General features: G+C 41.2%; 1 protein-coding gene across 1 annotated transcript; it reads right to left on the bottom strand.

Moving 5' to 3' along the window:
* Nucleotides 1-33,309: 33,309 nt before the first annotated feature.
* CEP192 (centrosomal protein 192) lies at nt 33,310-124,153 on the bottom strand. Its single transcript, XM_072154750.1, has 55 exons — nt 123,872-124,153; nt 123,080-123,130; nt 122,746-122,892; nt 122,187-122,398; nt 120,633-120,731; nt 119,566-119,706; nt 116,679-116,836; nt 116,409-116,556; nt 110,646-110,833; nt 96,531-96,711; nt 92,652-92,777; nt 91,340-91,449; nt 91,130-91,252; nt 89,853-89,983; nt 88,490-88,552; nt 88,241-88,402; nt 86,599-86,758; nt 83,540-83,619; nt 83,358-83,435; nt 81,614-81,935; nt 79,269-79,418; nt 79,047-79,111; nt 75,546-75,755; nt 75,173-75,302; nt 74,439-74,557; nt 72,289-73,192; nt 68,970-69,078; nt 65,153-65,318; nt 63,489-64,266; nt 63,253-63,401; nt 61,799-62,029; nt 60,988-61,113; nt 59,100-59,237; nt 58,263-58,323; nt 56,515-56,657; nt 55,565-55,657; nt 55,259-55,374; nt 54,991-55,173; nt 52,956-53,046; nt 50,556-50,735; nt 50,218-50,478; nt 49,912-50,030; nt 43,930-44,039; nt 43,387-43,516; nt 42,039-42,208; nt 41,647-41,770; nt 41,463-41,568; nt 41,090-41,288; nt 40,811-40,890; nt 40,340-40,435; nt 40,134-40,253; nt 39,058-39,170; nt 37,668-37,791; nt 35,357-35,415; nt 33,310-33,872 (listed from the first exon to the last, which is right to left on the bottom strand). Exons 1-55 carry the CDS (start codon nt 123,980-123,982, stop codon nt 33,740-33,742), a joined length of 8,877 nt encoding a protein of 2,958 aa, XP_072010851.1. The 5' UTR covers nt 123,983-124,153; the 3' UTR covers nt 33,310-33,739.
* Between the last annotated feature and the right edge of the window lie 20,026 nt (nt 124,154-144,179).

The raw sequence follows: 144,179 nt of genomic DNA, 5'->3' as shown, positions 1-144,179 counted from the left end.
AACCTGCGTCCTTAAGGGGTTAATGCCTTGGTATATAGAGAGGGATCTTCTCAGAGATTATTGTAATTATTGCGACTATTATTATTATTATGGAGATTATTATTATTATTGAGATGAGTATTATTATTTTTTCTATTATTAATATTCGTCTCCATAATAATAAAAATAATAAAATTTATAATAATAATAATAATAATAGTCTCAATAATTACAATAATCATCTCTGAGAAGATCCCTCTCTATATATTAGTGCAGTAAGTCTGTGTCACAGTGTGACACTGGTAGATAACATGTCTTAGTTACCAGAAATCCTCAGCTCTATATCACTGGGCTTATAGCTCAGTTAGTTAAGCTCCTGTCTGCAGTGCAGAGGGTCCCAGGTTCGCAATATAGGCAGAAAAATTACAGCTTTCATAACATGACATTTTCCTTTGAGGAGAACTTGTACTTAAAGGGTTTGTCCAGGAGTACAATTTTTTTTTTTAAGTAATTGCTTTATTGGCACATGAATAAAACAGAACAGCATCACAAATCAAGGAGCATTAGTTGAGGTACATCAGAGATAACAACTTACATCATTATGCAATCATTCACCATAGGAGTTCTAATTTTTTAAATATACGGCTAAACACCCCCATTAAATCTGAATGACCTCTGCAAAAGTACTTGTAGCTTGTGACTTAAGTAAAACAACTGAACAGAAAAGACTTTGACCACATATGTTATTTTAACTCATCAAATATTTATTGAAAACACAATAGTCAGGATTATAGTATCCAAATTTCTTTCATCAGTAATAGTGACTTTTGAACGGAGACACAGGGAGGCACACTAAAAATTGCACACATTTTTTTTTTACTTGTTGTTTTAATCTCATTTTGATAATTTTTTGGTGCATTCCCACATTTGTAAATATGATGTTGCTATTAACCCCTTAAGGACGCAGGGTTTTTCGGCTCATTTCTCGCTCTCCAACTTCAAAAATCCATAACTTTTTAATTTTTACGTGTACAGACCTGTGTGAGGGCTTATTTTGTGCGTAACAAATTTAACTTTCCCGTAATGTTTATTTTAACATGCCGTGTACTGCGAAGCTGAAAAAAAATTCCAAATGTGGAAAAATTGAAAAAAAAAACGTCACGTTCTTGTGGGCTCAGTTTTTACGACTTTCACTCTTCGCTCCAAATAACACGCCTACTTTATTCTTTGGTTCGGTGCGATCGCGGGGATACCAAATTTATATAGGTTTTATTGTGTTTTAATACATTTTCAAAAATTAAACGAATGTGTACAAAAAAGAAAAAAAAATTTTTGCCATCTTCAGACGCTAATAACTTTTTCATACTTTGGCGCACGGAGATGTGTGAGGGGTCATTTTTTGCGAAATGAGGCGACGTTTTCATTGCTACCATTTTGAGGTCTGTGCGACATTTTGATCATTTTTTATTTCATTTTTTATGTTATGTAAAAAGGTGTAAAAGTCGCATTTCGGACATTTGGGCACCATTTCCCGCCTCGGAGGTCACCGCCGCCCGTAACCGTTTTTATATTTTGATAGATCGGGCATTTTGGGACGCGGCGATACCTAATATGTTAGTGATTTTTACTGTTTATTATGTTTTATATCCGTTCTAGGAAAAGGGGGGTGATTTGAACTTTTAATATTTTTTTAATTTTTTAAACTTTTTTTTTCACTATCTTTTAGACCATCTAGGGTACATTAACCCTAGATGGTCAGATCGCTCCTACCATATACTGCAATACTACAGTATTGCAATATATGGCATTTTTGCAGGTCATACATTACAATGAGCCACTGGCTCATTGTAACGAACCTGCATAAGCCATGTAGCCTCGTGTCAAAAGAAGACCCGAGGCTACCATGGTAACCGATCGCCGCCCCCTAATGACGTTCGGGGGCGTGGCGATCGTAGAAAAGATGGTTAATAGCTGCGATCGGTGCAAGCACCGACCGCGGTTATTAGCGGTGGGGGTTTTCTGCAAAATGCAAAAACCCCCACCTTAGCGTTAAGGGGTTAAACTAAATAAAGTTTATTTTTTTTTTTTTTTTCTAAGACATTAAACTTAAAAGTTCACTATAGTCACATTTTCTGTCAGGAATTCCTGAATTTTCTGTGCAACTTTTTTAAAAGATGCACAAAACACTAGTGCTTAGTGAGGGTCACTGTCAAGTAGCAGACAGAGTGCCCATGCTTACCCCTGACAGGTGTCTATAATGGCATGTGAGCATTGGGCCATAGAATAGTGGTGGGAGGAACTACCACCATACCCACTTTATGGAAGTTGAGAAACAAGCTGTTTGGAGACCTCCAGGAAAAAGTGGAACTGAAAACGAACAAAGAATAAACCAAAAAACAAGAATAATGGGCCACATTTATCACTTTTGTGCGCCTAAGTGTAGTAGTTGCGCCTAAATCACTTTACTTTAAAACAGTTTAGGCGCAATTTTGGCGCAGTTTAGGCGCAATGTTAGATTCAGGCACTTACATGTGATCCTGCTACAAGCACCTCTCTGCTTCTCCCACAGCCCAGAATGAAGATAACACTCACAGCAGCACCCAGGTGTGTGACACCCTGCGCCCAGTGACCTCCTCAGCAGGGGCTTCTCCTGGAGGGGATCCCCCAGTGCTGGTCTCCTGCTGAACCCCTGTAATTCTGCACAGTATCCCCCTCAGAAACACTGGTGTCTAGGGGGATTCTGTGCAGAATTACATGGGGGACACTTGTATGTTGTATCTGCAACATTCTGCAACATTCTGCAAACTTCTGCAAACATTCTGCAACGTTCTCAGCTCTCTTGCTGTGAGCTCAGGAGTTTGCAGAATGTTTTGTAAATAGAAGGTGATGAACTGTAAATAGAGTCTGCAGCTCCTGTCTGCAGAGTATCTCATGTCTGTAATATATGTTCCACTGTCTGCAGTGTCTGTCTGAGCTTTCCTGCTAGAAATGAGCTGTTCTGCAAAGGGGCTCAGTGCTTTCTTCTCAGATAACGCCACCTTCGGGCTGGAGTGTTTTTGCGCCCGTTTTTGCGCCTAAATGAAAATGTTGCAAGTGATGAATATCATTAGGCGCAGCAAAAAATCTGGATTGGTAAGATAGATGAGGGAAAGCTAATTATTTTTGCTGCGCGGCTAGTTTGCCGTTTAATCGCAAAAATGGCGCAAAAACGGTGCGCCTGAATGAAAAGGCGCAAAAACAACAGAAAAAACAAGTGATACATGTGGCCCAATGTTTTTATTAAACAAATTATTGTTCAGCAAAACAGCAGTAGAATATAAGCCGGACTGCAGAATAAAGCAATGGTGTAAAGTTTGTCCTCTTTGTCCAAGTTTCTACATGGACATCTCCCTGGGACACCAGAATTTTCAGTAAAGTACCGATTTTTTACATATTTAAATTTTATTAGGATTTTTATAACAGTAAAAGAACCAGGGGGGAGGGAATGAAAGGGAGAACACAATGTTAAAGGACGCATGGATATCAAGTTGTACCCAATATGGGGGTTACCTATAAAAGTTACAGCGTGTTCCAATTTGGAAAGAAGGAACAAACAATAGAAATACAATAAACCGTCATTCAGTATTACTAAAGTTATCCAGAATATCCTTATCTGCCTAGCATACTTAATCAGTTACCTAGAATAGTAAAGTACCAATTTAAACTCAAAATATAGACATAAATGTCTACGGTAATGAGAAGTTCCCGTGGGTTTGGGACATGCAGCCCTGAACAGAATATCATACCTCCCAACCGTCCCGTTTTGGGCGGGACAGTCCCGTTTTTTAACCCTTGTCCCGCCTGCACGAATCGTTAAGTGAAAGTCCCGTTTTTTTTGCGTTTTCACGGATTTTTCCGTCTTGTCCCGCCCCCGAGTCCCGCCCCCCGAGTCCCGCCCCCGTCCTGCTCAGGATACAGAGAAGCCAGGGGGCGGGGTGCAGCGTCCTCCTCCTCTCCAGCTCCCGGCTGTCTGCTGCAGAGCCGGCACCTCCCCCCATCCCCTCCCCTGGGAGGCAGAGCCCTCCCTGTCCTCAAGCTGCCACTTGCAGGCACATGGATGGATGGATGGATGGAGCAGTGCAGAGTGTCCTATTCTCTGCACTGCCCCTGCACAGCAGCCCCAGGGGATCAGCCTCCGTGCAGGCAGGAACTCTCCAGCTCTGCTACATCAATAGCTCCCTGCCCCCACCTCCTCCTGCTCTTCACTGAAGTTCGTCTGATGAAGCAGTGCCGAGTGTGTGCAGCTGCTGCAGTGTGATAACAGGTACTCTACAGGGACTGCAGGCAGCAGCTAAAGGGTTAAACACTTAACTTTCCTCCATAGACCCCCTGCCCCCATCCCTAATCTCCCCAGTGCCCTTCTATTCTGCTTTTATTGTACCATATACTTAATCCCTTAACCCCTTAAGGACGCAGGGTTTTTCCTCTCATTTCTCGCTCTCCAACTTCAAAAATTCATAACTTTTTCATGTTTCCGTGTACAGACCTGTGTGAGGGCTTATTTTGTGCGTAACAAATTTTACTTTCCCGTAATGTTATTTATTTTAACATGCCGTGTACTGCGAAGCTGCAAAAAATTCCAAATGTGGAAATTTTTTTTTAAAAAAACGCACGTGTCACGTTCTTGTGGGCTCAGTTTTTTCGACTTTGACTGTGCACTCAAAATAACACCTCAGCTTTATTCTTTGGTTCGGTGCGATCGTGGTGATACCGGATTTATAGGTTTTATTGTGTTTTAATACATTTTCAAAAATTAAACGAATGTGTGCAAAAAAAAATTTTGCCATCTTCTGACGCTAATAACTTTTTCATACTTTGGCGCATGGAGATGTGTGAGGTGTCATTGTTGGCGAAATGAGCCGATGTTTTCATTGCTACCATTTTGAGGTCTGTGCGACATTTTGATCATTTTTAATTTCATTTTTTATGTGATGTAAAAAGGTGTAAAAGTCGCATTTCGGACATTTGGGCGCCATTTCCCGCCTCGGAGGTCACCGCCGCCCGTAACCGTTTTTATATTTTGATAGATCGGGCATTTTGGGACGCGGCGATACCTAATATGTTTGTGATTTTTACTGTTTATTATGTTTTATATCAGTTCTAGGGAAAGGGGGGGTGATTAGAATTTTTAATATTTTATAAATTTTTTTTATTTTTAAAACTTTTTTTTTCTTTTTTATTTCCACTATTTCTTAGACCCTCTAGGGTACATTAAGGCCCCTTCCACACTAGCGAGTGTGATGCGATGAACTCGCATCACACTCGCAACGCAAGCTGCCGCGAACGCACGGCCCGAACGCTGCACCGCGGGAGTGAACTGACATGCTGAGTTCACTCCCGCGGTGCAGCGTTCGGGCCGTGCGTTCCCGGCAGCTTGCGTTGCGAGTGTGATGCGAGTTCATCGCATCACACTCGCTAGTGTGGAAGGGGCCTCACCCTAGATGGTCAGATCGCTCCTACCATATACAGCAATACTTCTGGCTCATTGTAACGAATCTGCAGAAGCCATGTAGCCTCATGTCAAAAGAAGACCCGAGGCTACCACGGCAAACGATCGCCGCCCCCCGATGACGTTCGGGGGCACAGCGATTCTAAAAAAGACTTTGCCGGCGACAATGACCGACCGCGGTTATTAGCGGTGGGGGTTTTCTGCAACATGCAAAACCCCCCACCTTGTATGAAGAGGACTCAGCCCGTGAGCCCTCTTCATACACTCCTTATACTCTCTGCGCCGTAGAGCTACAGCGCAGAGCGTTAAGGGGTTAAAGGGGTTTTCCCACAAATACAAGTTAGGCCCTATCCATAGGACAGGGCTTAACCTGCTGATGTGTGGGGGTTTCAGTGATGTGACCCCCATAGATCATGAAAACGAGGGGTCTGTTGGGGTCCACATAAGGTCATCGCTCTGTGACAGTAATGGAGCAGAATGGTCATACACGGCCGTCTGCTCCATTACTCTGACGGAACGATTTTTGCGTTTCCATATTTCAGTCCCCACTTTCAAAAATCAATAACTTTTTTATTTTTCCATGTACAGAGCTGTGTGCGGCCTGTTTCTGCGTAACAAATTATACTTCCTAGTGACAGTATTAAATATTCCAGGCCCTGTACTGGGAAGCGGGAAGGAAAATATCAAATGTGGTTTTTATGGCTTTCACTGCGCACTCCATAGGACCCCTCCCCTTTACTGCGCTCCATAGGACCCCTCCCCTTTACTGCGCTCCATAGGACCCCTCCCCTTTACTGCGCTCCATAGGACCCCTCCCCTTTACTGCGACAACGAGCATGTCTCCCCCCCCCCCTAGACAACAAGCATGTCCCCCCCCCCTAGACAACAAGCATTTCCCCCCCTAGACAACGAGCATTTCTCCCCCCCTGGACAACGAGCATGTGCCCCCCCCCTAGACAACGAGCATGCCCCCCCCCAGACAACGAGCATTTCCCCCCCCCCTAGACAACGAGCATGTCTCCCCCCGACTCCTAGACAACGAGCATGTCCCCCCCCCTAGACAACGAGCATTCCCCCCCCCCCCCAAGACAACGAGCATGTCTACCCCTGACCCCTAGACAACGAGCATGTCCTCCCCTGTGGCTGCGTGCCCTTTTTTGTGTGTTTGTGTTATTTTTGTCTTCCAGGACCGTGCCTGCTGTGGACTGCTTCGGATTCGAAGGATTACGTCGATGACCGACATTTCTAACAAATAAAATGGTCAACGAGGGTGTGTCTGCGTTTTTTGTTCAATAAAATTTTCTGAAAACGGTGTGATTATTTATTTTTTTGCGACACTCTTCATAGTTTGCCGTAGTAGTGGTGCCGGCTAGGTGACGGTGCTCATTACTAAGGGCAGGCCTTAGTGTTTGCCTTAATTTTTTTGGCAAATTCACACTAACGCCCATACCATTACCCCGGTGCCCACCGCCACCAGGGGTGCCGGGAAGAGCCAGGTACAAACCAGTACCTGACCGTCTATAGATGGTCAGGTGTTGGGGCGGCTGCAGGCTGTTATTGTTGCGCTGGGATAGCCCCCTAACAGTGGCCTATCCCAGCGCAGTAATGGCAGGCTGCTGCTGCTTTTTTGTATCAGGCTGATTTGAACAATAGGGGGCACCCCATGCCGTTTTTCACCCCATTTGTTTGTAAAAATGGGGGAAACAGCCTGGGAGCCCCCTTTAAAGGGGGAACCCCACGCATATTTTTGTCAAAAATTTGAAGAAAAAACGGCATGGGGTGCCCCTATTTTTCAAATCAGCCAGATACAAAAAAGCAGCAGCAGCCTGCCATTACTGCGCTGGGATAGGCCACTGTTAGGGGGCTATTCCAGCGCAACAATAACAGCCTGCAGCCGCCCCACTACCTGACCATCTATAGACGGTCAGGTACTGGTTTGTACCCGGCTCTTCCCGGCACCCTTGGTGGCGGTGGGTACCGGGGTAATGGTATGGGCGTTAGTGTGAATTTGCCAAAAAAATTAAGGCAAACACTAAGGCCAGCCCTTAGTAATGAGCACCGTCACCTTGCCGGCACCACTACTACGGCAAACTATGAAGAGTGTCGCAAAAAAATAAATAATCACACCGTTTTCAGAAAATTTTATTTGACAAAAAACGCAGACACACCCTCGTTGACCATTTTATTTGTTAGAAATGTCGGTCATCGACGTAATCCTTTGAATCCGAAGCAGTCCGCAGCAGGCACGGTCCTGGAAGACACAAATAACACAAACACACAAAAAGGGCACGCAGCCACAGGGGAGGACATGCTCGTTGTCTAGGGGGGGGACATGCTCGTTGTCTAGGGGGGACATGCTCGTTGTCTAGGGGGGCATGCTCGTTGTCTAGGGGGGGCATGCTCGTTGTCTGGGGGGGACATGCTCGTTGTCTAGGGGGGGCATGCTCGTTGTCTGGGGGCGGACATGCCCGTTGTCTGGGGGGGACATGCTCGTTGTCTAGGGGGGGACATGCTCGTTGTCTGGGGGGGGGGCATGCTCGTTGTCTAGGGGAGGACATGCTCGTTGTCTAGGGGAGGACATGCTCGTTGTCTGGGGGGGGCATGCTCGTTGTCTAGGGGAGGACATGCTCGTTGTCTAGGAGGGCATGCTCGTTGTCTGGGGGGGGCATGTTCGTTGTCTAGGGGAGGACATGCTCGTTGTCTAGGAGGGCATGTTCGTTGTCTAGGGGAGGACATGCTCATTGTCTAGGAGGGCATGCTCGTTGTCTGGGGGGGGGACATGCTCGTTGTCTAGGGGGAGTGGAATATGCCCCCCAATTATATACATAAATATACATTGGTGCCAGTGGATGCGTTGAAGGTATGAGCAGTGACGTGGCCAGGGGGTGTGGTTAGGGGCGTGGCTAGGGTGTGGCTTCTGTGGGTAAAAAAATTCGTCGTGGCGCGCTTCGCGCGCCGCCATTTTGTCCCTCTTTCTCCTCCACAAAAGTTGGGAGGTATGGAATATTTCTCAGGATGTGCCCTTTCAACAAACAGGTTGCAAAATCTGAGATCCAACAGCGACCTGAAGCCACATGATAATACGGGGCCTGTAAATGCTGTTGAGAATGTCTCTTGTTCTTATTCTAGTGTTTTCCTTTTCATTATTGTTGATGTCTGAACTTTTGAATCTCATTTATCAAGACTCCTCTTTTGAGAAGGTCTTTAGCTTCCAGAATGTGCTTGTCCTCATTTTACAGAATCCTTTTAATAGTCTGGATGCTAAAGTAAGATTCTGTTTAATATGACTAATGTCCATACAGACAGATGCTTTTTCCTCTCCTTTGACTAACACATTTTCAGTTAGTTTCCACATTTAATTAACATGCAATGAAGTAATGCAAAAGATTATCTAGTAATTTTTTTTTTGTTATATTTTATTGAACTTTTCACATTATGACAGATATGAAATCGTACAAGCATTTGGCCCAATGGACCACATTAATTCTCACAACAAATGAACAATGCTATAATTATAGCTATGATACAGTACACATTTTCCTTGTTTGATTCTATCAAACATTTGTTTCAGTCTTGCCCTTTACCCTGTTAGGTCCTCATGACAAAGACCAGGGGGAGCTAGAACGGTTGTAACGTTGCTTGTTCATGATAACTGTCAGTTCTTTGATATTTTACATCTGTAACATTTAACAGTAATATTTAAAGGGGTATTCCGGGAATATGAACTTCTGACACAAAAACCCATAATGCTATAAATAAATGAGTACCACAATACTCAATGTCATTAGTCACAAAACGGAGCTTAAATAGTTTGATTTTATGATTTACAAAATGTATGGCCTCTCTAAAGAAGGTGGAGTTATCATTAAGATGGCCGCCACTGGAAACTACAAGTTCCATGATCCTTTAGTTCTCAGTAACTCCTCCTCCCTCTTATGATCTGCTCCCAGTGATGATATAACAGACTTTCTTGCTCTGTTACCATAGTAATGATGTGTAACTGCCATCACCACAACACTGGCCATACTGGATGCACTGCAACTAACCGACTACAGCCAAACATAGTGCTGATCACATGACCTGCCCAGGCAGGTGCAGGACATGTGATGTGGACATGTGACCAGCAGCCATCTTCTGTCCTGTGTATGCTCTGCGACGGACCGCGCGGTGGAAATTAACGGACTGATTAAAGGGCCGGTAGCATTTTAATTCTTCATTACAGTCTATGTCACCAGCATTTTCTGCTAAGGGGAGCAAAATTTTAAATAACAACTAATTACACTTATATCGTACTGACTCATTTGTATACAAATTATGCTTATTCCTGGAATACCCCTTTAACACAAACATTAAGTCAAGCCTAGAGTCTTATTGTAGTGTCTGTCACTCTTTGTAATAGGGGCTCTGTATTCATGAATCCCATTGGGTTTGAAATAATTTCAGCTTATTTGTCTGAATAGCTTTGGCCTTTTCAAATCCACAGGTCGTGTTGACCTGTATTAGGGCTTTTCCTATTCCGGGGGGCCCTATTTCTTTCCAATGTCGCGTAAGGGTCATTTTGGTAGAGAGTAAGATGTGAGCAGTGATGGTTCTATTCCTCGGAGGTAAGGTGTGCAGGTGTATAAGTAGCAGGGCTGTGGCTGGGGAGTATGGTATATTATTTATTCCGAGGTTTGCCAAGACTATGTATGTTTGATGCCATAAGCCTTGGATTTTGGGACAGGACCATAGGGTATGTAGTAAGGTTCCTTTTTGTCCGCAACCTCTCCAGCATCCTAGGGGGTTGATGGAAAAATTTTGCTTAGTCTGGCTGGGGTGAAATACCATCTCATATGCGTTTTAACAATGGCTTCCAAATGAGATATACTTCGAAATGTGTTATGTGCCAGTTTTTGAGATTGTTGCCATTGGAAGGGTGTGTACGATGAATTTAAATCTTTTTCCCAAGCCACCATATATGGTAGTTTCCCTGTTTCCATTTTCTTGCCTATAGAGTTATAAAAGAAAGATATCCCTTTTTTCCAAGGGGATTTATTTTTCATCCATGTGATTATTTGGTCACTAAGCAAAGGCAGATGTTTTAGTTTGTTAGTTAAACAATTGCAAATTTTAAGATAGTTATATATTTCTCCTTGTTCGAGGGGGAATTTTGAAGCTTAATTGCTAAATGGTCTATCTATCTAGTAAAATGATTATGTAACAGCAGAACAGCATTGTTTTGGAAATACATTGATTCTTGGAAATAAATTTACCTGCTTTGTCAATATGCTCACAACTATTATTCCATCAACAGTGACAACAGTATATACAAACATACATGGTCACATGACCTACAAAGATCCGCCCATCATATTTACATATTTGTGTTACAATATATAAAAAATACATGTATATAAATACAGTGTTTACATAACCATCAGTGACAATGTTTATACAATATTCCTACATTTAATTTAATTTGCTGTGCTAGCGTGTCCATTGTGAACTGACCTTATCGTTATAAAGTGCTGTCTGATTCCCCACGTTCACAGTGATCCTAAATCCTCCCAAAAATGTGCACAGTATTCAGAAAATAGTGGAATTTCGTCGGAACGCACATATGGAACGCACGCTGAGTTTACCTCAGCGCACATGCGCAGAAATCACCAGTTTGTATACTGGACACCATAGCAACCTGATGAGATCATGGATTGTTCGAAACAAAGAGAATCACCAAAGAAGTGTCGTAGCAGTATATGTAGAGACTATACAGAGACCCGTTTTAATTAAGATAATTGGTCAAACCTGTCAAAAACGCATGTTTTTTTGACGGACTGCTTAAACACCATGTGTGACATCACTCTAAGGAGTCACTCATAACAGGGGGAAGTCTGCAGAATACAAGAGGAAGGAGCAAGATTCGGATAACGAATCCAATTGCAAAAGGGCTTAAAATTACCTGCCCTACAACATATCAAAAGCTTTTTTTAAATGACCGCTACTCTTTAATCCTGGGCACAAGCCAACGGAGTATGGCGATCCTCCATGTGAATAGATACAAAGCATTTAGCAGCATTTCTCATGTAGTGAATGAAAAAACAAGTGGATTAATTCCAAACACATTACAATGTTTCAGCTTCTACATGAAGCCTTTGTTAACTATATATATATATACACATATATATATACACACACATATATATATATATATATGTAGCAGCAAACAAGATAAGAGCAAAAGGTGCAATGCAGCTTGCCCTCATCATATTCAGCAGATTTTCACAAATGGGTAACAACAATCAGCAAAGGTATTCCCAACCCAACCTTGTAGAGTGCTGCTTTGCGTGGCCTTTTAGGACTGCAGGTTAGAATCTCAATCAATATATTGAGAAAGTGCAGATACAGGCAGATAAAAGGGTTAATGCAGACATGTAGTCTGCAGTAGTAGTCTGTTTGGTCTACTGTTGGCCTAGCTGGCATAGACACCTTTGTAATGTGTGTACTGGGCCTGCTTATTATGGAGTAGGGGTAGGCTGGTAGTGGGACTCCTACTCCTACATCCGGGCTTTGGCCTGGGTTTCTGTATAGCCCACAGGTGCGGGTCACAGACCTCGTTACAGCCTGATTTAGACTGCAGACCAGAAGCAGTAGGTGAGGCACTACCTGGAGAGCTGAAGGCTGGACCCTGTTCACACAGCAAAGGTAACCGAGTGCCTCCTGATATACTGCGGGCCAAGAGTGTGTGCCTGGCAGCCGGGTACATGTATAGTCAGGTGCTGTTATTGTATCAGGCAGTGCCCAGACGGGCAGGGTTTATTTTGAAAATGATGGTACCCCTGAAAAAAATTTGAGCAAAGGTATGTTGAATGAAGGTGTGTCCACTAACTAGCATTACAGGTGTCTGCAATGTTGTAGCCAGTCAGTGGCCTGTATATGGGGCTACAGCTACTCAATGTGCTGTTTGGTGATTGAGCATGTTAAAGATTATAAAACCAACTCCAAGCAGCTTGATGTTCCTGTGACTACAGTTGCACATATTATTCAGAAAGTGAAGATCTATGGGACTGTAGCCAACCTCCCTGGAAGTGGCTGCAGGAAGAAAAATGAAGAAAAATCAAAGAGAGAAGAGCCCAGAAATTTCTAAAGAGATTAAAGACGAGCTTCAACATCAGGGAACATTAGTGTCAGATCGCACCATCCATCGATGATAGAAGCCAAAGTGGACTTAATGGGAGATGACCAAGGAGGACACCATTGCTGAAAACAAATCATAAAAAGGCAAGACTGGAATTTGCATGTTGACAAGCCACAAAGCTTCTGGGAGAATATCCTACGAACAAATGAGACTAAAATTTTACTTTTTGCCAAGACACATCAGCTGTATGTTCACAGAAGGAAAACTTAAGGATATCTTGAAAAGAACACTGTCTCTATTGAGACACATGGAGGAGGCTCTGGTACCTTCTAGTGCTTCTTTGCTGCACCTGGTACAGTCTTGAATCTGTGCAGGGTATAATAAAATCTGAAGACTATCAAGGGATTCTAGAGAGAAATGTGCTGCCCAATGCCCTTTGTCTCAGTCGCAAGTCATGGGTCCTGCAACATGATAATGACCCAAAACACACAGTTAACTCCTTAATGACGCAGCCTGTTTTTAAGTTAATGCTCAGACCTTTTTCTTAAAATTTGACCAGTTTCTCTTCCTGTGGTAATAACTTTTCAACACTTTAAGATATCCTGATGATTTTGAGATTGTTTTCTCGCGAGATATTGTAGTTTATGTTATTATTATCATTTTGGTGATCAGCTTCTTTTTTGGGGGGTAAAAATTCTATAATTTAGGAAAAATTTGAAAAAAAAAGACAATTTTCAAATTTCAAATGTTATAACTTTTTAGACAAAAAGTCATACCACAATTTTTTTTTGTAGAAACTTTTTGCCATTGGTCTTATTTTTATTTCCATAATTTGTTTTACATTTCCATCTTTTTTACGGATCTAAGAAGGTTTCAAGCTTTAGTAGCAACTTCTCAGATTTTCAAGAGATTTGAAAAATGCTAAATTTTTAGTGACCAATTCAGTTTGGAAGTGCCCTACAAAGGCTTATGTACTATATACCCCCACAAGTAACACCATTTTATGAACCTAACATCTCAAACTATTCAAATCAGCATTTGAGAAGTCTGTTAACCCTTTAAATCTTTCTCTGGAAGCAAACAAAAATGGATTGCAAATTTTTAAATTTCAATTTTTGAATAAGATTATTTTCATTTAGCCCTAAAATGGACACATTCAGAAGGAATTTGAGGTAAATATACATCCCAAAATTATTGCCCTGCTTCTTTCGAGTACGGTAATACCAGACATGTGGATGTCAACAGCTCTTTAGTTGTACAACGATGTCCAGAACAGAGTTTGTACCATTGGGTTTTTGGAAGGCCAATTTGACTGCAAATGTTTTGTGGTGCCACAGTGTACTTGAAGAGCCCCTGAAGTAACAGTATAATAGAAAACTCCCAAAGATGTCACCATTTAGGAAACTAGACCCCTCAATGAATTTGTCTGGGGTTGGGGGGGGGGTGAGCATTTTAACCTCTAACATGCTGGCCAAAATCTAATGCAAAGTAAATGGTGCAGAGTAAAAGATTCATTTTTATCTCAAAAACTTCATTTTAGTGCCTAATATATTGTGCCCAACCCATGCCACTTTAGACAAACACCCCAAAAATCATTCTGCAGATTGTCCCGAGTACGGCAATACCACATATGTGCCAATATTTGACAGGCTGGGCACACAGCAGGGCTGAGAAGGGAAGGAGCGAAATTTTGCTTTTGCAGCTCCGTTTTTACATGTTTGGATTTGGAGTGCCATGTCATGTTCGCAGGGCCCGTGAGGTACCAGTGCAATAGAACCCCCTGAGAAATTATACCATTTTGGAACCTACACCCCTTAAAGACTTATCTGGGGTTAGAGTTGAGCATTTTAAGCGCCAACATACTGGCCAAAAAATAATGCAAAGTAAATGGTGCAGAGTAAAAAATGCATTTTTATCTCAAAAATTTAATTTTACTGCCTAATATATTGTATCCCACCCATGCCACTTTAGACAAACACCCCAAAAATCATTCTTTGGGTTGTCCCGAGTACGGCAATACCACACATGTGCCAAAAAATTGACAGGCTGGGCACACAGCAGGGCTGAGAAAGAAAGGAGCGAAATTTTGCTTTTGCAGCTCCGCTTTCACACGTTTGGATTTAGAGGGTCATGTCATGTTCGCAGGGCCCGTGAGGTACCAGTGCAATAGAAACACCCAAGAAATTATACCATTTTAGAAACTAAACCCCTCAAAGAATTTATCTTGGGGTGTGGTGAGCGTTTTAACCCCCAATATGATGGTCAAAATTTAATGCAAATTAAATGGTGAATATTAAAAATTGCGTTTTTATCTCAAAAATGTCATTTTAGCACCTAATTTACTGTGTCCAACTCATGTCACTTCAGACAAACACCACAAAAATAATTCTTTGGGTTGTTCCGAGTAAGGCAATACCACACATGTGCCAAAAATTGACAGGCTGGGCACACGGTAGGGTTGAGAAGGGAAGGAGCGAAATTTTGCTCTTGGAGCACCCTTGTCACTAGACTGGTGTTGGGGTGTGCTAGTACAATGGAAACCCCCAAGTAGTGACCCCATTTTAGGAAAGGGCACCCTTCAAAGAATTTATCTAGGGTTGTATAAACATTTCAACTCCTGAGATGTTGGGTCAAATGTTATACAAAATGATGGGGGCAGTGTAAAAATTGCATTGTTTTCTCAAATGTGCCAAAGTAGGAAGAAATGTATTCAGCCCAACTCATCCCACTGTGGATAAACACCCCAAAAATCATTCAGTGGGTTACTTCGGGTATGGCAATGCCCCATGTTTAGCAATAGTCTACAGGCTGGGGACACAACAGGCCGGAGAAGGGACAAGCAAAATCTAGCTTTTGAAGCACCCGTTTCACTAGACTGGTGTTGGGTGCCCCTGAGGTACCAGTACAATTGAAACCCCCGTGTAGTGACCCCATTTTAGGAAAGATCAACCCTCAAAGAATTTATTTAGGGTTGTATGAGCATTTTAACCCATAAGATCCTGCCTCAAATGTAACACAAATTGAATGGTGTCGAATAAAATTTGCTTTGCAATTTCTCTAAATTTGTAATTGTAGTGTCAAAAGTATTTTACCCAATTCATGCAACTGGAGGCAAACACCCCAAAAATCATCATGCAGGTTCTCCCGGGGACATGCCAATAATCTACAAGATGGAGACACGGCAGGGTTCGGAAGATAATGGCATTTGGAGCACCGACATTTGCATTTTTTTTGGTACCATAAAACATTTGTAGATGCCCTTGGGGATCAGTACAGTAGGAACCCCTGAGAACTGACCCTATTTGAAAACTACATCCCTCCATGAATTAATCCAGGGGTGTAGTGAGCATTTTAACCCCACAGGTGGACCCCAAGGATGATGCATAATGGATGGTGCATAGTACAAAATATCTATGTCATCTTGTACCCAGCTCCTGCCACGGGAGACAAACTCCCCAAGAATCATGATGCAACCTCTCTCTTGTCCTTGTACCTATGCACTTCAGCACTACTACGAAAGTGCCTTATCGAGGGTTCCTCAGAGTCACTTTATGAGTAAGAGGTGCACAAACAAAATGTCCCCACTAGCAGACTTCATATTGGAGGCCATATAATTATATACCTCCAAATCAGTGTATGACTTCTGGGACATGGTGGGGGTAGTACACAACCTACGCAGAACAACGCCTGCCCCTCCACACAACGCCTGCCCCTCCACAGAACGCCTGCTCCACCACAGAACGCCTACTCCTCCACAGAACGCCTACTCCTCCACAGAACGCCTACTCCTCCACAGAACGCCTACTCCTCCACAGAACGCCAACTCCTCCACAGAACGCCAACTCCTCCACAGAACGCCTGCTCCACCACAGAACGCCTGCTCCACCACAGAACGCCTGCTCCACCACAGAACGCCTGCTCCACCACAGAACGGCTGCTCCACCACAGAACGCTTGCTCCACCACAGAACGCCTGCTCCACCACAGAACGGCTGCTCCACCACAGAACGCCTGCTCCTCCACGCTACGCCTGCTCCACCACAGAATGCCTGCTCCACCACAGAACGCCTACTCCCTCACGCTATTACTACTCCCCCATGCTACGCCTACTCCCCCATGCTACGCCTACTCCTCCACAGAACGCTTATTCCTCCACGCTACGCCTACTCCTCCACAGAACGCCTACTCCCTCACGCTATTACTACTCCTCCACAGAACACCTACTCCCCCATAGAACGCCTACTCCTACACAGAACACCTACTCCTCCACAGAGCGCCTACTCCCTCACGATATTACTACTCCTCCACAGAACGCCTGCTCCTCCACGCTACGCCTACTGCCCCACGCTACGCCTACTGCCCCACAGAACGCCTACTCCCCCACAGATCGCCTGCTCCTCCACAGAACAGCTACTCCCCCACGCTACGCGTACTCCCCCACAGAACGCCTACTCCCCCACAGAACGCCTACTCCCCCACAGAACGCCTCCTCCTCCACAGAACGCCTGCTCCTCCACAGAACGCCTATTCCCCCACGCTACGCCTACTCCTCCACAGAACGCCTGCTCTCCCACAGAACCCTACTCCTCCACGCTACGCCTACTCCTCCACAGAACCCTACTCCTCCACGCTACGCCTACTCCTCCACAGAACGCCTGCTCTCCCACAGAACCCTACTCCTCCACGCTACGCCTGCTCCTCCACGCCACGCCTGCTCCTCCACGCTACGCCTGCTGCCATACAAGTAGCGCTGGCATCCGATATATCGAACGCTGAGCGTTATGTCACTGCGCTCAGCGTCCGATATATCGGATGCAGAGCGTGAATAGGTTAATTTGTTTTGTGTGTGAGTGTTTTCACTTTATGTCCCCCATGAGGTCATAAAAGACCCCTGGGGGACATTTTCACTTTTTTTTTTCTATTACAAGTTTTCCCCTGTAACTGAGGCATCTATAAAAGCCTCAGTTACAGGGGAAACGATCACCTGTCACTAGGGACAGGTGATCAGAGCTGGACTGGGACTAATTAGACCCAGCAGCTCTGATTAACCCCTGTAGACCCATAGAGTCTATGGAGCTGGTGGCAGCACCGCTCGGCTCCTCTATGCATCGCGCTTATTCAGCGCGATGCAGGGAGGATCGGAGAAGGGAGAAGCGGTAACAAACCGCATCTCCCTTCTCCCTAGGGTCTCCGGGTGCCTCTGACACCGGAGACCGGGTCCTGCTCCCGCGATTAGCGCAGGAGCAGCAGAAACTGCAGCGACGCCTAAAGACGCCTCTGCAGACTCCGGACCTGCACCCGCTGACGTCTAAAGTCAGTTAAACCACCTGAGAATGGCTAAGAGGAAAACATCAGACTATTCTGAAGTGGCCTTCTAGGAGCTGAAACATGCCGTTTGGATAAGGCCCATTCACACCCCAGACAACTGGAGCAGTTTGTCCATGAGGAGTGGGCCAAAATACCTGTTGAGAGGTGCAGAAGTCTCATTGACAGTTAAGGAAATTGTTAAATGTAGTGATTGGCTCAAAAACCACAATATATCAAGTTAAGGGTACCATAATTTCTGCCCAGGCCTGTTTTATGTGTTTCATGAGTTTTATGTTATTATTTTTTTTTTTTTATTCTGTTGCAGCATAGTTGAAAAGCAATGTCTACCTTTGATTTGTTCATTATCATAGAAATGTAATATATTTTTACCTTTGTCAGATTCAAGCTATTTCTGTGACCATTGCTTTTCTTTCATTTGTCCACATGGGTACAGGGGCTGACTGGCCATAAGACCCACTGGGAGAAATCCCGGTGAGTTGATTCATTTGGGCCTGCTGGGGCCAGTGAAAAAAAATACCAAACATGAAACTCACTTTTCCGACGCCCCCTTGCTACTCCGCTTCATGATCTTGTCCGGCCGTGGTGACAGCTCCGTACGCACCGGTGTCGCACTGACTATGAAGCCGGCAAGTGGCTGGGTGTGACTGGAGTATCACAGATGATATAACCACAGAAATTGAGAATATATTATATCATGGTTCCTCATATTACCTCGTATCACCTCAATCAGATTAATACTCGATTCACAACCAGAGCTACAGTCATCTGAGATGATATAAGGGTAGATAGACGATTGCAGTTCTGGATGTGATTGGAGTATCACATATGATGTAAGCAGCGCAATTGAAAACATAATACCTCACAAATAAGATGCCTTATACAAAGAATGATAAAGGCAGATTGATACTCCAGTCATAGCCAGAGTTGTAGCTATCTGAGATCATCTGATGGTAAATAGATGATTGCAGCTCTGGATGTGACTGGAGTATAAGCTTCGTAATTAAAAACATATGACCGTAGGATTTTTTGCGGCCACTAAGGGTGCTTCTTCTGACACGCCACCTTTCTCCGTTGCAGAGTCAGAAGAAGATTGCGGGTCATCCGGTCCTGCTGGTGCCGGTATCCAGCTGTGACATCACAACCCAAACCCGCACTAACACCCGAGATGGGAAAAACCTCAGATTCCAGGAATGTAACCCCTTACACGCTGCAGTCAAGCATGACCCCGGCATGTAAGTGTGTCCACCGAAGATTGGATCCCTCCGGTGAGTTTAACGGGGGATCCGATCCTTCCTGCTGCAGCCCAGAGGTCCGGCGAGTACCCCTAGGCTGCTTCTCTTCATGACAGGTTCCGCCTCCGAGACCCAGCTGTAACTAAATGACAGCTCTGAAGTGGGCGCACATGATGATGTCATCACATGCTGGCACATTCAGTGGGCGCATACCGAAGAAAGAAAGCAGCTGCAGGTGCTGCTTCAGGGGAACGAGGAGAGGTGAGTTTTTTTCTTGCCCAATGTGGGAGGGGCTACAAAGGGAGGGGTCAGTGTGCCTTATGGGTGGGGGGAGCAGTGTGGCTAGGGTGGAGGGGCTGTGTAGGCGGAGGCAGTATGACTACCTAGGGGGGGGCAGTGTGGCTAGTTGGGGGGTACAGTGTAGCTTATGGAATGTGGCTTATGGGGGGACAGTGAGGCAACGTGGGGGGGAGCAGTGTGGATTATGGGTGGTCGGACAGTGTGAATATGAAGGGGGGGCAGTGTGGCTTATGGGGCGGACAGTGTGGCTATGTAGGGGGGACAGTGCTTTCATTTTGTTTTAACCCATGTGAAACACTTTAAGGGTTAATAGAAGTAATAGAAATTGTTTTACATACTTTGAGGGGTGAAGTTTCTATAGTGGGGTAATTTATGGGGTTTTACTATTATTTAGGCCTTTCAAAGTCACTTGAAAGCGGAGTTCTCCCTCAATATGTGAGGTTTTTCATGAAAATGAGAAAAACCGCACCTAAAGTGCTAAGCCTCATAACATCCTAGAAAAATGCAAGGAGGCATAAAATATCATTCCGACATAAAGCTGACATCCCAGAAACCTTAGTTATCAAGCTTTTTGGGCAGTTTAACTTTCTGCCTGGAATAATTATATTATTTTTATATTATTTCTTTATTGAAACTTAACAATAAAAAAAATGGGACATCCTATGTGTGGTCTACTATTTGGTATGATATTTTAGAGTTCTTCCATGTTTTGTCTTTACAAGATGTAATTTTATTCTCTTGGCCATAGCACTTTTTTCTAGCCTCTCTTCATATTGTAGTGACTATCCCCCACTATGTATATGATTGTATAACCAACCCTTAGGCTTATGCTAGCTGTTAATTTTGACACCCATAATTTTAATTCATTGTCGTTCATGTGTATTTTTATTTGTAATTGTTAGGTTTCAATAACGAAATACTTGTATATAACTTTGGATTGATGCAGTCTTTTTCTGTGCTGTTCAAATTTTTACCATTGTTTGAATATACTGATGGTGTTTTCTTTTGCCCACATTAAGCGTTTTTTTAACTTATGTGTATCTGCCTGGAAAGCAGAACATTTCAAACTTTGAAAATGAAGAATTTTTTTCTGAACGAAACACAAAACTTATCACTTAAATTTTACAACTAACATAAAGAACAATGGGGTTTATTTACTAAGGGTCCCGCGGTCGCATTTACATTGGGTTTTCCAAATTTTTGGGGAATGCGCCACCGGGACAGGGATTTAGAAGGGATTGTGTTGCACGCAATCAGATTTTGGCGCCGGCTTTCATGCGACACAAATCGGGGAGGGGGGGGGGGGCGGGCCATTGGACGATCCGATGGATTCGGACCAACCACGGGCTTTAACTTCAAAATTGGGTCCCAAGCCAAGCACTTACATGCACTGGGAAGAAGATGGTAAACTCCGGTGGAGTGCCCCAATGTATCTCGAGAAAACAATCTCTAAATCACCTGGATATGTTTAAGCGTTCAGAAGTTATAACCAATTAGCGTGACACATGTCAGATTCTAAAAATGGAGTCTGGTCACTAAGCTGAAAACAAGCGTCGGTGATAAGGGGTAAGAACATTTATTTGCAAATTATAATGGAAAATAAGTATTTGGTCAAAAACAGAGTTCATCTCAATACTTTGTTATATTTCCTTTGTTGACAATGACAGAGGTCAAATGTTTTCTGTAAGTCTTTACAAGGTTGACACACACTGTTGCTGGTATGTTGGCCACTGAAAGACCCAGCCACGTTTCATCTTCAATGCCCATGCTGATGGAATTAAGTTTGCACTCAAAATCTCACGATACATGGCCCCATACTTTCATGTACACGGATCCTCGTCATGATGTTGCCACCCCCATGCTTCAGACTATGTATGGTGGTCTTTGGATGCAACTCAGCATTTACTCTCCTCCAAACATGACAAGTTGTGCTACTACCAAACAGTTCTTCTTTGGTTTTATCGGACCATGACCTGATTCAGGGGCACTTCGGATTTTCTTCCTAGCCACCTCCGTTCCTGAGATATGAGCATCTCAGGAATCTGACTATTCACTGTGCTGTATCGTCAGAGAGGAGGAGCTGCAGCACAGGTGGGGGTGTGTGATTATGTTAATATCCTCTGACACCACCTATTGGCGTCAGAAGGTGTCAGAGAACAGATGCTTAAAGGACACCTGACCTTTAAGTCCTGTCACCGTCACCTGTTGGAGCAGCTCGCAAAGATCCCATCCCAGCCTTTATCCAGTCATTTCATACATTAATCGTTATAAAATCATCTTTTTATGTAAATGATGCTGGCACATGGAGAGAGATAGTGATCTCACCCCTGTTAGACCCTCCCCCCCCCCCCACTCATGTCTGTGTGGTTGTGTGATTTATAGTAAAGCATTTCTAGTGTCTGTGCTTTATCTGCTGACATGCTGCATCCGCCTAATACACATGTGTGAGACACAGACATCAGCTACACAAGTAGCTGCCTGTTCTCTCCTCCTATACACATGTGTGAGACACAGACATCAGCTGCATAAGTGCCTGACATGTTCTGCTATACACATGTGAGAGAGACAAACATCAGCTACACAAGTACCTGACATGTTCTGCTATACACATGTGAGACAAACATCAGCTACACAAGTACCTGACATGTTCTGCTACACACATGTGAGATTCACAGACATAAGCTACACAAGTACCTGACATGCTCTGCTATATACATGTGTGAGACACAGACATCAGCTACACAGGTACCTGACATGTTCTGCTATACACTTGTGAGACACAGACATCAGCTACACAAGTACCTGACATGTTCTGCTATACAGATGTTAGAGACACAGACATCAGCTACACAAGTACCTGACATGATCTGCTATACACATGTGAGGGACACAGACTTCAGCTACAAAAGTACCTGACATAAATAAGATGGACAGCTTGAATATGATAATGACTCATTGGAACTCTCTCAGGTCATTTGCATACAACTTTAGTACCTGATTGTTTATGATTACAGGCATGTTGAGGGACAATGTAGGGATAGAGGCAATACTTTCTAATGGCAATTTATGAAAATATATTTAGTTTTGGGGGTTAATTTGCCTGACTGTTTCTCTTTAACCCCTTAACGCTCTACGGCGCAAAGGTACAGGGAATGTATTAAGAGGACTCACGGGCTGAGTCCTCTTCATACAAGGGTGGGGGTTGTTGCATATTGCAGCAAACCCCCACCACTAATAATCGCGGTCGTTGCTTGCACCGATTGCGGCTATTAACCCTTTCATTGCCGCTGGCAAAGTCGCCTGCGGCATTTATAAGACGGCAGCGCGATCAGTTGCCATGGTAGCCTCGGGTCTTCATTTGACCCGAGGCTACCTGGCTTCTGCAGATTCGTTACAATGAGCCAGTGGCTCATTGTAATGAATGAGCTGCAAAAATGCCATATATTGCAATACAGTAGTATTGCAGTAAATGGTAGGAGCAATCTGACCATCTAGGGTTAATGTACCCTACATGGTCTAAGAAATAGTGAAAAAAAAAAAAAAAAGTTTAAAAAATAAAAAATTTTTATAAAATATTAAAAATTCACATCACCCCCCTTTCCCTAGAACTGATATAAAACATAATAAACAGTAAAAATCACAGACACCTTAGGTATCGCCGTGTCCCAAAATGCCCGATCTATCAAAAAATAAAAACGGTTACGGCCGGCGATGACCTCCGAGACAGGAAATGGCGCCCAAATGTTCAAAATGCGACTTTTACAGCTTTATACATCACATAAAAAATGATCAAAATGTCGCAGAGACCTCAAAATGGTAGCAATGAAAACGACGGCTCATTTCGCAAAAAATGACACCTCCCCCAGCTCCGCACCCCAAAGTATGAAAAAGTTATTAGTGTCAGAAGATGGCAAATGTTTTTTTTTCCTTTTTTGTACACATTCGTTTAATTTTTGAAAATGTATTAAAACACAATAAAACCTGTATAAATTTGGTATCACCGTGATCGCACCGAACCAAATAATAAAGCTGACGTGTTATTTGGAGAGCAGAGTGAAAGTCGTAAAAACTGAGCCCACAAGAACGGCCGTATAAACGTCCCCCTTGCGGTAGTGTGAATGCAGCCTCAGGTTGTAAAAACTCCAGGATGTCATAAAAAGCTCCCTAGACACTTCAGAAGATGCCAATTGTCACATAGTTCAACGATTCTACAGACTGAATATACATTGTCCATGACAATATATGACTGGAGTAAACAGATGTAGAAGAAAAAAGTCATGTATGGCTATTAAGGTGATGACCATAGGAATTATAAACCAAATTGTTTTGGAGATGCAGGGCCATGGATTGTTTTTCAGTAATTCATATCATTTAGCTAATGTTGTAGTCCTGCTAATCAGTTTAATCCATAGCAACAAAATCCTCACCTTCATTGGCAGGTTTAATGGCTGGGTCGTCATAGGAGGAGGGAGGGTGAGATTTTCTGCTCATCGTAACAGCTTGTGAATCGGCAGTGCTAAGTAATGTCCCCAGATCCATCAGGCTCATTTGCATGCTTTTAAACCTTGATTTTAGAAGGAAGGCTGGCCATTGATAACAAATATAAGTATACTACAGTACTACAGTAATGCCTGGATCTATGAGTAAATGACTCATTTATCAGGCTTGATTTTGATACTTTCTATAACTTCTCCCTATATGATAAGAGAGATTCAACCACCTAAATAGCCCCACCCGCCCAAACCGCACCATCTTATCCCCTTCATTGCAACTTCCATGTTTGTTTTTATAACATTGCTGGTCTCAAAGCATAAAAATTTTATTCAAAAGTTCAAGTTCTTAATAGGGGTTGTCAAAAGTTTTTAGGTCATCTCTTACCCACAGGGAATAGAAAGTGGGTCCCATTCTAGTTTCTGAAAGGAATTAGTCAAGCATGCACACAGCTACTACATTCATAACCTATGAAATTGCAAACGATGGCTAAAAAAGGGAATTAAGTGAGCATTTCTGTAGACAGTGGATGGGCGAAAGGGTAAAGCTTAGATGGCCACTCCAGACAGGTGATTTGGATACGCAATCTTAGGACTGGTGGGTGTTCCAAAAAACTTGGGACCTACCCCTTTTTAAAAAAAAAAGGTAATGAGGAACACAAACATTTTATTTACACGTACAGAGCTGTGCGACGACTTGTTTTCTGCTTAACAAATTTCACTTCATAGTGATGGTAAAAAAATCCAAATGCAGTCAAAATGGAGAAAGGGGTGATTTGAATTTTTAGTTTTTTTTTTATACTAGGGTACTTTAACCATCAAGGGCTATTAAGAAGATGCAAATTGAACAAAGGGGAGTCGCAAAAGTCGGCGGTCTAGATGAATAAATGGCATGGCATAGGTGTCGCTGCTGGTATAATATGAGCCGCCCAAGCACATACAAGTGTACAACACAATAGAAGACAAAATAACAATATACCTGCGCTGACTGTGACTACTGATGCAAACAATGATATATGAAGTGAAGAGATGTATTGGCTGGATGGGTAACTGACCTGATTAAAAACAGTCTTCAATTGAGGAGGTGGTGATGATCAGGAAGTTTCTCCGCAGTGTGAATAGTCTCACAAGGATAGTAGGTATCCAATGTAGTAGATGGCTTTTTCTGTGAGCCAGATAAAACACAGATAAAAAACAAAGAAACCAACAGAATTGGAAGTTAAAAAGGGAGGAATCACAGTACCTATAATCACACAATACTCTAATAATCACCAGATGTTTAAAAGAATTGTTTCTAAACATTGGAACATCTTATTACAGGATAAAACTGTAGGTCCTCTTTTACCATCAAAACCCAAGTTCGTGTTCCGTAAGGCAAAAAATTTGGGTAATTTAATAGCCCCCACTGTCCAAAACAAAACCCCAAAAAAAGAGCCAGAACACCAACTTTATGAGAACACCGGGTTTCTACCCTTGCAAATATGTGCAGATGTACCGCAACACGTACACCAACACACAATATAAAAAAGGTTGGAAGCTCCGATATTAAAATAAAAGATTACATCGATTGTAATACCAAAGGTGTAATCTATTGCATACAATGTCCATGCGAAAAGTTATATGTCAGACGAACAAAAAGGAAATTAATTACAAGAATCAAGGAACATCTGACAAATATAGGAAGGAAGCACGATGGACACCCATTATCAAAACATTACAAACTAATGCATAACGGAGAAATAAAAGGAACAAAGGTTTTTGGGATAGAGAGAGTGAAACAAAACTGGAGGGGGGGAGATTTTATTAAACAAATATCCAGAGCGGAGAGCCGCTGGATATTTGATCTGGACACATTGGCCCCAAGGGGGTTAAACAATGAGATTGAGATTTTTGGGTTTTAATGGAGAAAGAAAATGATCATCGACTGATTGGTCTCTTATTAATTCATTTCTTATAGACATGCACATTGATCTTTTAAGTTTAATAAACAATGACATAAACAAAAATAGTGATTTTTAACAAATTCAAGTGCAGTTTTTTAACCCCTTAAGGACACAGCCATTTTGTAGCTTAAGGCTCAGCCCGATTTTTTGGATTCTGACCTGCGTCTCTTTATATGGTTATAACTTTTGAACACGGTTACTTATCAAAGCGATTCCGAGATTGTTTTTTCCCCACATGTTGTACTTCATTTTAGTGGTAAATTTTGGCTGATAAGTTTTGCGTTTATTTACAAAAAAAAAGAAAATATGATAAATTTTTTGAAAAATTTGCCATTTTCGAAATTCTAAGTCATTGCGTTTTCAGGCAGATAGATTTACCACCTAAATAAGTTGCTGAATAACATTTCCCATTTGTCTACTTTACATTTTCATAATTTCTGAAATGTTTGGATAATTTATTTTGATGTCACGCGGCTTGCAAATAGAATATCGCTTTTCCGGATTTTCAGAATTGACTATTTTGGGGATAAATACAGTTTTGAATGAAATTTTACATATTTAGCATCAAAACCCCCTATATAATCTACCCATTTTCAAATCTGCACCCCTCAAACTATCAGAAACAGCTTTTACGAAGATTGTTAACCCCTTGAGATCTTCATAGTAATTGAATCAAAATGGAGGTGAAATTTAGAATGGTCATATTGTTCCCTTATACGTTCATTTAGCACTAAAATTTACACATTTCCAAAATATAAAAAGAGAAAACCCACCATACAATTTGTTCTGCAATTTCTCCTGAGTACAAAGACCCCCCACATGTGGCTGTGACTTGTGTTATGGGGGCACAGCGAGGTGCAGAAGGGAAGGAGGGCGCTGCAGCTGCCAGGATTTTAGTTTCCTCATTGGCCCCTTTTGAAGGCTATAAAATTTTCGCTTTTTCGTTATTGGGGCCATGTGACGGCATTTTTTTTGCGGGACGAGATGCTTTTTCCATTGTTACCATTTTGGGGTTGGTATCACCTATTGTTGAAAATTTAGGAACTTTTTTTGAGGGCAGGAGTAGAAAAGCATCAATTCTGTACTGGATTTTTTACTTTTTTTTTTTTTGGTGTTCACCGTATAGACTAATAATCCTGTTACCTTTATTCTATGGGTCGATACGATTACGGGGATACCAGACATGAATATATTTTCTTTCGTTTTACTAAATTTGTCAAACAAAACCCTAATGTGGGGAAAAATCTATCATTTATGTATTGCCGTCTTCCAAGTGGCATAACATTGTTACATTGTTACATTTTTGGCTACGGAGCTGGTTGATGGCTTGTTTTTTGCGGGACATGTTGTACTTTGCACCAGTATCATGTCTGAGTACATATGGTTTTTTGATCGCATTTTATAGCATTTTTTGTGGGATTGAAAAGGTAAAAATCATAATTTTTGGAAGGTTTATAGCAGTTTTTTTTTACGGCGTTTATCGTGGGGGTTCAATAATGATTTACTTTTATTCTACGGGTTGTTACGGACGCGGTGATACTATATATGTGGGGTTTGTGTTATGATTTAGACTTTTTTTTTTGAGTTATATGTCTCTTTATATGTTTTGGGAGTTTGGGGCATTTTTAGTGATTTATGACTTTATTTTTTTATTGAATAACTTTTTTTTTTTTTTTTTTTTTTTAACTTTTTCACTTTTATACCATGGGACATGAAGAAGCAATCATCTGATTGCTTCTTCATGATAATATTCTGCAATACTCATGTATTGCAGGATATTAGCAGTGTCAGCCTATACACTTGCATAGGCTGGCACTGTGCCAGTAAGATGACGTCACAGACGCCATCTTACTGGCAGTTCTTGCAGGTAACTCTGGGGTCCAGATCGGACCCCAGAGTTACTATAGCAACGATCGGCGCCCCCCGAAAACGGTTCGGGGGGGGGGGGCGATCGTGGGGGAAAGATCCCCCAGATGCATGTTAGATGCCGCGGTCGCGCTGACCGCGGCATTTAACGGGTTAAGCACCCGCGATCGGAGACAACTCCGATCGCGGGTGTTACACTGGGGTGCCGGCTATTAGTTACAGCCGGCACCCCGTGTCTCCCGATGCCGGTTCGGCTCTGATCCAGAGCCGAGCCGGCATAAGCGCCGTGGCGGATATATCCGCCACTGAGCGCTAAGTCACTGCGCTCCGTGGCGGATATATCCGCCACGGAGCGTGAAGGGGTTAACCGCATGATTATTTTATACTTTTTTTTTTTCTTGGGGGAAATGCATAAATTTAATAAAGATTACTATATCCGCATCAAGAATGATTGTAGAAATATTAGGCATATATGAGGTCTTGCCACTTAAAATAAAAAATGTTTTTACTGAAATGTTAACAGTATGTTTACACCCACTATTTAATCACAATCTATGTAAACATCTACATTTCTGACACAAACAGAAGTATAACTTATAGAAATATTAAGACATATATGAGGTCTTGACCCTTCTTATTAACATAATTTTACTGCAATGTTAACAGTATGTTTACACCCATTATTTAATCACAATCTATGTAAACATCTATATTTTTGACACAAACAGAAGTATAGCTTATAGATTTCTTGAATAGATTCTGCAAAGATATTTGAAAATAAATATCAACCAACATCCAGATGAATGTTTCACTGACCGCACTTAGAAGATTGAAGGCAGAACAAGCGGGCGGAGCTCTATTGGAAGTTGATAAATCATGGCAGTGGCAGAGAAGGTTGAACTCTACCCTGAGGAAGAGAGCCGTAGCTCTTGAAAACGCATTCGGTGCGTGTTCACCTATGTCCCACTGCTCCATCCGTAACTTAGAGTGACGTCACTATTCACTTCCGACTCATCGTGTGGTCGAGCCACCGGCCTGGGCTCCCACAGTGAATCGCTCTGCTCTTGGACTAACTTCAAACTTGGCTCACAGAAAAAGCCATCTACTACATTGGATACCTACTATCCTTGTGGGACTATTCACACTGCGGAGAAACATCCTGATCATCATCACCTCCTCAACTGAAGACTGTTTTTAATCAGGTCAGTTACCCATCCAGCCAATACATCTCTTCACTTCATATATCACTGTTTGCATTAGTAGTCACAGTCAGCGCAGGTATATTGTTATTTTGTAGTTTAACCCTCGGTTGTCTGATCAATCGTATCATATACTGCCATTCTACAGTATGGAAGTAGATGGGGATTTTCCTCCTCATTCATTACAATGTGCTGATAGCACATTGTATTGATCGGGTTAACACGAAAGACCTGAGGCTGTCATGGCGACAGATTGCCGCTCCCCGATGATGTCACAGAGAGCGACGACCCTCGGCAAGATGGCGGCGCCCATGCACAGCTGGGATCAGCAGGAAAACACCCGCAATATGCAGCAAAGACTTACCAGTTATGGAGAGGGCTCAGCCCGTGAGCGCTCTCCATGAACCGGGACCTGTACTATTACGGGGTTTAACCCCTTACCGACATGTGACGTAATAGTACGTCACATGTCGGGTCCCGGTACATGGAGAGGGCTCACGGGCTGAGCCCTCTCCATAGCTGGTAAGTCTATGCTGCATATTGCGGCGTTTTCCTGCTGATCCCAGCTGTGCATGGGTGCCGCCATCTTGCCGAGGGTCGTTTGTTTATGTCTTGCCGGGTGTTTTTACCAGGGGATCTTACCGCTGATCGCCGCCGGCAAAGCTGCCGACGGCTTCAAAAAGACGGCGCCGCGCGGGCACCGCCATCTTTCCGTGGATCGTCGCTCCCCGTGACGTCATTGGGGAGCGGCGATCCGTCGCCATGGTAGCTTCGGGTCTTACGAAGACCCGAAGCTACTTCGGGTTAACCCATTCATTACAATGTGCTGTCAGCACATTGTAATGTATGAGTAGTAAAATCCCCATATACTGCCATACTGTAGTATGGCAGTATATGATAGGATCGTACAGACACCCTAGGGTTAAAGTACCCTAGGGAGTCTGAAAAATTGTAAAAAAAAAAAAAAAAAAAAGTTAAAATAAAAAAATTATTAAAAAACCCTAAAAATTCAAATCACCCCCCTTTCCCTAGAATTGAATATAAATAAACAGTAAAAATTATAAACACATTAGGTATTGCCGCATCCAAAAATGCCCGATCAAAATATGATAACGGTTTTTCACTGCGTTTAACCCCTTAACGGAAAATCGTGCCCAAAGTCGAAAATGGAACTTTTTTGCCATTTAAAATAAAAATTCTATAAAAAGTGATCAAAAGGTCGTAGAGTCCTAAAAATGATAACATTGTAAACGTCATCAAAATCCGCAAAAAACGACACCACCCACAGCTCCATACACCAAAGTATGAAAAAGTTATTAGCGGCAGAAGATGGCAAAATCCCCCCCAAAAAATTTTGTACAGGAGGTTTTAATTTTTTTTATATGTATGAAAACATTATAAAACCTATATAATTTTGGTATCCCTGTAATCGCACCGACCCAAAGAATAAAGTAGACATGTCATTTGGGGTGCACAGTGAAATCCGTAAAATCCAAGCCCACAAGAATACGGCACAAATGCGGTTTTTACCAATTTCACTGCATTTAGAATTTTTTTCCCGGTACACGGCATTGAATATTAAAATACCACCATTTTGAAGTGTAATTTGTTACGCAGAAAATAAGCCATCACACAGCTCTGTACATGGAAAAATAAAAAAGTTAGATTTTTCAATGTGGGGAGTGAAAAATTAAAACGCAAAATCGAAAAAGGGCCAGGGCGGGAAGGGGTTAATGGTGCAAATAGGGGGTAGTTTTTGTGTGGCAAAACCATTTGATTTTTGGAAAGGTGTTTTTATAATTTGCTGTTAATTTTTTTAATATCTACAAGACTGTACAAGTTGTACATAAAAAAGACCAGCTAAACTACCGTAAATACTAGAGAATAAGGAGACCCCTAATTTTAACACAAAAAAACCTGGAAACACCTATTGACTCGAGTATAAGCCGAGGGTGGGAAATGCATTGGTCACAGCCACCCCAGTGCACAGCCTGCCAGCCCCCTGTAGTATATTTTTTTCTTGACTTGAGAATAAGCCGCGGTGAGGTTTTTCAGCACATTTTTTTTTTAGCTGAAACACTTGGCTTATACTCAAGAAAATAACCAGTGTTTTTAAAGCTTTGTGCAGAGGAAGAAAATAAATTCCATGAAAATATTGAAAAGAAAAATATAAGAGGAATGACCAGCCTCAAATCACTTTCAATCAAGATGCCCTTGTGTGGTCTTAAGAGCTATCGTACATTAAGTGTGTAATTTGTCCATTATTACAAAACACCTACAAAATGATAGAGTAGCTCACCAACCTTTCATTTAGAATAAACTCTTTAAATGCTTAGCAACTCTAAGCATGTATCAGCTTTGTTGTGAGGGGGAAAAAAATGAAATCTGTCTATTGAAGTTTTTTTTTGTCCCTTTAAAATAACCTTGTATTTGGCAGACATGGCATAAATTAGGCCCTCGTTAAGAAAAAACACACAAAGATCTCTTTTTCACAATAACAACGTTCCAACATTAAAATATTGTCCGCCTCTTATTTAATAGACATGGATAAAAAAGAAAGTTTCGTTAACATGGATTGTCCTGTCGGCATTTGTGAGGCACATTCACAGCCCTTTATATTCACGTAATCTCTAGGATTGTGTTGTTGACACCTCAACAATGTCACTAGACTGACGTACCTGACAGCTCCCACTAGTGACACGGCTCTCACAATAAGGAACAAGCTTTTGTAGGATGAGTATTACCTACCACCAGGCTTAAAAATATACCCGAGCTGCTAGAAAGATAACAAGGAGCATGGCATATTCTTTTCATCAACCACCAAGGCCCCTGCTGTTTTCTGTTGTATTACAATGTCTGAGTAGGATAAGTATGGCTGAGTGTACAAAGCTAACTAATTAACTCATTCTTTACAAGATACAAAGAATTTCACATTTTAATTAACGCAAGATTTATTTAAAAATAAAAAATAGTATTATAACGTTGCATCTTTGGGACAGATGTTGCAGCAAAACTATTGTATGCTTTATGAAACACTACAGAAATGTAGTCTATTAATGTTACTTTCCCAAACTTCTAAGTCTATATATATGATTACATAGTATATTTGCATTTTAGGACAATGATGGTTAGAACATCATCTCCTACTAAACTGGACAAGATAATGCAGGAGACATACAGGCATCTCCTCAGGCCAAGTTCATATGCAACAAAAAAGGTACACATTTAAAGTACTGCAAAAGAAAAAACAAAAAAAAACTGTATACCATTCTTTTTCCTGTAAAAGTGCACCTCGCCTTCCAATAACACTTGGAGGAAACTGTAGTCTTAGTGAATGTATAAAGGGTGTTACATAGTACATGCTCCGGTGCTTCTATCTGTAATTTGCAATTGTGACCTCTTCTCACCCCCAACCCTGCACAGAGCTGCTATGTAATATGACATCTTGATGGCGATTCTGTCCATCTTGCAAGCAAGATAGAATGTGGCAAAGGATTCAAACTGAAAATCAGATGAGAAAAGAATGATAAGAGCCAAGGAAAGTTGAGCAGGAAACACTTTGCTTTGATGAGTTATATTAGTTTATAAAATTCCCAGTGATTGTTTACATGGGTCTTTAATATTAGTGTCCTGTTAGTACCCTCTCTAATCCCTCGCAAGTGGCATTCGGCATCGCCACCCTCTTTTTCAGAATGGGCCCAGGAGATGTTACACATCTACCGAATGGAGGTGGTCATGGCATACATCACAAGCACTTCTGAAAGATTTATTAAGTTGTGGCAACCTTTGGTGACATTTTGGGAGTCCCAGAGATATCCTCGGAACAAACAAGTCAAGCCCCTGGACACCAGCGAGAAGCTGATATGGCCCACTGGCCCTGTCAAACAGTAATGGTCACTTTATTTCCCCCCTCCTCCTTGTCCTCCGTCTACCGCCCCCTAACCCCCACACTTTCCACCTTGTGTTGAGTATCTTGTCGGATAAAAGTCCTGTGTGAATGGTAACCCCCAGAGTGACAGACTCAGATGTCATATTTCTTTGGCCCTCAAGAGGAATGTGACCTACATACAAAAGTGATCTTCTAGGACGCCCCTATGTACCAAATCAGTCCTGTTCAGGGATACTGGCAATGACCTGTGAACTTTGGATACGTTCTCTCTCTCATAGTCTGTATGAGAAATTGTATGCATCGCAGAATAATCTTAATGCTGAAGGGGTTGCTATGGTCCATAATGTTTAAGATAATATTTACTGATATATTTGTATTGATTGAAGTATTGATTGAAGTTAAAATGATTGAAGTACAAAAGTACCATCTCTAGATTTTACATATGTTCATGAAGTAGAGAGAACAGACAGAACGAGACCGTGTAATGACACAAAATCTGTTTATTTCATGAAAATAAATAAATACAAAAATACAACTACTGCAAACAAAAAAAACAAATTTCATTTTTTCTTTACAAGCAATAAAAAATAGAGGATGTACAGTCCTTAAAATGGTAATTCCATCTCTCCCCCAATGAATGGAAAAACAGTTAAAGACATATTGAATTCCATTTTTGAGGTAAAATGGTTCAGAGAGATATTAGATGCAGGCAAAAAACAAAATGAGATTGATAATTCTCCCCCTCTCAAATTGCATATTCATAGAAGTTAAGGTGCAAATGTAGTCTGGGCATTGAACAACTTTAGTAAAGAGCTTGAACAGGAATTGTGCTGTAAGTATATAGCACTTCGACTTTACAAATACTATATAGCAGCATATTAAGCTTTACACAATGTTGACCTGCAACCACTTTTACTTAGCCAGTGCTTCACCAACAAGTTGAATACAGATATCTCCGGCGTCTGTCTGAACAACAAGGTGGCCTTCGAATTTGCCAGCGGCCCTGGGCTTGAATTTCACTGGCAGGTTGATGTAATGGTGGGCTCTGTAAAAACAAATACATCAGTGGCATGCAAAAAACTTCGGTGGAATGAAGTGGTTATACAAAACAATTTAATGTCTACTTTAATATAGTTTTCTATTATTTTCTAGCACAAGTTGAAGCTGTAACAGTCTTTTACACAAGATAATATACATGAAAGATCCAAGTGGTACTTGCCTTATTTTGTAAAACAAGAGTATGTGCTACAACATAGTCACTATATAAAAGCCTTTGCAAAAGAATTTATTTTCGCAAACGCTTTTATAATATATAAAATTCAGTAGCTAATTATAATTGGGGACACCCACAGCCATAGACAAAGATAAAATTTGATATTTGATAGTAGAAATCGTTCAAATATATTTTCTTTTCTTAAAAATAATTAATCCAGGCTTTGAACCTTAAAAATTGCACCAAAAAGATTCCTCCCCCAAAAAAGGAACAGATTGAGACGCCAGCCTAGAGAATAAAATTAAAATCTGCAAAACTGCATAGCACACTCAGGTGATAAATCAGTATGTAATGGAAGCACAAGCAACAGTACATCACAAAGGTTATAGGTGAAAACAATGGGGAGATGTTTATCCCATGCGCAATGTTTCGGTGTACAGGCGGTCCCCTACTTAAGGACACCTGACTTACAGACAACCCATAGTTACAGACAGACCCCTCTGATTTCTGGTGAAGCTCTCTGGATGTTACTATAGTCCCAGATTGCAATAATCAGCTGTAAAGTGTCTGTAATGAAGCTTTATGGATAATCCTTGGTCCCATTACAGCAAAAAAAATGTTTAAACTCCAATTGTCAATAGGGCCAAAAATCTTTTTGTCTGGATCTAAAATTATAAAATATACAGTTTCGACTTACATACAAATTCAACTTAAGAACAAACCTCCAGACCCTATCTTGTACGTAACCCGGGGACTGTCTGTACTATCTTTTGACATATGTATGTCGCTACTGCACGGCTTCCGTGGAGAGGTGAGGGGCAAACCACCCCAGCCCAATGTATACTACGTGTGTGTGTGAAAGGGGCATAAGAGTGTGGGAATAGCATTCTATTATTACCAGTTATACAATTAATATAACAGAAGTTAGAAATAACAAACAATGACACCTAAACAACTAAAAAAATAAAAGGTAAACTTGTTATTTTGATGGGGAGAAGAAAAAAAACAATCACTCTACATCATCAACAAGAGGATCAGGTAAACTGGAAAAGCATATGAAAAATTAAACATTCACATCGGCAGTTTCTCACTGAGCTTATGTAAAATCACAGGCAGTAAAGCCAATTTCTGTACATTAAATAAATTAGAAGTTGGTTTATGTGCACACTGCACTTGCATAAGCTCACATGACTGGTCTCTACCATCACTAGAATCAGAAACTTCTCAGTAACAGCAGAGAACCCCATCACATCTGATACAATTTTCACAATGCCATTTGTTAGTGTCACACTTGTAGAAAAAGCAAACTCACTTACCTAAGGGAATACTTTGAATGCTTCATGTGAAATGGTTCTTTTGGACTTACAAATCTCAGCTGAAAGTTAATATAAGAGGTTTTTCTTTAAAAACCATGCCCATGCAGATTATTTTTTCTTAGTAAAACACTTCATGCAGATTTCATGCAGTATAAAACATCATTTTCAATATTAAGACAAAGTAAAAAAAAAATGAACTATACTTCTGAGTTCTGGAATAGTTTCTCTTGGAAGTTAGGCTTGCATCCGTGAAATAGCAAAATAATACATACTCGGTACAGGACATTTTTGTCATTTTATTCAAATAATTTAAAAGTGTCTACACACAGGCGTTGTTAAGTAGCAGCGTGTGACAAAAGGAACTAAGGAGAAGGTGTCTAGATTGGCATCCAAGGGGTTTTTTTTAAACTTATATTTAAGTCCACACTTCTGGTTTTATTAATCTAGTGATGACATGATCAGTGGTGGATAGCATCATTACAATACAGGCAGTCCCCGGGTTACGTACAAGATAGGGTCCGAAGGTTTGTTCTTAAGTTGAATTTATAGGCAAGTCGAAACTGTATATTTTATAATTGTAGATCCAGATGAAAATTTTTTTTGCCCCAGTGACAATTGGAGTTTAAACATTTTTTGCTGTAATGGGACCAAGGATTATCAATAAAGCTTCATAACAGACACCTTACAGCTGATTATTGCAATCTGGGACTATAGTAAAGCATTAAGAAAGCTTCACCAGAGGTCAGAGGGGTCTGTCTGTAACTATGGGTTGTCTGTAAATCTGGTGTCTTTAAGTAGGGGACTGCCTGTATTAATAATAGAAACAAAGAAACAAACAAAAACCCTTAGGTGCCATTCTACTTGTCTAATTCCATGGAACAATATGCAAATCTGGGTCTGATCAATGCAACACAGAGTCCAGCTTGTTCATGAGCCAGCTGTCCGGACACCCCCCTTTGCTACTCCCAAGAGCCGCCCCTTGAGTTCTCATCAACCTAAAGCCCTGCGTTTGCACAGTTCAGTACACTTAGACCAGCACAGGAAAAGAGCTTCCCTTCTGTTGCGCCCTAAATGGGCGCATCATGAATAATCTGGACTACTTTTCTCTGTGTTGCATGTAGTGGACCTCAAATTGCATATTGCTCACAGAAAAAAAAAATGCCATTTTTACAATGTATGCAGTTTTGCTTAGTCATAACATCTGTGGACAGCTTGCCTTTCAGGAAGTTAAATCGAGGTACAAATAACCTTGGATAAACTACAGGCGGTCCTCTACTTAAGGACACCCAATTTACAAACGACCCCAAGTTACAAAATGACCTCTTGATGTTGGTAATTTACTGTACTTTAGCTGTAGACTACAATAAACAGTCATAACTTCTCAAAGGTGTCTGCAATTAAGCCTTATTGTTAATCTTGTTTATGACAACCCAACATTTGTAAAATCCAATTACAACAGAACAAAATAAATTTTGACTGGGGTTACAATTATGAAGTATACAGTTCTGACTTACATACAAATTCAAGTACAAACCTAAAGAACCTATCTTGTATGTAACCCGGGGACTGCCTGTACATGATTTAGATTTCCGTGCCATAATATCTTTAACGTCATGGATAATATAAAAAAAAAAAAAAAAACAGAAAAAATACAAGACTTCTGTAGTGATGTCCTTTAGACAAATAAGGCTAAAAAGGAGATGTATGGCCATAATGCATAGCACCACATTTGATAAACAGAAAAGCACAGAGAATTAAGGAGGAGGAGTGATGTTCTGGGCTTGTTTTGCAGCCACAGATTCTGAGCACCATGGACTCACTGACGCAACTATGAAATCCTATGTAAACCAAGGTTTTACCTAGTGTCAAATGGGAGGATAACAGATAAATCTTGGTCAAAACAAGAGACTTGTACCTAAATGAATGCCCACAATCATCTGAAGGAATATTATAAAGAATAGAGGGTCAAAGTTCCTCCAAAACAATGTGAGACTGAAATTCAAGTTATTCTAGATAAAAATGGTTTTCATAGATGGATTGTCCATTTTAGTTAAAAAAGATAACAAGATGAAATCTGTAGTGGGTGTTTCACCATAAGTATCACTTATTAAAAAATTTTATTTAACAATGACCCGATATGTGAAATCATAACAAGGTGTACAGACTTTCTATGACTACAAGCAGAACAGTACAAAGGTATACATACTGGATATTTTTGATCAACAGATGAAGGATAAAAATGGTTACCAAATAAGATATATATTATGAACCTGAAAATGCCAAAACAATATTTATGGTCAACAATACTTACCAAATATGTTGTGAATGAGTTGTTTCTTAAGTTTACTTTCAGTGTACTGGATTCACCAACAAGTGTTGATGGAAAGCTATACAACTCTTCTGAGGCAAAAACACCCCGAATCGCTTCATCTTGCCTATTACATGTAAAAAAAAGAAAAAAAAATATTTTGAATATTGAGTGAATGCCCCTTTACATAAGATGAATTATTAGGAATGTTGATTTCCAGTAACAGATCCATGCAATAGAGTGGAGACCAGCTGAAAAACTAGCAAAACGAAATACTAAATACATAAGAAAGCAACTGAAAACAGCAAGTACAGTGTAATAAGCATTAGTAGTGGTAGTAGTCCAGATGGTGGTCTTAACATAGGTAATAAGCATTTATGTAAAATAAGAGTATCAGTTCATAGCCTTTTAAGGAGGGGACACAGTACCTTTATTAGTTTATCATAAGTAGCATAATCTACTCATTTTTAATGTCATTATGGCTTTTCTAGCCATGATTTCCGATTCTGGTTATAAATAAAGGGCTGTGAAGTTGGTAAGCCAAATCTCCAACTACTCAATTACTCCCCACCCCCCCCAACCAATTCTCACTACTCAATTCTCCGATTTCCGCCCAACTCAGACTCCTCAACATAAGCCTGTCAGTGTACTTTTTCTATTGTGTGTTTATGTATTTTGGAATTGGAGATATTAGAAAACAGTTTTCCTCTCTTATTCGATATACCGTGTATAGAATCCATCAGAGCACCTAACTTGTACAAACATGAGGAAAAGCAAACAAACAGAAAGCAGTATACAGATAGGTTGAACAGACACTGGACAATCGTTAGGGCAAAATCAGACAACCATAGGGGGAACTTATGTACAGTCGCAAGCTTATATTTTTGTAGTCTGACTGGGTCCATTTTATTCCGACTGCACCAAAATAATCTCCAACTCCACAGCTCTGCTATACATCACATAGGGGATGTGCAAGTTGTAATAATAATAATCATCCCCATCATGACTGCTACTTATAAGCAGTCTGAAATTGTGTGATTTTGTTTAGGTGTAGACATCTAAAAGCATCTCCAGAATACACAGGGGTTGATTTCTCAGGCTGCCTAGAAAAGAAATGAATTCTAATTTAGAACCATGAAACAGATTATGTCGTCTAGGGATTTGGCCTATTGAACATTTGATAAATATGCCCAATAGAATACAGACAATTATTAACCAAAACACTTGTTGAAATACAAATTGAATATTGGAAATGACTACTGCCACTATGAATGCATTACAGCGCTAGCTAGGTTAATGGCAGAAAAAGCATAATTTCGAGACCGTATCATTTAGACCAAATTATGAGAAAACTGTACTAAAAGTATGCACTTGTCCATACGCAGTTACATACACAGGCTTTAGAGCAGATGCCTCGGAGCCAGATCTTTTCCGTGGTTTCAACTGAATTTCTGTCTTTAGCAAAGAGTCGGCTGAACTGGTCAGATCGCTCGCATTTATGATGCCCTTGTAAAGGAGAAAAATTTGGATTATTCAAAAGTTTTGTATGCCATACAAAAGCAAGTTCAAGACACAGAGTATATAACATCAACATTAGCTTAATAGCAAACACATTTCTGTTACATTTTGATGGCTAGGTATAGGTTAAAAACTAATTTCTGACAGGGCTTTGGGATTTTATTTTAGCAAATACTTTCCAGTTTTCCAGGCTAAAAACATTGAAATGGTTACTCAGATTAGTTTGGGTTCAGCAGCAGGCACATCTCTGGTGTCTGTATTGTGATCAGTTGAGGTTACTACAAATCCCCCAACTCAGTCACAAAGAAGAGATCAGTACGCTTCCCGTTTAATACACTTTGTTTTGAGTTATTGGTAATCCCAAGACAAATGTGAATATCACTATAGATAGGATTTGGCTTCCAAAATAGCCTAGACCACACTGTCACCAAGCCAAATGTCTTCCTCAGCCATCCTTCTATCTTTCAAGTGCCAAGGGTTTCAGTGTCAGGAGGCCAACATCATAAGTACTGGAGAATGGATTGACATTTCAACCTGGTGTTCAGTATGGCTAGAAAGGCAAATTCACAAAGGGGAATTTTCTCCTTAGGAGCCCTCAGAGAAGATATGTAAGAAATAGGAAACTTCTGTGGCCATGCTCCTCTTACATGACAATGGGACGGGATTAAGGAGATCTTCAAAATCCTGCACCCACCTGCAAGACTAGTTCTTGTCGCTGGTGAACGCTTATGGTAGTGATGGCAAACCTTTTAGACACAGAGTGCCCAAACTACAACCGAAACCCACATATTTTTCGTAAAGTGCCGATGCGACAGTATAAGCAGTAACTTATTACCTCCCTGCTCTTTCACAGGTTTAAATTGTATAGGCACTTGAGGACACCAATACACCGTGCCATAGGTTCGCCACCACTGGCTTATGGTAAAGCCAGGAAACCATTAATCTACTTACTTCTCCACAGAGCTGAAACCTCACTTTATGCTTCAAATGTGGCTCAGAAATTGCATGACACTCAAGGTCCCAAGACTGAGTATAATCTCCCTTGTCTCTAGGGAAAAAGGTAACCGGTACCTAAAATTTAAAAGAAAACAGTTTCACTTTTGGAGCAAATTAAATAATTTTATTTTTAATATACTTAATAAGATAAGTAAAAATACTTTTAGTTTCTCATGAGCAGCAAGAATTCCAGATACTCGAGAACATCTAAAAGCTGCATAAGTTGCACGGTATACATCACCACTTTGGTCAATAGCCTAATGGAAAAATAAAATGGAACGGAGTTAGATTGAGTCCATGAAAGACTTGGTTCATACATTGCAGTTTTGTGGTGCATACAAAGTAGTCAATGTAAAGACAAAAACAAAATTCAATACAGAGGCAAGACTTTCCTCCAAAAGATTATACATTAACCCGTCTATCTTTATTCCAGGATCAACCAAAACTGCCTACTACTAGTGGTATTTGTGATTCACACGGTCGTTGTAGGTCATTGAACCACAGACCCCCATGGACCTCAATGGCAGTGAGAAACTGGCCTAACTCAAAACAATCGAGGATGCCTGGCTTTAACAAAAAAAAAAAAAGATTTAATATACTTTAAAGTAATAAACAAAAACGGAAAACATTACCTTTACATAAGGAGGTGCAAAAGATGACAGCAGCCATTTAACATCTTCATCACTTGAGTTTTCAATGTCCAAAAAACTCTCTAAAAGCAAAATATATATATTTTTTTCAAATTACTGTTCATAGAATGAAAAGCATAGGTAAGAAGTAACCTCAATTTTAATATGCACCGATATTTCAATGGAAGTATATCCTACAATGGTTATTCTGATGTGACTCTATAAAACAGACTGGATCAAGGAAGCTGTTCCCCCAAACTTATTTTATAAATCAAATGTCACCTGAACTTCCACCGGCAATAGTTCTAGGAAACACTACAGTCCGATTCTTCATTTCAATTTTTGATGTGGGAGATTTACAGAGTGGATTCGCTACATGAATTGGTGCTTCAAGACGAGTGGAGAAAGCGGATGGCGACTTTGGCACTCCATTTGTGGACACAATCGGAAGGCCCTCACTAGTTATCTGGACTTTAACAATCTGTTGCAATACAAAAAAAAAAAAAAAACATTGCAAAAGGGTATTTAAGAATAATGAAAAAACAAATACATACTAAATCTCAAACCATCCATTAACACTTCCTATATTGTAAGAAAGCGAGGCTGTGTTCAAATTAAATAAGTAAATGTCACCATAGTCCAACAAACACAGTACCTTTTGCCCAATGTCACAATGGACGTATATCTGGCCGTTCCATGGAAGCACTGTTTGCTTTGTGGACATCAAAGGATTTGGACTTACTAAAATTACTGTATGGCCCCTGAAAGAAAAGGAAGCATGAGTAAATTTTCCTTGTAAAGTCAAAGAGCGAGCTCTACGTGTAAAAAGAGTGACCTACATAGGCTCCACATTTCCATGCTGTGGTGTGATAGTAAGGTAATGAGCAGGCCATGATAGGTCGAACTGTATCAATTTTGAAGATCTGTTCTCAATTTGGATATGACCAGTTATTGCCAAACCACCTGAAAATAAATCAAATTTAAAAAAAACCTTAAAGAAATATATATGCATCATTGTTTTACTGCATATTTCGTAGTCTATCAACCCAATTAAAGACCAGATTAAATTCACATAACATTATGGGCCAGCTACAGAAAAGCACAAATTTAAAAACCCCACAAGAACCACAAAAGCAACCTAAAGAAAATATTCATACAAAATTGTACAAGTTATTACACAGAAGTGCGTACTATAGGAATGTAAGGTGCGCTATGCAGAAATACAACATACCAACAGTAGGGGCTCTCAGCATCAGGATCTCCGGGCGGACAGTCCATTGATGTTGCTCAGGAATGTTACATTGTGAAGAGACCTTTGATATAAGGGGTCCCTGTGGGCCTTTGACAGGTAACACATCAAGTGAGGTATTGCTAAGGCTTCTCTCTGGATTTCCTAAGGCACTAAATTAATGAAAAGAGGTAAAAGGAAAAAGATATTGATAGAAACTTATTCTGTGGTAATTTTTTACTGTCTGCACACCCTCTCCCACATCAGTGAATGGATAAGTGTATAGAATTCCTTAAAGAGAAGCCACACAAAATAAAGATTTAATTACCTAGGTTTAAAAAGCATTACCCTTATCCCTAAATGGTTCCTTTGCATGGCTGCAATGTTACAAAAATCAGTAAACCTACAAGCATCTCACCTGATGTGAGTCCTCGCACTAATGGAGTCCTACATAGGAAATTTACTTGCATTGCCCTGCCTCCTTGTTCCTGATTGCCAGGTCTAAGTGGCATGATATTCTGCTGTATGGAATATTAAGAGAGCTCTGGTAAATCATTGGGTGACCTCATATAAAGTTCTATTACATCTGCAACATCTATCTTATGTATGTATTTGATCACATGAAATCACAGCTTGCCTCCAAGGAGGATAGGGAGGAGTAGAAGTCCATGGAGGCATGCTGATTTCATGTGATCAGATGCATGCATGGTGTACAGTTTGCAGATGTTAGCAGGCTACAGGACCAGTGATGAGGTCACCCTGGTCACATGACATGCTGAGAAGAGGCATAGGACATAGGGAAAAATAGATGGAAGGGGCTGGTCGAGCAGAATAATATAAGATTAAGTTAAATGATGCGGATGTTAGGGAAACAATTTTTAGTTATAAAAAAAGGGGTGCCAGTTAATAGGGCTCTATAGGAACCGGTCACTAGCAGCATTTGTGAAAATGTATTTATACGGATAAAATGACATATGTGCACATACGGATGAAAAACGTCACATATGTACGGATTCATATGTTACAGAAATACACAACTGGAGAAATCATACATTCGTGTGAAAGGGGCCTAAAAAAAAAAAAAAAAAAAAATCGGCAGAAGTGTAATTCACTTGTGAAGGATAACGTTTATGATATAAAGCCGGAACGGGAGGAAAGAAAATGCAGATCTAAAGCTGAAAAAATACAAAATGAATTTCTGCCTCAATAATAGCCTATTATAAAATATAGCTTGCAGTGTGTATTGTCAAACTTTACTTTTATAGGGAAATGGAGAACTAAGCCCTGGTCAAACTGTGAATCCCGATATAAGCAGTGTTAGGTAGGGTTTACAAAGGGTAGTATGTTTTACCTGGATAATCGGGACTGGAAAGAGGAACTGTTATTCACTTCCGAAGTACTTCCGAAAACCGAAAGCGTAACCTTGTGCATATTGCCATAAAAAAGCTGAACATCATTTGGTCTCTGTGGCAAATCATAAACTAAATATCAAAAAGAAAAAAAAACTGTAACATCCTGGGAATAATGACTGGAAATGGTAGGTTTCCTTTAACCGTTTCAGTTAGTGTCAGATAAATATTCAGTTTTTATTCGTTTATTTAGGTTTTTAGAAAAAAAAAAAAGGAATGCTTCTTTTATACACAAACTTTAATACAAAGAAATTGTATCTTCAGTTATTTTACAAATGACTCTCTGCTGGCTAAAATTAGAATAAACTCATTACTCTAACTGCCAGCAATACTTTTCTTCAAAACAGAATACTAAGATAGCAAAGTAAGCCAAAATTATAATAACCAAACACTTTGATAGCAAGAGTTATAGTCAGATTTTTTAGCTAGCAATTAGCATTTTATGGAATGTTCTCAAATAGCCAAAGTCTTCTAAAAACACTTGCCTTCAGTCACAAGATCCTCACTTCGAAACTCTTCATCAAATCTTATATTTTTTAATTTTGAATTTTCAGCAATGTATTTTTGTGCAACTTCTGGTTTGCATTCCAGCGATCTAAAATGCACATAAAATATTATTAAAGAAAAAAGGGGGGGGGGGGGGGTGTATCATTAACAATAGTTCAGCACTATACTGTCATTATTAATGAGTATCAGGTAGAAAACAGTAGTTACTTACCGGTAATGATGTTTCCTCGAACCACGACGGCACCAACCAGAGAGAGGGATCCGCCCCCAGGGACAGGAAACCTGAGCATAAAAACATGCTCCTCCTATTCTGCCTCAGTGTTTACAGAGACTTGGAAGAGCCATATCATTAGTACATCAGAAACATATAATCTATATATCGTTTTCCATGTATGCGTAATTTATATATATATATATATATATAATATATATATGTGTTTTTTTTTTTTTTGTATGCAACACCCGTGAATTATCCTATAGAAACATAGATTTTAGGAAAGAACACCCTGGGTGGGAATATACCAGGTGCCGTTGTGGTTCGAGGAAACATCATTACCGGTAAGTAACTACTGTTTTCCCCTTCACCACGACGGCACCAACCAGAGAGATTTTCAGAGAAAAAGTATTAGGGAGGGATAACAGAGGAGAGAACCTTCCTCCCAAAAGAAAGTTCAGATGACCCCGCCACATTCACCCGATAATGTTTGAAGAAGGTGTGGGGGGTAGTCCAACATGCAGCCTGACAAATTTGGTCCAAGGAGGCATGTCTGAATTCTGCCCAAGAGGTGGCTAGTGCCCGTACAGAATGGGCGTGAATATTCTCTGGGGCAGATTTCTCAGCCAGTTCGTAAGCCAATTGTATAGTGACTCTAATCCATCTGGCGATGGTTGCAGATGAAGCCTTGGAGCCTTTGTTTCTTCCTGAAAAGAGAACAAATAAACTATCTGATTTTCTCCAGGATTTTGAAACCTCTAAGTATTGGAGAATACTGCGTCTAACATCAAGGTTATGAAAAGATTTTTCACCTTCTGACCTAGGATTTGTGCAAAATGATGGAAGTATTACCTCTTGGGACCTATGAAAATTAGAGACCACTTTTGGAAGAAACTCAGGGTCGGGTCTTAGAAAAATCCTATCATGTAGGACAGAAAAGTAGGGGGGTCTACATGACAATGCTGCTACTTCACCTACCCTCTTTGCCGAGGTGATGGCTGTTAAAAATACTGATTTTAATGTAAGAAGCTTAATTGGGATACTTTCTAAAGGCTCAAATGGGGGACCAGATAATGATTTCAGGACCAAAGACAGGTCCCAAGGGGGGAGTCTAGATCTAATAGAAGGACGAAGTTTCACTGAGGCCTTAATAAATCTAGATATCCAGGGATGACTAGCTATATCCTGGTCATAAAGAGCTGCTAGGGCTGACACCTGAACCTTCAAAGTTGCTGGTTTTAACCCTTTTTCAAGCCCCAACTGTAAGAAGCCTAGAATAAGCTTAAAGTCTGGGTGATCTATGTGTATGTCATGATTTCCTACAAATGAGAAGAAAGCCTTCCATGTTCTAAAATAAATTTTGTAGGTGATAGGCTTCCTGCTATTCTGCAGAGTGGATATTACCCGAGAAGAAAGTCCCCTCTTTTGTAAGATTAACCTTTCAAGAGCCATGCCGTTAAATGAAGCCCTTTCACTTGAGGATGACAGATAGGACCCTGGAATAACAAGTCTTTCCTGTCGGGCAGTATCCACGGGTCTGCGATTGACATATCCCTGAGACTTGAAAACCAAGCACGGCGTGGCCAAAACGGGGCAATGAGAATCACTCTTGCTTTGTCCCGTTTTATCTTCCCCACCGTTCTTGGTATTAACACCATGGGAGGGAAGGCATAGAGTAGATGGTAGTGTCCCCAATTTTGGGAGAATGCATCTATGGCCAGGGGATGGTCTCTGCGATTCAGGGAAAAGAATTTTTTTACTTTTCGATTCCCTTTGTTGGCGAAGAGGTCTACTTCTGGATACCCCCACAATTTTGTTATCATGTGGAAAATTTTTTCGTTCAGAGCCCAATCTCCCTGGGAGATGAAATTTCGGCTCAGAAAGTCTGCCTGGACATTTTCTGTACCCCTTATATGTACTGCACTTAGGGATTTGAAGTGAACTTCTGCCAACTGAAAGATCTGGGAAGTAATTTGCATTAGGTGTAACCCTCTTGTGCCTCCCTGTTTGTTTATGTAGGCCACAGTAGTGGTGTTGTCTGACCTTACTAACACCCTCTGTTCCCGTAAGAGTGGAAGTGCTGCTTTTAGCCCTTTTAGTACTGCCAATAACTCTTTTGCATTGGAAGATAGGCCGTCTTCTTGTGGTTCCCAGTTGCCTTGAAAAGACTGATCTACTACTTGAGCCCCCCATTCCCAGGGGCTGGCATCTGTAGTAATTATTCCTTCCCAGTCTAACACCCATGGGAGACCTTGTGTTAAGTTTTGGGGAACTAACCACCAGTCTAGAGATTTTAGTACTATGTCGGGAATTCTTATTTTCTTGTCTAGGGATGTTGGACGCTTGTCCCATGTGATGAGGAGAAAATTTTGGAGTTCCCTTGTATGATACTGAGCCCAGGGGACCGCCTGAATGCTTGCCACTAAACAACCCAGAAGAGACATGGCCCCTCTGATGGAGATTTCGGGAGTGGAGATTAGGTCGGTTACTCCTTTTGTAATTTTCTCTTGCTTTTCTAGAGGAAGGAAAGTTTTTTTGACACTGGGAATCCAGCAGCACCCCCAGGAAACTTTTTTGTGTTGACGGGGTTGTACAAGACTTTTCTAGGTTTCTGACCCAACCCAAGAAATCTAGGATTTTGCATACCCTGTCTACCTGGTTCCTTACTGCATGTTCTGAGGCACCAACTAGTAGGAAATCGTCTAAGTACGGGATGAACAGACCTGGCTCTTTTCTTATAAAGGTTGCCATTTCTGAAATAACCTTTGTAAAAACCCTTGGTGCGATGGCTATGCCAAAGGGAAGTGCTCTGAATTGGAAATGCAAGATCCTTTGACCTACTTGAACCGCAAGTCTTAGGTACTTCTGGTATTCCGGATGAATTGGAATATGGTAATAAGCGTCTGCCAGGTCTATTGACGCCCTGAAACATCCTGGGAATAGCAGATTTACCGCAGACTTTAAAGTTTCCATTTTGAAACTTGGGATCTGAAGATGTGAATTTAAACCTTTTAAGTTTATTATAGCTCTTAACACCTGACCTTACCTGACACAGTACCTTTTTGGAAAGAAGAGTAGCAATTTCTGATATCATTGCTAGTCCACCTTTTCCGGACGGGACTTTTGTAATTCTGAATCTCTGAGGAGGGAGCGTTGTAAAGTCCCAGGTTATGCCTTGTGAGATGGTACTTAGGATCCAGTTGCTGTCTGATATTGTTTTCCAGGCCGGGAGGAAAAAGGAAAGTCTTCCTCCTACCTGGGGCCTTATGTCATTGTGGATGGGAACGGGCCGGTTTGGACTGATTCCTAGACTGGTTAAATAAGAACCCTCTATTCCTCTGTGGTCTGGAGGAATTTGGTCTGGAGTCTTTCTCTCTCCTTTCAAACCTTGCCCTACGAAAGGACCGAAAGGATCTTGATTTATAAGGAACATAAGGGGAAGGGAATCCTTTCCTCTTATCCCCCGCTTTTTCTAGCAAATCATCCAGGACGGGACCGAATAAAAAATCTCCATTACAGGGTATATTACACAGTCTGCTCCTAGAGGCCAAATCACCCGACCAGTCTTTTAGCCAGAGGGCTCTTCTTGCAGAGTTTGATAGTGCCGCAGATCTTGCTGATAGTCTCAGACTATCAATCGAGGCGTCTGCTAAAAGAGCCGCTCCTTTCTGTATATTTGCAATAGAGGACTGCAGACTTTCTCTAGGGACTTTATTTTGTATATCATTCCCCAATTGGCCTAACCACATCAATACTGCTCGGGCCGTGCAAGCGGCTGCCACAGCTGGTTTGAACGCATTTGTCGAAGATTCCCAAGTTTTTTTAAGGTATCCATCCGCTTTCCTATCTAAAGGATCCTTTAGGGAACTAATATCTTCAAAGGGTAGGAAAGCCCCACGGCCCATTTTTATGATCGAAGCATCCACTTTAGGTGGAGGGCCCCAGGATGAAGTATTATCCAAATCAAAGGGGTATTTCCTTTTAATTGCTCTGGAAATAAAGGATTTCTTGTCAGGGTTTTCCCACTCCTTTGAAATTAATGTGGAAATAGTGTTATGAATGGGAAAAGTGCGTTTTTTCTTTTCCGCTAAACTTTCAAACATAATGTCCTGGACTGACTTTGGCTCTCTCTTTTCCTCAATGTCCATAGTGGCTCTAATCATTTTTAACAATTGATCAGTGTCCTCCGTTAGGAATAAAGGACGCCCCGTCAATTCCTCCTCAGAGAGCGAAGAGGTTGTTTCATCCTGAATAATACCCTCTTCTTCAGAGTTTGAAGGGTCTTCCGGGGCTGTTACAGTGGAAGGACCCGGAAGATTTTTATCCGGTAATATAGGTGCCGGATTAATCGTTTCTTTTACTGTCAATTGGACCTCTTCTCTAATTACCGAACGAAGGGTCTCCAGCCATGAGGAGGATTCCTCTGAGATAATCTTTCCAATACAGGAAGCACACGTATTTTTTTTCATAACCAGACGGCAACTTCCTACCGCACATCCTACATTCCCTGTGGTGTGTTTTCCTAGTGGCTTTCTTGGGAGTTTCTTCTCCCTAAAACCATTAAGAATCAGAACATTAGTGTGTGTAAGTAAAAATGCCCCATCGGGTAACTCACCACACCTTCATTACCGGAGTTGGGTTCTTCAGGGGTTCAGGGAGCTCACGCTTATCCGCCATTCTCCTGGCCTGAGCTGCAAAGCACCAAATGCTTACTCCTGCATGGCGCTTAAATGTGAAGAAAATCCAGCCAGGCCACGCCCCCTTCCGGTTCCAGCTTTGCCGGCTCGTTCTTCTATTGCATATACACATATGCACAGAACGAGCCCAGCCAGCTCCACAAATACCCCGGTGGATATCTCACCGGTGTTTTTTTTTTTTTTTTTTTTTCTTTTCTTTTCCTCCTGTCTTCATGCTGCCCACTCCATTCCAGGCAGCGCCGATGCGACCCGGAAGTGAAGAGCAAGCGCTTCCGGTCGCGCGCATCAGACACCACAGCGAGGCGCAACACAGGAGGAGAAGGACCACGTGGAGCCAGCCTTCTCCAGAGAGACGCGACGCGCCCCCCGGTAAGTCAGAACTGCGGGCACCCGACGGAACCAACCAGAGGTTCCCTCAGCCCACGCTCAGGTCCCTTCCAGGGACAGGAAACCACTGAGGCAGAATAGGAGGAGCATGTTTTTATGCTCAGGTTTCCTGTCCCTGGGGGCGGATCCCTCTCTCTGGTTGGTGCCGTCGTGGTGAAGGGGAAAATGTATTTGAGAGAAGTTGGTAAATTAAAAGGATGTTAAGATAAACATAATATGCAAGAAGAGTATGAGCTTTGCTCTTTACACAACTGCTTTAATAACGTTTTTTTCAGTGTATTTTTATTTTAAAGGACCTAGCACCAGGATGAAGGATTGTAAACCAAACACACTGACATACTGGTGTGTGTGCCCCCTATTGCATGATCCACTCTTCATTAAGCGGTTTTCAAGAAAAAGGGCTTTAAAAATGATGCTAATGAATCCGTGGGGTTTCAGGCTCCATTAACATATATGGAGCTGCTCATTTATATAATTTTAAAAAACTTTTTTTGTAAAACCCAGGGCATAAGAATTGAAAAGAAGAGCAGATCCTGCCAGAGGACACATACACAACAGTATGTCAATGTGCTTGGTTTACAATCTTTCATCCTAGTGGTAGATGTCCTTTAAATCAGGGGCTAAGGGGTTCACTGTATATAGCTACACAGAGCAAACCTTACCTGCGAAACTGCTGTCTGGAAACTTCATCTCCACAGAAAAAACACACTGTAAATAAGAGAGATTTGGTAGATTGGAGACATTCTTCTAGTTCTGTTCCATTGTAGGATATAGTAACCATCTATGGTAAGAAATGAACAAAATACACAGATGAAAATGTTCACATGCAACACACACAAAAAATACATGTAGCTTTAAATGCATATACGTATGGGTAAAACTGAAGGCAAAAATATCACTTTTTTCTTCAGCTTCACACAATTCAAATAAAATGTCACCAATAACCAACACACACACCAACCACCTACCTCTTGGGTGCCTTCTTTCAGAACAAACTTCTCAGGAGTGACTGAACAACAGCTGGAATCCATTAGGAGACCTTTCTGTACATTTGCAAAACATACTGCTTTGACATATGCAGCTCTAGAACCAGTGTTCCTGATTGAGACATTACCCTGGCTCAGACGATCAGGCATCACTCCACTGAGTGTTGTCATGTAACTTTCCGATAGCTTTTTAACACCTTCAAGTATTACGTTACTTGTACCACCGTAACCAGACAGGGGTATCTAAGAGTAGCAACACAGAATTACACAACCAAAATACTGAAATATTGTTCAAAATAATAAATAATAATAACACTTACAGTAAACTTAATTCCTGGCTGTGAAGGTTTGAGACCAGACTGCTTTATTTCAAGTTTAGCCAGCATACAACCTACACGTGTAGGGGAAAACATCAACAGTACACAAGAATCTTCTTTTGGGCGAATTGTAAGTTCACGGTTGTTAGTTAAACGCTCTTCCGGTCCAAATGTGCTTTGCAACTGTTGAACACAATAAGCTTATTAACACTCATTCACCTACACAGCGGGTCTGACCGTAAACAAAACATAGCATAATTGGGGTCAGGCATCTCAGAATTTCCATTAGTTTTTTGCATCCGATATTATAAGCCAAGACTAGTTGTTGTTAAAAAAAACAGGCAAAATGTCCCCTTTATATTAAGGGTCACCATCCCATTCCTAAACCAGGCTCATAACATATACACTGCTTGCAGCTAGGAGTAAATTAATGTTGATAAAGGGGTGGACTGTGAGACAAGTGTACTGAGAAAGCTAAAGCTTAGGTATGCCCCTGGAGGCCCATGTAGAGGTGTCTATTATGTGGACTACCAGTTATGGTTGCCTACTCAGGGCACAACTGGAAGCCATAAACTCCCAGTTAGATATTGGTCTACGCTTTGCCATAGTTACCGTATATACTCGAGTATAAGTCAACTCAAGTTTAAGCCGAGACCCCTAATCTCACCACCAAAAACTCGGAAAACCTATTGACTCGAGTATAAGCCGGGGGTGGGAAATGCAATGGTCAGTATCCCAGTAGTATACAGCCAGCAAGACAGCCCCAAGTAATATACAGCCAGCCCCCAATAGTAGAGTGATGGTCACAAGTTTTGAGAATTATATAAATGTTAATTTTTACAAAGTCTACTGCATCAGGTTTTATAATGGCAATTTGCATATACTCCACAATGTTATAGAATGATCAGCTTAACAGCAATTAATTGCAAAGTCAATATTTGCATAGAAAATTACCTTTTTCCCCCAAAACACATTTCAACTTCATTGCAGGCCAGCCTTAAAAGGAGCAGCTAACATTGTTTCAGTGATTGCTCCATTAACACAAGAGTGGGAGTTGATGAGGACAGGGTTGGAGAAGTAAGAATCACACCACTGGACACTTTAAAAGGAGTCTGGTGCTTGGCATCATTGTTTCTCTCCTGTTAACCATGGATATCTTTAAAGAAACATGTGCAGTGCATGTCGCTCCCGTCTGCACCGCAGGAGGAACATCTCCCCTCCCTCCCCTTGGTATGTACTCCCTTGATGCCTAATAAAGACACACTTTTGCTACATGGTCTAAGGATCCTCAGGTGAACCTTGGCGAGTGCCATCCTACTTCTTCCATTTTACATTCACCTCTGCATCTAGAAAGATTGCACCTCAGTCAACAATCTATCGCATCATCAAGGAATTCAAGGAGAGAGGTTCCATTGTTGCCAAAAAAGGCTCCAGGGCGCCCAAGAAGGGGCCCAGCAAGCGCCAGAACCATCTCTTAATAGTGTTTCAGCTTTGGGATCGGACTACCAGCAGTGCAGAGCTTGCTCAGGAATGGCAGCAGGCAGGTGTGAGTGCATCTGCACGAACTGTGAGGCGGAGACTCTTGGAGCAAAGCCTGGTGTCAAGGGGGGCAGCAAAGAAGCCACTTCTCTCCACAAAAAAAAAAACAATCAGGGACAGACTGATATTCTGCAAAAGGCACAGGGAGTGGACTGCTGAGGACTGCGGTAAAGTCATTTTCTATGATGAATCCCCTTTCCGATTGTTTGGAACATCTGGAAAACAGCTTGTTCTGAGAAGACTCTCTCACAGTGTTGCCTAAAAACACATCCATGAATAAAGAATGGTACCAAAATGTCCTCTAAGAGCAACTTCTCCCAACCGTCCGAGAGCAGTTTGGTGATCAACAATGCCTTTTCCAGCATGATGGAGCACCTTGCCATAAAGCAAAGGTGATAACTCAGGGAATTAAACAGAGATTTTGGGTCCATGGCCTGGAAACTCCCCAGATCTTAATCCCACTGAGAACTAGTGGTCAATCATCAAGAGACAGGTAGACAAACAAAAACCAACACATTGTGACAAAATGCAATGTTTGATTGTGCTAGAATGGACTGCTATCAGTCAAGATTTGGTCCAGAAGTTGATTGAGAGCTGCCAGGGAGAATTGGAGAGGTCCTGAAGAAGAAGGGTCAACACTGCAAATATTGACTTGCTGCATTAACTCATTCTGTCAATAAAAGCTTTTGTTACTCATAATATGATTGCACTTGTATTTCTGTAGGTGATAAAATCATCTGACAAACACACATAAAAACAAGAGGGCAACAGATCATGTGAAAATATAATATTTGTGTCATTCTCCAAACTTTGGCCATCACTGTATAGGTAAAGTGGTGGGGAAATTATTGCAACTTAAAATACCTGAAAGCAGTCCTGATCTTGACCTCTTATTAAGAGCCGCAGATGCTGGCTTGACATTGTCGATGTGTTTCTTAGTGTTAACTTCTGCTGCCTTAAAGACAATAAATGAGAAAAAAAATTACATTTTAAGCATTTTAAATTAAATGGTAAACACCCACAGTGGGAAAGCCAAATTTATAGCAACCATCACTATTCATCTTTATTAGCAATTAATGCAAAAGGGTAGCTCCCAGAAGCGTGAATACAGGCATAGGTGTATTGGGAGCTTTGCTAAGCTAATTTCATCATGAGATAAAATTTTATTTTTATGTAACTGAAGCACACTCACTTCCCACTGCTGCAGCAGCGTGAACCACCAATGGTTTTTCTATAAGAAAAGGGCATCAGAATCACTTAAAAGAACCATAAGACACTGACATATCTGATTAGAAGTGCAGTGCTGAAGAGTGCCCCTATTGGGCTGCTATCCAACTGCTCGAGAAACTTTCTAAATGTGTAGAGTAAATCAGTTTTTGCTTGCCAGGTCCAGTCCGGTCCCGGGGACTAATAGTAAATATTTGCAGGAAAAAAGGGGATACTATCAGCAGCAGGCAAAATTGTAAAAATAAATAAATTTTATTAAGGAAAAATATTAAAAAGTGATCACATGGGGGAGGAAAAAGGAAACATGTTTCAGACCTAACAAACTGGGTTCTTAGTCATACCTACTTACAGAGGTCGCATTAACGCCTCATAGACGCATGATGAAGCGCCATTACCCCCCAAAATAATTGCCATGCGTAAAGTTTTTTTGCAGTGTTACCATTTTGGGGTTGGTATCCCCTATTGTTGAGGGCAGGAGTAGAAAAGCATCAATTCTGTACTGGATTTTTTACTTTTTTTTTTTTTGGTGTTCACTGTTTAGCCTAATAATCATGTTATTTTTATTTTACGGGTCGATACGATTACGGGGATACCATACATAGATATTTTTTCTTACGTTTTACTAAATTTGTCAAATAAAACCCTAATGTGGGGAAAAATCTATCATTTTTGTATTGCCCTCTTCCATTGTTACTTTTTTGGCTACAGAGCTGGTTGATGGCCTGTTTTTTTTCGGAACATGTTGTACTTTGCACCAGTGTCCTTCTGGAGTACATATGGTTTTTTGATCACTTTTTATAGAATTTTTTGTGGGATTGAATAGGTAAAAATCATAATGATTTATCATAATGATTTATGGGGATGTGTAGGAAACAGTCAATACAAGCAATTAGTACCACTGACTCAATACTTCACATTTTCTCTGCTTTCCACAGGTAAATACTTTAATTTTGTGCAAATTTTTTTTTTCCATAAAACATGTTCATCTTGCAATCAGCAAATACATGGTGAAAAACTTTAGGCTACTCCTCTTGGTCCATACGTCCATAAAATGTTAAAGCGCCATACCAGACACAATAGCAGGCTGTTTCACCGAGGGCTCTGCATACCGTGTGACTTTTCGGAGGTCACGCCTCCTTCCTCAAACATGGGAGGCGTGTCCTCCGAAACATCACAAACATTTTCGCACAAAATTAAAGTATTTACCTGTGGAAAGCAGAGAAAAAGTAAAGCATTGAGTCAGTGGTAATAATTGCTTGTATTGACTGTGGGATTTGCTAGATCGGGAGGTGACATGCTGTTGTGCCCTGACAAAGTTAGCCATACGTGTGAAACACACACTGATATATCTTATAGATGTGTAGGAAACAACAAAAGAAAGGTGTTTGTTAACAGAGCTCTATGGAACCTGCCTGCCTCTAGCAGTTTTTGTGACAAATGTGGCGTTAGGTTCCCTCTAAATAGTGTAAGAAATAATTGTATTAAGATCAACAAACTGGTGAGAATTTTCAGGTCAAAGCAAATTTAAATAAGAGACAATCATTTCTAACTGTAACTTACAGGGAAGAAAAGAAAACCTTGTAGCCCATAATCTTTTTTCGGCAACAAACCTATTTTTGTTTAGCATGTTAAGCATGACCCAAAAGTAATATTCTTTGGCAGAAAAACTTACACTGCTATCCCAATGGCTACTCCTCCCCAAGATATGAACTGCTTATTGGAGAGAATGGAAGGTACATCACAGGTATTTAATGAAGTTAGAGTTGCCAAATTTTTGGTTACTGGAACTTCAGTTTCTCCAATTAATGTGACTTCATACTGGGGACCTGAAGGCTGAACAATTATTTTCAAAGAACTGTAAAAAAAAAAAAAAAAGAAAACAAATAATTATCTCTTCGTAACTACAGAAAGTGAAACCACATTGTAAGCTACGGAAATACCTTTGTTTAGGTTTTGAGCATTGAGGAGTATATCCTACAGATATTATTTGTTCTTCTTCAGGTGCAAGAAATAATTCTTCAGGGTCAGCAGTAAAAATGGTATCTATATTAGTACACTATGGAAGGAAGAAATCAAAGTTTATGGGCAAAGTTTAGTCAGTATTTTCAACCTCCTCAACATAGTCCTACAACTATTACTACATTGTTTTGTCAATTGCATTCACCAGTCTCTATAATAGTTACAGGTAACATGTGAGAAATTTTAGTTTTGACTGAAATGTGCTTCTAAACAATGTCAGGACATACCTTTACTTTCAAGTGTGCGGCAATATTTCCAGCATTTTTAAGAGGAAGCTGTTGCTTAGTTGATGAACCCGCACTACATTTTAGATGGATGGTCTAAGGAACAAAACACAAATTTTATTATATTAAATATAAAAACAGAAGCATTAGGACCTTTCTGGAGAGATAAGAGAAACAAAGTGTTAGAATAGGGCAGTGATGGCCAACCTATGACACGCGTGTCAGCACTGACACACGTAGCCATTTTCAGTGACACATGGCTGCTGGAGAAAAATTACAGTAGTGCAGTTTCCTGGGGCCGGTCAGGCCGTCGGGCGGTGATGTGGTCTGCAGCGAGTGGCTGCATCTCAGTCAGAGATCGCAGCTGCTGCTCCTGTCCTCCAGTCCTGCTCTGCGGAGGCCGCGCAATGACTCCAGAGTGGAGCAGTCCCAGCTTGTAAAGACGAAACCTATGCTGTGCCTCCGCGGGAACATCTACACAGGAGCTGAAGCGGCCTGAAGAGGAGTAACGGAGGTCCGTGGTGTCATTGGAGCCTGTGTCAGTTAGGAAAGTTAATTTATTGAGTTGAGCTCTGCCGGGCTGGGCTGTGATGTACACTGCTTTGGGGGCACTTCTCAGGACACAAATGTCATTAAAACTAGCTGTTGCTGGACTGCCACAGGTTCGCCATCACTGGAATAATTCCCCTTCACCCTCACTTATCTTAGTTCATGGCACCCCACACAAGTTAAATAACAGCAAGACCAACAAAAGAAACTAATTGACCAATTAACAAAGAAGTCACTAAGCAGGTAAGTTAAATAACTATACATATTTGTTATTTAAACTCTAAATATCACAAAATAAGTTTTTTTTTCTAAAGGTGACACACCACCCGAGTTATGGATGGTTTTTGGGCGAATTTTGACACACCAAGTTCAAAAGGTTGCCCATCACTGGAATAGGGACTTACCTGCAGGTCTTTAGGGGCATGAATTCTGGCACAACCAACTCTTGCATGTAAAGGGATACTTTTCAGCAGGCAAGAAGGGCCCGGGCAGTCAACTTCAATATCAATTCTTGCTATAAATTCTTCAGGTGGTCCAAGTGGACAAGCTATTATAAAAAGTATAACATTGGGTTGGTGAGAAAGTATTTCAAGAGACATTAAGTCCTATAGAAGATGGAATTTGATTTAAAAAACAGAATAGAAGCATCTATAACCAAATCTGGAAGTTCCACTTGTCATTAGAACATAGGAGACCTATCCAAGGGTTGAAAACCCCATGGTGAGCATAAGAAGGATATATATATAGATATACACATATACACACACAAGTATGACAAGGGTCAATGTTTAGCTTAGGGTAATCCATAAGGTAGAGAAACATTTATGAAATCATAGGTTAAACCTGTTGGAGATTGTTCTCCAGGGATAGAGGAAATGGAGAAGATGTAGCAAAATGTATCCAAAAACTTGAGGAGTCAAATAAGATATAGCAAGAAATTCAGGTAGGGCCCAGAATCCTCACAAAATCCTCCTCCTCTATTAGGGTACCACTGCACTGAAATATAATGGTACTAAACTTACAGTCAGAGACCTGCTGCCATTCAGTACGGTGTTACAGTTCAAGGGAGAACACACTGCACAAAACAAGCCAATTGCCATCTTTTTTTATGTCTGGAAGTATAACAGTGACAGGGAAAGTGACACTCATTTTTTATGCCTTGGTTGACATGTGTATTGGCAAGAGCTACCCTGCACATAATATACTATTAACTGTGGTTTGCTACATAAATGTAGTAGATAAATAAAATACATTGAATTTAATTTAATACACAAGAAGTCGAATGGGGATATCCTCTATTCCCCTAAACATCCAATGTACAATACAGAAGAACTACACGAACATCAATTTTCTTTATATATCTTTAGGTGGTATAATCAATATTTCATATTAACATTCAGGAAACATTAGTAAAGTTCATACAAAGTTCTGTTTTAAATGTGCATACTTTAGACAAACATGTCTGAGAAAGGGGCCGTGTTTCCCCAAAACGTCACCTGTCGCGTCTTCATGTATGGAGTCCAGCCTCATGTATCTGATGCTCTATATATCTATCAACTAATGTGTGTTCAAATAACCTATAGATGATACCCAAACTCTGGGTGATATATGCACATTTAAAACAGAATTTTGTGTGATCTTTACAAATCTTTCCTGAATGTTAATATGAAATATGGAATAAATACAACGTGAAGAGATAGATATATATAAAGATCTAAGAAAATTGATGTTCGTATAGTCCTTCTATATTATACATTGAAACATATAGTAAATCAAAGAAGTAGCAGCACTCCGTGTCCAATTCAGGGGTGTTTATTCACCAAGTAACAGTACAGCAACGTTTCAGCTAACTCAATGTAGCCGTTATCAAGCAGTGATACAAGTGTTACAAGGCGGGTTTAAATCCCCCGCAGGATCTGACGTCACGGATGACGTTTGACATTGAAACATATCATATAAAGTGACAAGACAAAGAATACAGAGCAAAAACATACAGAAATCTATCTACAAGTTGAATTTGTATATTAAAAAAAAACACTTTTGTAATGCCACCCAAAAAATATTGTATTGTGTTTTGCAATAAAGAAGAAAAAAAAAACACTACAGGGCATTTACAGTGTTATGTAGTTTTTAGTACGTAGATTAGTTGTACCTGCGGAATTATAAGTTTGTGGTGCATGAAACACGACCCATAGCCCAAATACATCTGGTGCCTGAAACAATAAGAAATTTTGAAATAGTTATATTGAAGAACGGTCATGTGAAAGAAAGAAGCAAAAATGGTCACAATTCCTAACACACATACTCTCAGAGCTCAATTTTTATTAATACTGCTTACTGACACTTTTTTTCAGGCAAGTATCAATGCCGTTTATTTTGGTAAAGTGCAAGTATAAAAGACTTCACAGACACTGCAGGTTGACCAGTGGAACATCTGCATTAAAATCCACATCCAATATGTGTAGTTTTTATGTAGTTCTTTTTAAACAGGATTTGTATATTTAATGTTGCGTTTTTAGTGCAGATTTCCTTTATGCGTTTTTTCCTCCATCCCTTGAGGCTGTGGGAATTCTGCATAAAAAAAACACATTGATGCAAATTTTATGCAGATTTTAACTCTCCCATAAACTTTATCGTCAAAAAAGAGCATGCAAAACTCAGCGAGAACACACAAGAAAAGTAACATGATCATTTTATTTTCAACATGGAAAAAAATACCTTGTCTGCATAGTTTTATAAATAACATTCACTTCAATGCCACTGTATTACTCTGCACATTTTCCACACCAAAATCTATGCATAAATTCCACAATATGTACAGATAGCGTTAGGACTTTATCATGAAAAGGCAAGAGTCAAAGGACCCCATAATAAAAAAAAAAAAAAAAAGTTTCCTGGATACATGTAAAATGCACAAAATGTCCAAAAAATTAATAATTGTACATATAATAATAATCATTGCTCATATAACATGTAGTAAATCTGTTACCTGGTTGTCGTAGGATGCATACATAACATGGCTTATGACAGAAGGGGAAGACATCTTTGAGATAGCGTCTGCATGTACAGCAAATTCTTTCACAGCATGATTTTTGGAAAATGTGAAGCATCGCCAAGCGGTGGCATTCTGGCAAAAAGAAAAAAAAAAGTTATTCAAATCTTTAACAGACTATAACCACCAGAGCTGTTTAAATCACAAAATATTTTTCACATACTCTATTACCGACCGGTCACACACAATTCCCACTAACTCATTTTATTGTGTCACTCGCTAAGGTCCAAGAAAGACTTAAAGGGGTATTCTCATCTGGGCATTCATATTCAGTTTGATTAATCTGCCATATATATTTCTTCAATTAGATGTTATTAAAAAAAAAAAGTTCCTGTGTGAAGATAATTTCCCATAAATGTAGCCATGTTATCCCTTAGAAACGAGATAGCTTCCTCGGATACGGCCACCTCTGCTGGAGTGATGGCACAAATAAAAAAATGATAAGGTATACCTGCGCTGGCTGGAAAGAGTGAGTGTATGTGTGTTAAAAAAAAAAAATAAAATAAATATATATATATATTTTTTAACTGAAGTAATAAAGTTTTTTCCCACAATAGATTTTATCATTAGTATTTTTTAGAACAATAAAGAATAACACTAAATTAAGAGCGATCCCACTAGATAGAATTCCAGGGTCCAAAAACATATGCAGTAATAGGAAATATATATATAAAAACAAGAAGCAAGGAACTCAAGTTGTGAAACAAGCAAAGACAGAGATGACTAAATGTTGGAACGATTACAACAACCCACATTGAAACATCTCTCAAGAACGGATTAGTACCATAGAGTACGGACTCTATATAAACACCATCATCATCATCACCAGACCCAGGAATCTTACCCTGAGGAAGAAAGCCGTTGCTTTCGACAACGCGTCGGTGGATATTCCTGTTTGTCCTTCTGGACCATCCGTACCTTGTGGGTGACGTCACCGGTACATCTGTTTTTACTAGTCTGACTTAGCGAAGCTACCGGCCGGGGCTTCGCTATTGCTCAACTATTGCTTGGACTACAACGGGGACTATAGTGTGAACCTGGACCAAAGAAATTACACTGTTGGATTCATTTTGCTGGACCCGCAGAAACCCGCTAGAAGTGGTGCTACAGGTTAGTGTTCCACCAAAACATGACAACTGGTCTTTTTTAGAGATAATCGCAGTGTTAAGAAGTCCAGTCCTTTCCCCCTTGCAGAATTCTTCTTTTTATAACACACATACACTCACTCTTTCCAGCCAGCGCAGGTATACCTTATCATTGCTCCTTCTTTTAGTTAATAGCGGTGGAGAGGCACACCGCTGACACCAGCGACGGCAACGGTTCCAATCATACCCATAGCGTGCGCCCTCGTGATCCCTAACATTTTCTTTGTAACAAATAAAAAAATGTTTTTGTATATGAAATGTCCAGCAGTTACTGTATATCCTACAGCCGTCCTGTGGTAATGATCGCTTAATCCAGGAGGTCAGGTAGGACTCAATACTGCATGTCTGGCCACCGCTGCCAGAGTGTGAGGTGGTCCTAACCGAGGAAGCTATCTCGTTTCTAAGGGTCAATATGGCTACATTTATGTGAAATTATCTGCACACAGAAACATTTTTTTAAATAATATCCAATTGAAGAAATGTTTATACATGGAAGATTAATGGAACTAAATGTGAATGTCCAGGCGAGAATACCCCTTTAAAAGACATAACTCCTCCTTAAGAGCTTGCTCAACTTATGTTTGTATAACTTGTGCAGTAACTTACCCATTTCCTTTCTTTGCATCATTAGGCTAGATTATGAAGAATCTAATTGTTTCAATATCAAGAGCCATACTTACAGCGCTAATAGTAAGGCGGATGGGTACAGTGGCGCGGGTCTTATTTATCAGTCTCAGGGGAAGAGTCTTCCAACTGCCAGACGGAAGATCCCCAAAGTCTAAACAGTCAGTCTTTCCTGCGTCCACCTAATGAGTTACAGATGCATAGAAAAATATTTAACAAGGTCTCTTTTATGTATCATGAAAAATGTATTTGTACAAAAAAAAAAAAAAAATATTATATATATATATATATATATATATATATATTAGATATATTAGCAACAATCTGCAGACAATTGTGTTAGTGTAAAATGAGCTGACTAATCTACGTTTAGAGAACAGATTCAGAATAACTATATATGCACACGCACACATATACATATATGCACACACAGAAATATTCTTATTATATAGGAAAATTTATTTTGTTTATCTACACATATATTGATTAAGTATTCACCATGACCTGTTAGTAGCCCTGTTCATTCTGTGCGTTTTCCTTTTTTAATTTTTTATATTTATTTCCGGATTTCCCTTATTTTTCTGGAGACTAGGATCTGAACTAGCAGAGATTTCTGTTATAGTCTCTGAAGGGGACTACTATAGTAAATGGGCCGTGACCTAACCCGACACGCCCAAAGTGGTATGTCAGTAGGGTTTGGGAGATTTATGTGCCTTCTCCTCCAAAAGACTGACAGAGGCATAACGATCTCCCCAAACATATTCCAACTCAATTAAGTATGAGTTGTAGGCTTCCATTAAAAAAATTAAAAAGTCAGTCCTGCAAATTAATAATGTGTGTAATTAACAAATGAACAGAATCACATACCTCAATTAAGGGATATTCTGAGACAGCCGTAAGGAGAACTTTGGAAGACATGGCTTCAGCTCTAACAATTGTTTCTGCATCAGCAGATACAGGCCAAGATGATAAGCTTAACACACATTGGTAAAGCCCAGCCCTTTGAGGTAATAGGAGAAGTTTGACATCTTCCGAAGCACGAGGACCAATTATGGTTTTGTTTTTAAAAATTAGGCACTGGTGGGCTCCAACATCGATCTGAAAAGCAAAGTGCTAAATATTTATTAAAATATTCAAGATAGCCTGCATAAACCATTTGCTTTAGCATACAGTAAAGAAAGGATATATTTATCAAAGCCTGGTTAGGATATATATTATATACAGTATGTAAATCCCCCCCCCCCCCCTTTCAACGCACATACAAATCAGATATTGGTAAGAAATTGGTGGCCTATTCTGGGTTATCCCTTTTAAATTTCCTGTAAAACAGAATAGCATGTGTGTATTAACAATAATGGGAATGTCATGATTAAATCCTTCACAGATGAGGGAACGCTCCAGGACACAGGTCAGTTGCTCCCCAGATGTCCTTATAGGTTTCCGGTCCTTTAGATGGTAATAGTTTCGGTCAGTCATGTTATAATGTAATTATGGTATGGCAAGGGGCACTGTCCGCATGTTGGCATCAGTTTGTGACATAAATGTGGGTCTTAATATGTAAGCGACTAATTCAAAAACGGGTGGTGGTGCTCAGACACGAATAGAGGAGCGTAGTCTTCATATACCGTATTTTTCGGACTATAAGGCGCACAAAAAAGCCTTTGATTTTCTCAGAAATCAAAGGTGTGCCTTATAGTCCAGTGCGCCTTATATATGAACCTCACTTGCAGACAACAGCTGCCTTGAACTGTGCATAGGTCTGCCACCTGCTGGTCATTCATCCTTATAATCAGGTGCGCCTTATAGTCCAGTGCGCCTTATATATGAACCTAGACATTTTAGCAGGCATTTATTGATGGTGTGCCTTATATTCCAGTGCGCCTTATAGGCCGAAAAATACTGTATTCAAAAAGAAATAGAAGCCTGCACTCACCATCCTTAAAAAACCTTGTCTTTATTTCATCTTTCCATTAAAAGGGATTCATAAGCGACACAGGGAGGGATACAGCATGCAGGGGGTATGTGCATGAAGGACAACTCATTTATAGAAAGTTCTTGTTCGTATAGCACGAAACAAGCCTTCCTTCATGCACATACCCCCTGCATGCTGTATACCGTGTCAATTATGAATCCCTTTTTTATGGAAAGATGAAATAAAGACAAGATTTTTTAAGGATGGAGAGTGCAGACTTCTTTTTGAATATATCAGTCATGTTATATATGCATTTCTATTTTTCATTTTTAACACTATGGAGCCCTCAAAACACATGCACTCACAAAAAAAAATAAATAAATAAAAAAAAGCATGAAAGCATACATACTTTTTCTCCATTCACAGAAATACTGATTATTCCAATATTCACTTGCATCCATCTTTCATTGGGATTAAAAATATTTAAAGATGCTTGCGATGCAATCCCAACACAACAAGAGTTAGGGAATGTCACCTCTTCAGGTACCAGAATTTGCCCTTGAACAAAAATAAAATTACATTACCAATAAGCCAATAAACCAATAAGAAACATTTTACTATTCAATAAACTAAGAAAATATTTACCAAAACCAGATGTCATTCTAGTAGTCCAGGGAGCAAGGGCAGCAGGTCCAGTCTGAGAGTCCACAAAATGGATATGATGGCTATTGATTTGACTTCCTGAAGTGTGGGAACCCATTGAAAGCGTGGACAGAATACTGGATGCAACATTTGCAGTCAGTGGAACACCTGTCACTGGGTCATGGATGTTCTGACCCTGAAGAGGATACCCTGCGTGGCTACCAACCGTAAAGTGGGGAACTGGGCTGACACCGGTTACAAACTGCTGTGCAAATGGAGTGGTGGAAAGAGAAGGTCCATTGAAGAGTCTTGGATCAGATGGCAATTTCTGCAAGTCTGTGGCTGGCAAAACCGGCTTAAATCCCTGAGCAAGAACACACTGATGACTGCCAGGGATACTTTGTATAGTATTGTACTTATCCAACAAAGCAGATTGCGAAATGTTACCAGAAGCAGATTTAGATGTGTAAGGTAACCATGCAGGGGCGCCATCTATCTGGGTGGCACAACTTTTCTCAGAACCAAGTGCTTGGTCTTTACCACTTAATGTTGGCTGCCCCATTTCACTTTTCTGTCCATCGGCTTTCAGCAAGTCTCCAGTTTTTGATCCGCTATTAAATGCGGAGTGAGTGTGAAATCCAGAAGGACTTTTGCTTACTTTTGGTGGTTCAGGGTTTTTCTGGTCTTGCCAGGGTAAAGCATTGTTTTGGGTCATTTGCATTTCTGAAGGTGTAGGACTGGCTCTCACTATGGTGGTGCTTAGCTCAATAGTGTTATTGCTCTAAAAAATAAAAAAAAAAATTAGAAAGTAAAAAAAGACATTTAAGATAAGCCGGAAATCTCATCTCAACAGAATATGGTTGTGGCCCCCACTGTTAGAATGGTATAGTGGTGGCAAACAGTGGTGGCGAACCTATGGCATGGGTGCCAGAGGTGGCACTCAGGGCCCTCTCTTTGGTCACCCAGGCCATCGCCCAGCACAAAGGTCACCAAGGAGGTGTGGTCAGAGCTTGATTATCATTGTAGCCTGTTCACCAGACCCATGATTCATCCTGTTAAGAGGATTTTAGAGGGAAACTACAATAACAATCCAAATTTCTCCTTCTTTCTCTTGTATTGGTGTCATCAGGGCGCCAATACGTTTGAAACCTGTGAGGTAAGTGAAAATTGTGATATCTGGCTTTTGCTTGTAGTTTTAGCGCTCGATGCATAAAAAGGTTCACCATCACTGGTATAGCACTATGCTGTCACTCCATGCAAATATATTTAAGTGACCTATTTTTGTCAGTGTTCTAGTCTTTGACTAGTATGCCGGCATACATAAGTAACAAAACTGCAATCTAGTGCAATCTTGTGAGAGAAAGAGTGGCAGAAGGCCCCTCTACTAATGAGGAATTGATGTGTGCCTCAATTTAATGGTGTACCTACCATAACCAAACTGTGTTGGCTACCCTTAGCAAATATATATAAAAAAACTTCAGTGGCCATAGACCTAGAGATATGTTGACAAGCAACCACACTGAGAATTTGCTTGGTATATATTGTTTTTCCTTATTATGGAATATTCTATTGTATTATGGCTTTTTCTTTCTCAAATTTACCTAGAATTAAAAAAAAAAAAAAAAAAAAAAAAAAAACACACACACACACCTACACACATCCCTCACCTTTTTGTTATCAGGGCTCCGAATAGTAGTGTTCTGTAATGTATTCTCTGAGGCCGAAACATAGGTCAGTCTGCTCAGACTAGGACTGAAACATGATGATTCAGGGGACAAACCAGCGTTTGAGAACCTCTGAGATGATGCCAATCCTTGCGGGGAATTTATAGATCTGGTGGGAATTAAACATTTTCCATTATTTATAAAATTTGTGTGGAACGATTTTCAAATTTGTAACCACACAGATGACAATAGAAAAAGACTAGGATTAGGACCTTCTATATAAATTGCTGCATGGGCAGTCGGATCACACACGGCACTATGGAAAATACAGGTGTGGTCATAAACCCACAGAAATACACCAGAGTGAAGTTGGCCCCCCCACCTTGTTCAAATCAAACAAAATTGGTGTCAAACTTTGTGCTACGTTTGTGCAGCAAAAACTTTTGTTTGTGCCACTATCGTTTTTAAGATATTAACCCCTTAAGGACGGAGGGTTTTCCGGCTCATTTCTCGCTCTCCAACTTCAAAAATCCATAACTTTTTCATTTTTCCGTGTACAGACCTGTGTGAGGGCTTATTTTGTGCGTAACAAATTTTACTTTCCCGTAATGTTATTTATTTTAACATGCCGTGTACTGCGAAGCTGAAAAAAAATTCCAAATGTGGAAAAATTGAAAAAAAACCGCACGTGCGTCACGTTCTTGTGGGCTCAGTTTTTACGACTTTCACTCTTCGCTCCAAATAACACGCCTACTTTATTCTTTGGTTCGGTGCGATCGCGGTGATACCAAATTTATATAGGTTTTATTGTGTTTTAATACATTTTCAAAAATTAAACGAATGTGTACAAAAAAGAAAAAAATTTTTTTGCCATCTTCTGACGCTAATAACTTTTTCATACTTTGGCGCACGGAAATGTGTGAGGGGTCATTTTTTGCGAAATGAGGCGACGTTTTCATTGCTACCATTTTGAGGTCTGTGCGACATTTTGATCATTTTTTATTTCATTTTTTATGTTATGTAAAAAGGTGTAAAAGTCGCATTTCGGACATTTGGGCGCCATTTCCCGCCTCGGAGGTCACCGCCGGCCGTAACCGTTTTTATATTTTGATAGATCGGGCATTTTGGGACGCGGCGATACCTAATATGTCTGTGATTTTTACTGTTTGTTATGTTTTATATCCGTTCTAGGGAAAGGGGGGTGATTTGAACTTTTAATATTTTATTAATTTTTTTTATTTTTTAAACTTTTTTTTTTCTTTTTTTTTTCACTATTTTTTAGACCATCTAGGGTACAATAACCCTAGATCAGCGATGGCTAACCTATGGCACTGGTGCCAGAGGTGGCACTCGGAGCCCTTTCTGTGGGCACTCAGGCCATCACCAGAGATGAGTCCAGGTATCTTCCTGCAGGCCCAGACAGCCCAATGCTTGCTGTGCACAGAGCTATTTTAAAGTGACAGCTGAACCTGGGACTATTTTCTGCTTTATTGGTGTCCTCAGAGTGCTGCTATCAATGAAAACTGTGACAGAGAAGGGAGTATAAATCATAAATTAAATTTCTGTGTTGGCACTTTGCGATAAATAAGCGGGTCTTTGTTGTAGTTTGGGCACTCGGTCTCTAAAAGGTTCGCCATCACTGCCCTAGATGATCAGATCGCTCCTACCATATACTGCAATACTACAGTATTGCAATATATGGCGTTTTTGCAGGTCTTACATTACAATGAGCCACTGGCTCATTGTAACGAACCTGCATAAACCATGTAGCCTCGTGTCAAGAGAAGACCCGAGGCTACCATGGTAACCGATCGCCGCCCCCCGATGACGTTCGGGGGCGTGGCGATCGAAAAAAAGATGGCGGCGCCCGCGCGCCGCCGTCTTTTAAACGCCGCCCGCGACTTTGCGGGCGGCGTTTAGAGGGTTAATAGCCGCGATCGGTGCAAGCACCGACCGCGGTTATTAGCGGTGGGGGTTTTGTGCAAAATGCAAAAACCCCCACCTCTGTATGAAGAGGACTCAGCCCGTGAGCCCTCTTCATACTTCCCTTATACCTCTGCGCCGTAGAGCTACGGCGCAGAGCGTTAAGGGGTTAATGAAAGTTTCCAGAGGTCAACCAGCCCCACCCACATTGCCCAAACCAAACTGGTGCTGAACAATTCTGCTACGTTTGTGCTGCTCAAATTTTTGTTTGTGCTGATTTTGTTTTGAATTAATGAACAAAAAAATTTAAAAAGGTCAAAAGTTCAAGCAGCCCCCCCCCCAATTAACGAATCAAACAAACCTGGTGTCAAACGTTAGTGCTACGTTTGTGATGGTTTGTGCTGCAAAGATTTTCGTTTGTGCCGCTATAATTTTTAAGGTATGTTCAGGTGTTTACATAGGTTAAAGGTGTTTAGGATGAACTGGTAAAAAACAAACAGTGACAGTTCCTTGGTTTGATCGCCAGGGGAAACTAGCAAACACATTGTACTTTGGAAGAAATGAACTCTGATAACCTCTGGAAAAAAGTATGACTATCTTCAAAACAATAGCAGCACAAACAAAAATTTTTGCTGCAGAAACCAGCACAAACGTAGCACTAACGTTTGCCACCAGTTATGTTCGATTCGGTTAATGTGGGGGGGCTGCTTGAACTTTTGACCTTTAATTTTTTGTTCATATATTCAAAACAAAAGCCGCACAAATCAGGACAAACGTAGCAGAATTGTTCCGCACCAGTTTGGTTTGGGCAATGTGGGGGGGCTGGTTGACCTGTGGAAACATTCATTAATATCTTAAAAATGATAGCGGCACAAACGAATATTTTTGCTGCACAAACCAGCACAAACGTAACAAACGTTTGACACCAATTTTATTTGATTTGAACAAGGTGGGGGGGGGCGCCCAACTTCACTCAGGTCAGAAATACACAAGGGCGTGTGTTAGCTGCAAAAACTATGGCTAACACGTGTCCCTATTGTACAGTAATGTTACCACTTAAAAATACTATATTGATTAACACACATTAAGGCTACAAGCGTATGGGGGACATCTGTACAGCTGCAAACTCCCGCATGGAGCGATACGGTGCTGCACACGTACCGCTCTGTACACGGGAAAAAGATGGGACATATCCTATCATTCCCTGTGTTATGGGCAGTGCGCAAATGATTGCTATGGAGAGGGGAGGGGTCACCCCTCCTCTCCATCACAGCGAACACATGCCCTCAGGGCTGCATACGTTCGTGTTAATGTAGCCTAACATGTATTTTGATTAACCACAATTGCAGCTGGTTTGTTACATCTATAGGAGAGGGCACACTACATTAAGCCTACAAACAGCTACTTTAGAGATGGATTTAAGACTCACATTAGCAAGCAGGATGATAAATCAGGGACACTTACTCCTAGATCCAGGCACTGTGACTGTGGTAATTTTCGTATATTTGTTATCCATGGCCTCTACATTTAAAAATTCTGCCCCTCTGTGCTGTAACTTCACAAGCTGTTACACTGTGCAGGAGCATGTCTCCCCCTCCATTCTCTGCAGGCGAGTGCTCCAGCACAGTGTAACAACCTGTGAAGACAGAGCACCGAGGGACTCTGGTAAAAAGCCCTAGAGCCCTTCTGGCTTATTACATGAATTTTTAAAGTTGATTTCAGAAGGGAAGGAGGCCATGGATAACAAATCTAAGAATACCACAGTTGTGGTCTGCAGATCTATGAGTAAGTGTCGCTGGTTTATCATGCTTGATTTTGATGGTAGAATTCTTTTAACAGATATGTGAACTTGTGTTCATCAGTGTTTTTTTTCGTTCAGAGAAAAGCAAGAAGGTACCCTTGGTCAGGTGGCTTTATGGAGTCCTGGCTTGGAGAGGAATGAATCAAAGGGCAAGTAGATGGTCTAAAACTGTAATGTTCCTCTTCTACTGTTTGCCCACCATAGTCTGCAAAACAGTTGCATGATAGAAAATAAAAAGACTGTTGTTCAACATCACACAAACATGAAGATATCTCCAGTGACTAGAAATGAAATTTACTATACAAGTTTTTATACTTGCAAACTGCTTTAGAATTGTAAGATCACAAGAATACATTTTGAGGGGAAGCAATTGAGGAAAGAGATGCTATGTATACTTACTGTATGGACATACTAAAAAAATGTATTGATTAGACATAGGTGAACTGCTAAAGCATACAGTGCATTTAAAGCAGTAATGTTCTTCTAAGGCTTGAGTTACACGTTGGATAACATGAGAATTGTTCCAAACACACAGGTATGTTACATCAGCTCTCCAGCTAGAATAATCTTAAAAGAGCTCAGTATCTGTCGCATCTCAAAACCGTAAAGAACTCCTGAAATATCTCCTGTGTGCTGCATCAATATAAAAGTGAGCAGATTCTCTGCATGCTCTCACATATATAAAGAAGCAGAAGCTGTATGGGACGTTACAGAGAAATACTTACAACAGTAGCTGTACAGACTACACAAATACTTTAAGCTACAGACGTATGTCTCACCGTTCCAACCTTCACTGGTTTCTTTACACAGTAAATTAAAATTTTCTAAATAGGCCTTATACACACATCAAGATGAGTGAGTTCTTATAAGGAAAGGTTTAGTGCAAAATAAAACCAGAACTTAACTGCTTGACATCTGCCAAACAGCAATATTTGTAGACATCATGACAGTGGCCCATTTTAAATAGTTAATTCTTGTCAACCATAGCACCTAGAGACAGTTCTGATGTCATTTTTAAAGAGAACCTTCCCTTTAATATTAAATGAAGTTTCTAGTTGCTGCAGAACAGCAGATATCCACTGTTAAATGATTTTATACAGCTCTCTATTGCCAACTTTAACAGTGGATATCTCAGGTTCTGTGATGGCTAGAAACAGTAAAGAGATCATCCCGTTACCGACAAGTGACGTATCAGTATGTCACACATTGGCTGCGAGTCTATGGAGAGGGCTCACAGGCTGAGCCCTCTCCATACAAGCAAACACCCACCAGTAATACCCGCTATCGGTCTTTGTAAGAGCCAAAGCTGTAAGTTTTCTGGCCATTTGTTACAATGGGCCAATGGCCCACTAAAATCCCCATGTACTGCCATTCTGTAGTATTCTAGTATACGGTAGGATCAGACAACCTAGGGATAAAGTACCCTGGGGGGGAGATCTAAAGTATATATATATATATATCACCCCCTTTACCTAGTACTGATATAATAAAAATTATAAACATTGTTGGGCCCGTGTCACTGTATCCCAAAATGACTGATCAAAATATAACTATACAATGTTATTCCCGCAGTTTAACCCTGTAATAGAAAATAGCACCCAAATCTCCAAAACACCACTTTTTCACCACTTTTGCAACATATATAAAATGTAATAAAAAGGGATGAAAAGGCTGCACAGTGCTCAAAATGGTAGCAATGAAATCATCTCATCTTGCAAAAATTAAAAAAAAAAATGACACAGCTCTTTAAATGGAAAAATTTTAAAAAGTTAGTTTACTTTTGAATGTGGGAAGTGAAAAATGAAGTGGCAAAATTCGAAAAAAGGCCTGGTCTTTTTCGATATATTAAAATGGAGATTCTCCTCTTTACTATGCCACAGTTCAGAAGATATAACTTGGAACACATCTACTGCACATATGCAAGATTTTGATGAAGAGGAGAAGTGATATCAGCATGAAGAGGCAGTGTGTATAAAGCTGTGGGAGGGCAAGCAATGCTCTGGGGAGAGTGTATAAGCCTGTGAAGCTGAAGTGTGGTGCAGCACTGGGGACAAGACCTGGGCGGAGGCTCATTTAAATAATTCTAAAACTTAATTTTTGGATTAATGGGACCAAAAATAAAAAAAATATGGAGACAACCATGTTCACTGTGCTGAGCTAAAAACATAAGTGTCGCTGGTTTATCATGTACAAAATTGGCACCAGTATTAACCGGTTAAGGAAACGGGCCCTTTCCCGTTTTTTTCATTTCCATTTTTCACTCCCCACCTTTAAAAATCTATAACTTTTTTATTTTTACATGTAAAAAGCTATGTGACGGCTTGTTTTTTGCGTAACAAATTGCACTTCATAGTGATTGCATTGAATATTCCATGCCATGTACTGGGAAGCGGGAAAAAAATTCCAAATGCAGTGAAAATGGTGAAAAAACGCATTTGTGTCGTATTCTTGTGGGCTTGGATATTACGGCTTTCACTTCACGCCACAAATGACACATCTAATTTATTCTTTGGGTCAATCCGATTACAGGGATACCAAATTTGTATAGGTTTTATAATGTTTTCATACATTTACAAAAATTAAAACCTCATGTACAAAATTTTTTTTTTTATTTTGCCGTCTTCTTGTGCTTATAACTTTTTCATACTTCGTTGTATGGAGTTGAGGGTGGTGTCATCTTTTGCGACTTTTGATGAGGTTTTCAATGATATTACTTTTAGGACTGTACGACTTTTTGATCACTTTTTATAGAATTTTTAATTTTTTTTTAAATGGCAAAAAAGTGCCATTTTCGACTTTGGATGCGATTTTCCGTTACGGGGTTAAAACGCAGTGAAAAACCGTTATTATATTTTGATAGATCAGGTATTTTCGGACGCGGCGATACCCAATGTGTTTATGATTTATATCAGTTCTAGGGAAAGGGGGGTGATTTGAATTTTTAGGGTTTTTTTATTATTTTTTTTTTTACTATTTTTCAGACTCCCTAGGGTACTTTAACCCTAGGTTGTCTGATCGATCCTACCATATACTGCCATACTACAGTATGTGAGACCCGAAGCTACCATGGCGCCGGATCGGCGCTCCCCGATGACGTCACGGGGAGCGGCGATCCTCGGAAAGATGGCGGCGCCCATGCGCCGCTATCTGTTTGAAGCCGCCGGCAGCGATCAGCAAGAAAACACCCGCGATCGGTGCCGGCACTGATCGCGGGTGTTACCGGTAAGCCTTTGCTGCAATATGCAGCAGAGACTTACCGGCTATGGAGAGGGCTCGGCAACCGGTTAAATAACATTTAATAAACTTTGTAAACATTAAAAACATTAAATTTAAACAACATTTTAAAACCATAAACCAGATGTCTAGACCACACAGCTGCAATGTAGTAGGATTTACACTCAATTGCTTTTTTTACCTGACATTTTCTGATGTCCTCCAAATGAAAGAGGCTGGAAACTAACATGCTTCTGAGAGGGATCGTCCCGTACATTTTGGGTCTCCTTTGAAAAATGTGTGGATTTTGGATCACTCGGTATATGAGACACAGATTTCTTTAGGTTACTTGAAAAACAAGATTTCAAAGAATTATTCTCCTTGATGCTTTTGTCATTGGATAAGCGAATATCTCTCTCAGTGTTATCTTTCAAAACATTTGGGTTTTGTGGAAAAAGAGATGAAGAATTTTGTTTGTATTTATTTTGCGTTTTTTCCGGATTTAAGTTTTCAGGAGCTCTGGTTTTAGTTTCATAGATTTCTGATGAACAGCTATTCTTAGCCCTGAGATTGCCTGATGAGGCATCCTGTAGTAATGATGGATCTTTACAGACGGTAGTTGTAGAAAGCAGTTTCTCACAACCACCTTGAACTTCCGTAGGATACTCCGGCTTTCTTAAGTCCTGCTTTTGAACATCTGTGATATTGGCAAGATCTGTAGTAGAGTTTTGGAGATGCTGTTTATACCCCAAAGACAGGTTCCAGGTACAATCCTTTACAGAGTGTGCAAAGCTTTCAAGGTCAGTGTCCTGGTCATTTTTCACTGTAGCTATGAGATATTTTTCCATATCAAAAGTTCCTGTATCGCCCTTTTGTCCAGATGAATTTAACAACAGTTTTGAATGTTGAATATCTGAAGTTGCATTCAAGAATTGTTTTTTATTTTTATTTGACAAAGCCATGATCATTGCTGCCAATTCTGAAGGGTCAGCAGTGCAAGATGCATTTGCTAGTGCTGTAGCAATGGTGCTTATGCTAAGCATGGAGGCTTCAGCTGTTTGGTCTAGTTTAAGAAATGAATTGTATCCTTTGATAGAAGGCTGGTTCTGCAAGGAAAGAACGGACCAAAAAAATAAATAAATAAATAATATATATATATATATATATATATATATATATATATATATATATATATATATATATATATATATTCACAAATAACGTCATTAGGAGTGATGTTTCACATTTTCAAGAAATTCAGGTTTTAAGTTTCTAAATACAACACTAAATAATGGAAAACCCCATAAACTACCAATTTAGAAAAAACACCAATACACCAATACCAAAAAACTAACACCAATGTAGAAACTGCACCCCTCAACATAAAGAGGAATAGGGAAAAAAAAACTTCTTAGCTTTAGTGATGGTAGACGTATCCTACTAGATGTAAAGTTCAGCAACAGTGCAGCGAATGGTGAATCCCCACATCAAAAAAAATAAAATAAAGGACCTGCCGTACTATTAAGGGTTTTAAGTAGTGTCAGGACCATATGCTATCAAAAAGTTAGAAAGAAGTGTAATGGGTAATACACCACACTGCTGAACCTATTATACCTCATTCGGTCACAAAAATTGACAGCAAATGCTGCTCTAATTCATAACTACATTATCCCACTAGGTCTCTCAAATCTTTTCAGAGGAATAACTTTGATTTTCTGTGGACAAGGCTTATTTTATGCGAGAAGTCATAATCTTGTCAGTGGAACCTTTTGCGGCACATTAAAAAAAAAAGGATTAAAAAAAGTGAACGGACGGCGCTCGCCAGGCAGGTCCAAATAATGCTTCTAATTTATTGTACAGCTTATTACAGACACAATGGTACAAGGTATGTGGGAGTTTTTCCTGATTTATTTTATTTCTTCTACTCATATTTAAAGGGGGCGTTGGGGGGGGGGGCGCGGGGGAAAAACCATTCACTGCTTGTTCCAATTTTAGGTCCTGCAAAGGCAGGAACTTAGGCATGTAGTTGTTAGGCAGTTGATAGGATTCCCCAAAAGAGCAGGGGAAAACACGTAGTACCCTTAACAAGCAGTTTTCATCACATCAAGTGTCAGGAAGGTGTAAAGTGTTTTCTACTATTTTACCATTAGTGACTACTGTGGTATATTATTAGGAGGTCAGTTTCTTAGATTAAATATTACAAAAAAAAATAAAAGTAATATAATCTAATCTTAATTCTTTGATCCAAAAATTTGATTATATAACTAAGCATAAAAAAAAGGCTTCCAGAATTGTGAAGCACTGTAGGCATTATATGTAACATAACAAGTTGATGTTAAATCAAAATTATACCTGTACACTCTCCTTGTATTCTTTATCATGTTTATCTGTATGTGGTATACTTTCTTGCGCCCTTATATCAAATGTTGTTGACGTCACTTTCTCATCATCCGGTAAACATCCAAGATCTTCTAAGAAAAGAAAAGTGTAAAAAAAAACAATTGCGTTTTTTTACTAGAAAGACAAAATACAAAAAAAAACTCAAAAACATAACCACCAACTTCATGATTAGGGTTCCAGTTGCTGGGGGCTTTAGGAAAAAGTCATCAGTTTCTTCATTCTTTCCTTTCTCAGAACAAATGGCAATTAATAAAAAGCAGTGATGGCGAACCTTTTAGTGGCAGAGTGCCAAAAAAAAAAAAAACCCCAAACCTCCCCTTATTTATTGCGAGGTGCCAACCAAAAACTAAAGCGGTAACTTATTGCTCCCTTTTCTTCAACAACTTATAATCATATTGGCCTCCTGAGGACACCAACACAGTAGAAAGATGGAAAATTTACATCATTTAAGCTTCTTTCCAGGGTCCAGCAGGAGGTCCTCCAAAAATAATTCGGCCCTGTCTATACATTCTCCCTCTTCCTACAGTCCCAAGTAGAAAAGTAAGTGTCAAAATATGACAAATATGCCATAGGTTCGCCACCACTGCTGCATAGTATTTGAGGGCCATATATACTAAGCCAAAATACTAAAAGGCGTATAAATCTGTAAAAAAAAATAAGAAAATAACTAAAAGATCAAGTCAAACCTGGAGTTAAGGTATCATCACAAAATTTGATGGTTTCATCTTGTTCTGAATTGCCTGATATAGTTGAATTCCTCAATAATACAATAGGTTCTTGTTTCTCCGGGGAAATAATATGATAACCAAAAGAAGGCTGTTCAAAAACGAAACACAAATTATTATAGCCAGTGATATAAATCTAGTACAAAAGTATTTCTATCTCATGTAAATAAAACACATGCTGTATTATTAAGATATAAAACGACCAATCAATGCAAGTCCTAGATGAGAGCATCCTGAAGTGTGCTTATACAGGGGAGAGGAAGCATCAACAGATCTACTTACAGACCCCAATTTACAGTATAATCAAAAATAAAGAGGAAAAATATATACAAACCCGTTTTACATCTGTTCCTCCACCAAGGCATCCCAAAGCCTCTGATCTTTGACCAAAGAATTCCCCTAAGGAAAGACGCAAGTAGCTTGCCTCTTCCTGAGATAAATTGGAAATTTGAGATGCTTTTAGTAATACTTGACCAGCAACTGGAAGCTTCCATGAAGTATCTCCCATGTTGAGAGAGTAATTCTCCAAATCCATTTTCTCTTCCTTATGGGGGAAAACAAGCACATTTTTAAAAATATTTGATACATATTTTCAGTAATGAAATACATAAAATTAAAGAAAATACTTTACAAAGTTTTATTTTATATTAAAGCAAAGAGGCTCATTCTCCACCCACCTCCTTGATCATGATGCATTCATAAGCCTAAATTAGATTGCTCCAATGTATCTTTTTGATGAGGAGTGTTTGGGAGTCTCAGGTATTTTTGTAAAACACTTTACAGGCGGTCCCCTACTTAAGGACACCCGACTTACAGACAACCCATAGTTACAGACAGACCCCTCTGCCCACTGTGACCTCTGGTGAAGCTTTCTGGATGCTTTACTATGGTCCCAGACTGCAATGATCAGCTGTAAGGTGTCTGTAATGAAGCTTTATTGATAATCCTTGGTCCAATTACAGCAAAAATTTTGAAACTCCAATTGTCACTGGGACAAAAGAAAAAAAATTGTCCAGAACTTCAATTATAAAATATACAGTTTCGACTTACATACAAATTCAACTTAAGAACAAACCACCAGACCCTATCTTGTATGTAACCCGGGGACTGCCTGTATTAATCTCTTAGTAACTGGACTGTTGCCCAAGCACTTTCTGCTATATATTTCAAAAGCCTTAAGTTTTTATATTTTCCCCATACTGTAGCTATAGGAGAGCTTGTTGGTTTCATTGTTGCAATGGTGCCATTTTGAGGTGCATTTACTGCAAAATTTTAATTAACCCATCTTCAGGGGATTTACAGAAAAACTAACAGAATTCCAAAAGTAGATGCACTGTAAGGGTTCCTACCCCCGCTAGACCATGAGGAAATCCAGGCACACTTTAAATGATTTATACGAAAATTTATTGTTGAAAAATAAAATTTTTGTGCAATGTTTTGGCAATATCTCACCTTTGACCAGCACAAATGCCCCTACACAAGGAGGAAAGGAGATAGTGGACATCCAAGTAAATGGATTCAGCGTTCTGCAATGTGCATGTCTGTGCTAATTGAATTGTGCCGTCTTCAGGGGAATACGGCAGTAATTTTATAATTACAAAAATACACCAAAAATAAACTGGCCCAATACTTGAGAGTGGCTTTACATGTGCCTAGTTTGGGCAGTGTACTACAGAGTCCCTGCTGAAAGATAACCTATCTGGGGAAACGAATCCCCAAAATGAAGCATATCTACAATAAACTGCCATTCGATACATTGCCCCTTTCCCTACGTTGTCCCTCTACATGCCTGTAATCATAAACAATCAGGTACTAAAGTTGTATGCAAATGACCTGAGAGAGTTCGAATGAGTCATTATCATATCCAAGCTGTACGGCTTATTCATTAAGGGGAGGCACAGCCACATCCCCAGTACTTGACTGACAGCCTGTATGATGATGTGGTACTACAGCGCTGGCTCCTCTCTATTCTTCCTGGTGCTGGTGGCCACGCCCCCTGCAGCCTACGTGTGTATTCAACTGGTCCAGGATGCAGCCATGTGTATAGCAGAACATGTCATGTACTTGTGTAGCTGATGTCCGTGTCTCACACGTGTGTATAAGCAAAACACAGAATGTCATCAGGTAAAGCAGACACTAGCAATTAAATGCATCCAAACCAAAGCCCGACCCCTAGGACTACACAGAGGATTCTCTCAAGGTGCAAGGTAAATCATAGCACACAATTATATGGTAATGCAAAAACTTTGAGAAAGCAGAATGTAATGGGCTTCTCTAACCTGTCTTTAGCGAAAATGAGGTCCCTGGTGACAGGTTCCCTCTAATGGTAACCTTTCATCAAGAGCAAGCACAATAAACTTCCTTCTGCGATGCCTTTTAAGAAAAGTGCTGTGCAGGCATTCCAGCAGAGATCTGCCTCCTCCCACCATCAAAATCCTTCCCCAAACTTTCTTACTTTGTCTATGTTGGCTCCACGAACCATCACTTGGCTCCAGCCATCATTGGGGGGGGGGGGGGGGGTGAGAAGCTCCCACAGAGTGCTAAATACACAAGGCTGTGAGAGGGACAGCTTTCTGCTAAGTACATAAAGTGGACAGGTAGAGGATTTACTGTGTGTTCAGGCTGAGATTTGTAGAGACACAGAGCTGCCAATCAAAAGAAGGCAGCCTGGTACAGACCTGACTTTTCTATTCAGAATTGGACTCTTGTCTATTTATTTGCATATCAGAAAAATGGTTTTAATTAAATTACAGTTATCTCAGTGGCAGATAATTTTAGGCGATATGGGGACAATATAGTAAAATATGGGCGACAGGTCTTCTTTAACCAAGATGTAGCACAGCTGACACTGCAATAGTTATAATGTCTGTGCTGCTATTTAATGTGAAGTACAATATACCAATAAGGTGCTTGTAGTCCTGTCCCCAGGAATGGGCTCAGTCCATGAAGCAGGACCCAGCAAGTGTGGAGCCACTTAGATTGTGGTTTGCTAATCCCTTGTTAATAACAACATTATTTGACAGACACCTTAGCCAACAGTTTATATATAGTGAATGAGAAAAGAAAGCTCATCTCTCAGAACAGAAAGATTGAGTATAAGGATATCTGTTGTAAGGGGAAAATCGAGCAGCCACTTTATAATTTAGAGCAGTGCTCCCCAGCCTTTTGATAACCAGGAATAAGCTGCGCCCAAAAATTTTTTCCAGAGACCAGGTTGGGTGCACAATTATGCTTTTTCTGTGGTTTGCCTTTTAGGAAGGGGGATCAAAAAAAGCAGTCATTACAACTCCAGCCTCCTTCTTCATCCCACCTACACACTCATAATATTGCCCTGTTGTAAACTCTCCCCCCCTTCTTTAACATAATATATATATATATACATACATACATACATATACATACACATACATATATACATATACACACATACACACCTTTCCTCGCTCCCCGAAGCAGCAGTCTTCCCTTCAGCAGACTGCTCTGAACCATCACATCTGCCAGCTTCAGCCCAATGTGCATCCCCTGCACAGAGAAAGCTGCTGCGGCTTTTGGGGATCGAGAAAGGTGATAATTGGATTTTTTTTTTTTTAGTGGGTTCTTTGGGCCGTGGCTGGGTATTACACAGAGCAGCATTTGGGGTACACCGATTTAGAAGTATAATTAAAGATCGGTTTCGCATACAAATCTAATGGATGTTTCAAATTTATCACAGAATATGGGATACTACTACCTGACATTACAAAATGAAAAGAGCAAAAATATAAATGTGGAAAATAAATAACGCAAAAAAAAAAAAATGTTAAATTCAACAACAAGCATTAAAATTAAAGCTTACCTGAATGAATTTATTTTCTTTCTCAAATTCTTCCTGGTCTTCATCAAGCATAGCCAGAACATCATCTGTTACAATTAAAACAACAGCAATGACAAAAAGAAAAGGAAAAAAAAAACAAACAAAGAAAAGAATTTTTTGCAAAGAAAAAAAATTGTCCTTTGTAAATTTACCCCATCCAGCTCAACAAAAAAAAACAAAAAACAAAAACAAAAACACACTTACTTCCTGCAATAAAATCTCCATTTTCAAAGTCATGTGCAGAGTCAGACAAGCCTGCAGCTTCTTTTTGAAACGGCTTATAGTAAGCAAGATCAGTAACCCACTTTCCTTCTTCATTTTGATAAACAACACTACTACTATGTGCTTGATTTCCTGTATAAAAAGAAAAGCAATATAGTTTATTACACTGAAAACTAATGGAAATAGAGTGGTTCTCACTAGGATCTGTCTGTAGCTGGATATTGTGGGCCGAAAAGAAAAATTAACGGTAATTGCAGTGTTTGCAGGAGAAACTAAAGGCCATGTTGGGAAAGGGGGTGTAAAAGATTCACACACTGAAGTACACCGCCCAGGCATCAGGCTTAAAGCAGAAATGCCCCCCCCCCCCCCCCCCAATAATTCTGATAAGGGTGCTGGGTAAGGTAGTCATAACAATGCCTAATGAACAGAACAAGAAGACAGCCCTGGGTGCCCTAGTCAGGCCCCTGGCTGCCCTAACAAACCAAATCAAATAAAAATGTGCATGGAGAATGAACAGAAAGTAGGAGATCTCTGTACAGAGACTTTGCCCAATAAGGCCGCCTTGTAATCGTGTTTAGACTTATGTGGATAGTTGGGAATCTGTTTATTTTGGAGCAGATATACTGGTTTGGCTTTAATCCCACATTATGTCATTTCACTTCTTGAAAAATCATTCTTGGTGTTAAAGGGGTATTCCCATGAGGAGAAAAGTTTCTTATATGTACTTAGGATAAAAAAATAAAATAAAAAAATAACATTCTCTACTTCAATGTTATCAACAAAAATGTAGCATTTCACAGATAAAAGTATAACCTGTCTATCAGCCCTGGTGTAGACAGTTTAAGTTGTCCCTAGACACAACCCTGTTACTTCTGACTTAAAGGCGTATTCTCGTCTGGGCATTCACATTCAATTTCATTAATCTGCCATGTATACACATTTCTTCAATTAGATGTTATTAAAAGAAATTTACCTGTGTGAAGATAATTTCTCATAAATGTAGCCATTTGGTCCCTTAGAAACAAGACTTAATCCTTGGATACGACCACCACTGCTGGAGTGATTGCACAAAGACACAGGGTGCTGGTATATGAAATGAGAGTCTAGGAGTCACTGCAGGTGCCACAGCTGTTCTGTAGTAATGATTGCTGAAGCCAGGTGGTCAGGCAGGAGTCAATAGCGCAAGTCTGGCCATTGTTGGCAAAACGTGAGGTGGTCTTATCCGAGGAAGCTATCTAGTTTCTAAGGGACAACATGGCTACATTTATGAGAAATTATCTTCACACAGGAACATTTCTTTAATTACATTCAATTGAAGAAATGTTTACTATGGTAAATGAATGAAATGTAAATGTCTAGATAGGATTTCCCCTTTAAGGTCAGTCGCCATCTTGGTTATCTGTGTGACATTGTGCAGCCGAAATTCCTGTCTGTCTCTGTACAGAAAGCAGAGAGAGACAGAAATTTCAGCTGCACGGTGTCACATAGATATCCAAGATGGCAGCTGACCTTAAAGGGGTACTCCCATCGGTGAGTAATGGGCATCTCATGGCTCTGATGTGTTTCATCTCTCTTTCTATGTGTCAGATACTAGTACAATGTTATGAAGCTAAATAAAAGTGTATATAAACCTTGTATCCACATAATCTAACCACATTTTGAGCTCACAGAACTAGATGGATTATAATGTGTCTTGTTAGAGAGTTCCCGTCCGCAATCTGGAATGTTGCACTGACCATCACTGAGTGATGGGAGTAAAAAAAAAGGCTGTCACTCAGCTAAACCAGTTCTCTATGGTGTACTGAAGAGATGCAGCCATGTTTAAACAGTGCCGTCTACAGTTGGGAATCTGCTCCTTCTGGAATACATTTACTGGTTTGGTGTTAATCCTGTATCATATCATTAGGCTTCTTAAAATTCATGTTTGATGTTAAGGAGGCTGCCTTACAAAGTAGCAAAAGGGGCAAGGTTTTCCTTGTCCTACTGTGGAAAACTTTTTGCATATTTCATGGTGAAGAGAGTCTTATAAACCACTTAATCTAAGGGGTTTTCACCAACAATGACAGTCAAATACTGCCCTCAGCTTTTGAGCCTGCAACATCTAAGGTCCTTAAACTTTTCAATTCAAGGTCCTTAATTTATGCACTCATTGCAAATTGTGACCACACAAAAAAAGTTTCAGGCATAATTTGCCCCATAATCTGTGCAAAAATTAGCCTCCCAAAAAAGATCACCTTTGCATCAACTAATACGGTAATTAAAATTGCTTAAGTGTGACTTTACAATAGAATTAAGAATCTGAAAGCCATTTATGTTTGCAAACCTACCTTTCTGAATATTACTCTGCTGAAAGCTCCACTGAAATGATGGCACTTCACTCGTTTGCCAGATGTCTTGGGGAGTCCCTGTCTCGTTGGAACCAGTAGGGGATAAATACGTTTCTGCTATTCGACTGACATTTCCCTTATTAGCAGTGTCCCAGCTGGCAGCATCCTCAAATCCAGACGTATGGTTTGCATGTGAGAAAAGCTGTGAAAAATTTGAGGTTTCTGAACGAAAATCTCCATTTGAAACTCTGCCATCTTGGAAATATAGAGAGTTAAGGTTTTGTTTTGGATTTAAACATGATGAATTTGGAGTGAATGAGCTCTGTTTAAAGGAAATATAAAAGAAACACATTTGATTAGAGTTGGCACAATGTTTTTTAGCCTTCTTTCTGATTTTCCTGCTCTACGAATATACTGTTGAGACTGAAGAATAACCTTTACAAGTGCAGTGAGGCAAGCTGTGCTTCACCAGAGGCCTCATGCAGACTAGTAGGAGCTTTGCACCTGTCATTTGTCACTTTTTCTGCACTACTGAGGCTGGGCTTGTTCTCAAATACTGTACAGAAAAAGCAGAGTATGACTGAAGTCACTCAAACTGAATGTGAAAGATTTGTAAGGATGCCTGCTGCTTAGCCAAGCTGAATTCAGCATTGTAGAATGCCTGCCTGAGATCTTGCCAATTCCATCTCAATCTCTTTTCAGGCTGTCACTAGCTGTAGAGTTTTCTTGGCTCTGATATGTCCTATAGTTAGTGATTGAAAGTAGGAATGAAACAATCACACAAACAATCTTGTTTAGACTAGCTCGCCATTAGTCTGCATTCACACGAATGTGTGATTTTTCCAGTCCTGTGGGAATCCATATATCCCATAGACTTATATTGTGCATACGGAACGGAAATAGGAGAGAATAGGACATGTTCTATATTTTTATCCGGCTCACTTATGGAATGGTGGGCTTTACGGTCATGTAAATGGATAGCCTTATTGCTCATTGAAATTAATGTGACCATACGCTACCCGTATATACTCCCGTTTTCATACGTTTGTGTGAATGCAGTCTTACCAGTTCCTATGAACTTGGTCACTAATAGAGTATATGTGAGTGCCATTAAAAAAGCCATAAACAGCACTCGGCTATCTGTAGTATTGTCATATATCTTTTACGAAAGTGCCATAGAAAGTAGATCACCGTCCACGGCTTACCTGAGCACTGTTATAGACATTAACCCGCCACACCATTCATACAAAGCAGAGAGTTAAATACAAGAGGCAAAATGACCATCCATACCTAAAGCAGTGATTACAGGCAGGAGATAGACTGTCAATTATGTAAAGACAAGCCATGTTAAACATTACCAGGTCCTTATTTGTCAGTGTTCAGTGGCATATGAAAGCCAACTAACAAAAAGCAGAAAAAAATAAAACGAACATACAGTGGGTACAGAGAGTATTCAGACAATTTTGACTGTCAATTGGCAAGATCAAAAGTTTTTTTGCTCATTACATGTACACTCTGCACCCCATCTTGACAGAGTTAAATACTGTATGTGAAAGCAAAAGGGTCTGAATAGTTCTGACCATGTGAGAGTTTTATTGGTCAAGATGGGTGTGTACATTAATGAGCTAATGAAACAGAGTGAAAAATGTAAAGGGGTCTGAATACTTTCCATACCTTAACACTTGAGTTGAAATTTTAGTATTTACAGTAAACTATAAAAGCAGTATATTAATACAATACATACTTGCAGACTCTCTGCTGATTCCTTGGTTTTCTGTGTGACTTCACCATTTCCAATCGGGGCTACCCTATCACGCGATACCTAAAACAACATATAGGCTTTTCTACACTTCATGTTTGCATTTAATTTTACTGGTGTGTGCTAGTAACTTTAAGCAATCAAAATTATGCAGCTATCTCACTTACCTGTTTATTTAGTGATATACTTTCCTCTCCTGTTATTTTCCTGGTAGCCATGTCAATTTGACCATTCCTGATCTCTTTACCTTAAAAAATTTAACACAAATGCTAAATATGGTACACAGACAAACATCACCTCCACAACATTGAAAAAGATTTAATATATTGGACACTTAGTACAGTGACTTAGTGCTCAGCGCTCAATAAATCAGACACAGACACTTTCTTGTTCTCCAAAGTTACCCTGACATCCTCCTTAACATTCCAAGACCAATTAGATGGGCAGCGATTGAAATCGCAGGACCTTTGGCTATTCAATACAGACTCGCCAATGAGTCATGACAGATCTAAGTTATAACAGATTCAAGTATCCCCTCCCCTCTCCAATGCCCCTATTTTCCATTTGGTGGTGTTGGAGAGTAGAATATTTCTGATGTGTCCTGTAGTTGTGCCCAAAAACATTCCCCCCCCTCCTCCCCCATCATCATCCATTTTTCCTTTTGTTTTTCCCCCTACTGTCCACCCCCCCCCCCAACTGCACTTATAAAAAAGTGTGTTGTGATAGTAGTAGTAGGAGGAGGAGTAGCGCACATGCTGTGTGGAGGAAATAGTAGTGCACACAACTTGAGAACTTGCTACTAAAACTATAAACCTTCTAAACATTTGTAAAAAAAAATAAGCAAAGCTAAAAAAAAAAAAAAATTATGGCAATAGAAGACAAATGGCAATAGGGCTGAGCATTAACATACAAACTGGCTGCGTCCTTAAAGGAAACCTACCATTTGATTTGATGCATAATGAACCAAACATACCTTGAGAATGTTGTAGCGACACTGATGCAGAATCATATCTTGTTTAATATGCTGACTGGTGCTGACTGGTTTTGCAGAAAAAACTGTTATAAAATTATGATAATGAAGCTCTGTTGCTTCTGTGCAAGGGCTCGGTGCACTGCACAAGAGGATGATGCAATCACTGTTCTCCCTGCCAGGCACAACAATTAATTGCTGCACCATCCCCCAGCTGCTGTGCATGAGTGATGCACCTCAGGTTGATTAGACCTGTCTTGGCTGTTCAGAAAGCTCGTGTGTAATATGGATCCAGCTTTCCCAAGGTCCTGAATTTTATAATTACTTTTTCAGCAAAACCACTCAGCACTGGGATTAAACAAGATATGATCCTGCATCAGTGTAGCTACAGCATTCTCAAGGTATGTTCGGTTCATAATTCAACAAATGGTAGATTTGGTTTAGGAGGTTTTCCAGTGACAACAAGTGAGCCCCTGTCCACAGGTTTGTATAACCGGCCAGCCCATTAACCACAAAAGTAACATATCCTTCTGGAAAAAGCTTCAAGTCTTGGCATTTAAGAGGGACAGGCCCCAATAAGGTTAACCATATTGTACTTAACCTTGTTAAAGTTTGTCAGGAACCATGGTTAGGTGAATCTAGGGCAGCAGGACAAGTAACTTCCTGGTGTAGTCCGGTGTCCTTCTGCGTTCCAGCGAATTGAGGGGGGCCATGTACTCATTATTGTCTGCACACCGTCACTCTCATCACCTCACCTATATCGGTGGTTGGAGGGGCTTGCTATTAATCTTTTATACATACCCTGGTAAAGTAACCAATCCCTTTAACTGACTAGCAAACGCAAATGTGACATACGTAAGTCAATAGGATCCTTTACACGTTGAATAAGCTACAATGATGGTACGAAAGCTAACGGCAAAATATCAGATGTGACAGCAACACAACCTTTAAAGTGTTCCTATACATTTACAATATTTGTCCTAAATCAACCATGCAAGTAACTTTGGTAACTTATAATTAGTAGTAATCAGTTTATCTGATAGCACCGCAAACCAAGATATTAATTCACTAAATATTCAGTCATGAAAGGATAAGTGAAAACGTACCCAGGTCTGTAATGAAGCAAGTCATTAAAGGAAACCTACCATTTAGAATGGTCGGTGTAAGCTGTAAGTACCGGGCACCAGCTCAGGGTGAGCTGGTGCCGGTACTTACTTTCGTTAGTGTTATAAGCCGCGGTATCGAGGTTTTAACACTTTAGAGCAGAGGAGGCTTCGGCGCTGCGTGCACGGTCGCGCGCAGCGCCGAAGCCCCTTCTGCTCTAAAGTTTAAAAAGTGTTAAAACCGCAATACCGCGGTTTATAACACTAACGAAAGTAAGTACCGGCACCAGCTCACCCTGAGCTGGTGCCCGGTACTTACAGCTTACACCGACTATTCTAAATGGTAGGTTTCCTTTAAAATATATACTCAAGTAAAAGCCTAGTTTTTCAGCACAAAATAATGTGCTGAAAACCCAAACTCAGCTTATACTTGAGTAAAAAAAATATATCAAAACTCACCTTTCCGGCTTCCCCCGCTGCTGGCTATATACTGGGGCAGGAGGATGGCTATATACTGGGGGATATGGGCTGGGAGGCTATATACTTGGGGGAAGGTGCTGGCTATATTCTATGGGGCAGGGTCCGGCAGGCTATATAATGGGGAGGCTGTGACCAATGCATTTCCCACCCTTATACTCAAGTCAATAGGTTTTCCCGGATTTTTGTGGTAAAATTAGGAGCCTCGGCTTATATTTGGGTCAGCTTATACTCAAGTATATACGGTAGTTAGCCTCTTTTTTTCAGACTACCTCACTTTCTGAGGACATGGAATGCGGATTTCAATTTTGCAAGCAGGATGCCAACCAAAGTGTCAGATGATTTAGAAACTCTATGCTACTAGTGACGGCTCAAGCATAAATATTTATTTTTCCCTGTAGTTGTCCCAAGAACCAAGTTAGTCTCTATCCACAGGGGATCAGTGGGAGTCTCAGTGATGAGACATGCACAGATCACAAGAACAAGGGGTCTGTTGGGGTCTCGGGTACCTCAGTCGGACCCCTTGTTGCTCCTGGAGATTAATGGAGCAGATGGCCGCGCATGACTGTTGCAGAGCGCCATGCATATACATTCCTGTTTGTTATAAGGGGAGGAAAACTTTATTGCCCCCAAAACACTATATGGATAATAGGCAATACACAAGAAGAAAACCTACCAACAGGAAGTGCTCCAGATGAACACACACCATAACCTTCCGCAGACAGTCTACAGATTGAAATATCAGTGGGAACACTTCTCAGGTCATTTGTAGATTCCTCCTCTGAACTTCCTCCCTCCAACCCAGGACGAAAACTTGGTCTATGCGGCTCATCAGCCTGAGGGTGTGGAGAAAAAAAAAAAATGTATCGGTATGAAGGAGTCACTTCAGACCATACTACATAACAGTAGGTAAAGAACACTTGTACGCACTGTTCCCGAATACATACAAGATAGGTTCTTTAGGTTTGTTCTTAAGTTGAATTTGTATGCAAGTTGGAACAAGTATATATTATAATTGTAATTCCAGAAATATTGAAGTAAAGGATCCTGGGACTTCGAGGTGATGAAAAAAAAATCTCCTTTATTTATGGAGCATAACAAAATATCACGCACGGAAACACGTTTTTCGTCTCTACCCGAGCCTTCATCAGCTGATATTTTGTTATGCTCCATAAATAAAGGAGATTTTATTTCACCTACCTCGAAGTGCCGGGATCCTTTACTTCAATATTTCTGCAACGTGTCCGTGAGCACGAGGTTAAGGTGAGCCGAGTGCCGACCACTACAATTACATAATTGTAATTCCAGGCAAAGGCTTTTTTTTGTCCCAGTGACAATGGGATTTTCAACATTTTGTGCTGTCATGGGAAGAAGGATCGTCAGTAAAACTTTATTACAGACACCTTACAGCTGATAATTGCAGCCTGGGACTAAAGTAAAGCATCCAGAGACCATCACCGGAGGTCATAGGATGATGCAATCACTGTGTTTTCCCCGAGAGGCAGAAGTAATCAATCGTAATCAAAACGCCATGTGTGGCAACACCTTTTGTCCTTTAAAGACTTAAAAAAAAAAAAACTGTAACGTGTTCATCAGTGGCAGCCTGAAGCAACCCAACTTTCCGAAGGTCCTGAATGTTATTTTTTCAGCAAAACCACTCAGCTCAGGAATTAAATAAGTTAGGTGCCCGCATCACTGTAGCTACAGCATTCTCAAGGTATGTCTGGTTCATAAAGCATGAAATCAAAAAATAGATTTCCTTTAAGGACACCCAACTTACAGACAGTCCTCTGACCACTATGACCTCTGGTAAAGCGCTCTGGATGCTTTACTTTAGTCCCAAGCTGAATTAAGCAGCTGTGAGGTGTCTGCAATGAAGTTTTATGGATAATCCTTGTTTCCATGAAAGCACAAAATTTTAAAAATCCAATTGCCAGTGGGACAAAAAATAAATAAATAAAAAATTGTGTCTGGAGCTACTAATCACCACTTTTCTTTGTATTTTTTTTGTCTGCTTTGTGAACAGTAAGTAAACCACCTAAAATCACATAATATTTCCAATTTCTTTGCTTTACAATTTTTAAAACATTCTTTTATTTTATTAGTAAATTAGAAGGATTACAAATTAAACAGCTGTATTAGCAGCCCTCCATAAAATCATCCCATAGAAAAATACAAATAAAAAATACATACATAAAACATAATACTGTCAACTTTAGGTTTTGAATTGTATGGCCAAGTTTAAAACTAGCAAATAAAACCAAATCTGTATGCTACTGGTAATTGAAAAATATATGGCCCCAACTTAATAAACATACCAAAGGTAGATCTCCATTTCCTAAAAAGTGTTCCCTATGAAAGTGCTGTTGTGCAGCTCTTTGTAGCTCAAGTTCCACGTCTTCATCGTCATCATCATCACTAGCTGGGGCTGAATCCATGCCTGTGGCAGCCAATCGTACAGTAGGCATTTGGAAGTTATCCTGAGAAGTTTAACAAAACGAAAAGCAATATAAAAATTGCACAGCGATACAGAAAAAGGTGAAGAAAGATATTGAAACCATAGTTACATCATAGTCTTGAAAGTGTTTTGTACGTTCAAGTTGAGGATTATTTTCAGTAAAGTTTGGTGCCTGAGTAAACAAAAATGTAAAAAAAAACTATGTATAAAGAACAAAATAAAACAGCATGTATAATGAAAAAAAAATATATATATTTTTCCAATTGTAATATTGTTTAGCATTTTTTCTTAGGCACTGCAGGCTGGTGCATTCTGGAAAAATCCAGAATTAAAGCTGGCTGCTTGTTCTATAGCTGTAATATCTTTGCTCCTCAGAAACATAAAAGTTCATGTAAAGTTACCAGTTGTATAAAAATTCAGCTTGAATTATCTTTAAAGGGCACCTACCACCACGAATCTACCTATAAAGGTAGATCGGGTGGTAGGTGGATGTATGGGACGTGAGGATAGCCCTTTTAAGAGCTAATCCTCACGTCCCCACTAGCGTAGTATAAACGTTATTGCCCTAATATGTTAATTTAATTAAGCGGCTACCGGGGCGTGGAGTAGCCGGACACGAGGCTACACGGCGCGGCTACTCCACGCCCCAGTAGCTGCTTTCCCCCGCCTACCCTGTGATCTTCGGCGCGCAGCTCCTGGCAGCTGCGCGCCCTCGTCCGAGAAGCCGGAGTTCTGCGCATGCGCAGTAACTCCGGTCAAGATGCGTGATCTCGGGAACGAGGTCGGAGTTACTGCGCATGCGCAGAACTCCGGCTTCTCAGACGAGGGCGCGCAGCTGCCAGGAGCTGCGCGCCGAAGATCACAGGGTAGGCGGGGGAAAGCAGCTACTGGGGCGTGGAGTAGCCGCGCCGTGTAGCCTCGTGTCCGGCTACTCCACGCCCCGGTAGCCGCTTAATTAAATTAACATATTAGGGCAATAAAGTTTATACTACGCTAGCGGGGACGTGAGGATTAGCTCTTAAAAGGGCTATCCTCACGTCCCATACATCCACCTACCACCCGATCTACCTTTATAGGTAGATTCGTGGTGGTAGGTTCCCTTTAAGGAACATCTGGAGAAAAAAATGTTTTCTGACAGCTTTCTAAAATAGGTAGCAGTATACTGTACAATCTTGTGTCAGAAAAAAAACCTGGAAATTGACAAAGAAAAAACTAATTGAAAAACAGACAATTTCTGTTTTTCTACATTTCCATTCTTAACTCCTTGAGATGGTGCAATGATACAGTGAGTAGTCACATTCCTACAACACCCAAATAACATTTTAATACATTAAATAAAGGGGCATATTTATGAATGATCTAAAAATAGAGTCTTTGTTGTCCATAACATTCAATCACAGCAATTATTTTTTATCAGCATACAAAATGAAAACTGAACGGCACAAAAACAGTTGTTTCCCACAGTGTTTTACCCTGTAGGATGATCTTTTTGTATCTTGAATTTCTTTTCCCTCTATAATTCCACGTTGCATTCCTGGTGGTAGCAGTTTCTTAAAATAGGCCTCTAGCTGGTCATCAAAAAATTCTTCATCATCTAGCTCATCTGTTAGACAAGTAAACACATAATTTTCCTCATATGCACGGTTCAATACACAATCTAAGGTTACATCTATGGAGAATTAGATAACTACAGATTATGAAAAGTTACAAGAAAAGCAACTGATGTCCGCAAGGAGATGTAACTGCATTAAACACAGGCCCTTTCCAAGTTCAGCCTACAAGTTGATCAGCTGACAAGTCACTTATTCCCTGAAGATCAAAAATCTGCAGCTGAGAAGCTTTTTCCATAGCAAATATCCAAAATGTGTGTATGGGATGTATATAAATTCCAATCACTACTACTGTATTATCTGTGCAACTACTGCACAGAAATACAGCACAGCAAATCTGCAGCTCATAGTTAAAAATTTAATTTGCAATTCTGCTGACAATTAGGATTACCCCGTTTGGTCCCAGGCCCCCAGTATAAAGCTGGCAGCCCCCTGGCTCGCTGACGTTCTAGTGTGTGCACCGCTATCGGCACACACTTTGATGTCAGCGAGCCGCTGACGTCACAGCTCGAGTGATGGCACCGCACAGAGAGAGGGAGCCGGAGCATCGTTGGACAGAAAAGAACCTCCTGTGGGGGCGTCCAAAGGAGTACTTTTTTTTTTTTTAATAGATTCGAGTATAAGCCAAGTTAGGGGTTTTCAGCACATTTTTTGAGTACTTAAAAGTGAATACATTATATGGTACTAGAGATTAGTTTACGTCTGAATAATGTAAAATTTAATGTGCTAAGCCTAAAGGCAAATAAAAAAAATCCTCTAAGCTGACACAGTGCATGCAAGACATGCCTGAAGCGTACAAATACAAAGCTTGCAAAATTACAAAACTCGGCTCTGGGATATAATAAATGAAGCAATACAACCTCAAAGCCTACCCAAGATTAACTAGAAGTTAAACGAATGTTCCCTGGGAGACTTCGGCAGTACTCAAACTTGGCATTTGTGCTGTGTTTTCAAACACAAGGCACAGACTTATCCTGTGATCAATCTACTGTGCGCCGAGTTTGGAAACCCAATGCAAAAGCCACGTGTGAACAGTCGTAAAGAAGGAAAAAAAGACAGGATTTGAGAAATGGTGGAATTTAGTTTCTTTAGATTTTTTTTTTTTTGCCCGGAACTCCTTTAGGAGTGTTTTTTCTTACCTGAAGAGCTGCCATCTAAGCTTGCAATAGATAATAATTTTTCATTTTCTAAGAAACTTGCTGCGGATGAACTTAACTCCACATTTGGTAAATTTTGTAGCTCTCTCTTTTCACATGAAAAATCTTAGATGAAAAACATGAAAAAGAATCAACAGAACAGTTAAGGCAACATTCTGTGAAGAATATACTTTATTGTAAGGTTTTAGGTACCATTTATTTGACTTCGAGGTGAGCTTTCTTGCAACTTTTTTTGTGGCAGTGGAACTGTTTGCAAATGAGTTTTTACACTGCAGGCCTCAATAAATGCATTCACATCTCCTCTATTGAGAAAAAAAAAGGAAAACAACAAAAAACACAACAGGTGAGTAAGCAAAACTATGACTGAGCAAATGCTCAGCAAAGTATTGACCAATTCGAACAAGTGCTCTATCAAAAAGAAAAAGCAAAACTGTGGTCTGACAATTATCTACCAAATGAGCTGATGGTTGAATGTTAATTCTCAGGTAGCCATTTCTCCCAGAATCCCCCCCACCCTATGCTTGGATCTGTTTTTGGGAATCTGCACAGGTAGTGTATTAACTGCTGATTGGTCGTGTGATAAATCTTCTACATAAAATAGTAGCATTGTAGTGTAATGGGTTTCTAAAAATCCCATTCACACATTGCATTGAAGATCTACAGGAGAAACAGCTGCAGATTTATGATCTGACACAGGTCACTTAATTGCTGCAGATCACAGTGCCCAAATCAACTTTTTTCACCCCCTCCCCCATTCTAAGGAACAGTGGGTGGAAGCACTCAACACAATATTACACATGGAGGAGATAAAGGCTAGCGACGAGGGCAAGTATAACCTCTACCATAACACTTGTAGTCATTGGATCACTTTCAGAACCCTTCCAGATATGGAAACATGGCTAACATCTGGCAATTCTACATTCTAGGTCATAACTCCTGGACAAAAAGGAGCGTCTCTGCTCTCCTTACCCACATACCCACTACCCTCCCTGCCCCATTTTCACCTGTTGAAGTGCATACTAAATAAAATATTATTGAACCACAAATCAACAATTTTTTTTAATGCAAAGGTTGAGCACAGTCCCACCCCCACCAGTCAATTTCAGCTAGTTTCTGATATGTGCAGAATGAAAGCAGAATTCCTGCTGGGGTAAATGCTGAAAAGGTTACCCCTCCGATCATCCCTCTATACATCTTCATAAACAGTGAGCCTATCAGCATTTACATAAGTAGTCCAGTCAGATAATAACGACTAGGTAATTGGAAAGGGAAGGGATTATTACAATAATATAAATGGAAAACGATTGTACTGCTGACCTGTTTGTGTTGGGGTGAAATGGGGAATTGCGTATACATGTGGATTGTGTTTGCAATTTGTTTGTAGCATATGTGTATTTATTGAAAATACTTAAAGAATTAAAAAAAAAAAAAAAAAAAAGAAGGGTCAGAATGAAGAGAAATAATCCAATATAGGAGGTATATTTCACAGGGAAGCTCGACTTACAGATCATCATTAAAACTAAGAACAAATTTATCTTTTTCTCCTCCAGAGTGACTTAGGCTAGAACCACAGCTTGCTGGCAATTGCAATTTTTCATGTTCTATATATGAAGCCTGAACATCCAAAGGCCTGAGGAGAAAAAAAAACTCAAAATTACATTTGGTTGAGAAGATATGTACGGCACAAATGGGTTGAGGCAGCATTAACACATTCTTGTTGGATTGCGTTTCTAAACATAACCCAACTGAAACGAGGACAAGCTTGGCCCAATCAAAAGTGTTTCTAAAATAACCCACATTTTTTGCATGTAAAAAATTGCAAAACATGTAGTACACGTTAGCGATTTCATGTGTTTTACTTAAAATGTATATGCAATCGGGCCAAACCCCATCCTCATTCTGAAACATGTGAATGCAGCTTGAAGACAATTGTTCAAACTAGGACTCTCTTAGCTCTCTTTTATAAATTCACTTCTATAAAAGATTTTTTATACTAAATACATTTCTGGAAGGGCATTATTAAACCATTCAGGATACATTCAGTTCCAACACTTAGATTTTTTTTTACATAATTATTTTCATCTTTTCATTTGTTTTAGTCATTATTTCATAATTTTAAGTGTTGTATACTAAAATCTGTAGTTATTTTTTTTTTGGGTACATGCAACTTACGTTAAATCAAATAGATTTTTGTTCTACCGTGTTTCCCCGAAATTAAGACAGTGTCTTACATTCTTTTTACCCCCAAAAGTCCCACTATGTCTTACTTTCGGGGTATGTCTTATATTGGGAAAAATGTCGATTTTTGTTTTAACCATAAAATTAACATTTATTAACAACCTGAACACTGTGGGAGGTTATACAGTGTAAGGGGGGGGGGGGGGTATTATACAGTGTGGGAGGTTATACAGTGTAAGGGGGGGGGGGTATTATACAGTGTGGGAGGTTATACAGTGTAAGGGGGGGCATTATACAGTGTGGGAGGTTATACAGTGTAAGGGGGGCATTATACAGTGTGGGAGGTTATACAGTGTAGGGGGGGGCATTATACAGTGCAGGGAGTTTATACAGTGTAGGGGGGGGCATTATACAGTGCAGGGAGTTTATACATTGTGAGTAGGGGCATTATACAGTGCAGGGAGTTTATACATTGTGAGTAGGGGCATTATACAGTGCAGGGAGTTTATACATTGTGAGTAGGGGCATTATACAGTGCAGGGAGGTTATACATTGTGAGTAGGGGCATTATACAGTGCAGGGAGGTTATACATTGTGAGTAGGGGCATTATACAGTGCAGAGGGGGGATGGGTGTTTTAACACAAACCATAGAACTGTGAAAGCAAACACAATGACACACACTACATGCATACATTATACATGTAAATAAACATGCACACAATGTTCACATATAGATCAGGCATCACACCTACATACACATTACACATAACATACATACTTTTCAGTGTCACTGACTGCAGGGCTGAGTAGAGGCTGGTCCAGGCTGACATGTGCTCCCCTGCTCCTCTCCCCCTCCTGTTCCGACTGATGCAGCAGAGTTTAGGAGCTACACAGGAGGGGGAGAAGCTGCCCCAGTAACACAGACGGCGGCAGCAGCACACAGCAGGAAGCTACTCCCTCGCCTCCATGCTGCAGACTCCACACTGTGCAGCCCTGTCTCCCCTCTCCTCATGTGACCGGAGCCTGCACGGAGTAGCTGAGCTCCGGTCACATAATCTTCTATCCGGCAGGAGCTACAGCAGTGACATGAAGAGGCTGCAGCACCCGGCTCCCGGCAGCTCTAACTATGTCTTACTTTCAGGGTACGTCTTACATTAGCCTACCCCACTAAAACACCCACTACATCTTACTATCGGGGGTGTCTTACTATCGGGGAAACACGGTAGGGGAAAACACTATGATCTGATCACCTCTACAATGTTTAGTTATAGTCCGTATACCAAATTATAAAATGGTCAGAAGCAGAAATTGACCTAAAATCCACTACCAAAAAGTTGTAAAGTAGGTAATGCCTTCCAGATTGTATTTCTTTCACGTACCAGTATTGTGGAATCATCCAGAAAATGTAAATTGGTTACTGAGGCATAGAGTATTCAAGTCAAGCTCCCCCAGTGTCATAATGCCCCCTTCACAGTAATAGTGAAGTAACAGGCTCTCCTGGCGTCTGGTGCATTATGTCAATTACAGGAGCATTCTGAGGCAGGGAAAGCTTGACTCACTGTTCAACGCCTTCAAATGACATTTCGCTTCAGATTTAATTTTGGATGATGCCACCATGCTGTGCCACGAAAGAAACCTGATCTGCAAGGTGTTAACCCCTTCCCAACATGTGACGTAATAGTACGTCACATGTCGGGTCCCGGTACATGGAGAGGGCTCGCGGGCCGGCACCGATAGCGGGTGTTTTACCGCTGATCGCCGGCGGCAAAGGTGCCGGCTGCTCCAAAAAGACGGAGGCGCGGACACCGCCATCTTTCCATGGATCGTCACTCCCCGTGACGTCATCGGGGAGCGGCGATCCGTCGCCATGGTAGATTCGGGTCTCACGAAGACTCGAAGCTACTTCGGGTTAACCCATTCATTACAATGTGCTGTTAAAGTACCCTAGGTAGTCTGAAAAATAGTAAAAATTTTAAAAAAGTTAAAATAAAAAAAATTATAATAAAAAAAACCTAAAAATTCAAATCGCCCCCCTTTCCCTAGAATTGATATAAATATAAATAAACAGTAAAAATCATAAACACATTAGGTATCGCCGCGCCTGAAAATGCCCGGTCTATCAAAATATGATAACGGTTTTTCACTGCGTTTAACCCCGTAACTGAAAATCGCGCTCAAAGTCGAAAATGGCACTTTTTTGCCATTTAAAAAAAAAATTAAAAATTCTATAAAAAGTGATCAAAAGGTCGTACAGTCCTAATAATGGTAACATTGTAAACGTCATCAAAATCCGCAAAAAATGACTCCACCCACAGCTCCATACACCAAAGTATGAAAAAGTTATTAGCACCAGAAGATGGCAAAATCCCCCCAAAAAAATGTGTACGGGTGGTTTTAATTTTTTTAAATGTATGAAACATTATAAAACCTATACAAATTTGGTATCCCCGTAATCGTACCAACCCAAAGAATAAAGTAGACATGTCATTTGGGGTGCACAGTGAAATCCGTAAAATCCAAGCCCACAAGAATACCGCACAAATGCGGTTTTTTACCAATTTTACTGCATTTGGAATTTTTTTCCCGCTTCCCAGTACACGGCATGGAATATTAAATACCACCATTTTGAATTGTAATTTGTTACGCAGAAAATAAGTCATCACACAGCTCTGTACATCGAAAAATAAAAGGGGTTAAACTGCTTAACAACATACTGGTACAGGCGGTCCCCCTTAAGAACACCCGACTAACAGACCTCCCCTTGTTAAAAACGGACCTCTAGATTTTGTTAATTTACTGTACTTTAGCCTAAGGCTTAAACATTTATTAAAATCCAATTGTCACAGAGACCAAAAAAAAAAAAAAATTGGACTTGGGTTACAATGATAAAATATACAGTTCTGACTGACATACAAATTCAACTTAAGAACAAACCTACAGAACCTTGTATGTAACCCAGGGACTGCTTGTAGTGTATATTATATCAATTTCTACTGAAAGTCAGTATATTAAGTCAAGCTCCTCCCATGTTAAAAAAAAAAAACCATAAATAACTGCTGCCTAGTACCAGAGGTCATAACTACATCTTGGCATAATAAAAAAGTTCATCTCTACACACAAAATTACATCAAAGCATTATTACTACTGGAGTTATAAAACATTAAGGTAAACAACGTATCGTGAGTTTTCACAAATCAGTCTTACCGGTCTAAAGCGCCTCGAGGTTTAGCAACAGTCGATGCAGCAACAGGTAGACCTAAATTTGAAGACAGTGTACAGTTTCCAAGAGCTTCACTGAGGTTGCTATTAATTGAATCTCCCAAAAAGCTTGGAAATGTCTCATCTTCTATATTATTGTAATGTTCTGTCATTGTAGAATTTTCCCCTAGAAAAAAATTTAAAAATAAAAACATTAAATGAACATTTGAATTGTTACGTATAGCAAGTCAAACCGACTTACCCAAACAACCTGAAAAGACAGGAGCTAGAGAAACGCACACACTATGATAAAAATAGCCACTGAAAGTCAATGAGGATAAACCAGGGGCACTTATAGATCCAGGCACTGTGACTGTATTAATCTTTTTACATTTGTTATCCATGGCCTCCTTCCTCCTAAAATCAACATCTAAAATTATGGTAATAAGCCTGAAGGGTTTTGGAGTGGGAGTGTTTAAAGAGAAATCCAAAAGGCGTACAAATCCAGCACTCCAAAGTTATATCATCTGGTAAAAAAATCTTCATAACATTTATTTAATCCATCAATAAAAAGACAAAAATAGGCGACCTACGTTCCAGAGACCCATAGCGACCTACGCGTTTCGAATGGTTACATTACATTCTTAATCATGAAGATTTTTTACCAGATGATATAACTTTGGAGTGCTGGATTTGTACGCCTTTTGGATTTCTGGTTCGTCGCTGTTGATCGACAGAGCTTTTTCCTTCCGAGCACCCTCCACCACTACAACGAGTCTACCTGCCGGTGTGAACGTGAGTGAGCTGACCCGATCTTTCTTTTTTTAGACTTTAAAGAGCCTCCGTGCTGGAGCTTCATAGGCTGTTACACTCTCTTTCCAACCCCTAGTGTAATCTCGCAGTAGCTGAGGAAGTTTCAACACACACAGTGGGAGAAGGGGTGGGAGTGCTCATGCACAGTTTAACAGTCAGGGAAGCTGCAGCACATAGGGGGGGTCTGGTAACACTCCACAGAATTTTAAAAGTTGATTTTTTATAAGTATAATATTACCAAAGTCACACTGCATGGATCTATGTGTAATTATTATGATGGATTCTGAGGGTGGAATTCCTTCAATTTGCATTTTATTTTAGACATGCAGAGTTCCTATTTAGCTGGGAAGAGGGATACAATGGTTATCGATATTACGCCCTAATCTTTCTGTACACAGGGTGTTACTCGCTGGCTATATTCTGCACCCTCACCCCAAAGTGCAGCCCCGGCTGCTGGAGGTCTAAGGCTGGCGGTAGCTCCTGCATGTGATAGCACATGACACATAAAACACCGCGGCCATGTCCTCTCCCCTCACTGTCTGCACTTGGACAACAAGACTTATTTATAACGCGCGGCGCAAGTACACGTAGACCCTCCCCCCGTCCTCTGCCGGGCGCCTCACTTCACAAAGTTATCTGCACGCTGCGGCCGCACCACCCGCCTCTCACACTCGCTCAGCCCTGTGCCACATACCGAGCTAGCGGGGCCGGGGTCCCGGGACAGCGCACCGGAAACGCGTATCTCCCTCAGAGCGCGGGAGGGCGAGCAGCACACGTACGGCTCCCCGGTCTCTGGCTCAACGCTCAGCTGTGGGGGGCGGAGCTATGAGAGGGGGGCGGCTGCAACTGTACGAAAATTGCAGCGCGCGTCACTCAGCAGACCCAAACAGCGAGGCGCACGGCTGTGGAGCCTGTGAACAGCGGCGTGGGAGGAGCCTGGGCGGAGCTTCTGCCAAAAGGACCGTGATTACAGAGAGCATGCGCGTTTCATTACACGAACGAATGACAGGCTTCTCGCCTCTAGGGGGAGGCATAACACTGCTGCAGTTAGTTCTACACTGGAGATCAAAATTACAGAACGCTAGTTTTAGAATCTGACATGTGGTAATAACTTCGGAACACTTTAACATATCCAGGTGATTTTCGTTATCAATCTTGTTTATTGATAAGCAAATACAGGTAACAATTGTAGTACACTTACTGGGTAGTTACATGTATGCATAGGGTACAGGTTATGTAATACATCATATAGTTTGTTAGAAAGTTACATCAGTTTATACATGCATATTCTTATAACACTGTAGTGTCTACGAACAGTAGTTAACTAGATTATTGTTTAACAGAAGCTAAAGTGGGGTAAGTAAGTTAGAAGGAAGATACGTTATTGGGGAGAGGGAGCGGGTGGGTGAGGTTGGGGAGGAGTAGGGGGGATTCCAGGTTTTATTGAGGAAGATGGTTTAGCGAATGTATGTTATGGTATTGTTGGTTAGTCAGGGAGTGTTGTGAATGATGTAGAATTCTGAAACGTTATCGATTGAGACCAGGTTTGCAAATGTTTATCGCGTGACTTGTAATTTTCTGCTGTGAGTTCTTCCATTTTCTGGAGGAGGAGGATTTCTTGGAACCATTCTGTGACGGTCGAAACTCTGGAGGATTTCCAGGGACGTGGTATCAGTGTGCGAGCTGCTGTCAGCAGGAAACCCAAGAGCTTGGCTTTTTTTGTTGTCTAATTGTGTGGGAAAAATAGAAAGCAGTAGTACGAATGGGTCGTTTGGGATTTTATAATCCAGAATATCTGAGGATATTTTACATACTTGGTTCCAGAAGGTTTGGATCAGGGGGCATTGCCACCAGATATGAGTCATTGTACCTTCCATCTGATTACACCTCCAGCATTTGTCAGAGCAGGAGGGATAAATTTTGTGGAGTTTGGTCGGGACCCAATACCATCTAGAAATAATTTTGAAATTTGTCTCTTGGGATTTAACCACTGGTGATAATTTGTGAGTGCGGAGGAGAGCTCTGGACCAGTCATCATTAGTGAATGTGATGTTAAGTTCCTTCTCCCATGATTTTGTGTATGGAATGTGAGAATTTGACCAGTTGTCCAGTAGCAGGTTGTATATTGCTGATATCGAGTGCTGTATTGGGGAGGATGAGAGGCAGAGCTCTTCAAAGGATGTTAAGTCCCTGTGCAGGTTAAGTTTTGATTTGTGTCTATTATAGAAGTTTGTGAGCTGCATGTATTCCCATTTGGCTTTGGGTGAAGATGAGGCGCTTTCGTTGAAATCCGCTAGTGGGATTAGTGTAGAGGGATTTAAGACTGATTTAAACCTGAGGGGTTTGTCTTGTGTTCTAAGTGGTAGTAAGAAGTCATGTGCAAGACCTGGTGGGAAGTCTGGGTTGTCTGTGATCTGTTGGTGTGTGCGCTCCAGCTGCTGAGCTCTCTCCTGCTGAGCACAGTGTTGCTGCCGGCCGCGTGGTGTGAGGTGGCGGGAGCGGCTGCCCGTGGAGGGAGAGCGGTCCTGGAGCGCCTTAAAAAAGTTAAATATCGGGGTGCCTGATACTGGGGAGTGTTGTGTCCTCCGGAGGGACGTCTGGATCCTGCTTTCCCCATTCACAGTGTATTTTATCTCCCTTTACCCGATGGCCCGGAGCGGAGCTCTCTTAGGTGCGTCCGTCCTGCATGGCGGTTAGACACGCCCCCCCATATCCAGGTGATTTTGAGATAGTTTTCTAGTGACACATTGGGGCAGATTTACTTACCCGGTCCTGTCACAATCCCGCAGTTCATTATCCCACAAGGATTCGTGTCCGGCACGATTCATGTAGTTCGTGTGCCCGAGTTCCTGCATTCGTCGCTTCTGTGCCCAGGTCCACCGGAGTTCACCTGCTTCTTCCCGATGCTTGTTAGTGCGTGTCTTGCGACACATTTCTAATTGTTAAATCCTGCGCATTGTCCAAATCCGTCTGGTTGATTTCTATCGAGTGCAAGCCAGCGTCGATGCGCCAAAATCCAATCTCGTGCGCCAAAATCCCGTGGCAATTTGGCGCAAAACGAAAACCTGACAAAAATGCGTCCGACGGACCCCATTGTACTTCATATTAGTTTTTAAATGCACTGAAAACGCATGCTTTAAAATGGTCCAAAAACGCGACGTGTGTCATCACCCTAAAAGGGAAATTGTCCCTCAACCGAATGGGTTATTCATGGCGCATAACATGTTTTTTTTTCACGACGTTCACCAGGTTGATTTAGATTAATACGGACGCGGTGATACCAAACGTACTTTTTTGTGTTTTTTATTTACATTTATTAGTAAGAGGAGCCAACAGCCTCAGGCACACGCCAGACCCAAGGCTGCAGCAGGAAGGATGAGATCTCCCGGTAAGCTCAAAGTTTTTCCGATGCCCAGGTGTTAGTGCTGGTTCTGGGCTGTGATGTCACAGCCCGACATCAGCACTTGCAGGAGTTGATGTCCAACAATCTTTTTATGACGTGCCGACATAGAATGGCGGTGCGTCAGAAGAAGTACCCATAATGGCCGCCGTAAAAACCCGATTCGGCGCTCATTAAGGGGTTAACATTAGGATTCTTAAAGGAAATCTACCATGGGGAATCCACTCTCTAAGAGATTTTCTGTTCGCGTGTAGAAATTCATTTGTATATTGAAGCATAAAACTTTATTTCTGCAGGAGCTGCATTCCTGAATTAGCGAAAATTGGGATGCAGCTGCTGCAGAAATAAAGTTCAATACTTCAATGTGTAAATTAATTGCTAAGGCTACCGGGAGCATGGAGTAGCCTGAGACAGCTCCGATTAAGAGGGCTAAAACACGTCGACCCCCCCGTAGCCACTACTGACCTGCTTCTACCCACTCCGTCCCGTCTCCGGCAAGCACAGTAACTCGCCACTGACAACGTGCTGGCTGCTGTGGAGCTCCCACTTATCTGCCAACAGTGAGCTACTGTGTTTGTGCAGAGCCCAAATAATGCTATAGTGAGTAGATGCAAATTAATTTCTAAGGCTAGTGGGGGTATGGAGTAGTCTGAGACAGCTCCAGGGGAGAGGGCTCTGGCCTGTAAAATGTGCCGGCTACTTGAGAGCTCTGCCGGCAACAAGCTATTGCGCTTACGCAGAGCTCAAATGATGCCAGAGAGGGTAGAGGCGGGTCAGTAGTGGTTACTGGGATCTTGAGTAGCTGGGAAATCTCCTTGAAAGCAGCAACCTGGCAGCAGGTTGTTAAGATGAATGTCAAAGGGTTGGCGGAGGAAACGGGACTGCTGCAGGGGAAGGAAGGAAAGGTAACAACAGTTTTTTGTTTAATACCAGCAACAGGAGATGGAGAGGGATGGAGGACAGGAGGCTGCAAAATGAGGAGGATGGAGGACAGGAGGCCACAATATGGGGAGGTGGATGTCATGGGGCCACAGCATGAGGAGGATGGAGGACAAGATGCCACAGTATGAGGGGGATGTAGGAGAGGAGGGCACAATATGAGTAGGATGGATAACTGGAGACCACAATATGAAGGAATGTAGGACAGAAGGCCACAATATGAGGGAGATGTAGCACTGCAGACCCCAATATTAGGAGTATGGAGGACAGGGCCCACAACATGAGGAGTTTGTGGGGCAGAAGGCCACAATATGAGGAGGATGGAGGGCTGGGGACCACAATATGAGGAGGATGGAGGACAGGTGGGCGTGATATGCGGAGGATTGAGGACAGGGGGGTCACAATATGCGGAGGACGAAGAACAGAAAACCACAATATGAAGGGGAAACCAAATGTAAATGGAGAATAAAATTTATGAGGGGGCATTATATATTGCTGAGTTGCATTAGGGGGTATTACATGGGTCCATTTGGGGGGCATTATACTATGGGGGCACATTAAGGTTTATATTCTACTATGCTTGTTAGGGGGACAATGGGTGTGGCAATGGGTGTGGTATAGGAAAAAGGGTAAGGGGTTTTTGTCCCGCTTTCTCAAGCCTTTCTCTAGCCCAAAAGTTGAGAAGTATGTACAAGTGTAGAACGGGCCTAATTCTCCCAGGAAGGCTGGTCGCCCACGAAAGACAAACGCAAGAGAGGACAACAGGGGCGTCGTTAGGTCAAAAGATCCGGGGCTTCAAGCAGCTCCCTCTAGCAGCCTGGAGCCCGAGACGCGAAGTAGTGACGTCACCGCATCCCGTCCAGCAGGTGGAGGGGAAGAGGAAATCAGGAGTGAAGAGAGGTAAGTTTAATTCTTCTTTTTTAATAATACAGCTTGCATATGGAGTTTTGGGCTCATTACTTTATGTAGAGGCTATTCCTGAGTGTTGTCGGGCTATCCCTAGGTAGTGGGAGGCTATACTATTACTAATATTACTGAGTATGTTTGTGGCTATTAGTGTGAGGGGGATATGTGGGGTCTTTTAGTGAGTGTGAGGGGACTATCATTAGTGGAGAGCTATGTTACTGAATGTGGGGGGCTATTAGTGTGTGTGGGGATATTAGTGTGTATGGAGGCTATTTTTGAGTGTAGAGGGTTATTAGCAAGTGGAGGGCTACTACTAAGTGTGGGGAGTATTACTAAATTTGGGGGCTATTAGTGAGTGAAGGGTCTATTCTGAAAGTGGGGGTTATAAGTGGCTGTTTGGCTATTAGTGGAGGGGGCTAATAGTGAGGGGGCTGTTACTGAATGTGGGGGCTATTTGTTAGCATAGAAGGGATATTGCTAAGTGTGGGGGGCTACTAGTGAGTTTGTGAGGTTATTACAAAGTGTATAGGGGGTTATGAGTGAGTATGTGGGGCACTTACTGTGTGGGGGTCTATTACTGAGTGTAGGTGGCATTGTTACATATCAGGCCACATTTAGGGATCATTATTAGGTGGGTGGCACAATGTGGGGGCTTTGTAAGTGTAAGGGCCACAAGATAGGGGTGTGGTGGCATACAGAGTGGGGCCATAATTGTGGCTTAATTGTAAAATGTGCGGCTTAGAAAGGTGGATTTTATAATGTGTTACATTACATTACTAGTATTTTTAGGACTTTGTGTGCAGCTGTATTACATTATTTGGTTGAAGAGTTTTAGGGGTAGAAGAATGATAACACTGTTAGGGGACAAAGATTTAGGGACCATAGAAAAGTGTAGAACATAAGATGTGGTAATCTCCATAGGCACAGCGCATGTCTGCATAAAGAGAAATGATGATGGGCGGCTTAATGGAGAACATGAAGAACAACTACTGCTCTGGATATAATAGGTAGCATTTCTACTGTGTTTTTTGTAGCTGTACAGTTGTTTTTAAGTACAGTTTTTTCAGGTGGAAGCATATGGGGGGGGGGGGGGAGTACGAAAGGGGACGCAACTGAGAATTTGGTACGTATGCATTGGGGCCCGTGCCCCAGATCTTTTGTGACGCCACTGGAGGACAAGATGATGCAGCTGAACTCGCTCGTCTGTTCAGCACTGAACAGCATAAGGATCTGTCTTATAATACCGTGTTACAACTTTTAAGATCATTTGAACTGAAAGCCCACTTCAGTAACCAAACCTCTCATTAACAGACTCACCGTATGTTGTGTAAACAGAGGAATAGTGATCCATAGTTAATTTTAATGATGAAAGCAAGTTTATTTGATTCTCATAGGAAACATTGGGGCTTATTTACTTATTTACTCCAATTTACTAAGGGTCGCGGATCGCACTTTCGTCGGAGTGTTCATGGTTATCGAGATTTGCCACGCTGGGACAGGTATTTAGCAGGGGATTGTGTCGCACGCAATTTAATTTTTGGCGCAGCTGCGCTGGCTTCCATGCGTCAGAAATCAAAGCGGGCCGATTTGTGTCTCAAGTTAATGCACTTACATGCACCCGAAAGAAGAAGGTGAACTACGGCGGACCTGAGCGGGGAAGCAACACATCCAAGATATCAGGAGCACAATCTTAGCGAGTCGCGCCATGAGTGCATGCTCGTCGGAACAATGCACTTTGGATGAACTCCTCGGCCGGGTAAATAAATGTGCCCCATTATGTTTACTGACAAGTTGGGGACAGTGAAAGATTGAGGAGGAAGTGTCATGGTTCTGCAGCAAGAATTGGACCTCTTGTATAGCTACACTGCTGAGTGAATGCAAGTGTATATTAGAACCTTCTTCAAAACATGTGGTTTGAAGAGCACATGATGGAAGATGCACTCTGCTAAGACAGCAGCTATTAGGCATCGGATCCCTGCATCTCACCCACCCACACACTTATGGCACGCTACATTGACAGGCCAGCCACAGCGACAATGGAGTGCACCACTAAGCTCCTCATCGCCACAGCTGATGGCAGACTCTATAGAAGGCTCCTGAGGCTCCCCAAACCCAAAATGTACCCAGAACACCCTTGATATGTATGTGACCTCCCCTACCTCCACAGCCTCTTCCCTGGACCAAGCTATGGCAGTGGCCATTTTTAGTCAATCGACCCCAAAACCCATAGGAGACCCTCATCAAGCCCCCCTATGTTTGGGTGACAGAATTGTGCTAGCCTGATCCCCACATATGGTTCAAAGTGAAGCCAAGGCGTGCTTGCAAATAACCACTGATCTTAAAAGTGACTTTCATTTTGATGAAAGCAGAGCCAAAGGGGAATCAGAATAGTAACCGTATTGCAGACATATATGTTCATTTGGAGGAAGCACCAATTAAAATAGAAGATCTAGAAAACGGCTCCAGGAGCGGCATGGATGTGGCCGGCTCTTCCCAATCATCCCTATCTCTCAGCATTGTAAGCGGCCGTCCAGAAGCTCCCTGTCCGCCCTTGTAATCAAACCGGCGCACAGATCAGATGGACCGCGGCGCGGAACATTGGCAGCGCCGGGGGAGGTAAGTACACGTTTATTATTTTTAAATAGACCGACTCAGCCCGGCCCTAAATTATTAGTAAACTCGGATAACCCCTTAAATCACATAATACATATGGCAAATCCTCAACCCCCTGAGCTGGGACGAGGTACTGGGACACTACTTTTTCATTTGTTGTTTCTTTGTAAATTACAGGAGGATACTTCCATTTAGACGCAAGCTCTCTCCTAAGATTTCAGTGTGGATCCGTGATACAGAGCTGGTTCTGAGTCATGGGTCTCCTCATCTTATGATGCATCTGAGCCCATCTGGATTGCTAAATTGCTTTTGTTATTTGAACTTTTACCTTTTTCCCTTTCCCCTCTTTCCCACCCCCATGCCTTTCCCTTAGAGCAGTGATGGCAAACCTTTTGGAGACTGAGTGCCACAACTACAACCAAAATCCATTTATTTACTGTGAAGTGCCAACATGGCATTTTAAGCAGTAACTTATCGCTACCTGTTCTTCCACATCTTTCAATAGTATCGGCCCCCTGAGGCCACCAATACAGTTGAAAGAAGGAGGGAAAATCAGTCTCTCATTGTAGCTTCTCACCAGGGTCTCTCTGTAGAGAAAGAATGGAGGGTCCAGCAGGATGAGCTTCAAAGATAATGTAGTCCTGTCAACACCCCACTTTTCCCGCAGTTCCAAAGAAGTGTCACTTTAAGTTGCCTAGGACTGCAGGAAGATTTGGTGAACTCTGTCCTGGGGCGATGGTCTGAGTGCCCACAGAAATGGCTCCGAGTGCCACCTCTGGCACCCGTGCCATAGGTTCGCCACCACTGCCTTAGAATTTCCCTATAAAGGAACATTCTATAAAGGAACATTGTACCTTGATTGGCATAATGGCAGATAAAGATCAGTTAATAATACTTACACATAGGGGCTTATTTACTAAGGGTCCGCGGATCGCATTTCGGTCGGACTTCCCGACATTTTCGGGATTTGCGCCGCAGGGACAGGTAATTAGCAGGGGATTGTGTCACACTCGATCGGATTTTGGCACAGCGGCGCCGGCTTTCATGCAACAGAAATCAGGGGGGGGGCTGACGAAACCATTCGACACCCTTGCTCTGCGATGTGGTTCCCCCTGCTCCCCCAGGCCAGACTTACCTTTCCTGGCTCCTGCTCAGCTCCCATCCCGACTAGGCCTTTGTGTTTCCCGTGTTCATGTGGTATTCCCGTGGTCCTGTGCTCCTGTGGTGGTCCTGTGCTCCTGTGGTGGTCCTGTGCTCCTGTGGTGGCCCTGTGCCCCGGTGGCCTTCCCGAGGTCCTGCCTACCCCGCTAGTATTGCCTGCTTGTTTACTTCCACGCCCTATGCAAAGTGTCTTATGATTTTCTATACAGGCAGTCCCCGGGTTACATACAAGATAGGGTCTGAAGGTTTGTTCTTAAGTTGAATTTGTATGCAAGTCAGAACTGTATACTTTATAATTGTAACCCCAGCCAAATTTTTTTTTTTGGTCTCTGTGACAATTGGATTTTAAAAATGTTGGATTGTCATTAGAACCAGGAGTAACAATAAAGCTTCATTGCAGACACCTGTGACAACTGTTATAGCTGTTTATTGTAGCCTAAGGCTAAAGTACAGTAAAGGGAAGCGCACAAGAAATGTTTTATACAATTTACATTCCATTATAAGGGTCTGCCTAAACTCACTTTTTATTCCCCTTTTCTCTGATTGCACTGATTGGCCGTCTTTTTATTTTTTCAACTTTTTTTATTAACAATTATTCAGTACAAAATACATTCATAAAAAAGAAAAACCATCTACATTGCATTGTCACTTTTCATTTCCCTCCCTCTCTCTCTCTCCCTCCCTCCCACCCCCTCCCCCGCAGATGAATAAACAGTTCCATAGCAACTGGCCTATTGTATACAACGTCCAAAAAGAAGAAAAAATTTAAGCTGTACCGGAGTACAACTATGAAGGCCTAAAACCAAGAAACCACCCCCCAGCTCCAACCCACCCCAACCCCGCCCACCGCAAGGAGAGAGGAGGGAACCACGAGCAGTAAGAGAAAATTAAGAATTCATAACTTATAAATCTTGAAAATTAGCCTCTCCGACCAGCCATATCCTACTCCATTTATCCATGCTCCCATTCTGCTTAGCCAATATTTTTTAATAATGCTTACACCTTCGAAGCTCTGCTAAAAATTCATGGAACGAAGGAGCCACCGTATTACCTCATTTACGAGCAACCATCAGCCTAGCCAGAAAAAGAATTTTGAATATAACATATCGTTTCCCCAGATTCTCTCTATTTAACTCAAAAAGACTAAGCAATGCGACCTGGGCCGAGCCGCTGAGGGTCACTGATAATCTTACACTGATAAAATTAAAAACCTTTTCCCAGAAAACTCCTAACTCCCGGCATTCGAAGGCCACATGAACAAAATCCGCATTCTCCAAGGAGCATCTATGACAGCCTGAGGACTCTTTTAATTTCATCCTAAACAGGAGTTTCGGGGAGTAATAAAGCTGGTGCACAAAATTAAATTGCACCATTCGGTGATTCCATGATAAAGAAGAGAGGCCGATGCCTTTATAACATCTTTCCCAATCATCATTGGTCCGGGGGCCGAATAGTGCCTGCCATTTTCTCTTTGACGGGTGAACTACATTTTTTGTGGATCCCAAAATTATCTGTCTATATAAAAAGGAGACCGCCTTTTTACACCCTGTGCTACTGAGCAAAAATTCTATACCCAAATCATTTTGTACAGTGAACCTACATTTATCTTCAACCGAGTCGTAGGCGTGTCGAAGCTGAAAATACCTAAAAAACCCAGAATCAAATCCCCCAAAACGGGTAGTGAACTCCTCTTTATCATATAAGCAAGTGTTTCTAAAAATCTGTGAAAAGAATCTTACCCCCTTTTGAATCCAATATCCGCTATCCGCGATAGATAAGAATTCCCTAAAGTGAAAATTATCCCAAATCGGAGTAAACCGCAAAATCCCATAAATACCCATAATTTTCTTATATGCAACCCAACATTTATCTAACAACCCTGCCATGTGAATACCTCTATAGTGATTCGTCCTTAGCTCCCCGCTCACCATGAGTTTATCAAAAGCACTGCAGTTCCTTCTAGAGGAAAGAAAAGCTAACTGCGCACCGATAAAATAACCAAAAAGGTATGGCACCCCTAGACCACCAGATTCCATAGGACAGTATAGGGAAGACATACTAATCCTGGCGCGCCTCTTTCCCCAGATCAGATCCGCTAGTAACCCCCCAAAAGTTCTAAACCATTTTTTAGGGAGCCATATTGGGGATGCCGAAAGTGGATATAGCAGCTGGGGAAGCAAGATCATCTTGATTATCCCCACTCTATCTGACCTGGAAAAGGGCATCTTCAACCAGCTCGCAATATTTTTTTCTTATCTGGTCAATGATCGGAGCGATATTTAAGTCGATATTTAAGTCCTTCAGCTATGGTTAATGCGGCAGGCTATCTGTCCAACCCTTTCCTTTTAAAGCAATGGGTTATTACAGCCGATGTCCAATACTTGTTTCAATGTAGATAGAAGCTTCCAAAGAGGTTAAAAAAAGTTTGTATCACAAAGAACTGGCACTAACTTGCTCTTTTTTCTCTGCTGCAAATAATTTTGTCTTGCAGAATAATTTTAGTCCATATTACTTTGTTTAAATAAACAAAAATAAAAAGACGGCCAATCAGTGCAATCAGAGAAAAGGGGGATAAAAAAAGTGAGTTTTTTTAGGCAGACCCGTATAATGGAATTGAAATTGTATAAAACATTGAAAGTCACTTCCTAACTGGATAAACCTTTCACCGTAAACCTGAAAAGCACAGAAATAATAATATACTGTCAAGATTATTGGGATATTTTTTTTCATGCTTTATGGGGCTGGTAACTTAACAAATACCTCATACATTTGCATACAACTTTTCATGGTGGAGTTAAAGCGTTGCATTGGAATAGCTACCACCTTGGAACACACTGCAGTTCCTGGCACCCTCCCACACCTAAAGGGGTTGTATCAAGTTTGCATGTCATCTTTTGTCCTCAGAATAAGGGTTCATAAGCTGACTGTGAGAACAGGTGCCCTGGATCAGAGCAGAATTGAACTTTGTGGAGATTTGAATATTTCCCCTACACAAAGTCAGCACTTTTTTTCTTTATTTTACATCAAGGGTTAACTTGCATTTATTAGTACTGTATCTGTGTAGACCTGTAAAAGGGGTTAATGAACACTGAGAGACATTTCTGACTGTGTATCTTTAACTAAAGAAAAGCTAATTATTTTCCACAGCTATAGAACATTAGAAATTGTATTGAAGAGAGAAAAACAGACTTGTTTACCAGAAAAGCAAACAGTCTGACCTTTAGAATGACAGGTTCTGTCTGGAAAGTTGTTTACCACTTTCTTTCTGCCTCAGAATAATATGGGGACTCAATGTAAGTCTATGGGAGAATGCTTGTTGAAATAGAAAGTATATAAAGAGAACAGTCCCTAGTTTCATGTAGGAGCTCGGAGGAGAAAACTGCCAGTCTACCTAAGCAACCAGAAGAGGAAACTGAGACAGAGATAATGTGCTATTGACCCAGGGTTGTAGCATTTGGCCTTCTGAGAAAGAGAAAGGCAGCTAGCCCAGGCCTTTCCTCAGCGTAGAATACTTCTGTCAGGGAAGAGATCGGAGAAGTCAGCCCTTTGATTTGAAGTCAGAAATTATTGAGCACAACATTTAACTATTTCCAGGAAACACACAAGTTGCACAATTATATTTCTTTTCAGGTACAGACTCTCATCATTCATCTCCTGGAGCAGGATTAAGAAAATGATATTAAAAACTGAGGTAGACAGAATTGGTGAGTGTCTTTAATGAGTTAAAAGTACTTACTGTGATGGCAAAGGACCTTCAGTGATGTCATAAGCATGAAACTCATCACATGCTAAATTTCGGCCAATTACAAACTTGCTGTCCTGCTCTGGCTTCGTTCCCCTGAGCTGATGTCAAAACCTGGAAGTGCCCACCCATATCAGAAATAGCGGAATCTGAGTCTAAGGTACCAAATATATCTCAGGCTAGGAAGAAGGCAGCAGCATGATACAGGTGTCACAGGAATTGTTATCAAAGTCTACCCTTTCAGTAACTTTACAGTCACGCTTTAAATTAAGAGTGTTCCACTTTACACGCATACAGATAAACAGTGCAATGTGTAGCCATAAATTAAAATATTTTTATTCAATCATTTCTACTCCATATCTTACAGTCTTCTGTATTTCCATGTAGGTTGTCTAGCTAGTTAGACTGTGAGAAGGTCTGTTACGAGGGTAAATCACTGCACCCAGTATAGGGGTTAAAAGTAGTTACTAATTCTATGGATAAGATCATACACTCTTTTCCTACACATCCTTCTCCCTATAAAAATTTAGGTATATATGATCTATTTACATTCCGTGTTGCTCAGGCAAAGGCTTAAGAGGTGGGGGGTTGTATCGCCTGCGTGGGTGTGGACGGGTAGGGCTTGTTGGGTCAGTCTCACAAGGGTTCACTACCAGAGAAGGTGAAGGTATAAAATGAGCATAACTGGACCATCTTGAGCCAACCTTTGTATTGTCCAGGTGGGTACAGGAATGCCTGAGACAACAGAAAGAATAGAAAAGCAGAACACAGAAGGAAAAAAAAAATTTCAATTAAAGAAAAGATAGTGAGGTGAAATATTAATAACAGTTACCCAGAAACAGAAAACATGACGTTTTAGCATACCACTTATTATAAAACTTGTCCAAAGTGTCAGAATATACAATAATAATGTCTGCTAAAACTAAAAACACTCCAGGTCCCAGATTACAGACTCCTCTTTGCTTCTAATAGACAGTCATGTTTTAGATCATCACTTCTACATAGGGGGGTTTCTGTCAGACAGTTTTTTGAGAATGCCCTCTCCTATAACCATTATTAGTTAGTGGTCCATATATGCTTTAAAGTGAAAGCCCTTAGCTGCCACCGGTTTCAGCTCCATTCAGACATCAGTATTTTCCTTAGATATCTGTAGGCCGAAATTAGAAATAAAATCCAAACATAAAAAGCTACAATACAACTACAATACATATAAATTTGCAGCTCTTCTGAGTTTACACTCTATTTTTTGTTTTGACTTCCAAATACTTTTATCTGAATGAGGCGTTATGTGTATCTCAGGATATTGACACTTTAAAAAGCACTATACAAAAGTATTGGGACTCTGGCAGCTTTTATGTAAAAAGATGATTGTTCTAAAGATCTCACCAAATGTCAGACAGGTACTGGAAATGGATGCCAATGCTGCAGTAGATGAATGTGAAACTTCCTCTATACTAGGTATTGCAGGATCAACCAAACTGTATTATATAAAGGCATTTAGTTACCAAAACAACCAGAGCAGGGCTGTCAAGTGTTGTGGCACTAAAGTCACCAATGTTCTGCCCATTCTATAACTGCAGAGTTCCAAGCCTCCTCTGGCATTATATCAGAATAAAAACTTGTTTCAGGAGCTTCAAGGCATGGATTTCTACACCCAGCAGCTTACATCACAAAGCTTCAGAGGAGATTACCCTCCCAGACCACAGGACGTGATCAGTACACCCGGAAAAAAAATTTGGATTGTTTCGGTTTATACTTCCCCATCCATCAAAAAATATCATGCAGGGCTTGTCTGGTCACGACCTCTTCCCCTGATTAGCCTGTAATCAGGCAAAACATGTCACGTAGTGAATTTTTCTGACTGACTGTATATTGGCCAATATTGATACCTGAATTTGGAATATTTTATGCACCCAGGAGACAGAATAGGGTTGGCATGACCCCAAAAAAAACAAAACAGGTTCTTGACAGGTTAAAAGCTGTTGAGGGCTGCGGCCCAGAGTTACGACATTTAGGGTGACCTAGGGACCCCCTGCACATAGGGCTGAATTGTCACTTTTCTTAGTACTGGCAGTCCCCAAGTTAAGTACAAAATAGGTTCTTTAGGCCAGTTTTTAAGTTGAATTTGTATGTAGTTCGGAACTGGTATTTATAATTTAACTGTAGACAATTTTTTTTTGTCCCCGTGATATTTGTGCTGTCATGGGAAGAAGCATTTTCAATAAAACGTCACTACAGACTCCTAGCCCTATCCCATTTGTAGAAGTGTTATACTGCTAGCTTTATCTGAACCCACTGATGAAGCTAGCAGACACTACAGCACCATAGCCTCAGATAGGCGGACCGAGCTTACAGCGGCCCAGGATATTCATAAGGGGGTGATAACTCAGTGGTACGATGTGTTTTATGCGCATTTAGAAAGGCTCACTGACGTTTTAAGGTTCTTTGGTTATGTACTCTGTTATGTACTTTGGTTTTAGCTGTTCGGACCAATGTGGCCAGCTTTTCAATCATGAGCACAGTTGTTCAGTCTGTAAACCCAGATCACATTGTTTATTTTGATACATTTTAACTTGAATGGAATTACCTCTTAGACATTCATTCACTAGTTTAACTTTTTTGTGATGGCTGCCTTGGTGTTTATGGTTGGAAGTTTATAATGCCCAACCCCATTTGAATTTTTTTTTTTTTTTTTTTAAATCCACTGCTAGGCTACAAGGGAATGATATTAAGACAAAAAAACAAAAGGAAACAGACATTTCCCCCTAGGCATTTATTTGTACATAATATAAAAAATTCTACTGAAAGTACAGACTTTATTTAGGTCATTAACACAGAGCTTAAATGGGTTGTTCCACCAAAGTCACTTATCCCATATTTCTTGGTGCCCCCTTAATTGTCTGTGGAAGGACAACCTCTTTAAGTATCAATTTTATTAAATTCAAAGGACAACATGTCAAACATATATATTTAGTATTAAGAAGGCTTCCTGTGTGTCTTGGAGAGGAAAAAACTCTGCATCCATTTCTGCGAGCATGCAACAAGCAGCTAAACAGCAAAGTTACTTCGGTTAGCTTGGCATCAACTGTGCACTCTGTTAAGGACACAATACAAACGTGGGAAAATAAGGCGTCAGTCGGGTAAAAATGGTTATTTTAAATTGTACAAACTTGACAAACAACCACACTAGATCAAATTTAAAAAAAAAAAACAAAAAAAAAAACACATTCAGACTTCAGCCCCTCAGCGTATTTTTGCTGTAGAAGTGCCTGCAGCAAAAAACGTATGAAACATTTTTTTTTTTGGTGTTAAAATTTCTTACCTGATCTATGCAAATTCTATCTACTTTGCTGTAAATTTTTATTAAACACCATAGAAACACGGTACTGACGGGGCATTTCACATACAGCTTATTCAAAGGGGATCCTCTTGAAAAAGCTGTATGCGAAACGTGCATTGGGGCTCCGGTACAAAGCATTGTATTTATGGGTACGTGGCGTGTGACACTGTGGGCTCTTCCTCCCTTTGAGGCAAACTATGTGTTTATCTTGGGATTGAAAATAAGGCTTATTACATTGTAAATACATACTATATTGATGGGAAGTGTGCCACTATTTACACTGGTATAAAATATTCCTCTCACCTAAGCCACAATTTATTGCACAGCCATAGTATCTCAGAATCTCTCTTTTACTTGTATATGATGTAGATTTTTAATGACGATTAATAAATTGAATTGTGATTGTATGATGTGGTCAGCCCCGTGTTCTACCTTTGAGGGGCCTGGCAGTGGTCCCAGCCCATGACTTTATGCTGTAGGATTATTTATGTATTAAAATCTGTAATTTTTTTGCCAGGTTATCCACCTGAAGACTTGCAGCACCTATCCCACAGAAATAATGCCCAGTGCATCTCCAGTCTGTATAGGGTTTACTAAGATCGATGAGGACTTATCCCTAGGAGACACCATCAATATCAGACTCATAACGATCTATGCAGCTATTGCACTGGCTGAAGAGGTTACAGAACCTTGACAAATCCAAGTCCTGTGTACTGGTATGCATTGCACTGAGCCCAGTGAATACTGCAGGACCTTTAGTCATCTGATGAGTCGGAGTGCTAGAAGTCCCACTAACTTATCAAAAGATAGGTTTCCTTCAAATGAGCTGTCAATGCCTATTGCCATGAAAATGTAGTGTGTATTCTGCAGGGGGAGCTGTTTATGTCTATTGGGGTTTGAAACTATCGATACTCAAAAGGAAGTTCTATCGTTATCAAAGAAAGCATTCCTCCTGTAGGGATGTTGATCCCTTCTACAGCCCTTATTACGGTTTGTAAACTTTTATGGGAAAATTAAATAGAGATATAAAATATTAACAATCATCTCTTGTCCTAGAACAGTGATGGCGAACCTTTTAGCGACCAAGTGCCCAAACTGCAACCCAAAACCCCCCTTATTTATCGCGAGGTGCCAACCAAAAATTAAAGCAGTAACTTATTGCTCCCTGTTCAACAACTTTCAATCAGATTGGCCTCCTGAGGACAGCAACACAGTAGAAAGATGGAGAATTTTCATCATTTTAGCTTCTTTCCAGTGTCCCTCTGTACATAGAGAATCATGGAGCTAGCAGGAAGTCCTCCAAAGATAACTCGGCCCTGTCTACTCTTTCTCCCTCTTCCTACAGTCCCAAGTAGCGAAGTAAGTATCAAAATATGACTGAAAGCAGCATTTTAAGTTGCTTGGGACTGCAGGAAGATTCTTTGAGTTCTGTCTGGTGTGCTGGGGTGATGGCCCGGGTGCCCACAGACAGGGCTCTGAGTGCCAGCTCTGGCACCAGTGCCATAGGTTCGCCACCACTGTCCTAGAATGTCCTGCCATATTACACTCATTTTACACTACACTATCATAGAGACAGGTTTCCTTTCAAAATGATTCCTGCAGTTCCCCCTTCCATGAATAGACCATCATATCAATCTCAAACGCTAATCAAAACCAGCAAGGCCTGAATGTATACAGGACTACCGTATTTTCTGCCCTATAGGGCGCACCGGACTATAAGGCGCATTAGTCCGATGCGCCTTATATATGTAATAATTACATATATAAGGCGCATCGGACTATAAGGCGCGGGGTCCGGCGGCCGGGGGCGTGGCGGAGGTCCGGGGGCGTGGCGGCGACCCGACGTGACGCGGCGACGAGACGCGACGCCGAGACGCGACGGGGAACGCGGGGAAGGTGAGCAGGGAAGGTGAGGGGGAGGTGGAGGAGGGCAGCGGACCATACTTACATAGGTCCCCGCTACCGGAGACAGCAGATCTCCCGCTGGAGATCTCCGGTAGCGGGGACCTATGTAAGTATGGTCCGCTGCCCTGTGCCCAGCGCCATACATAGGGCGCACCGGACTATAAGGCGCACTTTGGATTTCCACGGAAATCCAGTGCTTTTAAGTGCGCCTTATAGTCCGGAAAATACGGTATATGGTCATTCTGTGGTTAGTTCTGTGACCCTATGCAAAGTGTACTGACTTTTTTTAGTTTAGTTTGACATATCAGCGAGTAATATAAAATTTTCATTTACTGGAAAATCAGAGAACTAATGTAAAAGAATTATAGGCCTGATACTTTTCAACATATATTTTATTAATAACCGTTTTTTCATCCATTTCTATTTTCTGGGATTTTTTTTGTCCAGGATTATAGGGGCTGCCGTCCTGCTAGAGGTCTAGTAACAGCAATTGGTGGCATTCTTTAAAGTAGCTTTACGGCCAGTTGTGTAGGTTTGCTATATCTGCCACCAACTGTGGTGGATGCAATGATGGAATGTTTTTATAACATTGGGGGAGATTTATCAGAAAATGGGCAATTAGAAAAGTTTTACCTCAGACACTTCTGATAAATCTACCCATTATCTATATGCAAGCCACTCCATGATGTATATGGGATGGCCGCTGCATTGAAAACCCTCTACAGAATTAATAAGCGTAAATCCATTAATAAGCCTAGTGCCCTAAGTGTAAACCACAGGATATAGTAATCTTATTCTGTAAAATTTGGTTACCAAACGGCAACTTCCTGTCCTAGTTCCTAAGAGGGGCCTAAAGATACGTTTGTGTGTAGATAGACACAGGTCATAATAATAGACATAGACTTGTCATGTGTCACTTATTAGGTGCCTGTGCATGAATACTTTTAATTTTGGTTAGAATATTTCTTGAGACCAGGGGATACATGAAAAGACCACTGCACTCTAGGCGAGTAGATTAATAAATAAGTAAATAAAAATCAAAACAAAATCTTTTGGACTTCCTACCTGGCAGAAGCAGAGCCATTAACGGAGTTTGGTAAGCTTTGATTGGCGGACCCAACAGACGACACAGAAAATCCTTGCTGGCTGGAGTTCACAGGGTTACCATCTCCTTTTAGGACACCAGTGCACTTCCAATTGTCCATGTAGTTTGCTGAAGAGGGGAAAGAAACAAATGAACAGATATAGTTACCTAATGTTTTTAAGAGGATAACCATAAAACCAATGCATTTAGATGGCAGCCCTTTTAATAATAATAAAAGTAGAACTTTTCACCTTTCCACAGACGGACACTTCCATCATCACCAGATGATGCCAGAACCGTGCCCGTTATGTTCCAGCTTACACGCCATACTTGTGAGTTGTGATTATCAAACTGTGCCACAGTGTGAATTTCAAATTTTGTTACACCCCCAGCAGAGGTCAACTCCTTCCTGGAAAAAAAAAAAATAAATTTTATTTATACACACACACACACACACACACACAATGTGGGCTATGCGAGAGGATTGTATATAGACTTGGAGAACGGAGCACAGCACAGCCACTACTCTGCTAGGAGTCATGGCTGTATCAGGCTTCATACTACAGGATTTAATCTGGGGGAGAGTGTTGTGTGAGATCTTTTCACTGAACACAGCATAACAGAGCACCAAGTGTTCCAAGTCCAGCTACAATCCCGAAATCCCAGCTACAAGTAACAACACACACACAAAAGGTATGGTTACACAGATCTTCAGGCTAAAACCTAACATTGCGTGCAGTATTGTATGGGCAAAACTGATGACATTTAACTGCAATAGAATATCATCGATTGTTTGAATCAAAATTTTAATTATTAAAATATAAAAAATTCTGATGGTAGAATCCCTTTAACTAACATTTGGTTAAGTTAAAGGAAATCTACCATCAACATCTAGCACGATAAACAGGCACACTTGCTAGATCCAGGCATCGTTTTTGTGGTAATCCCCTTATATTTGTTATCCATGGCCTCGTTTCTTCTAAAAATCAACTTTTCTAATTATGCTACTACCCTAGCCCCGCTGTGATCTAGCTTTACAGTTACACTGTCTCGCCCTCCACCATGCATGAAGTGCTCACAAGTGCTGAGGAAGCAGGGGGAGGGCATTGCAACAGCCTGTAAAACCAGATGACAGAAGGGCTAGAGTAACCACTCAGGCTCATTAGCATCATTTTAAAAGTAGATTTTAGAAGGAAGAAGGCCATGGATAACAAATAAGGTTACAGTGTCATAGTGCCTGGATCTAGGAGCAAGTACCATGCTTAATTTGGATGGTAGTTTCCCTTAAACTTGCAATGTCATTAACAAAACTCAAATTCTGCAGTTCACACACTGGCCAGAGTCTAATAGTAGACTGAGCACCCCTGTTCTGTACAGTTTACACAATTCTGCTCACTTTTTGTAGTAATTTCATCCCTATTTATCCCTATGTCTTCCAGACCGCTGTGCCTATATGTCAATTATTTCCTGTAGAGAATGTCTGTATGATAAACAGCTGCTCATACAATGGCTGCCTCATCATTATTAAAATATATAAACCATGCTTAACCCCTTCCTGCCGCAGCCCTTTTTCGTTTGAGTTTTAATTTTTCACTCCCCACATACAGATTTTTTAAACTTTTTTAATTTTCTATGTACAGAGCTGTGTGATGGCTTATTTTCTGCGTAACAAATTACACTTCAAAATGGTGGAATTTAATATTCCATGCCGTGTACTGGGAAGCGGGAAAAAAATTCCAAATGCAGTGAAATTGGTAAAAAAAAAAAAAACACATTTGTGCCGTATTCTTGTGGGCTTGGATTTTACGGATTTCACTGTACGCCCCAAATGACATGTCTACTTCATTCTTTGGGTCGGTACGATTACGGGTATACCAAATTTGTATAGGTTTTATAATGTTTTCATACATTAAAAAAAGTCAAACCTCCTGTACAAAATTTTTTTGGGGGATTTTGCCATCTTCTGGCGCTAATAACTTTTTCATACTTTGGTGTATGGAGCTGTGGGTGGTGCCGTTTACAATGTTATCATTTTTAGGACTGTACGACCTTTTGATCACTTTTAATATAATTTTTTTATTTTTTTTTTTAAATGGCAAAAAAGTGCCATTTTCGAAATTTGGGTGCGATTTTCCGTTACGGCTTAAACGCAATGAAAAACCGTTATCATATTTTGATAGACCGGGCATTTTCGGACGCGGCAATACCTAATGTGTTTATGATTTTTACTGTTTATTTATATCAGTTCTAGGGAAAGGGGGGGGCAATTTGAATTTTTAGGTTTTTTTATTATAATTTTTTTTAACTTTTTTTTTTAATTTTTATTATTTTTCTATTTTCTACTTTAACCCTAGGGTGTCTGTACGATCCCATCATATACTGCCATACTACAGTATGGCAGTATATGTGTATTTTACTACTCATACATTACAATGTGCTGATAGCAAATTTTAATGAATGGGTTAACCCAAAGTAGCTTCTGGTCTTCGTGAGACCTGGAGCTACCATGGCGACGGATCACCACTCCCCGATGACGTCACTGGGAGCAATGATCCTCAGAAGCTCTGCAGGTAAACAACCACGATCGGTGCCGGCACCGATCGCGGGTGTTACCGGTAAGCCTTTGCTGCAATATGCAGCAAAGGCTTACTGGCTATGGGGAGGGTTTGGCCCGCGAGCCCTCTCCATGCACTGGGACCCGACATGTGACGTACTATTACGTCACATGTCAGTAAGGGGTTAAGTACCTGTTCAATCTGGATTATTTATAATCCTAAATATATTTACAGGAAATACATTCCTTCCTTCTGGAGAAAAAGCACTATAGTTATTATTCTTTACAAGGTTAGCGCTTCATCAACATCAGTACAGAAGTAGTAAAGGATGCAATAGACTACACAGTATCATAGCTAGTGCTATGGACATCTTAGTTGCAGGCTGCGTCACAGATCACAGTCGCGAGTTTCTGTGCAGCTGTGTCATTTCCTATAATAATTCCACAAGGTCATAGCTAGTGAATGAGGAGGAGGAGGAAATGGCCACTGCTATTGCAAGATCTCAAATTATACCTCGAGAAAGGATACTGTTCAAAGTGTAGTTATAGAGGTAGTAATATTGTTCAGGAACATCAAAACTCACCTTAAAGGTTTCATAGTAAAAATGCGGACATCTTTACTTGCTACAGCTAAGATGTGGAAGGATCTCCCAAGGTTTGGAGCAAATGCAATGTCGTGAACTGGGTCTGTGACGGTCATAAAAGTTTCAGCTTTGACATATTTCCTGTAAAAAAAAAAAATCATTTTTTAAAGCTATGCACAGCTGTTCATTTTTCTTTATAAAAATAGGCATAAAAGAGACTAAAATCAATTAAGGATGTAATAAAAACATTCTACCCTTTGGGCAGTTTACATGTATGATCACACACAGCACTGCTCCACTGCTTATCTATACTGCCAATAACATTCAGATGGTCTTCTCACTCTCTCGTCTCACGCATTGTCCTCATCCACAACCTCTAGCAAGCCCTGCTGCACCCCTACGAGACAGCTCAGTTTAATAAAGAAAATACAACTACTCAACTCCCTCAGATACCACCACTTCCCATCTCACAGCAGTCCAGGGGTTAATTTCCTCAGCTGAGCCCCCTCCTGTTTTAACACCAACTTACAGAAAAGACTAGAGCTGCCCAGTCTTTCCCCTTCTCTCATCCTGCCAATAGATAAAAGACCAGATCTTGTGATCTTCTCTTAGTCTCTATATAAAAGTATAACACATGGAAGAGGGGAGTTATCTATTCACATGCTTCATGTTCCAAACAGGCAGAAGTGAAACTGTAACCAGTACTAGAGAACTTCCCACAGCCAAAATTCTGAATGTAGTATAGATACAGTATCCCCAGATCTTTTCCTGACATATACACAAAACTATTAAAATGTATGACTTCAAAACAATGGGGAATAATAATCATACATGGGTGCACCAGCGCAAAAATTAAGCTCCGCCTTCAGATATAGCGCCCCCCCCCCCCCCTTCACATCCACTGGGAGGTCAGTAGTCACACTTCTGGACCGTGAGCCAGCAACTGTTCCTATTTCAAGGCTTTTCACCAGTTGTCTAGCATGCACGCCCTGATAATTCTGCCCCAAATGAGCCTTAGAGGGATCCATTAAATTGCGGTGTTGGTATACATTTCACAAATGATTTACCTTGTGTTTTCATTGTACTCGTAGATCTGAACTTTTCCCATTATGTTTGGGCTGCTGTCATCACTTCCCACAGCTATAGTAGGAGAATGAGCTCTTGAACTTAAAGAGGGAACAAAACAAAATACATAGTACAAAACATCAAAACTAACACATAAGATATCTCTTTATCCCTACAAGCAAGTCCTAAATGAACATTAAGGCCATGTTAATCAGCAGGTCACTGCGCAGCACATGCAAAAAGTAATACTTGGCGTCTAAAAAAAGGTTATTCAAACTGATGGCCTATGCACAGGAATCTCCCATTCTTCAAAATACAGAGCACAATGCTGGAAGCAATTGGCTCTATGTAATGGCTGGGCAGTGTAACTACAGACACTAAAATGAATGGACGCCACACCTGTCATTACCACTTCTGGTCACTATACAGTGCATGGAGCCAACTACAAGTGTGTCTCAATAAATTAGAATATTTACTTGCTGATAGAGTTCGTTACAAACAGAGTGAACTTTTTCAAAAATGTATTTATGTTAAAGATGATGGCTTATAGCCAAGGAAACACCAAAAGTCATTGGCCCATTTATACAGATACGGTGCAATACGTTACCATACTGTGCAATACGTACCGTATTTACGACCAAAATACAGCCGTACATACAGAACAGAAAAGACCATACGGTCGTGTGCATGAGGTTTCATAATGATAAAATGGCCTCATTAACTAAATTTAAGGAGAACTAGAAAGGAGTAGAATAATGTATTAAGGAAAGCAGCTTTTCTGTGCCTTTTTTGCACAATACAGTAAGCTATGCAAGAATTAAAATTAATTGCCTATTTTTGTAGGCACAGTAGTACTTAGGTTTGTCAAAACCCTACTACTACTGGGGAATGGTAACACAGCATAGTAACAGATTGTAACAGAAGAAGTGTACTGATCACAAGGAACAACCAATATCACATCAGTAAAACATTTCCTACTCTTTAACAACCAGTTTCTGCAGATCTGAATATAGGAATATCTGGTGCATGTATCTAAAACAATTAGCTGTAACATTTGTCTCTATAGAGCATATGCACTGACTCCATATTAGCTGCTGAACACATTTAGTAGAGAAAGCATTACAGAGTAACTTTCATCACCTTCACAGAATACAGGCATTGTTCCACTGATTCTAGGGAACCTCCCAAGCAAGGTCATATTTTCGGCTCTCTACTATGAGGTGGGTGGAGCACGGCTGTTTACTGTCAGATGGGTTGTCCTGGTCTGAAGCAAAGAACCTTATAATTATACTTTCATGCTCAACATTCTCATTAGGACCTCTACTGTTGAAGGGGGTGAACTCTGCCCTCCTGACAGGATAGGTGTCAATATAATTAGAGGTATTGCTCAATAATGTTGGGGGGCTAGAGAGAAATCCAAGTACTCCAGTATCAGTGTGCTGTAAAGGATGTAGATTTTATGCCTCATATGCAGATTTTGCCTCATTGTAGCAGAAACAAAGCCACATCCAAATTCCTATAGGAGTATGTGTCAATCTTAGACTCCAGCAACTTACCTTGATGGGTTCCAAGAAATACAACTACAGCTCAGTTTACAAGAAATCTCATGCTGTAGAGACCACTGGCTTAGATTCATTACATCAGGGGCTTCATATATTCTCACCACACCATCTGCAGAGCAGGTTGCCAACATTAAGCCAATGTGCTTGGGGGCAAACTTAACATCAGTAACTGATGTCCTGCTATCCACAAGAGTAGTTCTTTTCACCTGTGGAAACACAATTCAGGGAAATTTACACATCAATCATTAAAATGCTACTCTACAATGATAAAGAGAATGTGTTGAGAACTAGATCTGGGAGATCCTTTCGGGCTGTCAGTAACATGAGATGATCTGGTACCCTGCTTTACCCTACACCACAACAATACTACACTTAGGATGAAACAGTGAACTTGAAGAAACAATGGTAAAAGAACCAAAATGATCTGCCAAATTCAGTAACAATTCGCAGTGTTGTAAGCCTACAAGGGACATGGTATATTGCTGGTACATTAACAAATTTCCCAAGTGTCATTTACCTCTAATAAAGTATTAAGTTCAGAGTATGGTCTTACCCAATGACTCTGTCCTCTAGGTTTGTCATTCGATTCTCCTACGATTTCTTCCCACACTGCAGCCGTTCTGTCAAATGAACACGAAGCCAGCACCTGTCCAAACTCTGGATGAGCCCATGTCACTCGCCATACTGACCCACTGTGTGTCTGAACACAAGCACAAAAAAAAAAAGTGAGTACATGAACATATCACTTTGTAATGCAGTTGTAACCGGATAAATGACAAAATAGTGTTTGTTTAGGTTTTTGAGTAGGACAATACCACAGCTTCCAGTTACGCATAACATCTATCTTCTGTCCTGTGCACTTTACAGTAAAGAATGGCACAATTTACCTTCCAACTTGCTGTACAATGCCAATCTCCATTTTCTGTTTTGTCCCACACCTGAAATTACAAAGATAATCTTATTCAATTCAGATTCATAATAGGAATTAAAATGAACATATTTGGATCATAATATGAATGAATACTCACTTCACAGTGTAACAGTGTTTTCATAAAAATACACTGAACATATACGGTAAGATAGAAAAACTCCCAACATGTATGCTCACTGTACACATAGTGTTTGCCTCTGTCTCTATAGAATACGTTGTATACTGTGCAAGCAGCAAGAAGTAAAGCAGTAGCAAGCTACATCCTTCCATCCTGCTGAGTGACATGCATGCACAGAGGAGCCCACTGAAGTCTATGTGAGCGGATGCACTGATGCTGCATCCCCCCCAGGCCTCTGTTGAATGTACACTCAGAGAGGACCCCAGTGATGTCTCACTGTTCATATAAGGGACCCCCCCCCCTGGGTATTGATGACAGCCAATCACTAAATACTACTAGATTCCCTCGCATTCCAGAATCTGCATAAGGTTAAGAATTAAATTCTCAAAAATGGCTAAGAAATGGTAAAGATACAAGTGCAAAGCTTCTAGAGCCACTACACAATGCAGTTACTTGTGTAGAGCTGGTGGACTACCTTCAAGCATGTGAGGTACAACTAGTGGTGTCAGAGCCTCCTGAAGCAGGTGGTCAATCACCCGGGATGCCTCTATATAACCTGCAGTGTAGGGGTAACATATACATGGATAGAAGAGAACAGGCTCCATGTGCTGCCGCCTCCCCCACACTCACTTTGACGCTCTGATCACTGGAACAAGTTGCCATCCTCCTGCCATGGAAATCGAAGGAGACATCATGGATGAGATCCCTGTGATCGGCCGATATACTGCGCGCTACAAACATCGCAGCACCACTACCGCAGCGCACTTCAAATCTACTTCAACGTATTAGCTGTAACGCGGTTATTGCGCATGTGCCACGCTTAGCCGCCCTTTACGTTCTTGCTATCTACGAGGCATCGTACGGGTCACATGTTGTTATGGTCAGGTCATGTGTCTGTTTCCGGGAGAGAAACTGAAAGACGGCGCATGCGCGGTGTGGATAGGCTAGGCGGGCATCGTCTACAACACAAATAAGATGAGATTTGTAGATATTTCTCTAGACTGGAGTTACGCATATACAAGGGTTGTGTGGAATATGCACTCACAAGGTCCTAGCATGCGCTGTGACTGGATTTAGATGCCAGGGCTGGCTGCACACTGCCAGTATGTTGGCACCATATAGAATGGTAACTAATAAGTCATCATCAAAGATTTTTCCTTATAAAGAAACAAAGCAACAAGTCATTGGAGCAGATTTACCATGGGACGCACAACTTTTACCGGTCCGCTCAACTTCAGGGGTCCACAAAAGTAACCAGCACCCTAGATGCGCCAAAAACCAAAGTAGAGCGTAAATAATACCTGAAACTAAGTACAGGTGGTCTCCAACTTAAGGACATGTGACTTACAGATATCCCCTAGTTACAGACAGACCTCCCTGTGACCTCTGGTGAAACTTTGAAAAACGCAATCACAACACAAACCTAAAACCCATTGAAAAAGCCAATAAGCAAATATACGTTTTTGAAGAATGCAAAAACGCAATTAAAAAAATGCAACAAAAACACCATGCGTGTCAACAACATGTCTGTAATTAAGTTTTATTGATAATCCTTGTTCCCATAACAGCACAAAATTGTAAAAATCCAATTTTCACAGAGGAAAAAAATAATTGGAGATACAATTATAAAATATACCTGTCCTGATTTACATACAAATTCAACTTAAATGAAATCAACCAGCAAAAAAAAAAAAACAAAAATAAAAAAAACTTACAAAATGCTCACTTTTGCTCTTCTCAATGTTGATCTTGGCGCTGTCCGTTGCTAGTCTTGACACGCTCGGATCACCTAGAAAAGAAACTTATAATTAGCAGCCCGAGCGCAGGGATAATATGTCCAGTGCTCCGGGCTGCTAATTATGCACGTCCTCGTACTGCCCTCTCCCATACTGGGAGCATGGGAAATGGAGATGACTTCACACAAGAGGCATTAAGGGTGCGGTCACACGTCGCGTTTAAGGGCATGCGTTTAAAAACGCATTGGAATAGCTGAAGAGTGATTTGCCTAATCGAATCGTTGTTAACATGTGTGTTTACAAAACGCAGCCGTGAACGCATTGTTAACGCATGCGTCAACATCGCGGTTAACACATACGTTAACATTTGTGTTTTGTAAATGTAAAAGTTTCTTTTCTAGGTGATCCCAGCGTGTCAACACTAGTGACAATGCTGGAATTAACAACAAGAAGAAGGGAGGTGAGTATTTCTATTTTTTTTTTTTTTGTTTTTTTTCTAATGATTTATATCCTTTGAGAACAAAACTAAAGACCCTATCTTGTACATAACTGTTTGTACTACATTTGTAAAATAATTAATACATGCTCCAGAACAGGCTAGAATACAATGCTGAGACCAAACAATAATAATAATGGAAATGGTCCAAAAACAGTTAATAAAAATGGAGCTACCCCCCCCATATCAGGCACTTATAATACTATAGCAGACATATAATAATGGAGACCACTGGGCAGATGTTTATTATTATGGAGACCCCTCCCTTCCCCAGTTCTGACTATCATACTGCAAACCCCTCACTAGGCTGAATTTAAAACAGGAGACCCCCTTCCTTTCCTAAAGCTGACCTATAATACCAGATACCTCACAATAAAGCAGGAAGGGACATATGAAGGAGACGCTTTTGGGGACAGAAGCCAAGGGTGCTTCCTGTGTCTTCCAGTCTCTGTCCTGCTGATATTGATATACCATAGAAATGACTCACAATATTACTCAGTGGTGGTTAGTGGTCAACTGAAATGAAGAACCCTCAATCTTCTTACAGCAACCCACACAGTACTCTTCTATATGTAATCTTTGCAAATATCTCAATAAAAAGGTACTGTATATACTCGAGTATAAGCCGAGACCCCTAATTTTACCAGAAAAACCTGGTAAAATCTATTGACTTGTGTATAAGCCGAGGGTGGGAAATGCATTGGTCACAGCCCCTTCCCCCAAGTATATAGCCAGCAAGCCCCCAGAAGTATATAGCCAGCAGCCCTCCAGTATATAGCCAGACAGCCCCTGCCCCCCAGTATATACCCTGCCAGCCCCTGTGCCCCAGTATACAGCCTGCCAGCCCCTGTGCCCCAGTATTCCGCCTGCCAGCCCCTGTGCCCTGGGAAATATAGCCTGCCAGCCCCTGTGCCCCAGTATACAGCCTGCCAGCCCCTGTGCCCCAGTATTCCGCCTGCCAGCCCCTGTGCCCTGGGAAATATAGCCTGCCAGCCCCTGTGCTCCTGGAAATATAGCCTGCCAGCCCCTGTGCCCCATTATTGAGCCGGACTCCCGCCCCGTTGATGTAAAAAAAAATAATCAAAACTCACCCTTTCCGTGGCCCCCTCGGGTCTTCTATGTGATCCGGCAGTCAGCAGCAGGTCCGTGCCGCGCACAGCGCTGACGTCAGCCGCTGACATCATAGTGTGTGCCGGCAGCCGGCACACACAATACTATTGCAGCGGCGGCTGATGTCAGTGCCTGTGACATCGCACGGACCTGCCGCTGACCGACGGATCACACAGAAGACACGAGGGGGCCGCCGGAAAGGTGAGGTTTTTTTTTTTTGTGTCGATTTTTGTTTGACTCGACTATGAGCCGAGTTTGTGTTTGACATTTTTTGTGCTGAAAAACTCGGCTTATACTTGAGTATATACGGTAGGTATTTGTATAATACATACCAGTGCAGGGTTAAAAGGTGGTGGAGATCCCTGAGCGCAAACAGGAGAGGGGTAACCCCACAATTTTTTTAAAAAATAAAGTAAATCTTGCTAGTAATATATATAGTCCTCTACCCTAGTTATGCATATATGCAGCTCCCCAGTAAGATATATATATATACAGCCACCCCCTGGGCACGTGTCCTGGGAGTCCTCCATTTAATATGTAAATCACCTTTGTTCACACTAGTTAAGCAGTAGTCCACAAATATGATATACAATCCACGCCAGTATCCTTGTGGCTCACCCAGACGCTAAACACACAAGGCTGTGATGTTTTAGAGACTACTGCCTCCTCCGTCTGAGGAAGAGACGTAAAAGTGCTCTTGCACAGTATAACTGCCTATGAAGCTACAGCACAGAGGGTCTCTGGTACCACCCCCAGAGTTCCTCTATGTCATTAGCATAATTTTAAAAGTTACTTTTAGAAGGAAGGAAGCCATGGATAACAAATATAAGAAGATTTCCACAGTTACAGTGCCAGGTTCTATTATTAAGTGTCTTTGCTTTATCATCTTTGATTTTGCTAGATTTCCTTTAACATTCTGCATAATGTTCTTGGAAGCTAAATACACCATTTTGATCGAACTGACAAAAAAAACTTTATTTTCTTATGTGCTTTGTTTTTACAGCTTTCAGTGTACAATTATTTATTCTTTATATAATTACGATTATGGAGATACCGAATTTATATAGTTTTTTATGTCTTAATACCATTAAAACATTTTCAACTTTTATTTACTTTGGTACATGGTGTAATTTTGATTCCTTTTAATTAAAATGCTTATAGTATGCAAAATGGCAAAAATGTGACTGTCAATTAACAGAGGGTGACTGGTTGTGATACAGCATACACCTGCCCTGTGTGGACATGGCTCAGACTCTAAGCTTTCTGCACACACGCCATTCACAATACATATGTTAAGGACACAGCTTATTTTCACCTTTAGGACACAGTCTGGTTTTTCAAATCTGTCTTCATCAAGATATGTGGTTATAACTTTAAAATGCTTTATCTTACCAAGTTTATTTTAAAAGTTTTTTTTTTCTTGACATGTTGAACTTTACATTAATGCTAGATTTGGCAGACATTTTGTTTTCACTTATTTATAACCAAAAAAATTTTTGGAAATTTTGTGAAAATGTATAAATGGTTTTCAAATTTCTATTTATTAGAAACTCCCCACAAAAAACAACTGTTTACACGTGTTCACGTAACATTAACAAAACACACATTAACATCACATTGACATTGCGTTTTATAAACGCAAATGTTAACAGTAATGTCATTTGACAAATATCCTATCCTCAGCTGTTGCAAAGCGTTTTAACATGCAATGTAAACACAAACTGAACAAGGCCTTTGACAAGTGAGACAGAATTTGCATCCATTTTTGCCACTTGCCTCTTTTCCTGCTAATCAGAATCCCTTTTGTTGTAATAGGTAGCTATAGATACCTCTGCATCTTTTATAAATATTACACTATTTACTCTTGATAAAAGTTTTTTCTTTGTCATAAAATTAGACAGATGTATGTAGTAAATAGATTGATAAATGTTGTCTTGTTGTCTTTTTAATAGCTGGCACTTTGTTTACCACCATATACTAAAATGGGACGTTGTGGTGTCTGACTATGCACGGATGTTTGTTCTTTTTTTGTACATAAATACCAGGCTTTAGACCCTATAAACCTCTAATAGAAATTCCCATTTCATATTTCCTATTAGGATCTTACATGGTCTTTACAGATGTTTCACAATTTGCAGCTTTTGAAGCATACATTACTGATGCTGCCGATGACCCAATAGATCACCCTTCTTGACTGTAATGTCATGTCTTGGTATTCGCACCCAGCGGTTGCAGCAGGATGTTTCATTATTTTTAGGGGATAACCAGCAAGGGACTTTTTCACTAATGGGAAATGTACATAAAAAATACTGTTAATGAGTCTTATCCATTGCTATAGATCTTTAATACTTTGGGAAATATTTTTGCACAGCAGGAGGCTACCAATCAATTTATATCACTTTGAGATTCTCAATTTGACTTATAATATGGGACTCTTTTAGTGTTTTTAGTTAAAGGAAATCATCAATTTATATTATTAACCATTATATATTTGTTACAGTTCAGTGTGTACTTATAGAGACCGGTGGTATTTTTCTGTGTCTTAACGAGTCTTAAAACCTGTCTCAAATGCTCCAGTCAGGGAGTCACTACTGGGGTGCTCGGTAATCCCTCTCCGGCAGGCAGCTGCGTGATGTTGCTAATTAATTTGCCGAGAGCTGGCTGATGTCTCTAACCTACTACATATGAATCTAATGTAAATATAATGGAAAAGTATAAGCCGACCAGAGTATAAGCCAAGGCCCCTAATTTTACCACCAAAAACTGGGAAAACCTATTAACTCGAGTATAAGCTGAGGGTGGGAAATGCACTGATCACAGCCTCCTAGTATATAGCCAGCAAGCCCCCAGTAGTATACAGCTAGCCCCTTTTAGTATATAGCCAGCCAGAGCCTATAGCAGTGATGGAAAACCTTTTAGAGACTGAGTGCCCAAACTACGACCAAACCCACTTTAAATGAAAAGAGCCAACATGGCAATTTAAGCAGTAACATGTTGCTACTTGTTTTGTTGTGGTTTGTAATTGCATATGTGTCCTTAGGACACCAATACAGTTTAAAGAAAGAGGAGAAATTCAGATTATCATTGTAGCTTCCTTCCAGGGCCCCTGAACGGGAAGAATTGCGGGGCCCAGAGCAGAAGCTCCAATAATAACGCAGCCTTGTCTGCACCTGCTTGCTCCTCCTGTAGTCCCGGGCAGGTAACGATGTGTAGCTTTAAAATAGCACTGATCACAGCACATCCTGGGTGGCCAGGGACTGCAGGAGGAGGTTTTGAGTCCTGTCTGGAAACTGTGTGCTGGGGTGATGGCCTGGGTTCCCACAGAGAGTGCTCTGAATGCTACCTCTGGCACCCATGCCATAGGTCCGCCACCACTGCCCTATAGTATACAGCCAGCCAGCCCCCAGTTTGCCCAGCACTTAAAAAATAAACTGACATTGTCATGTCCCAGGACTTGTTTCTATTCATTGACATGTATATGTGTTGTACTGCTTTGCCTTTTGACCCTCCTGTCTTCCTGTCCCCTAGCTGCAGTATTGTAACTCCTCCCCTCTCCCTCATGTATTCATCCATGTATGCAGCCATCTTTGTCAGGAAAAGTTTATATCTGAATGTCTCTGCTACCCTGGCAAATTATATCCTTTTCACACCGTTGTAACCAGCATTTCTTCAAGATTTCTGCACTAAATAAAGCTGGAATCTTCCCACATGCTTCTTCGATGGAGTTGACACTATCTGACAAAAAGTGATTTCGGTGTAAGTACTGGTTAAAACAAAGATATAAGACTATCTATAAACACCTGCTTACAGCCAGGTTATTGAGTCAGAATAGTGAAAAGGATCATAGACTGCCAGTCCCAGCCGTGGGGACAGAGACTCAGCTACAGCTACAGTCATAGCAGCCATCCCTCCTCAGAGTAATCCATCCTGTGTGTATTGCATCATCGTGGCTGAGGGACACTCGGTACAGGGAGGCATGGATCCCAGTCTGCAGTCCAGTGATAAGGACAAACGCTCTGTTAAGCCTACATGGAAGGTTAGAGAGAACCTTGAAAGCCTCCAGCATGAACTTTCATCAGACATTATGAATCTGTGGAAAAATTTACAGGCACATGTCTTTACCATTTCCTTGCCTGAACATAATGTGTTGCCTCTAGAGGGAGCCCTAGAGACACTGTCCACTATGCATGAGCATTACATGCTGAAATGTCAAGAATATGAAAGCATTCTGAAAAGAATCAATACACAAGATAGTCTAGAAGAACTGCAAAACTTCCAGCATCTTAATGCTGAACGAGACGGCTTAATATATGAAACTTTGTCAAAAACAAGGGCAAGAATTGTGCAACTTCAAGAAACAACATCTTGTACTTCTGAGTCCACAAGACGTTCTAAACGCACGTCTCGGTCGCGATCTTCAAAATATTCAACACTCAGTGAGCAGCTTATAAAGGCGCGTGCAGAAGCCGAGGCGACTAAGGTTCAAGCCGCCTTTGCGCAAAAGAAAGCTGAAATGGAAGCAGAGGCAGCACAGAGGAAGGCTGAAATGGAAGCAGAGGCAGCGCAGAGGAAGGCTGAAATGGAAGCAGAGGCAGCGCAAAGGAAAGCTGAAATGGAAGCAGAGGCAGCAGCCAGAGAAGCAGATGCAGCAAGAAGAAAGGCAGAAATAGAAGCTCTTCAGAAACAATGTGAGCATGCTGTAGCCATCGCAAAGGTGAAGGTCCTGGAAGAAGCAGCCAGTGGGAGTGAAAGAGACAGTGTTGCCTTGAGCGGAATGGATGCAGAGGATCCTCTTAAACGTACCAGAGACTATGGGGCACATTTACTTACCCGGTCCAGTCGCGATCCAGCGGCGCGTTCTCTGCACTGGATTCGGGTCCGGCCGGGATTTAATAAGGTAGTTCCTCCGCCGTCCACCAGGTGGCGCTGCAGCGCCGAAAATAATCTTAACGCCCCGGAATGCACCATCCCATAGAAGGTGAAGGTGAGCGCTCCCCAAGCGACACATTTTCGGTTTTTAAATGCGGCGGTTTTTCCGAATACGTCGGGTTTTCGTTCGGCCACGCCCCCCGATTTCTGTCGCGCGCATGCCGGCCCCGATGCGCCACAATCCGATCGCGTGCGCCAAAAACCCGGGGCAATTCATGTACAAGCGGCGCAAATCGGAAATATTCGGGTAACACGTCGGGAAAACGCGAATCGGGCCCTTAGTAAATGACCCCCTATGTGTTTAGCCAAATCAGTGAAACCCAGATTGCTATTACCGTCCCTGACAAAGCAGATACGTCTTCACAGCGACAACACATAATTCCTCCTGCAATATCCCAAAATCAAGGTCAGTACAACACTCTGCCTGTTCATCATCCTGATTCTTCACTCTACATAAATCACCACGGCCCTACACCCCAGGACGCTCAACAAGCTAAAACGCCAAACCCTAACAATGGCCTAGCATCATACCAAGCCACAGCTAATCCTATGGACAGTAAGCCACCTCCTGGGCTAAACACCTATGCAGCCTCATTTACACCTCTGTTTCTTAGCCAGAACGCCGAGAACAATGTGACCAACATTACTCAGCCAGCATTTCCTTGTCCAAGCTCAGAGCGAACAGACATGTCAGAGTTTGCAAGATACATGTTACGCCGTGAACTTACTAAGACCGGACTCACAAGGTTTGATGACCAACCTGAGAACTACAGAGGCTGGAAATGTGCCTTCAGAACCGCAATTAGTGACCTCGGCATCACTTCTGCAGAAGAGCTAGATCTGTTGATCCGATGGCTAGGCCCACAGTCCACAGAACGTATTAAGAGACTCAGGTCTGTTCACATTGGTAATCCTGCAGCAGGTCTTACAGCTGCCTGGGAGAGACTAGAGCGAACCTATGGCAGTCCTGAAGCAATTGAGAGTGCTCTCTTCAAACGGTTGCAAAGTTTCCCAAGGCTATCTGGCAAGGACAATCAAAAATTTCAAGAGCTTAGTGACCTACTTTTAGAGCTCCAACTAGCCAAGACAGACCCTCACCTACCTGGTCTCAGCTACCTGGATACTTCTCGTGGGGTAAACCAAATAGTTGCCAAACTGCCACCTAACATCCAAGAAAAATGGGCTACAGTTGGGTCAAGATACAAAAGAGAGAATGAAGTCTGTTTTCCTCCATTTGACTACTTCTGTCAGTTTGTCAGCAACATTGCAGAGTCCAAGAATGACCCAAGCTTTTCCTACGGTGAGTCCAGCGGCCTCAGTTCACCACCTTTTAAATATGACAGCTCACACTCCGAGTACAGAAAACACAGAGGTCCAGTGTCAGTAAAAAAGACTGATGTTCTTCCCACTACCTCATCAGCTTCTGAGGAGCTCAGCTGTAAGATCAACCAAGGTGAAAAGATTGAGAACCCCAATCGCCTATGCCCTATTCATAAGAAGCCGCATCCTCTCAAGAAGTGTATTGGCTTCAGAAAGAAGCCACTTCAAGAGCGCAAGGAGCTGCTAAAGAAGTTTGGAATATGTTACCGATGTTGTGCTTCCACTGAACATGTTGCTAAGGACTGTAAATCCACTATAAAGTGCATAGAATGTGACAGTGAGAACCACGTACAAGCTCTTCACCCCTCTCAGTCCAGCCCTACACCACCTATAGATCTCCCTCCTCCGGCAAAGCATGGCGGGGAGAACACAGATCAAGCAGCAAGGCCAATCACAGTATCCTCTTCATGTACAGAAGTCTGCGGAGAAGATCTTTGTGACAAGTCCTGCGCAAGGATATGCCTAGTCAAGGTGTACCCTAATGGTCAGCCAGAAAAGACTTTAAAGGTGTATGCCATCCTGGACGACCAGAGCAACCGATCACTTGCAAGGTCAGAACTTTTTGATCTGTTTAACCTAAAGGGGGATGCTTACCCATATACCTTGGGCACTTGTAGTGGCATTACAGAGGTTTCAGGGAGAAGAGCCAGTGGACTTGTAGTAGCTTCTCTAATGGGAAATCTAGAGGTACCTTTGCCCACACTTGTTGAATGCAACCAGATACCATCAAACAGACAGGAGATCCCTACACCAGAAGCTGCTCTCCATCATCCTCATCTAAGGACCATAGCCAGTGAAATACCAGCTCTGGACAAAAATGCAGAGATCCTGCTTTTGCTGGGAAGGGACATTCTCAGAGTGCACAAAATACGTCAGCAAATCAATGGTCCACATGATGCACCATTTGCCCAGCGCCTTGACTTAGGCTGGGTTATTATAGGCAACGTCTGCATTGACCGAATGAAAAGGCCTACCAAGATATCCTCATTTAAGACTCATATATTGCCAAATGGTCGCAGCACTTATTTTCAGCCATGCCCATGTCATTACCAAGTGAAAGAAAAGATGAGTAACTGTAAGGGGCAGCATGACCAGCAAGATGACATGAACATTTGCCTTCCATGGGATGATAGCCTTGGATCTACAGTGTTCAACACCACAAGTGATGACAACAAGTTGGCACCTGCTAGAGAAGATAAAGAATTTCTCAAAGTAATGGATAAGGAATTCACTCAAAATGATTCCAACAGCTGGTTAGCACCTTTACCTTTCCGTACTCCAAGAACAAAACTACCAAACAATCTGCAGCAAGCAGCCTCAAGATTTTCATCTTTAAAGCGTACCTTAAAGAGAAAGCCAGAGATGGAAAAGCACTTTGTAGACTTTATGCAGAAGGTGTTTGATAGAGACCATGCAGAACCTGCACCGCCACTAAAGGAAGGAGAAGAATGTTGGTACCTGCCATCATTTGGTGTGTATCACCCTCGGAAACCAGACCAAATCAGAGTGGTGTTTGATTCTAGTGCACAGTTTGAGGGAGTGTCTCTCAACAATATGCTCCTCACTGGTCCTAACCTCAACAACAGTCTTCTAGGGGTCCTAATGCGCTTCAGACAAGAACCAGTTGCAATAATGGCCGACATTCAACAGATGTTCCATTGCTTCATTGTTAAAGAAGACAACAGAAACTATCTTCGGTTTCTTTGGCACAAGGACAATGACGTCAACAAGGAAGTCATAGATTATCGAATGAAGGTGCATGTCTTCGGCAACAGCCCATCTCCTGCTGTAGCCATCTATGGACTGAGAAGGACAGCCCAACAAGGTGAGAAGGAGTATGGTTCCGATGCTCGTCAGTTTGTTGAGAGGAATTTCTATGTTGATGATGGTCTTAAGTCTTTACCCACAAGTGAAGAGGCAGTTGATCTTCTTACCAGAACACAAGAGATGCTGTCTGCAGCAAATCTCAGACTTCACAAGATCATCTCCACTAACCATGAGGTAATGAAAGCATTTCCCTCAGAAGATCATGCCATCAACTTGAAGAGTCTTGATCTTGGTTCTGACGCTCCTCCTGTGCGCAGCCTAGGGTTGCTCTGGAACATTGAACAAGATACTTTTACTTTCCAAGTGTCTGCATGTGATAAACCCTTCACCAAGAGAGGAGTTTTATCTGTTGTGAACAGTATTTATGATCCTCTTGGGTTCATTGCGCCCATCACCATCCAAGGCAAGATACTGCTAAGACAGCTTACCACTGAAAATACGGACTGGGACTCTCCGCTACCTATTGAGAAACAACTAAGGTGGGAAAAATGGAAAAGGTCTCTGGAAGTGTTAGAGCAACTCCAAGTTCCACGTTGTTATTCAACCAGCTCCCTTTCAACAGCCATCAGGAGGGAAGTCCACATCTTCTCTGATGCATCAGTGGAAGCCATAGCTGCAGTAGCCTATCTGAAGACCACAGGAGCCAGCAATGAGACACATTGCGGATTTGTCTTAGGTAAGGCAAAACTTACTCCAAAACCCGCACACTCTGTACCGAGACTTGAGCTTTGCGCAGCCGTACTAGCAGTTGAAATTGCTGAAGTAATACGAGACGAAATAGACATTTCAATTGATTCGTTTACATTTTACACTGACAGCAAAGTTGTGCTCGGTTATATACATAACCAGACTAAACAGTTTTACATGTATGTCAGCAACCGAGTAGAACGCATCAGGAGCTTTTCTATGCCTGAACAGTGGCAGTATATCTCCACGGAACTTAACCCTGCTGATCGAGGAACAAGACCTGCACCAATTGCACGTCTTTTGGATCACATGTGGTTATCTCCTCCAAGGTTTCTGTGTGAGGAACCTTGTCTGACTCCATCCAATGATGTCTTTGAGCTAATTGATCCTGAGTCTGATAAGGAAATCAGGCCCACAGCCTCCACGTTGTACACTTCTGTAACTTCAAAGGTCAAGCTGAAGTCACATCGCTTCGAGCGTTTCTCAACTTGGTCATCCATTGTGCGGGCTATTGCCAGATTGGTTCACATCTCTCGCTGCTTTGCTAAGGACACACCATCACAGTGTCATGGGTGGCATACGTGTAAGGAACACCCTACTGCTTCAGACCTTGAACATGCTGAACAAGTCATCATCTGTTGTGTTCAACAAGAAGTGTATCATCAGGAGATAAATTTTATCTCAAAAAACATCAGTTTGTCCAAGAGTAGTGCACTCTACAAACTCAATCCAGTGCTCGATCACCACCAGTTACTGAGAGTGGGCGGCCGGATAGAGAGATCTGACCTGTGTAACAAGGAACAAAATCCTATCATAATACCAGGTGGACATTACATTGCTACATTGCTGATCAGACACCATCATGAGCTAGTACAGCACCAAGGCAGGCAGTTTACTGAAGGTGTCATCAGGTCAGCTGGTTTCTGGATTGTGGGCATGAAGAGATGTATTTCCTCTGTACTCCACAAATGTGTTAAGTGTCACAAGTTAAGAGGAAGACAGCAACAGCAGCAAATGGCAAACCTACCAGCAGACCGTCTAAGTGCTGATCCACCATTTACTTATGTTGGGGTCGATGTCTTTGGTCCATGGCCAGTAGTTACTCGTAGAACCCGTGGTGGAGCTGCAAATAGCAAGCGATGGGCAGTACTGTTTACTTGTCTCAGCATTCGAGCAGTACACATTGAAGTAATTGAATGCATGGATGCCTCTTGCTTCATCAATGCCCTTAGAAGATTCTTCGCCATTCGTGGACCTGTCAAACAGTTGAGGTCCGACTGCGGTTCCAACTTTGTGGGAGCTTGCAAGGAACTACAATTGGAAAACTTCTTGACCAACAATAGATGTACTTGGGTGTTTAACCCTCCACATTCATCCCATATGGGAGGATCCTGGGAACGCATGATTGGAATTGCACGCAGGATACTTGAATCAATGCTAATGGACAACAAGTCTTCCTTGCTTACTCATGAGACATTGGTCACTTTCCTTGCTGAAGTATCTGCCATAATCAATGCAAGGCCTTTAGTTCCAGTTTCCTCAGACCCTGATTCTCCAATCATTCTTACTCCTGCAACACTTCTTACTCAGAAGATCGGAACTGCTGATATTCCTCCAGGCACCTTTGACCACAGTGACATCTACAGACGCCAGTGGAAACAGGTGCAACATCTGTCTAATGTGTTTTGGCATAGGTGGAAGAGAGAGTATCTACATATGCTTCAAAGCCGTCAAAAGTGGCAGACTTCAAAACCTAACCTCCAAGAAGGTGATCTTGTTCTATTAAAGGATAAAGAAGCTCATCGTAATGAATGGCCCATGGGTCTCATCACTAAAGTCATGCCTAGCGACGATGGAAAGATTCGCAAAGTGGAAGTCAAGGTAACAAAGGGAGGTTCCGCAAAGGTCTTCTTCCGTCCTATCCATGAGCTAGTGCTTCTGCTACCAAAAGAAGAAGCTACATGAGTGACTTGGATACCCACTCAGCTTATGGCGGGGAGCATACCGCCATAGACTATGATATCACCTGTGGATTACAGTGTGAGTTGGTGGAAGTTTTGCTGATTGCGTCTTCCCCAATCCAAAGATGGGTTTACTTGAACTTCTTCACAGTTTCGCACCAGGATTTCAAATCTTCAACCTCAAGATTTGGATTTATTGTTATTGTTTGCATGTTGTTTTTTCTCTTGTTTACAGGTTTTAAGAACAACCTTTGGACTCATACGACATTCTTTCAATTTTGGTATATTATGAAATCTTAAGATTTCAGACGGGGAGTGTCATGTCCCAGGACTTGTTTCTATTCATTGACATGTATATGTGTTGTACTGCTTTGCCTTTTGACCCTCCTGTCTTCCTGTCCCCTAGCTGCAGTATTGTAACTCCTCCCCTCTCCCTCATGTATTCATCCATGTATGCAGCCATCTTTGTCAGGAAAAGTTTATATCTGAATGTCTCTGCTACCCTGGCAAATTATATCCTTTTCACACCGTTGTAACCAGCATTTCTTCAAGATTTCTGCACTAAATAAAGCTGGAATCTTCCCACATGCTTCTTCGATGGAGTTGACACTATCTGACAAAAAGTGATTTCGGTGTAAGTACTGGTTAAAACAAAGATATAAGACTATCTATAAACACCTGCTTACAGCCAGGTTATTGAGTCAGAATAGACATACTCACCTCTGGGTGGTCCCAATGTTCGTTGCAGCTCCTCTTCTGTCTTCTCCGCAATGCTCCGGTCTCAGTTAACAGCCGACAGTGCCGCGGCCATTGATGACGTCATATTATGTGCCGGGCAGCAATGTGCATGGCCACGTCTTTGCCATTTGTTACAACAGACAGAAGAGGAGCCGCGGGGACTGGAGTATTGTGGAGAATACAGAAGAAGAGCTGCGCAAAGCATCAGAGAGCCACGCCGTGCATCTGGGGCGCCGGAAGGTATGTATGTTTTTTTCAGCTTATACACGTGTATATATCTGGTGTCTGCAGATAAGAATATTGCATTTGTGGGGGAGATTTGTCCAGAAAACTGGCATAAAAATGCTGTACCCTACATTGTACAGTAAAATGTAGCCATCCTTGCTTCATTTCAAAAGCACAGATTTAGACAACCCAGTACATAATAATAAATCTTTATTTACATAGCAACATATTCCACTGCGCTTTACAAATCAGGTGGTGCATGTACTATCTAAATAAGACACAAAGAATTAACCTGCATGAAGAAATGGGTTTTCAGAGCATGTTTGAAACTTTGATAGTTATGTATTAGTCTGACAGTTTGGGGTAGGAAATTCCAGTGGATTTATGCAACTTGGGAGAAGTCCTGGAGAAGCAAGTGGGAGGTTCCACTTCCATGTGGCACAAGTATAGAGCAGCCCTTTTGATGTAGAACAGGGATTCTGGAGCAAGGAATATTTAATATAGAAAGCAGTATAGTATATGTAGTAAAAGTTGCAGTCTAGTGTGTACTAATAGACAGCTGTGAAGTACACGCAGTAATAATAAATCTTTATATAGTGCAATCATATTCTGCTGCAGTCTACAGATCATGAGGTACAAGACGTTACAGCCCTACTCACAAGAGCTTACAATCTATGAATGAAGCACAAGTAGACATTACAATCATTTACCACAGGGATGCAGTACAAGGTAAGCAGTCACTACATATGCACTTCAGGAACATTGAGCTTAGTGATTAACTTTACAGCTAATTATTAAGCAGCGACTTACACAGGGATTGGCTGAAGGTGAATTGCAGCTCAGTTTGGAACAATTTTCACAAGTTATGGATTACTTTACTGCACCCTCACATCAAATGAAGTGAATGGATCTGTGACTGGTTCCCCTGAGAGCACTGACTATTTCCATAAGGACAACCATCTTCTGTTTCCTTCTATGCTCTCCCCCAGGTGGTTACAGATAAGCAAGTTGCTGTTTCACACATTCTAATACTAATAAATTCACATATTCATAAACCACATGGCATGAGGTGGGTAACCCCATAGCACTATGATTACACATGGATAAGGCTTCTATATGGTACCAGTCACAGGGTTACTTGTAGTATCCTCTGCCTTAGGACTTGCCCATTAATACCCAAGCCAATATAATTGGTACCTGACCTGTGTTCAGCATGACAAACCTCTACCTAATAAGGTAGATCTTATAGTATAGTGGTGGCGAACCTATGGCACGGGTGCCAGAGGTGGCACTTGGAGTACTCTTTTTGGGCACCCAAGCCATCAACATAGCACTCGACATAGAACTCAGAGAATCAACCTGCAGTCCCAGGAGACTCGAGAAATGCTGCTCTAAGTGCTATTTTAACCCCTTTCCGACATTTGACGTAATAGTACTGCATCGCGGGAGGTGCGTTCCCGCAAAATGCAGTACTATTACGTCATGCTTCTGGCACCGGCTCCTGAACGGAGCCGGCGCCAGAAGCTGCAGGTGTCAGCTATATATTATAGCCGACACCTGCCTCTAACATAGCCGACACCTGCCTGTTAATATAGCCGACACCTGCCTGTTAACCCCTGACACGCCGCGGTCGCGCTGACCGCGGCTTGCAAGGGGCATTGCAGAAGAATCGGACCCCCCGCGGCGCTTACCGGGGGGTCCGCTGCTCCGATCGCAGCCCCGGGACTGCCGGTGCCCGGGGCTGCGCGAACCTCCTTCCTGTAGCCGGGTCCTGCCTTCTGACAGGACCCGGCTGTAACACACTGAGCATGCACACTGAACATCTGTATTACACTGTGTAATGTGAAGAAGAGCTTGAACAAGTGATCATTGGATCACTTTTTCAAGCTAACCTGTAAAAGTTAATAAAAATGTTAAAAACATTACATAAAATAATTTTTTTATAAAAATAATTAATTAAATAAAGTTAGAGTCCCCTAAACACAAATATTCCCTATACACATGCAATAAAGTGAAAAAAACACAAAATCGCCAAAAAACCCCACATATTTGGTATCGCCGCGTCCGTAACAATCCGTACAATAACTCAGAAACACTATTGGACCCGCTCGGTGAACGCAGTAAAAACAAAACCCGAAAAACAAGCCAAAAATGTACATTTTTCATAAAATCTCTACACAAAAATGTTCTAAAAAGTGATCAAAAAAAGTTATGTGCGCAAAAATGGTACCACTGAAAAGAACAACTCAACACGTAAAAAATAAGCCCTAAACTAGCTCTGTCAACCAAAAAATATTAAAGTTACGTCTCCGAAAATATGGCGATGCAAAAACAAATGAGATTTCCTCTATATTAGTTTTTATCCAGTAAAATTGTAAAAATAAATGAAAAACTATATAAATGAGGTATCACCGTAATCGTAGTGACCTATAGAATAAAGATAATATAGTATTTTTAGTGTACGGTGTACGACCCCCAAAAAATACGAAAAGAAAGTAAACCAAAATTGACAATTTTCTTTTCACCCATACATTCAAGAGTTAATAAAATCTCATCAATAAGCTAATGACCCACGAAAATGAAGTATTTGTAAAGTGCATCTCATGTCGCAGAAAATAAGCCCTTATATGTCCAAATTGCCAAAAAAATAAAGATTGTATAGCCAATAAAAATTGACAATGCATAATCTGCTCTGAATGGCGTAGCTCCCTTCGATGCCCTGGCGTGTGCCCATACAGCAGGTTACCACCACATATGGGGTATTGTTATACACGGGAGGGATTGGGTATCAAATTTTGTGGAGCGTTTTGGTATTTTATCCACTGAGAATTTGTACATTTTTTGAAAAACATATTAATTTAGCCAAAAAAATTTGACTTTCAAAATTGCATCCGATTTTGTTTTAACCCCTGTAAAACAATTAAAGGGTTAACAAACTTCATAAAAGTTGTTTCACGTACGTTGAGGGGCGTAGTTTCTATAATGGGGTAATTTATGGGGTTTACTTTTATTTAGGTCTCTCAAAGTGATTTGAAACCTGAACAGGTCCCTCAATAGCAGGATTTTGCGTTTTTTATGAAAATGTGAAAAATCGCACCTAACGTTCAAAGGCCCATAACATCCTACAAAAATAAGAGTATGCATAAAAAACCATGTCCACATAAAGTAGACATTTAGTGAATGTTAGTTATTACGTTTTTTTGCGGTTATGACTATGTGTGGAAAAAGTAGAACATTTTGAAGTTCAAAAATCAAAAATTTTTCCAAATTTTCACCAAATATCTGATTTTCTCATAAATAAATGCAAAACATACCACCAAAATTTTTCAAATAACCTGAAGTACGATGTGTCACGAGAAAACAATTTTAAAATCACTTGGATATGTTAAAGCGTTCCAAAGTTATAACCACTTATAGTGACACAGAGCAGATTTGAAAAAATGGGCCGTGTCAGGAAGGTGAAAAGTAGCTTCAACGTTAAGGGGTTAAAGAGAACCCGTCATGCAAAATAACCCCCCTAAACTAAATATATTTTCATAAACTGCCATTAGAGAGCATTGTCTCTATCCCTTCATTGTCCCTCTACATGCCTGTAAACCTAAGCAATGAGGTCCTAAAGCTGTATGCAAATGACCTGTGAAATGTCCAATGAAGCATTAGCATATTCAAGCTGTCCACTCTATTCATGAGTGGGAGGCACAGCCACACCCCCAGTGCATGACTGACAGCCTGTATAATGATGTGAGGCTGTATAATGATGTGCTTCCTGGTGCTGGCGGTCACGCCCCCTGCAGCCTGTGTGTGCATGTGTGTGTGTGTATAGGAGAGATACAGCAGCTCCAGGCAGCCATGTTACAGCAGAACATGTCAGATTCATGTGTAGCTGATGTCTGTGTCTCTCACCTGTATATTAGGAGGATGCAGCATGTCAGCAGATGACATACACACACTAGCCATGCTTTACTATACATTACACACAAACATGAGCAGGGGGAGGAGAGGGGAGGGGTAACAGGGGTGACATCACTGCCTCTGACCATGTGACCAGCCTCATTTACATGATAAAGAATAGATGATTTTACAATGAATAATGTATGAAATTACTAGATAAAGGCTGGGATGGGATCCTTGTGAGCTGCTCCAACAGGTAGTAGTGACAGGACTAGTGACACAGACCTGATGACCTTTAAAGCAACACATTCTTGATTGCTTGGGACTGCAGGAAGAGATAGAACATGTGAAAAATGGAGGATTATCTTTAGAGCTCCTCAAGGCCCCACATTTTTTCCTGTACAGGGGGAACACAGCAACTAACATTAGTCAAAATTTGCCCTTCTTTCACCTGTTTTGTTGTCCTCAAGTGGCCAATAGGATTGAAAGTTCTGGTAGAACAGGTAGCAATAAATTACTACTTAAATTGCCATGCTGGCACTTTGCAATAAATAAGTGTGTTTTGGTTGTAGTTTGGGCACCCGGTCTCTAAAAGATTCGCTATAGTAGGTTAGTGCTATGAGCGTTAGCCCCTGTGTTTTTCAATAATCATTAAATTCATTAGAAGCACTTACATTCTTTATCTTTTATTTATGCAAATTATTTTCAGAGGCTTCTGGGTTGCGGAGAAGCCTCTCCGTGGAGCTGGAGCAAAGGCTACTCCTAGCCCTGGTAGTCGGTGTCGATCCCACTTACCAACGTGTCTTCACCGCGCTCCTTCCAGCAACTGCCCGCCCTCGTCTGTGAAGCCAGAGATGTGCAGTAGCTCCGGCTTCTGAGGGTAATCCACACCCCAGCCTCTGATGCTAATTTGCATACATAAACAAAAGAATTTAAGTGCTTCTGAGAAATGTAATTATTTAAAAATACTATGGGGCCAATGGTTATAGCAGCAACCTAACACTGGATCCAACTTATTAGGTTGGCGCCACACGTAGCGCTTTGTCTGCGCTTGCAAATGCAGACAAAGTCGCGCCCACTGGCGAAACACCGGCGGCTCGTTCCCGATCGCAGGCGTTTCCATAGAAACGCAGATGCCATCGGGCCGAGGCCACCCCAGTGGGTGCGACTTTGTCTGCTTTTGCAAGCGCAGACAAAGCGCTACGTGTGGCGCCGGTCTTAGGGTGGTGACATACATGGCCGTTTTTAGTTAGTGCGTTTGCAGATTGTAAAAAATGCATGTGTTAAAAAACGCATGCGTTTTTTTGAAACCGCATGCGTTTTTGACCAGTTTGAATTAAGATAATGGGCAAACCTGTCAAAAAGGCATGCGTTTTTTACGATCTGAAAATGGCCCAAATACGCCATGCGTGTCACCACCCTAAATCCTTGCTAGCCACCACAACAAAAGAGTCCACATGAAGGCTTTCTTCCACCAGATGTAATCTCTACAAAGCACCACCAGTTAGAAAGCTTCTCCTCAGCACCGTTATTGTGGATAATCGCCGACAGGTTCCTTTAGAAATAGACTTTTATCTGTAGGGAATTTAGGCTAAAGGGCTCAGGCATTGCTCCCTCTGCATCCTTCCCCTCCCTAAAACGTCAGTCGCCTCTTGAAGAAGACAGCAGCAGGGTGCGGGCTGCAGGGGGTGCAATGCCATATCCTAGAGGGGCCCCTGTGCCTTATTTACAAATAGATAAATGAACCATCCAGTAATTTTTGATAACAATGGTTAGCTGGGGTTAAGCTTTTTAACCTTTACAGATCACCACCAGTGATGTAATACTCCTTGTATAATGTGTGCCCGGTGTTTACAGGATGCAATATGAAGACGTATAAAATAGTAACAATGTATGCTGATCTATACCATATACATCATTTACCAAACAGAGGCCTAACATGGCGAAGTCAGGATAAG

The sequence above is a fragment of the Engystomops pustulosus genome, chromosome 5 (genome assembly GCF_040894005.1).
Source record: "Engystomops pustulosus chromosome 5, aEngPut4.maternal, whole genome shotgun sequence".
NCBI lineage: Eukaryota > Metazoa > Chordata > Amphibia > Anura > Leptodactylidae > Engystomops > Engystomops pustulosus.
This window is presented reverse-complemented; position numbering and strand designations above follow the sequence as displayed.

Bases quoted from the DNA above. Each gene is read 5' to 3' on its own strand.
- CEP192 (XM_072154750.1), bottom strand. From the start codon at position 123,982: ATGTTTGTAGCGCGCAGTATATCGGCCGATCACAGGGATCTCATCCAT. The intron at 64,267-65,152 runs GTGAGGGATGTG...TTTATTTTTTAG, and splicing joins GGAGCCCTGATAACAAAAAG to AGCAATAACACTATTGAGCT. The intron at 41,771-42,038 runs GTATGTTGTATT...ATTTATTTTCAG, and splicing joins GCTGAGAGCCCCTACTGTTG to GTGGTTTGGCAATAACTGGT.